Source organism: Porites lutea, chromosome 12, assembly GCF_958299795.1.
Source record: "Porites lutea chromosome 12, jaPorLute2.1, whole genome shotgun sequence".
Lineage (NCBI taxonomy): Eukaryota > Metazoa > Cnidaria > Anthozoa > Scleractinia > Poritidae > Porites > Porites lutea.
The window spans coordinates 23741914-23863432 of record NC_133212.1 but is presented as its reverse complement, the minus strand read 5'-3'; the positions used below and the strand labels follow the sequence as shown (position 1 = coordinate 23863432).

Genomic DNA, 121519 nt, shown 5'->3' with positions numbered 1-121519 from the left:
TACGCAATATTGCAAAGGTTAAACCGGGAGCAACTCTAACAAGCGTGGTTAAGCCATTCGAATCATTCAGTGCTTCGTACACATTGCTGTTGGTATTTTGAACATAGTGTGCCGAAGGAAAAATGTACACTGACTGATCTTTCATTAGTCTGGACCTCTTGCTTGTGATCACGATGAAACGAACCTTTGGTGAGTTACAGGTGAATGCATTATAACACAGTTGGAAACCCCGATATAACGAAGTGCCCGCGGGGCACTGAGAGAGAGTGTTTGTTATAACCTGACACGAGCACCCTTTATCTGGGTTTTATCCCATACGTATCACTGTGACTGGAACAATTAATATCTTTCAAGAAAGTCTTCTTTGTAAAGGTGTCTTCGTTATGTCCACCAGTTTCACTCTCATTTTTAATTTTACGTGTCCATTTTAAAAATGTATTTTCCATTGGGTCATAACTCGTACGTGCTTCCCACTTATCTTTTTCACTGTTAAGAAAAACATCAAGTTCAAAGAACAGAGGAAGAAAGAAAGAACTCAACACGAGGTAACAAACTTTATTGAAAAATTTACTTTTTAGTTAAGAAACATGAAATGAAACAGACTTCAGTTGTTGACAATGTGCATGTATAGTGCGGGCTCAGGATACTGAGATATCTATCCAATGGATAACCTGATTGTTGATTAGGGACGGGGGACTGGACCTAGCTATCGTCATTAACAATTCCCTCCTGGAGATACTTTTCTGTGATGACACTTATGACAAGTGTAGAATGTCCTTTTGCTTCACAGGGCTACTTATCTTTAAGTTAGTTTCCACATTCGGTAGTTGGAAATTTTTTATGTACTCCTTACATTCATGATGAGCGTTAGCATAAAATGGAGGTTTCATACACCGAACAATATGATGTAAGCCCGTTTCATTTCTTATGTAGTGGTGATCATCACCTACTGCGGCATTCATTATCATTACAGCGCGCAGCTATGAACGATCTTCAAGTGTTCATGCACCCAATAAATAGTATAAATCAAGGAAAATAATTAACATTGGAAACTGAACCAGTCAGCTTTACAATCTCAAAGCTATTGTGTAATATTTTATTGCTGAGACGTCATTGAGTTCCAATATATAGCTCATTCAGGCAATATTACTCAGTTCCTTTTTACGCTATATTGCTGTTTTAAGACGTTTTTTAGTTGTTCTAATTCATGATTTCATGTTGCTGAGATATTAAAATTTGTATTGTTGATTTCAACAAGTTTTCAAAAACCACAATTGCCATCTTTTTTAATCTTCTCCAAGTCTTTCAATCCGCGCCTCTTTTACACTCGCTTCTCATGTTCTAAGCGGTCTGTTATTTACATGTTTCACTCAGTTTGTGGCAGTTCCCAGCTCCTTTAACCCTTTAAGCCCCAATATCCACATACAAATTCTCCAAACTGATCTCCATACATTTCCTTCATGAATGAGTTGAGAGAATTTGATAAAAGATCAAGGAATTTTCCCTTAGCTGATCATTTTATTAATTCTCATAACCTAATCTCTTGACATTGTATGGATATCGTTAGGAGAAATTTGACTTTAGTCACTATTGGGACTTAAAGGGTTTAGAATAGGGTCACAAATTTCAGCTGGCTCAGTATGGTGAAGAATAACCGTTATGGGGCCCAATAACATTCCGTCAACTATACGAAGTACCTTCCCCTACGAATTCATTATTGTGGACATGAATATGATAGATACAATGAGCCGTACTTCCCAGTTCTGCTTAATAGTTTTCATAGTCGTACTTTGGCGTTCGTATGAGATGTGTGGTGTTGAAACTAAAAAAGCCCTAGAACTAGTGTGTACTTATCTGTGGTACTGTTTATTATGCTGTACAAGGTGGTTCTAACTTTTGAGTCTGTGGATGAAATTCTAAAATGTGATCATTCAAAAAAAAAAGCTACTGAGCAGAACTTTCCTGTGGTAATGTTTATAATGCTTTACAAGGTGGTTCGAATGTTTGAAGTCTGTGGATGAAATCCTAATTTGTGACCATATAATGAAAACTTCTCAACAGTACTTTCCTGAGTTCAGGAATTGTTATTATGCTTTACAAGGCCATTCGAATCTTTGGAATTTCTGAGAACATTCAACGTGATCATTCATTTGAAGTGCTCCTTAAGTTCTCTCATTTGATTCCGTTTCCCTCAGTCGATTGCAAAATATATTTTTTGACGCTGGATTTGATTGGTTCTAAAAGTGAAATAAATATCAATGCAAAAAACACAATCACGTGGACATCATGTGTTTCTCAATAATCAATGAAAGCATTAGAAACTTTGTTGTTGTTAGTAAGGGCTATCTTCAATTTTAGGCCTCGGGATTTTAGGGAGTCCCTCTCACCGCTTTTTAACCTTTTCAAAAAAGTCTCTATCCCAAACATAACAAGGAAAGCGTACAAAAAATGCCGGAAACTGAACCTAGCTTGAATTAGCTGTACTGACATGCACCTAAACTCTTATCTGTCCTTGACCTTACCTTTTTTTCATTTGTTCACTATGCGCTGATTCCTCCTTTTGAACAGTTCCAAGCCGAGGGTAAAGTACTGCTTCACAACTTGAATTTAAATAATAGCTAACTACGTCTTATTAAATACTACACTGGAATGAATTGCGGCATACAAGAAGGATATCACTTTTTTTTTCAAAGACTAAAACGTTTAAACCACCCTATACAGAGTAATAAACAGTACTGTTCAGTGGCTTTCATTGAAATGGTCACATTTTAGGGTTTCATCCAAACTCAAAAGTTAGAACCACTTAGAAACGGCATAGTAACAGTACCATTGGAAAGTTGCACAGTAGCTTTCATTTGAATAGTAACACTGCAGTATGTCATCCGCAAGCTCAAATGTTAGAACCACCTTGTACAGCATCATGAACAGTACCACAAGAAAATACTGCTCACTGAGAAGATAACACCTAAAAGCTTCATCTGCAGAAACAACTTGTACATCATAACAAACAGTACCACAGAAAAGTGCTGTCCAGTCGCTATTATTTGGTGCACCCGAGCATTTTGTCCGCTACCGCCGACCCAGTAGTTAGAACTACATTTTATGTCCCTACAGCCATCCCAGTATGAAATGCCATGAAATTGTTGCCTGATTCAGCGATAAGATAAAAAAGGCTTGTGACGTTATTTTGTAGTTAATGATATGGCTTCAAGTGTTCTATAAATATTGTATCGCAGATTTTACTGACAAAATACTGCTCTTATCGCTATTTTTACTCGAATATGGACTTTGAAACTTCTTTCATTGTTCTTACATTCTCACACTAATCCCGGCACCGATATTGCTAATTACAAACTCAATTTTGGGGTAAAAGACCAAAAGCATCAGTCTTAGTACAGGGCTTTTTTTCCTTTTTTTACCTTTTTAATACATCATAGTATACGAGTGGCTTAATATTGTAGAGAGAAACAACATTCCACTGACTACCGCAAAACTCGATGGGGAAATTTGAATTGCCAGACAGTCTAGTCTGTAAATATTAATTTTTCTTATTGTTTTTTTCGAGTACAACAGTTGGCAATATACACTTATGAGTATGTTGGTGGCTGAATGTTCCTCATTGCAGGAGGTATAACGAGACAGCGAAACAACAAAATGACGGACATCAGGATGACACTTCTTTATTCATGTGTTTTTCTAGTATTTTGTATGATTTTCAACATGGCAGTCGCCCGTGGTAAGCTAATACCTTAGAATTCACTTTTGGGGCTGTAATAGTGTGCATTTTTTATGTTTAAAGTTAACACTGTTTATTCTTCGTTATATTGAACAATTAAATCTAGCATATCAACTTTAACTTTGACAAAAATTGTACTTATAGGCTTGTTCATTCTTCATAAGGATGTAAAATTGTATTAAAGGGTAGCTTAAGGTTATGTTGTGTCCGCAAGGATAAGTTTCAGGTTGACATTCTGAAAATTGCCTCATGTTTCATGCATAGCAGCTTAGTCACGTGCTCGAAAACTCCATTTTAGACGAGAGGGTGTAATGAACTAATTAGTCAAATTTGTTGGAGGCAATCCCAAGTTTTTACCCATTTCATTCATGACAGTTGTAGAGATGATTTAGTTGAGCTTTTCAGCTAGTGAATCGACATATCTCCTACGTGACAACCCAAATATCAGATCAACGAGACAACCGCAGTGTATTTTAGCGCAGGAGACACGATCGGTGTGTATGAATTTCATTCAAACAATAGGTCAAGTTTTATTTCATTATAAGGGATTTTTTAATCTTCACATGATTTTCACAAAATCCGGACAATTATTTGGAATCCAGACCTTATGAAGCAATTACCAACACAAGGAGACAAGAGGAAATCTGGTTTCAGTCATTACGCAACGCTGTTCATCTGTTATCTTGATGAATATGTGAAACGACCTGAAACAGATGCCTTCATCTCAAATTAGTTTAAATATTGTGACTCTGCATTACGAAAGCTCACGTGCACAAAGTGTGTTGTCTTGCCAAGCTTTTTCTCGTTGATGAGAATACTTTGTTTATGGTTAAAGGTAGTATGAAGAATCAATTTTGAGCTTCAGTTAGTTTGCTATTACGACAAAGAAATCTTCCTGGAAATCGGAGGGACTTCGCAGGACCGTTAACAAAAATGGCAAACGACCACGCACGTGAGCGCTCCTTCAATACTAGACCTGTCAAAATTGGCTATTTCACATGAAGTTACAACCCTCATTTTATCTTCGCTAATGCCTTACCTCCACAACTAATGAACGTCATTCCTTCAGTTATACGTGCCGGAAAGTGCTTGCTGAGTAAAGGGGTTAAAGTTCTTGTTTGGTCCTAATGCTGGTTGCATTATTATCGACTATGGGTGTCATTTCTTTAATCACAAAAGATACAGTTTATAAAGTACTCTTTTTTAACCACGAGGCGTCCTCTGTTCGCAGGTGAACAGCTAAAACGAATAAAATGAAAAAACTCTTTCATTGTTTGATATATCTTGAATCGCGCGAACGTTTCAAGCTAAACTTTGGTTGAAGACGACCATTATAAAATATCATTTAATGAGTAGCTGTATTTGTGCAGATTATTTTCGTGCCCAAGTTGAAGGTCACTCTTAATTCTATTTGTCTAAAGCAGGCCGACAATTCTTTTTACACTATCATTTCTTTGACTGGTGCCAAACAAAACAAAGACTTCAATTCCCAAGAACTCCAAATTTTATTTTGTAAATTCCTAATGAAACAAATAGTATAACATGCCAAATATGTTCACATCACAGGAGTTCATATACCAGCTTAATCTTCATTACACTCTTTCAGAATTGATTCTTACAGCAGAAGACTTCCTTACCGTTATGAAAAACAAATTCTCCTATCCTAATGTACATGCATTTATTGTACTATAGAGAGGAGAATTTCTTTTTATGTCAAACCAATTACGATCTCGTTGATCGAAGTCTTGATTCCCTTGAATTTCCTACCTGATTGAGCTGTAAAATTAAGATGAGTCCTCGATGTTCATCATGCACAACTTTAGTTTCTTATTTTTTTGTTTGTTTTTCTTCGTTTTTTTCTAAAACTAAGGCAAACTGGAGACTAATAAGACTTTACAAGAATCTCTGTTTATGGTGCAGGTTTAAAATTCAAAGTGAGGCCAGTTTTCCTAAATTACAATAACTCTCAACTTTGGACAAATTGACCCTGCACGTCTTAGCGACAAGCTTCGCTGGTCAGACAGTTCCTATGTTTGTCTTTTCGTGATCAACGCTGCGCATTCTCTACAGTTATAAAGAGGTGCTTCAAGAAATCGTCTGCCATATTGTACTCATTTTTGCACTAGTCAGTCTTTAGTATCGTGTGAGATTTGGACATCACGGAAAGACTCTTCCTCGATAGAAAGATTTTCAGATTGCACGCTGGCGTTACAGAAAAACCCATACAAATCAACGTTTCAACTTAAAATATTATGGCCATTTGGAAAACCAAATCAGCTAGGTAAAGCTACATGTAGTCTATATATTATCATGAGCGAGGGTTGATTAATATTTTTGTATATTATAAGATTTATGAAAACGATATGTGGGCATATTATATATTTGAAGAGACTATTATTTGTGTTTATTTGCACTTGGCCATTTTTGATGTTCTAATGACAAGGTCGAATAAAATAAGAAACTTCTCGCAAAGGAATTTCAAATCTAAACTCCAGTGTCGAAACGCCGACTTAAATGAACATACCGTAAAATTCCGAAAATAAGCCCCGTGGCTTATATTTTTCAAAGGCCCTCTTTGAGGGGCTTATTTTTGGAGGGCTTACATTCGGAGGAGCTTATCTACGGAGGCAAATTTGCGTTTCAAAATCGATTGGGCTAGCCGCTTATAGTTGGAAGTAAATTTACCGTTTTTGCTTTGTTTTACTTTGTATTTGAGGGCAATTTTCCTAGTACAAACCCCCGGGGGGCTTATATTTGGAGGGGCGATTTTATAATAACGGAAGGTTTTTTGCGTTACCGGATTGGGGGCCTTATACATGGAGTGGCTTATTTTCGGAATTTTACGGTATCCCTTTATGACTGTGCTATCGTTATTACTGTGCTATTATCTTATACCATCTATGTTTCTGTCACTTGTATGGGATGAAGGTGTGCGAGAAATTCCCAATTTTTACTGATAAACTGGGTAATATGGTAATTTCGGTCAAAATTGTATCAAAGTCCCTACTTAAGTTTTTTTTTAGACTTATTAACCGCTTTATCAAAACATCTTTTACGAACGGTTTATGTCATTCGGTTAACTGAGGTTGCCAGATTGTTTGTAATATAGAGTTCCTGAACGTCCTTTTTTTTCTGTGGGATATTATTACTACATTTATTCGTGTATTATTATATTTTATCTGGTTATATTTCTTTACAACCAAAGTTTTTGAAGTGGACGTAAATTTTATTGGGATACCGTGTTTTGAAAAGTGCTTCAACAACACGAAATTGATGTAAGAATGCTGTCGTTAGACCCACTTTATATGGCTCAGATACAGGAACTGAGAGTTCTTTATTTGGATGAGCCGTCACACTCAGTAAAATGCATCTATGAAATCTTAACGTAGTAAAAATCGTTGAATATTGGCTTTTTGTAAATACTGTCAATTAGTGAATATTCTGGCAAAACTATATCTCAATTCTGTTTTTTTCTTTTTTGCAGAAAATCTTACAATCGACAAAGGTCTAACGCGAAGAGAAATTACTACATTTCTTAACCATGCTGTCAATCTGGGTTGCTATGTAACCAATCTAACTGAACCTACAAAGTCTGAACTGGAACTGGTTGTGTACACCTGGAAAAAGCCGAACAATGATACTGTCAGGCAGTCTTCACGTGCAAAAACTCGTGCGAACGTTCTGGTGGTGACACCAAAGTCTCCAAAGGACTTTGGAATGTACGAATGTAACGTCACGAAAGGAGTGTCAAGTACCCAGTGTAGAATCTTACTGATAAGAGGAATGAAGTATACTGGTGAGTATACAAAACAAGCGTCTGGGATACTGAATAAACACTGCCTGCTTGGACAACCCAATTCTCGGTGACATAAATCTCCTTTTTTTATTCACAATTTAGACTATTACGAATCCCAGGCTCTATTGTACCCTTTGAGAACTCCATCAACGGTATTTTCACGATACCATTTGCTTGTCAATATTTCAGTTTTAAATGAAATTTGGGATAAACTTTGGCTACTTCTGGATGTGAATGTTTAATTTCATACTGTTAATAACTTTTTGTTATGCATTTCAGGAGGAAAAGGGTGTGTCAATATTTCTGTTTTGATGCCTGTTTTGGCTGTAGCAGTGCTGTCTGCTCTGTTATTTGTCCATCTTATTATCAGACGAAAGGAGCCGAAAATACTCAGCCAAAAACGACGAAAATCTACCATAGGTCTGGACCATCCTCATGCTGAACAGCGCAGAAAGTCCAGGAATTTACTGTACAACACTTTTAATGATGAAACAGCAAACAATAATGAAAAGAAGCAAGACATTGTCTCCACGGAGATGCAGGTGACAAATGATTACACCAGCGCACCAAAACCGCAGGAGCCGGAGCCAGAGCCGAAACCTAGTGAAGAACGCAGGCGCGAACGAAGATCTGGTTTTTCCAATAAATCTTTTCGAGACCTCTCCATAGAACTCGATGACGCGGAAATTGGATCTCATGTATCAGACGAATCAAAAACTTCCAACGACAAAAGCGGTTTTTACAACAAGATCTTCAAAAATGATTCCATTGACGAGAGCGATGGCGAAGTCTTTTCGCAAACAACGGAGGAAGCAGTCGCAGTGGACCAACCTAACAAGGGTAAAGGCAAAGGTTTTGTCAATAAAGCCTATCATTCAGAATCTATGAATCTTAATGATGGTGACGCACAAGCTGCCACTGTTAGTTCTGTCATGGATGCATTTTCCAACCAAGGAATTAAAACGGAGTCTGTCGATGTTCACATTGCAAAAGATAAAGATAAAGTTCCAAGTGCAAAGGAGCCCGTTTATGATGATATACCTATTGCTGATACATACTTCTGATCAATCAGTCACTACAGGTATCAATTCAAGCTCTCAGTGTCAAGTCCTCCCTTGTGTTCGGTTTCTCGACAACCTCAAAAAAACTAGGGACATGGACAAATTTCATCCTTGATGCCTTCGTTACATTAAAAATAATGGCGGTATTTTATAATGTAGAATAACGAAATATTTAGTTCAGCGCAATTTTTGTGTACATTCATGGATAAAATATGTAACACTGATTTTTTAATTTAAGGTAAATCTATAATGAAATTGGGATCCTAAAAATTGACTAAATTCATGATAATTATATATGAATTTTATAGCTATAATAGTCTACTATTTACCAGTACGATAAACGTATTTGTCATTACCTTAACAAGTCTTAAGATTAAATGTTTGCTGGTATCTCATCTTTAATGGGTGAACCATTTCAAAGGGCCAATCGTTTTACATTTCCATTCTATAAACCTACGAAAAGGTGCTGGTTCCGCTACATGTAACGTGAAAGTTAGCATGCGAAAACAGACAGTTCTCCTCGTTCATCGCCGCTGGGGGACGTGAAACTTCTGTTTTCGCAGGCTACGTGAAAGTATATTTTTTTATTCTTAGAGTATTGCGTCAGCGTTTTTCTGCAGTCTCTCGTTTAGCGCCCTCATCTTGAAAGACAAGAAAGCCCTTGGGACGAGGATGGGCGGGACGGGATGGGACGAGGATGGGCGGCGTTGATCTCGTTTTCTTAGCCTGTCCTCGCTTCTTTCAGCTTTCAGGATAAACCATAGGAATTACTACTCTGCTCCTGTCAATCTTGAAAACTCAATATTTTATTTATTACTTTTTTGCTTCAAGTTTAATCCTCGTTCCTCTAGTATCAACGCGTTTCGGTTCTTTAGAGAATTGACACGTATGTAATTGGGCTAGCGCATTATTAAGTGCTCGCGTGAACACTTACTGTTTTTGTATTACGCCTATACTAGGGTTCTATCTAGGGTATTTGAGGGGTAGAAGCTTCTCCCCCAAAATGCCCAGCTTCCCCCCCAAAAAAATATTGTTATCATTACAGTATATAAGTAACTATATCGAAAGAATCATCAAGACGCGACGAGGTTAGTGCACACACTATAACATTTCCCAAAATTGTGTCTCAAAATGCACCAGATTTGATTCGGGTGAGGGGGGGGGGGGGGGGGGGGCGGCGGCGGACCCCTCTAAGAGGCTTGTCGCCTTCGGCCACTCAGGACTTCTCCCCCAAATGATAAATCCTAGATAGAACCCTGTATACTGATGAACTTTGCTGGTTCATCTTTTAAAACGAGATTCGCACTTTTCCACCATTCACACTAGACGTCACTTAAGGTCTTAAAGTCTGAATAAATCAGACTGATTGCAAAGCAAGCGTGACTAGTTTTAACGATATTTTCACCTGTTAAAATAAGACTTCCCGGACTCACAAAGCTCTCATAAGTTAGAATTAATCAAGTATTGTTCCTCAACAATAACCTCTTGTTTTTAAATCAAACAATGGTTAGAAAGGTGTCAAGTGACGTAAACAGGTTGACATGTGACGTCATCTTAACACTTCTGATATTTTAACAATCGTTCCGTAATTGACGAAACATTTATACACTGTTATTAGAACAGAGTTTAGTCACTGTTTAACAAAACCTTCGTTCTAAACTCTTTTTTAATTTGTCTAACCTACCCATCCAAACAATGTTTGCTCTTAAAGACGTCAAGAAGGTTTGCAAACAAGACTAGAACACCTTCCTTACCTACAGATCTTACTGCCTTCTGAGCCGAATTGCGGTCGTTTCGCCCGACGGCGTTCGCCAGGAGCGATTAGTCGATTCGCACAATGACATACAACTCTCTACAACATGGTGAACATACCTTCCGAGATATAGTTACCCTTGGATTTCACATGTGCAGTCACTGTCTTTCCATGCTCATTCCCTTTTTTCAGGCTTAAAGAATGACAAATACGCTTCGGACGATAAGAATTTGTCTGGGCGAACTGCTATCGGGCAAACCGACCTTCGGGCGAAACGATCTAATACCAGTGAGCCTCTTAAACCTACTTTTCTAAATTAGGCTTCGTTCAGAGTCTTTGAATAATCGACCCTTAGTGTCAGAACTGTGAAAGAGTGGAATCATGAGCTGCTAGAATTTTTAAAATTGTAAACAAAGCACCGGCAGTTTAGGAACAAAGTACATTGTCATTATAGATATAAGGTTTTCTAGTATAGACTAGTATAGACTGTCAGTAATATGTAGTAATTGAATGTTATCTATCTAATTATTTATTTTTACATGTTAGTCCAATTGTAAATAGCTGATTAACGCAAAGGTCACAAGTTTATCAGTAACACTGTGTCACCCTCCATAAAAAATTCGCTTTCCTACCCTATAAACATTGTAACTAAGTTACAAATTGGTTGTAACTTCTGAGTTTGTTGATTAAATCCTTAAGTGTATGATCATCTAACCATGTTGTTTATAATATTGTTTTAGGTTGTAAATTGGCCGGATTGTTTGAGTCTTTATGAGTTTCCATGAAATCCTTTTGTGTCACCATTCAAATAAAAGATACCGAGCACGAGTACTTTCCTGTGGTACTGGTTATCATGCCATACAAGGTGGTTTTAACCTTTGAGTCCGTGAATAAAATCCAAGGAGCCCGCTATTTAAGTAAAAGCTACTGAGCAGTAATTTTTTATGGTACTGTTTGTTATGCTATTCAGTGTGGGTCTAACTTTTGAGTTTGTTTTTGAAAACTAGTTGGTTAACCATTCAGGTTTAAGATAGGAACCGCGAGTTTGTCGCCTGTTAAACACAAATTGTCTGAATAATTCACCCTGTACCTTTTCTGATTTTCTCAATCAAAAGCTAAAAAGTGATAAATAATTACTTAGAAAAGTAAATAGCTTCAAATCACTTACCAGACATGACGGTCCTTTATCCAGCAGATAACCGTCATTTCATGCGATTTGGGAAACTAAGACTACTTTGCACCACATTTTGAAAACTCCATGTAACGAAATGAAATTTCGTCATATATATATTCTGTGAATTAGTTAAATAACAAAGTGATTAAAGTTGACACTCATCATTAATTAAGCGGTTTTCGGTCTTATACAACACATGTAGCCAATCATAACAGGAAAAGACTATTGCTTGAGCCAATCAGAATTCAGAGGAAATGCATATAGTCGGTCACCAAGCGCGGGAAATCCTGTGCACGAAAATCATGATGGATCTTGATTGGTTGAGACAGTGGCGCCAGAATTGTGGAGCTATGCGAGCTGAAGCGGCTGCGAAATCACTCTTGACAGTAAATTGAAAATCACTTTAGAACAGAAGGTAATCAAATACCCAAAATAAGAGGTAGTATTGAGCTAATGTTTTCTCTAATATTGGTGTACTTTACAACGAGTTTCACATGTACTATGATGCACGCTTTTCTTACGTGCCGTTTCTTGAGGGGATGAAACAATTTGTTTAAAAACTTAGTTTGCTCTAGTCTTACATTATAGCAATAGAAAATTGACATTTTTTGAAGCTTTGTTACCTCGGTTTTAAAGAGAAGGGTTTTTGTTGGCTTTAATACCAAGACCCCTAATTATTGTGAAAAAAACCTTCGTAAGGGACATAATTTGCGGCTGTCGAAAACTGATTTTAATTTTTTTTTTCTCACAGTTTGCAAAAAGTTCCAAAAAGCTAAAATATAACAGTGTTAGCATGCCTTTTTGAATTTTTTGTTCCCCAGTAGAATGAAATATTATTGAGTCATATGATGTAAAACTCTTGAGTCCGTGGAAGAAATATCAGAGTGTTTCCAATGAATGGAAGCCATCTACTGAGTAGTAATTCAAGGAACGGTTTTTTATCCCTACTTCTGAACCGTCAAATCCTTCAAAGAATAAATTTATATGAAAGTTAATGAGCAATCAATTTTCATAGATGTTGTTTATGCTGATCAGACTCGATAGCAAAGACTTTGGCAGCCTTAAGTTAATATATTTCTACAACTACGTCAAATATCAATCTACGTAAGTTGTATGTTATATATAACCATTAACTATTTGGAACCTCAGCTAAGAAGTAAGATTGTGCCTTGTGGCTGGCATTAAGAGCGGTGATTTAGCAAGCTGGCTGCGCAAGAAATATTGCCTGAATACTTGACCTGTCCTGAGTTTACAAATTGTTTTTCAGTATTTTCAAACATTTGGAAAGATAATCCGGCAAACTGGCATCATGGCGAAATGTTTTAGCTCTGTTCTTTGGCTGAAAGTTATTTTTCTTGTTGCAAACTTCGTCATGAGAAAAGGTAAGTGATTATATTATTCCTCTTAGACCCCTAACTATGTCTTAGTAGAACGTGAATGTAGGATTAAACTCGCTTGTGCTGCACGGCTCCCAGTTTAGATTAAGTTCCGAAATAAAACACTTTGTTTCTCCGGACCAAATAAACTTCATTTAACTGGTGGTAGTTTTAACTAGTTACCTCTTAACTATTGAAATAAGAAATTATTTCGAGTCTCAAAGACTAAGTTGATTTTGATTAGGTATACTTGCTGCCTTTGTGACGTGTCCTGCTAGCTAAGAATAAATTGCCCACACCATTGCGTCTGAATAATTCGAAGAGGCCGGTTATTCTCCAATCGGAAAAAAGGCTGTACTTAATTTTGTGTTATTATGTGAGAGAAAACCGTTGCATTCTAAGGAGCTATGTAATTCAAATTATGCAAAGTAGAGACTGTCCAGTATTAACAGTAGTGTTATGCGCGTTTAACAGAATAAAGTGAAATAAGCCAGTCGCTCCTACGATGAACCATTGCTGCCCTCACTTGTCCGTTTGTCTTTTTCATTCAATATTCAACGAGGTGACTTAGAATACATGTCATTTTTGAGAGTAATTTTATTGTTCACTAATTTGCAAAGTATAGTAACTAGTTTAAAAGTTTCGTCTCGCCAACACTTGACTCAGCAGTCGAGTCAGGGTCGCCTCGACCCTCATTAACTTTGCTGAAAAAAGCCGCAATATTCTTATGCTATCTGTCACTTCACGAAGCAGATTAAGAAAAACGTAAAAGGAGCGGCTTTTTGTACTAGTTTCCTCTTTTTTAATACTCTTTTTATTACACTTAATTTTTATAACTCACTTGCATTCTTGTGCTTCTACTGCATGGCTTATTTTATTGTTCAATATTAGGTAATCTTTGTTTCTCCATTCTCCAATTTAAAAAAACATTTGTCAGTTCAGTGCTGAACGAACTGGCGTGAGATTGTATATTGTGTTGATGCTGTATAGTCAAAAAAGACTTCATTGTCTACACGAACAAGGCTCTTTCAAATACATTACTCGGGACGATCTTTACTCAAGATTCTAAGACGTTTTGAATACGACGAAATTAGCCTTTTCCACGATCCAAATAGTCTACAGAAACAATATTGTTGTTGATTCAGTTTTCACACGTCTTAAATGCTTATAGTCAATATGCTCTATATAATCAGTATTGACAAGGCATTTACTGTTTGCGGAGTTTTTCGATATTCACTAACATTATAAATTCAGACTTAGGAAGAAATTTTACCTAAAAATGTATTTCATGTGAAACTGAGTTACTGAACAGTTTTCCTGCAGCAATGTTTATTACACTGTACAAGATGGTTTTATTTTTGAGTCTGCGGGTGAAATCCTATTGTGTGACCATTCATTATCAACAAAGCTTCCGAGCAGTGCTTTACCGTGGTGTAACAGTTTTTTCGAGCAAATGCCAAAGTTACTAAAAGGAGTTTTCTTTTAAACTAGCTTCAAAAATTTCATTCATTGGCATAGGACAAAACACAAGCAGGAGTCAGAACTTTCAATGAATTCTGAATATATCAAGCGCTTATTTTTCTTTTTTTAATTTAGCCTCATGCTACAAAAATCCATATCATTACTTTTCCAGCTCTGCTATTAAGGTTAATATATAAAAAAATTGGACCACTGCGTTTTAAATTCAATAAATTTAATTGCAATTGTACTTGCGTACTTTCGAGACTTTACTAGAAAGAAGGTCAAACGGTCTACAGTGTACCGTTAAATATATTACACACCCATGATGACTGCAGACTTTATTATAGCTTCTAGTTCCGTTTGTCTCATTTAGGGGTAAAAATAGCAGATTTTTGTCTCACTTAGGTTGTCAGGACGGAAAGCCAATATTTTCATCCAAAAGGCTGGCTTAGCGTTGTGCTGAAAGAAAACCTCAATAAAAAACTGTGTCGAAGTCCGAGCATCTTTTAAAGCGCAATTAAAATCACAATGGTACTTTTTCGCTTGTCTGTTCTACATGATCTCTTTTCGGGTTTCATGATTAAGTCTGAACCACGCCCAGATTGGCCTGGTTACTTTCCCACTAGCATCACAGTCCTTTTGAAATGGAAACCGGCTCCACCCACGCCCGCCGGGGGATGGGGTTTGGTGGGCTTTAATCCGAAGAAAGTCCTAGATGATCAGATGACAAGAAAAAAATAACAAACACATACCATGAAGCGCCATCGAAGTACGTTTGGTTTATTTATATCTAAAGGGTCACAAAGAACCATAGCAATCATGATTAGCAGTATTCGATGCCATATAATGAAACTGACCTGTAAAGATGCCAGTGTTTTCTCCACTCCACCTGTATATTAACACGTCATAAACAGCCGTGTATCTTGTTCTCATACTCTTATGACGAGCTTCTTTACAATTTTCCGTGGCTCTTTAAGACCCAGTGTTTACTCGGACTCGGGTGAGCTCGGGTGGACTCGGGTGTTTAACTGACAAAGTACGGTATGATTTTCGTTTAATCCCGGGACGGGAGATCACCAGGATGTACAGTAGTATGGCGAGTTTTACTGCTAACATGCTCTTTTAATACTGATTTGTTTCCATGGGTTTCAGAGGCACTAGAACTTGACCTGAATCTAACGCGGCAGGAAATCATCACTTTTCTTGATCAGCCGGCAAACCTCGGCTGCTACTCAACACAAACTGGTAATACGTCACCTCTATCCTTTACCTGGACAAAAGATAATCAAATCATCACGGAATCATCACGATTGAGAGCATTTGGTGAAGTCATTGTGGTAACGCCAAAAAGTGATTCGGACTTTGGTACGTACATATGCAATATCACAAATGGCATGTCAAGTATTCTTTGCAGAATCAAACTATCTAAAGGTCTCAATGAATCTGGTGAGTGTAGTTCCACTAGTTATTTTCTTTGTAGTAATGACAAATATGGAGTGCGTCCGACATGGAAGGCTGATAAGGCGAATTTGAAAGCGAGGCACCAAATGTAGGGTCCAGGTTTAGCTGAGTCGAAGACGCCCATGGAGTGAGTTGGGCATTTAAGTTGTATAAGGCTCCCAGTCATTCTAGTTTAAAATTTTCATCCCCCAGATCACTTTTATAGCAAATGATTTCTTAGTTGCTATACCAAATTCATTCTGATTTCTACATCGTATTCCAGACCACTCATCTATCTTGTCTTGCGTATATTTTAGAGCACTCTCCCACCCCCAACCCCCAATGCCAATATACTGTTTGCTTGACTCAACTTTCGTTCGGGTCAGTGAATTCAAAATATCGGTCCCAAGACTAACCACTGAGGTACAAGTTATTCATTTTCCTATCACACAACGTTTACTCTCTTCTTGAAGTTTCAGAGAAAGAGGATGGAGGTGCTTCGAGTGAATCTACGACAGGATGCGTGAACATTTCAGTTTTGATGCCTGTTCTTGCCGTAGCTGTCTTGGCGCTTCTCCTGTTCATTCACTTAGTTATTCAAGGCAAACGAAAGCGTGACAGGGAATTGAAAATGACGAAAAAAAAAAATGGAAATATCAGTCCACACAGCGATGGAAGCAATGTTGTGATTGGAGAAACTATCGAAATGCACGCTAATGGGCACGTGATCGGGTTATCTGGTGATGGCCTGCAGGCGCCAGGAACCCCTATCTCGAATCACGTGTCACGATCCAATACCTATGAGAGTATAACAGGATCACCTTCCATTGGGCGCGTATCACGTGGTCATGCACCAGGATCACCTGTTGGGCACGTGCCACGATCGCCTGCCTTAAGACATGCATCATGATTGCCAAAAACGCACTTCTATTAATTTTATTCCCTTGGAATGACAAGAGCAGTCAAATGAAATATGCATTGGGCAATTTTTAGTGCATTTTCTGTGACCATTATAAAATATGCTTCATAACATTGTTTGGGGAATTTTTTCAGACTGCTTGCGGAAAGATTTCAGTGATTTCTAGTTTACAAGTCTTATAAATTTTCATTATCCTCCCAGAGGCTGCGATCCTTTCGGTCAGCACCATAGATCCACTGGACAAGGGTAATGAAGGCATTGGGGACGAGATTGCACAAATTTGGGTAGGACCTGCGCACGCACCTCACATCATTGACCTCTGCGTACAGTCGAACCTCACGTAAGCGACCACTCAAAATGCAGAGACTAAGTGGTCGCTTACGGGAGATGGTCGCTTACAAGAATCGAACCACAGCCGGCCTCTTCCAAGAAGAGGTCCGGGAACATCTACTTTATGGAAGATAATTTATTGCATACAGTTTCTAAGTTACGCCATGTGTATTTCCATATTGTTACGAACATTCTTCGTATATTCTAAGTAGCACAGTGCACACAGCGAACATTGAGGAGAATGCATCTAGTGGTCGCTTACAAGAGGTTAAAAACAAGAGAAAATCATTCAACCTTCAAGGCCCAAAACACCGGAGTCTGCCCAGTTTTAGCCCCTGTAGAAGGCTTGTTTTCAAACCGAAATATTGGGCAAATTTGTTTCAATATATAGTTTTTGTTTATTCTTTCGATTACTTCTTCATCGCCTTGCCTTAAGGATCACTCTGCCGTTTTATATTTTCTGCAAGTTATTATTGTACAAATCCAGGTATACAACTGGGAGATCCGGCACAACTCTACGGTTTGTCGCTGTGGACTTGCTGATGTTTTATATTTCGACAGAAATCAACCCTAGAACACCCGGATGGTCTGAACGGCCAGGGCCTGAACACGAGCCATGGTGTTTCTGTCACACATGGGGAGAAATACACACAGCGTATAAATAAACCCTTTCAGCCCTACTGACAGACATACAATTTCTCCCTACATCAACATCAACAATGATTTGTCAAATATCAAGGCCTCAAAACCAAAACTGAAGAAAATAGTCGGGCACGAAGTGGTGAATATGCGTTTTGATTTTGAGAGGGTAAACAAGAGAATGAATGAGCCGCTGAAATAAAAACATGTTATTATATAAATTATCTTTATTGCAAAATGCCCTCAGCTCAGGGATAATTAAACGTATGCATTATGAATAATGGTAAGAAACTTCATAGCAGCTCTGTATCACCTGTATGTCAGTATATTTGTGTTCTATACTTTTAATAAAAATCTCTTTACATTGGAGACCTCAAGAAACACTGTTTTCGTGTACGGCTCAGGGAGGGGGGGGGGGGTACTCCTAGGAAAAATTCTTGGTGGGGCTGTGCCGCCCGGTTCTTCAAATTCTGACCCTATTTCAGACCAAAAAATGTGATTTTCCACTCCATTTTTCAGACCTAGCCTCTAAAATCCATGCCCGATTTCAGACCTGGTCTCTAAGAAATCGTGTTTTCATTACCTAGATTAGAACGCGAGCAAAAAGATTTCTTAATATTCATTTCGAATTTGCATATTACTCTTTCTTTCTTATTCATTTGGAATTGAAACGACAAAGACTACCTCCAGTAGCTCGCTCGAAATCTATACCCTATTCCAGACCAAAATAGGCAAAGTGTATACCCGTTTTCAGACGGAAATGGCGCAGAAACCCTACCCGATGGGTCGGCACATACATATATGGCTCATATGAGGGAGTACCCCCCCTCCGGATGTACGGCTACACGTTGTGTAATAAAGATTAAAATCTCTGCGCAGCGTAGTTACTTAATTTTAATCGGAAATTGTAAAATCGACGCTGTTGGTTAGGATTCTTGAACAGCGTCGATTTTACAATTTCCAATGACCATTCGGCTACACGTTGCCGTCAATACGGCTAGATTGCCCCTTACCCCAGAGAGATGGGTAGGACAGTGTAGGAAATCACGGCTGCCTTTTATAGAACTACATAGCAAGCATGTTCGTCTACCCGGCATAGCCGTAAGCAGAAACGGTGTTTCATAAGATCCCTAATGTTGGCATGAAATACACCTAGTACAAAAAATATCCTGGAAAAACTAGTGTGTTCTTTATAAACGATTAAAAAACTAATTTGAATCTAAGCTAAGTCTCTGGGTAATAAAGATAGCGAATTTTATAATATTATTAAACCAATGCTAAAGCAGCGCTTGAAGTTTTAACCAATAGGAGCTGTAATCTTTTCGGAAATCATAATTAATTCTTGCTTTCTATTAGAAAATTCATTAATACATCCTCTTCAGACATAAACGAAATGCACCAAAAGAACTTTTGAAAAAAATCTTTTCAACCTTTTTTTTTCGCATTATATAAGGGTTTTCCATATTCAGTCGACAAAGGATGCTCTCCATTTTACATTTGTCAATACATCCTACTGGTTTAACAGGAATGTTAGTAACAAGGCGACCGGCAGTCTCACAGGGAATATTCCTGTTTTGAAGCGTTTCTTTCACCAATTCACTACCATTTGAGTGACCTAGGCACACTTAAAAGAGCTGTGTCACGAATTTTATCAAAATTCTAACGATAGGAACTGCTACCAAATTGAGCGAAACAACAAATGAATCAAGTTAAAAGACGGTATAAATAAAGGAAGAAGTTGAAACGGATTGAAATTGTGAGTTTTATAAAACTTGTTAGCCTAACAGTTTATCAAAGTTTATTTTGGCCAGTTGTTTGTGACGTTTGATATAATGCTTTGGAAGTGTATTTGTAGGACAATAAGCTTTGATTTTCTGGTTTAAAAGTAAATTCTTCGTTGACTTTGAGGTCTATAGCGCACTGATAAGGAGGCGTAATTGTCAATATTAATAAAATGACTGACAAGAAAACCGTGACACAGCCCTTTCAAGAAAATACGCAGGACTGTTCAAGAACAGCGATTATTTGAAGAGTGCAAGGTTGAAAGACAAATGTAAAGCATGGTGAACACACGCATTCTCGAGTGAATACCGGGAGTAAAGCCGGCCAGACTTACAATTTCCACTTCATTTTAAGACCGGTTCCTCATCATTTTTCGATTCTTCAAAATCCATCTTCTCCTTATAATAACTCACAAGTGGTTCTTGGTCTTGAACATTATCCTCGTTTCCCTTTTCAAAATCCATTTTCTCCATGTAATGACTTACAAGAGGTTCTTCGCCATGTTCATCTTCATTTTCCTTCTCAAAATCCATTTTCTCCATATAATGACTCACCAAAGGCTCTTCTGACGTCACGCTTTGACGCTCCGCATCGCTTTCATCACTAGGTAAGAAGAATTCTGCTATTCTAGGAGCCTGCAAACTACCTGACCCGCGGTGTGCACCAGAGACATCGGGTCTTATTTCATCGTGTACATTTTCTTTAGCTTCCCCTTCTGATGCACTAAAAATTTCTTCCAAACGAGGAATTTCCTTTGTGCGTGGACTCTCTTGTGTGCGAGGGCTATCTAACTCGTGCGAGTGGTCTTGCGTCGGTAGGCTGCTGTCCTGCTCGCGAAGAATATCTTCCAAGCGTGGTATTCCTTTCGTGCCCGCACTGTCAATTGAGCGAGGGCTTTCCCATTCGTTCATACTGTCTTGCAAGGGAGTGCTTGTCTCTTGCACTCGTAAAATGTCGTCTAAGCGTAGAATCTCTTGATTGTCATCAGCGCGCGTGACATCATCATCATCATGCTCCCACGGCCTCTTCTTTTCCCACGAGCTGTCCTGTTCTCGTGGGATATCAAGACCGCGCGAGCCATCCTGCGCGTTCAAGAAATCCTTGCTTTCTTGCATTTCAATTGCTTCTCCATTTTCTTTATCCAGGTTACTGCTGTCCTGTATATTTTCATGATCCTTCCCGTTTTTGTCTCCTTCTTTCTTGCACTTTTTAAATCGTCCGCCGAAAAATTTCTTTTTCTTTACTTCAACATTTTCTTCCTCCAGGCCCTCGTGATTAACTGCAGTAGCTTCGCGCGCTAAATGTAGCTGATAGATCTCTTCTTCGGAGAGCAAAAATCGCTGTCTTCGTCTCCACTGGATTAAAAAATGAACGTTTAAAAGAAGTGAAACCATCATGACTACCAAAACGGGCATTAGAACGGCCAGATTCACACATCCAGTTACCACGTTTGTGTATCCTTCACTTTCTGCAATACCCAACAGACAGAGTTTTACATTTCCTAACAGTAGCTTGCGTGGCAAAGCGCAAGAAAGCAAAAAAGAAACGAGGAGTCGCGCATTGCTCGTACTCTGGGGCCCGTTTCTCGAAAGTCCCGATAATTAACGGGCCCGGTAAGCTGTCTCCGTTGACATTGAAGATCGAGGTTTCAATAGTTTTGCATCTAATATGATAAAACTGCCAGTTAAAGAAACACAATGGAGTTGTTTGCTAGCCAGGACCTGCGCTTCTATTCTTAACATTTCGATTTGAATATTTGATTTCGGGCCCGTAAAGTCACCGGGACTTTCGAGAAACGGGCCCCTGGCCCGCAAGATGTTTTTCCTTCTCTCTTCCTTTCGCGTATGCCTTGCAGGCTACATTTGTACTTAATACAGAAGCCCGTTTTTCAGGATCAAAACTCGAATTAAAAAAACCATCAGTTTTATAAGACAAAATTTGAATAAGCAGGCACCCAGGGGGACAAGGGATCAGGGAGGGACAAAGTTTAAAGTAGACATCTCATTCATAGCAAAAATGGTTTTACAGCGCAGCGAACTCTACAAGGGCCAAGCTATATTAATCAAAGGTCAAGCTAAAAAACAAAGGAATTAGCCTGTGTAGGTAGTGGTTTTGTTGGGGAGGGAAGAGAGAGTAGCCTGCGAATAAAGCCGTCTTTTCTCGCTCCTCGCCGCCAGGGACGACAAAAAGCAAGGAGAGACGGCTCGAGCGTTAGCGAGTAGCGAGGCTGCGAGGGGGCTGCTCCATTCCCCACGCGGCTTCGCCTCTTGTTTGCACTCCCCCCAAAACCTACCAGCTTCGCTGGCTACAAAGGAGTCTGCTATTGGTAGTGCGAAACAAAAGTTGAGGAAAGGACAAAATTAAGAGAAGAATGAGAAGAATTTATATTTCAAAGCGTCGGTGGCCCTGGTTGAGTTCGCTTTATTCTAATAATAAACATATTTAACTGCTGACTGGTTTTACCTTGTCGAGACCTCAGTGAAATACTGCAACTTGTATTGGATACTCCGTCGTGACACTCGTATGTTCCAAAGTCTGTGTCATTTTGAGGCGTTACAATCAACATGTTGGCATAAACCGTTATGTATGAAGATGGCGTGACAGTGACATTGTCCTTTTTCCATGAATATTTAGGCGATGTGGAATTTGCTTGGGTAGTGTAGCAACCAAGCGTTGCTTGCTGGCCAGTCGAAGTTGTGACCTGTTTTTGAGTGCACTGCAAATCACGGGTTGCTCTTTCTAAAACCAGGAAAGACAAAGAAAATTGTGTTAAGGGTTATAACGTCTTCCTTTTCTGAACTAGACTTGACTGGGACAGCACGAGAACAGCAACTTAAACGTGTGTTGAAAAAATTAGAAAAGCTCGCTACAATAGAATCTGAACTCAGCGAAATATCTGCCAAACATGTAGAAGAACGTTAGTCGCTTAGATCAGGAAGATGGACAAGACCTAAAACGGAAGACAAACAAAGTGGAAAAGAAAACTACCGCATTGGATGAAGAAAGCTTTTATTTCTCTCTCTTCTCAAAAAGTCAGGCATTTGCTTATAACACCCTTGTATTTCGTCGCAGTTGTAAACTAGGTTTTCATTTTCAGTCTTTGTTTCTTCGACTGTTTCTATAGCTTAGCTAGATTTGATGTCAAATGCAAATGATTAGAAAAACAAAAGTCTGAAAAAACTTCTGTAAAGAACAATATCTTAACTCTGAGGTAATTAAAAAGGGACAAGAAAAAAACTAGCAATACTATTTTCTTTTAAATGATAATTGGCTCTGTGCTCTTGACCACTGCACTTGATGATAGTAGTATTCCTAAGAGGGGAGGGGGAGGTGTTACTTAGCTATAGCATATACTTCTTATTATGCACCAATCACTTCAAAACTTCAACACACCCCTCTTCCCAGGCAAACCCTGGGCATCTGAACTTTTTTAAGACAGACCTGTTCAAATGCCCTACCACAATGCTGGATTTGAATTTCAAATGTCCTTTCTCACAGAAGAAATGTTTGGCAGATTGTGAATTTGAAAAATAAATTTTGCATTTATTATGGTGTATGGCTTAATTTATTGTGAACATTCCCGGGATGTCTGAAGTACATATAAGTCAGGTTTGCATTTCCTAGTAGAGTGGTTTTCACTTGACTGTCGTAAAACCAAAACCAAAGTAAATACACTAGCCAACCAAAGGGCGTAGTAAAACCAAACCCAAACCAATTCCTCAATTACTTTCGACAGTCAAGTGAAAACCGCTCTAATATTATACTTTGTCTTTAAAAAGGCAGTGAAATTAGGAGACGTGGTAATATGTTTCTTGAGCATCTATTTGATGTCACCCTTATTTCTTACTGTGAAAGGTAAACCTAAATGACATTATTGTTTTATAGAAGGTGTTTCTCTCTTTACATCTTATCTTTTTCTTTCTTTGTTCAATGAGGGCGACTACTTCAAAAAACCTGGTATTACGGACGATTACAGAAATTTGCCGACAATTAAATTCTGTGCTGATGTATCCCCTTTAATTTTTTTACAGATGTGAGATGCCCCTCTATAAAGATTTTTTAAAGCAAAGTATTGCCTTAAATGTTGTTTAGTTTAAAAAAAAAAATGACCAGAACACGAGTGCAGAATTAATCAAAGCTTAAAATCCTAAGGCTTGCTTTCAGGATCTTAAAATGAATTGTTTGTAAAGAAAAGCAAGAGAAATGGGGATAATTACCACATCTAATCAAGTCTTTTCTGGTAGTTAAAAAAATTCTTGAAACTGAGGGTGTTTTGATCAAAGCCTCCATGTAGTGGATGGACTCTTGCGTTTCTTGTTTTTATCTCACCTATTGTACAGAGTATGCGTGAAAATCTCCAATATGAAATTGGTATTTTTCAAAGAACTACACAAAGACCACGGATCCAATAGACCGACAACAAACTGAGTAGGCTCAGCTGTAGTGTCAATATCATTACTAGTGATATTGATACTGTACTGGCCCATTCATCCAGACATACTATCTACTCATTAGTACACTTATCCAGATATAGTCTAGACATACTAAGTTCACTGTTCGCTCATTTATAACAAGAAAAACTCACAATGGTTACCCAAGATCATCCCTGACAAATGAGTCTTAATAAATAATTAGTTTAATTACGCCAGTCACTCAATTGTTTTTGGTGCCGGAAATCGTAAAGGTATTTCTTTATTACTATTGCTGCCTGTGATTAATAAACATTTATTTTTCCTGTATTCGTCTTAAAGCATTTATATTTGAAATTAACGTAAATAAAGAAACATAAATTTAACGCCTAAGGCAAGTTTTAAAACTATTGTCCGTGTAATCGTTAACGGAGTAAGTCCATTGTTTGTTAATCAAACAATACAAGGCATCGACCTGTACATAGAGCTCACCACCAATCTCTGGTGATTTGAAACAGTGTAAATGCGTATAGATGAGAAAAATAGCTTCAGTTTATAGGAATTAAAAACTACATTAATCACTTACCATTCGCGAACGCAGAGCTATCAAAAAAGAGAGTCCCTTGCAAAATAAAAACACACCACAAACACGATTTCTTGGTCGCCATCTTGATAATGGTAGGTTCGACCATATTATGGAGGTTTTCTCCTCCCTGACTGCAAAGGACGAATGTTTTATCTTTAAGGAAGATTTAAACGTTAGGATAAACTAATAATGGACAATAATCTACCAAAAAGGTGGAGAAATTCACGATCGAGGTTTCAAACCATAACAATATAAATCTTGCGTGACATAGTGGCGCACATAGTGGCGCGTGATTAAGGCGCGTGACAGATTTCATCCGACCCAGATCCCAGTTCCTTTTTTCAATCACGCCTCGTCCCCAGGGTATCACGAGCATGTTAAATGTAAAAATTCTTCAACGATTTCAAAAACAAACGTTCCAGATTACAATTGACTATTAGATAAAACTGAAAAGACACTTATTACTAAAACAGTGTTTAAAACGTTCAGTCCTAATTTAAAAGGAAGTCGGATACCAATGGCCACGAGTTGGCAATCTTGTTATGCTGGGTGGGAGGAGATCTGCCAAAAAGGCCCTTAGTAGAATTTGTGATACTCTTCAGTCCACAACTTCTTGTCTGAGTCCTCTGGCTGTAGAAGGCTTAAAATGGGCTGGGCCCCCTTGATAAAGCCAAACCGAACTACTCTCCCCTGAAACTTACCAATTTTAGAAAGACACTTATCGTAACTTGCAACTCCCCATACTAAAATGCCATAGGTAAAAAGAGGTATAATCAGACTGTGGAAGAGATGGTGTAAAAGAGTCTAGACTATATCCATACTTCTTGCACAGTCGTAATATGTGTATACGCTTTCCCGCTTGGCTAAGAAGATCATCGATTTACTTGTCCCAATTTAAAAGATTACTATGGAAGTTGAGTGGGCTCAGGCGAAAAGCTGCAAAGTCGTTTCGCTGCGTAATGAAGTCGATTTGCTTCATGCAACGGAAAGTTGGAAAGTAGGTTCGCTGCATCATGAAGTTGATTGGCTACAAAACATTTGTCGTTTCGCTGTATGTACTTAAGTAAATTCCCTGGGGAAATTAGAATGTAAAAAAGTAAACTTTAAAAGATGAAAAAACTCTCGCTACATTTCCTCCTGATCAGATGGAGGTGTTTTACTTTGCATGCTTTGGACGATTTAATGAGGTAAAATAAAAGTAGAATTTAATATTGAGTAAGAGACATGAAATCGTCTCTCTCAAGGGTGAACTTCAAGTGAATAACATATCTTAAATATTTGGTCTTTTGCTTTTTTATAATAGAGAAGATGAATATTCTAATGATGTTGCTAGACTGGCCAGACTGGCTCAAGTTCGTGTTCTCGATCCCTCGAAGTGAGCCGATGACAACAACGGAGAAGTTTGTCCAGTGGTCATCGCTGTTTGCCTACTGCATAACTGGTTTCTCATTTCTTGCTGCCCCTCAGTTGTATAACATCATATTAGGGCTGGATTACCAAGGGCGCTATGAGGGATATATCCGATTATTTGGAATAAGTCTCGTGGATATCGGAGTTATATTTGCTATACTGGGTCGTTGTGAAGACAAAGTAAGCCGCTATGGCACTATATTGATTTCGATTTTCAGTCGTCTCCTTTGGGTACCAATCACCGGGGTGCTGCTAATCGTTCGAGAAATGGTCCCCTTGAGTTTTGCCCTTCTTTTCATGGTCCTCGACCCCTGTCTTGCTTTGGTGACCTTGTTGATTTGGCTCTCTGAGGAGAGAGGGCCATTGCTTCGCACCTTTTGCGAAGAATTACTCGCACCAATCCGAGCTTGTGGCCTACTTAAAACGGGGGCTCTATTCTGATTATTCTCTTCTGTTTCATAATTGGTTTAATTCAGTTAATTTCTGGTATATCTTCGTAGTAAGGCCAGATTTTGCTTAAACATTATTCAAGCTTGAGCAGTTTGAAGGGTTTGCCAGTGGTTATCTGTACGCATTCTTATATCTTATCTCAATACATGGTTTATATCATGTGCTCTGTGCTCTCAATCTAAACAGTTGTCTCCAACTTGGATCTGTTTTTTATCGTGTGTTACTCGATCAGCCAGTTTTTCTTATTTTGTTTTTCCTTGAACAAATTAAACGAAACCTCTTCCTCGTACTTCTATGCATTGATGTCCCTCCTGCCATTATTCTCCCATTGTCGCTGGTCAAAGAAGGATATCCAAAGGAAAACAACAAAGTCAACGCAGTGGAAACAACCAGTCTGAGTTATTAAGCTGTACGACAGTACTAGGCCACAGGAAGCCTATTTCAACGGTACACTGAGATGAGTGGGATCGTTTAGCGGAAGATTTTTTCATTATATGTAAAAGGGAAATAACAATGAATTCAATATATTAGACATCTAGGCTATTAGAATACAGGCTGTGTGCAATCTGGTTATCTAAATACACTTTCGTCCATAAAAGAAAGTTCTCCCAAAGGAATAATTAAAAATACAGGTCAACATAGCCAGGAGCAAATTCATTGACAACGATTATTTAATTTACTCAGTACAATCAATCAAATTTCCTGGAGAATACTGCATTTACAATGTTCCGAAACGTAGCTGATACTCAAGTTACTGAACAAAACACTATCAACTGCAGAATTACATTTAAAATTATACTACTTGAAAAATTGGTTCCCCTCACTCGTCTGAAGAAACCGGTACCTGTATAGGCAAAATGAAAATAAAAGCGTAGCTAAGTATAAACCAAATTAGTCCTTGGTCTAGAGTCGCTACAATTAAGTCGACCTCTCATATGTTCTTAAAAGTGAGCAAGAAAGAATAAAGCTCCCCTCTTCAAGTGAGCGGGGCGAGCTTCAACGCATGGGGTCGCGCAGCGACCGAGCGAGCATAATCGACGAGGAAAAAAAATTAAGGACTTTCAAAAAGTCTATCCTTGGTCATATATATAGTAAGCTGTTATTCTTGGGTGTGTTCTCCGAAATGGTAACAGAAATGGCGTGGTAATCGTCGTATCCCCTACAGGTGAAAAGTTGTAGATCGGCACTACTATGTTGTCTCGGGGGTAACACTAAATTCGCGCCAAAAACAAAAAAAACACTGATCATTGAAAACGCCGTGACACGAGTAGATGGAAGTTGCTGACACCGGATTTTGGGCTCCTCGTATCGAGCCAAAAAAATTGCGGGAACAAGTTGTACCAGTTAATCTATTTTGTTTTCTCTCGGGGGTGAGAAAAGACGAGTTCTTCTTTTGCGACTTGGTTAGACTCTCTGCTTTACCTGGCCGTTCCAAAATTTAAATTAACTGTCGCCGATGCCTTTTGACCTAAAGACGTTATCTAAGCCGGAAGGAAAGCATTAGGTTTACCATGTATTATGTTTAGGTTTCGAAGAACCTCCTTTTCACCACATTAACTTGTTTTTTTAAGTATCCATAAAGAATAAGAGATTTCAACCTTACCAGCTCGGAATTTCGTCTAAGACTTCGGCGTCGTTTTTCCATGGCTGCCTTTTTTATTTGACTAGCTGGTTCATCTGCCGCCTCGCTCAACACTGTAACATTCTTCTCCCAGCTGATTAACTCGCCAGTTGAATTTTCTTTTAGAAGCTTGTGTTGAGTTAGAGAACTAATTCTTCGTCCTCTTCTTTTTCCTGCTATAAACAGGCCATAAATTGAAAGTAGCCCCTTTTCATAAACATTTAACTGCGCCTCCTTATATCAGTTGTTTTTCTTAATCCTCAGCTTTTCTTTCTCATTTAATACTGCTAAGATAAATTCCTTGCGTTATAAACGCTCACTACCAAGAGATAATACTTATAACTTCTATTGCGCGCGCACGCAGGGACACAAAAGCTTTGGTGGTTAGGCAAAGCGATCTAGTAATTAAGAACGTCAGGTGGAAACGTTAAACAGGTTAAACGGTAAAAAGAACATGTTTTTAAAGCATTTTTTAGATGTCAGGCGCTTAGCAATCTGGGATGAGTGACTTATACAATACAATCCAGACCGGGTGGTTAGAAGTAAAGGATCCGTAAAACAATCTCGGAACCTACCCACCTACCACTCCCCAAATTAGTCGCTAACACGTAATTTTTACTTAGATCAATTCAAAATGTTGGATGAAGGAAAGGGTACTTGGGTAGTTCCCTAGATCAAGAAAAAGAGTAGCCTCAGATATTCTTTCCCCCGACTAAACACGGTGTTTGTAATTTTCTTGTTATTTGCGCTCGCTACAATAAAAAATGCATCATAAAGTAAACTTTCTCCCCATAAAAATCGATTCAATTGCTTAAAAGCTCTTTTAACTTTAAAAAGTTTAAAAGATGTGTATATTTGCCTACCTGTAATGATATCTTCATCGACAATTGAATCACGTTTGATTGTATCTAAAAACGAGCTGACGCTCCCGCCCCACACCCTGTTGGGCGTATATGAAATACGAGGCAAAGCGTTCCCTTTGTTACGAATCGGAGGTAACACCTTGATTTCCTTGACTTTCTGGATGACTGTTTCGTCTTTTTCGCATGGATCAATGTCAACGCTGTTTTTCACGGCCTCTTTAAAAGCGCCTGTCTTCGTTTCGGTAGACGTTTTAACGTCGTTTCGGTTTTCTATTTTCTCGGTCCCCCTTCCGTTTTCGTTTTCTTTAGACTTCAAACTACCAAAAAGCAAAGTTTTGCTACAAGAACATCCGTTTCCCATTTAGTGTGTACGGTTGTGGTAACGAATTTTATCCACACTGATCGAAAAATATTTTGGCGTTTCATCTCGCTCAACTGAAGCGCTATTATGACGCAATAAATATTAAACTTAAGATATTATTTTTTGCGCACGCACTTAACTGGACAAGAAACGCAAAAGAGACGCGCGCGCAAAGGCTTGGGGGATTATTTTTACCTGGTGAAAATTCACTAAGTTAATTTTTTTTTTCTAGGGATTCATATTTGTCTCAGTATCTGTCATTTTCACTACTGTGCTGAAGTGACATTTTATTATCATTACATCTCTCTGATTTACTTGGCATAATTTAATTCTTGCTACAATAGTGACGTGTCTTGTTTATATTTATTCTCGAACACCTGGTGTCCTTTGTGTTTTTAAGGATGTTTTTGTGCAAAAATTCCAGACAGTGCCTTTGTTCACGGTGTTGTACTAAAAACCGAAAGTCCCAAGACCAGAAAAAAAAAAGTCGACGAAAATCACAAAGCCGAAATAAAATGGATGATAACTGAAAAGAAGGGCAGATTCACGTCTCCCCGCTCTCAAGTTTCCCTGAAAATAACTCATAGAAGTCCGGCCCTGCAGCCGTAGAATGTACTGACCAACACAAGCAAAACCGGAAACAAATTCAACAAATATGAAAATGCGAAAAGACACTTTTTTTTACAAGAACCGAAAACCGAACATTCACAAAAGGAAAGATCGACAACCGCTTTTAAAGAACACACAATATAATCCTAGGAACTACAAATTTAAAGAGTAAAAACCCATCTCAAAAATTGTTTTAAAACTTGAAACTAAAAACCCCAAGGCCTTCGCTTAAACATGGAAACATGTTGTTATTTCTAAAACAAGTCGCAGAATGGGCTTTCAAGCGCGCAAATAAATTTGACGTTGTACAAATCTATCATTATATTTGGCAACAAAAAAAGATTATCCTCTCTTAATGTTAACTGACGAGAATTGCAGAAACCGCAGTCTTGCTTACAACAAGTGATCTGAGATTAGAAAAATGCGTTTAGTTGATTTCAACTTTATTTTAATAGTCATAATACTCTGGAATCTTCAGTCCGAGAATATCAGACATGAGACCCCAACGGTTAAATAATACATAAAGCTATTGAAATAACTTTATTTTGTTCTTTCATTAATTTCAGTAACAGCAATTCGCCGAAATAAAGCAATAAAGCTGTTATAGACATACACGAAAAAATTAACATTGTTTTAGCTGAATGATAATGTTGATGATAACTCAGTGCTACCCGTAACTGGTACAGAATGGATATAGTATACCAGTCGATTACGTCGCTTGTCAGTCTATATACTATGACGATGTAATGCACCTGGCAACCGTAAGAACTGTTTAGTGTCCATGGCATGGTTTTGCTGCTGTAATATCACATCGTTGTTAGGATTCGCGTTGTTCTGCACAACTTCAAGTTCCAAATTTTGTTGACCTTGTTCTCCTCGTTCTTGTCCAGCTTCAATTCTGACCCTTGCTCCAAAAAATCGCGACTCAATCTCTTCCGCTTCATTAATGTTCACAGTTTTATAAATTAATTCGATGAACGCTACGCGAAATTGTCTCATTCTAACTGAATAAATGATCGGATTGAATAGGGAATTCAGCAGAGTTATTGAAATTCCAAAACATACAAGGATATGCCTAGTTTCGACAGTTGCATCAAATCCATACCTCACTACAGCAGTTAACGCAAACGGAAAGATAAAACAAAAAAGTAAAGCTGCAAGGATCATAGAAGTTAGCTTTAGGGCTTTTTTATCTCTTAGTAATTGTTGACTTGCTTCTTGTGTAACTTGCTGAGCTGCAATTTGCTGTTCGCTTCGGCGGACTTCACGGTAAACTTTAACATGGCAAATGGCATTAAAGACAACAGATAAAACAAATAAAGAAAAGATCATGGCAAAAAATACATTCTTCTCAACGAGTATATATAGGATTAGAATAATTACAGAGAAGAGCCATGCCAAGATTGAAGCCGCTAGCAAACGAGGTACAGTGACATAGCTAATGTGTAGGAATGGATGCAAAATGGCTAGATAGCGCTCTCCTGCGATCAAAACGAGATGGGAATGCGTAGCAAGAAACAGTCCCGCGATGACAATTCTGAAAACTAGAAGCAAACAGTATACATCCGGCTTGCCGCGCAACAACATTATAGCTATCGCGATGAACGTTGGTTGAGCTAGGATACCAGCAATGAAATCCGTGGATGCCAGCATCGCCAGTAAAATGTTTGACTTGTGGACTCTTAGTCGGGATTTCGTTTTAACGGCGATCATCACAAGCGCGTTTAAGGCAGCAGTGAAAGGAAAGGTGATGATGTTGATGACAATGAGGAACATTAAACTCGCTTGAGCAAATGGCGAAGGATGTTCTAGTCTTTCGCCAACCATCGTATCCACCTCACAACCAGGCTGGCGCGTGTAGCTTAAATTCATCGCACCTCTTTTCAAAGACGGCAGTTTCTGTACTGAGAAAACGTTTTTTTTTTTATGGCAAAGGTTTGCTCGGTCAATAATTCTGGCGATAAAATCTCGCCCGCGATCCTAAAAAGGAAGGGTTGCCTTCAATACAACCGTTGCAAACTGTCTGGCTGTTTTAAATAACAGTTAGTTCTAAAGAGGATGTATGCATAAAAAACTACGTTTTCTTGAGAAGAGGCGAAAAAGAACTATAAACGGTAGATAATTAGCTGTGACTGTTATATGTTGACGGAAATTAGATAGCGACTGTCTATTCATAGCAATTGTGCAAAAGTGGCAACTTCTTTCAATCGAACGGAAAGAGCTTCCCCCAAAAGTCCTCAGTTGAACTTAAAGGATGAACCCGTTACAATTAACTTACGTATTTAGAACGAGCCTTGTAAGATTTGCCCTGAATTAATTAGAAGATCATCTAGTCTTGGAAAAAAGTATGAAAGTTTTGGACTCTCGAGAAAAGCTTTTTCCATAAATGTTCCTGTGGTGTATGTTTTTTCTGAAACTTGTTACATGAATTGTACCAAGGCGGTTTGAGAAAAAATACAAAACAAAACAAAAAAAACATCTGTCTATTATTTGGGTCGCAGAGTTTACACTTTTGTGCAATTGATCGGTAAACGCCTTTAAAGGGTTTAATTTCCGATGATTTCTTGATCACCAACTACATGAGCTTAACTTTAAGGCAGTCTCTTTCTTTCACTTTTCCGTCCCACGCACATGAGTCACACATTACGGAAGGAACATCTTCTTTAATGAGTAACCATTTTAAAATGGGAAACAGTATTGAGTAGACAAATCAGTGAAACATTCAGCGTTCGAACTAAACCAGTAGGCGTAAAGGGCTGAAGATTGTGTAACAAGACGTCACAATTGCTTTTTAAGCAGATTGGTTGAGATATTGTTATTTTTTTAAATGCATTGTCTTTTGAAAATGAAGAAATGATCGTCGCAGTGAACGCAATTTATGCAATTGCGCAAAGAAGCCTTAAAAAAGTTCAAGACTTCAACGGGGTTTGAACCCGTGACCTCGCGATACCGATGCGATGCTCTACAAACTGAGCTATGAAGCCACTGACGTTGGGAGCAGGTCAATTGTGGGTTCATATGTTCCCGTGAAAGAAATGAGTGTTACTTATTATCTTTTATTTGTTTCTTGTAAAGTAATACAGTTGTAATGCGCAGCTGATCATTCTCATGTTAAGCTGCGCACAATAAGTTCATAAATTATTATTATTATTATTATAGCGTGAGATTTTTTTAACCAATCGGACAGCTTAGTGATGCAAAACCAGCACTGTCGCACAGAAAAAACCAATCACAAAACGCCTGTTATGCAGTCTAAACTGTTTAGTGTCACCAACGAATCAAACATTGGGGAGCTTAGCAACAACGACTGCGACAGGTACGAAAACGTCACTTAAAAAATGAAATTGCGCTGCCTCAAACTTTATCTCGCTTAAAGGTTAAAAAAGGTTAAAGGTTAAAGGCTTGTTTATAGTGGAAAGAGCACTTAGCTTGTCCAGCTAATTTACAGGCACTCCACTCAAATATTAGAAACAAATAATTCAAATACAACATAATAGGATTAAAAAACTCCAACTGGCAGGAGACAACCAGTTAGCTATTTACAAGCGTGGCCGAGAATTTGAACTCGGGACGACCGAGCACAAATCCAGCAAGTGGCCAGAGCGGGACTCGAACCCGGGACCGCCGGATTGCGAGTCCGATGCGCTGACCACTCGGCCACGCTGTCTACCTCGTTTAATTTGTCAAATGTTGGCAAATTTGTTTGGAATTGAATTCTAAAGGACTGTATCAAAGTTCAGGAAAAGAGAAGGAAAATTATTGTCTTGTGTTCCCGTCCTCGACAAATGGTGAAATTAGGCATTTTCACGTCGTAGTCGTGCAGTAACTCAAAGAAATGTACAAAAAAGCGTGATGCACGTGCAAAGTTGTTGTTTTGCAAATCTAAATCAATTGCTTTTTTGCCGTTCTCGTTGACGTCGCCGTCGTCGTTGTTTAAGCTCCCTATTAGTGTCACGTGACAGTGTAACCACGGTGATATCTCAAACTGTCAGTATAACGGTACAGAAACTAGCTCGTGGCTTAGTATTAATTATAATAACCAAGTCTTTTAAGGCATTCTTCTTATTGACCTTTTAGACTTTCATTAACTGAAACATCACAAATCTGTAAAACTTTCGGTTTTAGAATTGAATCTCAGCCATGCTTCTCTCTTGGTGCCTTTCATAGTAATCCGCCCCTGTCATACACCTGACCTCGCCAAGTTTTTTCATTAACTCGTCCACGGCAAGGCTAAAAAATTTCAAGCTAGCTGTTTCATCGCTGGCTTGATCCTCTTTAAGAGCCCTTGAGATTACAAACAAGGCTCCTCAGGTACCATCTTTCTCTGTGACTTCATAGACCTCTTTCATCAACTCGTCCACGGCAAATCCGTAAAACTTTCGGTTTACTCGTTTGACACTTTCTAATTCCTCCTCCAGTTCCGTACGAGATAGCTTTCGCTTCTCTTCTAATCCAGCATCGCGTCCGTCAAACTTGGAGACCTAACATGAAAACCAATTCGGTAAGAAAATCATCTCATCAAGTGACCATCTCAAGTTTGTTAAAAACCTGGTGATTACTAGAGCTTGTCGCTTAGGAGAGTAAGTTTGAAGGCAGAGGTTTAATGATTCTTTCCTTAATTCTTACCCGAGCCTCTGTATGGGTACTTAAGGACGTCGATGTCGTCGCACGTTTTCCATCAAATAATCGACTCTTCAGTTAAAATCTCCGCATATCAAGAATTGTTTTGCGTGGTAACGCTAATAGCGAGCTCAGCGCAACCACAATCACGACCGAAACAAGAAAACAAAACTGCAGCGGGTTTAAAACTCTGAACGCGCAGCACAGTTTTAGGCAGATTTCTTGGTCGTCATTGCACGACTAACGTTGTTTAGCTTGATTGGAAAGACCATGCAATCGTCGCTTTAATCTTTAAGATTATCGCTTCATCAATAGCGATCATCGCCGCTTCGGTTTCGTCGGAAATAGCCATACAGAGGCTCTGTATTTAACTTACAGAGAAAATATAACGCGGCTTAAGATCAAAGGCACTTACGTCATTGAGAATTTGTCGCACCATCACTTCACGCTTGTCCTCTAAATTTTCTAGATTGTTTCCCTGACAAACAAAAAAACCCAACTGAATCGGTTATCTAACACACAGATTAAAGCTAATAATGCTCAGGATCAGAAAAAAATGACAAAAAAGCAAAGTTTGCTTGGTAAGTCATTCGAAAATTTTTAGCACGGTAAAAAAGATATCCGTACCGTGATCTTTCTTATGTTTTATGGTGGCAGCACGGTTATACGATAAGATTTCATCCACAGACTCAAAATTTAGAACCTTCTGCTCGAAAAAGCTTAAAATACTGTGCAGACCTCAGCAGCTTTCATGTGAATGGTCACAGGCTCGCTCATTGAAACCACCTTGTACCGAATGATAAAATTAAAAGCATCCCTTGTCTCACGCTGAGTCCAAATTGAGATTTTCTAGTTACCATTGTCATACCTCAGCGAACAATTTCCCCCTAAGGATCATGGGAATGCCATCTGAGTGAGATTCGCCGCCATCACTTGAACTTGAAAGACCCGTCAACTGACGATCACGTGACTGTACAGGTACATACATGTGTCTTTTAAAAGGCTGTATCGGAGAAAGGGAAGACTTTGTAGGGGCACTGTCAAGATAGAGGGGCCTGGGAATGATACAAGCGTTTGTCACCCCGCCTGCAAAGAAACATGGTAGGTTGGCTTCGTTGTTGAAGGCTGCCAAAGCTTATATATTTATAGAGAGGAGAAGTCAATACGTCACGTTGCCATGGCAGTAAAATTTCTGGGTGACAACAAACCGAAAACGTCACTTAAAAACTGAATTCGCACTGTTTTATCGATCTTATTCAATTTCATTTAATTTGTCAGATTTTGGCAAAATTTTCTGGGGTTGAGTCTCAAAGGACCGTCTCCAAGCTAACAAAAAGAAATAGAAATTTTTGTGTTGTATTCACCTACTCCATAAAGTGGGCGAGTGAAATTAGGAAGTTTTACGCGGGACAATTCGCAACGACAATTTTTAGCGCAAAACAGCGTTGAAACATTGTTGCAAATGATTGCAACACTGTCCCAACATTGCAAAACCGTGTTGCGCTAAAAATCGTCGTTGCGAATCGTTTCGTGTAACGTCACCTTAAGCTCAGAAATCCAGAAATTTTGCTACCATGGTAACGTGACGTCACACTTCTCCTTTCCATCACATGATAATGTTGCTGCTTGCTAAGTGTGTGAAAGGGTAGGGAAATCTGTCATTTTGGTGCGTTAAAAGGCCTAAAGGACTGACAGATGCATTTTATGGCCGTGAAAAAGTCGAGAAAACGTTCTTGTTTCAGGTTTATTCGTATCTTAAAGAGTGTGCATTTTCAACATTTAAAAGCGATGTGAAGTTCTAAACTAGGTATGTCCGAGGGATACCATTTGTCAATGAAAGGAGTACTTTTTCTGGCAAAAATGTGTATAAAAATATAAGAGGTTGGACCTCGGGGCGGGGCCTCGCGTAAAAAACTTTGTTGGATACCTCCCCTCCCCTGGGGAGTCAGTAACACTGAAAGATAAATTTAGTCAAACTAGTGTAATAACTTTTTTGCCTAGGGGTGTAGCTGCTATAGGTATTATTGATGTGTCTGTAATAGTGAGGTGTCCGCAAAGCAAGAACTGACTGGAGTTCAATCAAAAGGTCCATATTACCTCTGTGATTCAGCACCCTCAGACACTGTCTGCTGTAAATATGCCAAACACGAGCAGTTTGATCTTCAGAGCCTGACAAGAGAAGAGAGCCATCCATGCTGACGGCTACACTGTTTACTTGTTTACTAGCAGAGAGGAATAAAATCAGTCAATACTGATTTATGTAACAGTGAAACCTTGATCTACAAGGTAAGAGAATTTAAAATGTGTTGGTTATATCTGGGGCTTACCCCAAACATTTTACTTTAACAATTTGGTGAAAAAAGTCATTATATTGAAGTCTTTGTGATAAAAGGGTTGTGTGACTGAGTTAAAAGTATCACTGATGATGACATATTCTTTATAAAAAGTACCCTGGGAAAGAGAATGAGTTCCAAGCCGATGGTTACTAAAAATGGCAGAGGTGGCTATGTTTCTTTTGCACTGGAAAGTGGTTGATCCTTTTGATCACTATGTCAACCAACTGAAAAGTGTGAACATTTGGCAGAAGATAAGATCTAAATTAACCTGTCATTAAAGAAAAATTAAACACCTGTGACCAGTGAAGATTAGTGATTCTTCTTTTTCCATGTGAATATTATTCTTCATACCCTGAAAATCATGTCAAAGACGGAGCATTATAAATTATATTATAGTATTATTAAAATGTTTCTTCCACATAAGAATGATAGAGGTGATTGTTAGAAATTTTAAAAAAAACCTGAAAATTATCTGAATCTTATCATATTTTGCCAGAGTGTATAAGTCCTAAGTTACAATTAAGGCTTAATTTGCATCCTTTAATCAATGAAAAATGAAAAGGAAAAAAGAATAAGGGGTCACATTGTTGAATAAAATAACAGTTGCTATAATTATTTAATTTCCTTAATGATACTTCACTGAGCATCTGTAACTGGTAAAGGAAGTATAGATATGCAGCTTCTCTGTTCATACAGCTACAGAAAAACCAAAAACACTACAGCGCTTGGATGAATGGGAAACTGCCCACCTAGCCCACCCTAAGCCAACATTTTGCCCTAAGTGAGAAGTAAGTGATAATGTTGGCTTAGGGGAGGGGTAGGTGTGCAGTTTCGCAGAAACCTATATAATTTGATCCCAGCTTTAACGTAGGGTTCATACCCGTCTGGAAAGTTCTACTTGGTAAATGTGCCCATTGGTACATCCTGCAAACAAACTCTGTTCTGAAGTATCCATGGTTACAGCAGTGACTCCAACATTAAAAACGAATGAGCACAAGAGCTCCCCAGAACTCAGGTCATACAACTAGAAAGAAAACAATACATAAACTGAGGACTTAAAATGTTACAAGTATGCCACTCTCTTATACATAACTGTCTCAATCCAAACAGTTGCTGGATAAAGTGAACCTGGATAATATTTTTTTTGCCATTTATTCACACAAATCTCAGTTTTCCTGATTCATGCTACAGTGTCTACAATCACTCTTCCACAGACACCTCTCTCACCATTATGATCACGTAAGTCAGACTGAAACAAGAGATTACCATTATGAGTCATAATAAAAGTGTCCAAGAATTTCATCAGTCAGACTTTCAAAACTATTAGTGCTTTTTTGTGTGGTAGTTAATTTGAGGTGGGAGGTAGCTCTAATGTTTCATGGAATTATAAAGAGACACACAATGCACAAAATGGAGTGCCACAAGGCAAAAATGGAGTCTCCTGTGTTTCCTCTTCCCTAGTTCAAGCGCATTGCTATCATTTCCCACTGTATTTTTCTAGCAATATTGCTACGCATTTGCAATTAATAATATTTTAAGCTTTGATGTGGAACTTTACCTTACATGTTTGATCAAGAGAAGAGGTAATCACATGACCTCTCATACCACCACAGCCACAGTGAATATCGGTAACTGGAAGGGCGTGGTCAGACCAAGTATAATAAGGACTCAAGGCTGATTCAAATGCTCCTGTAGCACTTGATGCAAGTGACAAAATCCTAAAGAAACAAATACCAAAACCCACACCATCATTGGTGGGGATAAAACTGTGGCAAGTGGGAGATACAATAAGTATGAGATAAGTGGGAGATACAGTAAGTTTTCTTATACTAGCTGATGTAAGTTGGTGTCTGCAAAAAACTTCCATGCTTTTCATCTGATAGACATTCTTTAATATGGAGTGACCGCAACTGAGATTAAACTCAACATGTTGAAGTATACCTTGCCATTTTCCACACCAACACCAAGTTATCTTCCCCGGATGACAAGAAGTGAGAGCCATCATCGGTGAATTTCAGACACGAGATACACTGATAATGACGTGACAGAATTACTAACAAATTACCACTTGCTACCTTTAGGGAAAGAGAAAAACAACAGGAATTAACATTATTTTGATGGAGGAAGAATAGTTTATCATCAACACCGACACAAATATAATCCCTAGAAAAATGATAATTATCTTGGATGGTTATTGTACAAGAATACATAGAGCAGCCCTACGTAAATGCCTGATGAACGACAGCAAAACAAATAAGAAATGGGGATAATCCAATGATATCCTTGACCAGAAGAGACCTTAGAGTTCACTTCTGGTCTTGTTTTGGAACCCACATCATAGTAAAAAATCTAGGCTAAACCAGCAATTGCCTTAGTTTGTATTTCAAAGCAGGCTACTGGCCTGCAGAAAGAGGCCAGCTCTCTCCAATCATGGAGCAGCGTAAGGAAGGGGAAAGACTCAATAAAAACGCAGTAGTGGCAGTTTACATGTCAATACATATCTAGTCCTGCTACTGACACAATTCTCTCAATATGTACCATGTGGAATCTATAGCAATACCTAAGAGAAACTTATATTTTGGTGAGGGGTGACCATCAGAAGTACCTGCCAGACATAAATCTTTTCTCCACAAGCTGCCACACAGTAAGTGCCATCAGGGGAACAAGTCACAGATGTTACTTTTCTGGGACAAATAAGTCTGGTCTGAACTGACTCCTATGAACAAACAAACAGGAATGTGATTTCTGAAACTCTAGCCAATGTAGACACTTCTGACTTATGGGCGGTTTTGGAATTGACTGGTACATAAGTCACTTAATAGGGCCATTTATGCGAGGAAAAGACGTGTCTTACTTAAGACGCATGCGTACTATACGTTCGTGCCTTATGTAAGACGCGAAGGTCATTTATACGAAGTTTTTCTCAACTTTCCGTATAAACGGCACATTTGGTCTAAAATAAGACGCGTCTCATTTTAGAACAGCCTTTAATACCTGTTCTTAGATAAGACGGGTCTTAGCTAAGACGAGAAAAACTTCGTATAAATGACCTTCGCGTCTTACATAAGACGCGAACGTATAGTACGCATGCGTAAATTTTAGGCGCCCCACGTTGGATTGCCGTTGCTACAAGCAACATTCACATGAAAATGAGTCAAGAACAGAAATAAGACGCAAACCATTTAAACGAGCTGTTCTTGTCTTAGATAAGATATGCTCGTATAAATGGTACAGTTCGCATCTTATTTAAGACGCGTCTTCTTTAAGACGCGTCTTATGTAAGACGCCTCTTATGTAAGACGCGTCTTATTTTTCCTTGTGTAAATGGCCCTAATGACTTAAGGTTTTAAGGATAGAGTTACAGGGGTTGATATGATCCATGATCCAGGTTTCGTTGATGACTGCCAGTTAATAGTTTATTGAGTGACCATCCAAAAAACTGCTAAGATCATCGTCATTAGTTTATTATCATCATCAACATCATCATCATCATCATCATTAAATTTTATAGTACATATGTCAGAGCACCCCTAGTCTCACTTATGATATCAAGCACACAGAACAAGGACTACGCAGGACTGCTAAGATCATCTCTGCTAAGATCATCGTCATTAGTTTATTATCATCATCAACATCATCATCATCATCATCATTTATTTTATAGTACATATGTCAGAGCACCCCTAGCCTCACTTATGATATCAAGCACACAGAACAAGGACTACGCAGGACTGCTACAAACTGTCTTTTATAAATGATTGCATTTAAGAAGTTGAATATATATTTTCAGAATGGGCTTCCTTGGAAAAGTATAGACATGACTGAATTTTAATATTTGTTTACCTTCGCAGTATTCCACACGTGGATTATGGGTTTATTAACCTGTGAGGCCATGATATAATCTTTACCAAGCAGGCAGACGCACCGCGAAGGACAGCATCCTCCTTTGTAAACTTTCAGCTGCATGCCCGTGGCCAAATCCCATAGAGATATACAGAAAGTATCTCCAACAGCATCTGTAGTCAGTGCAACCTCGAAATCCGCCATTTTAAATACGAGCCGTCGGTACTTTCCTTCAATTTTTATCAGCGGTAAATTTCATCCCCAGATCCTCCACGGTGCGATAGCCGAACAGCTGAACGACAGCTGAAACAGGTCATGAGAAATGAGAACAACAGTTTAACAGGTGGTCCACGTCTTTTCTAAATCAAGAGAAGAGGTAGATCTAGTTAACTGTAACCAGATAGTTATAGATTTTGCAGGAATTAGAATCTTGGAAGTAACTCAAGAATAGACTGTATGACAAAAAAAAAACCCATTGACTGATATTTCCTGTCAATTTGGGTGCCCTGTGGCAGAAACTTATGAGAAACATGGCGTCTGTTGAACTCTCACAGTTGTACGTTCCCGCGGCGAATTATTGCCTGCAGATGATGAACTCACTTAACGAGTTCCGGAAACACAACATATTATGTGAAGTGGTAATTGTGGTGAATGGAAAACAGTTTTATGCTCATCGGAACGTTCTAGCCGCGAGCAGCCCTTATTTCCGTGCGATGTTTTCGAGTAACATGAAGGAACACTTGGAAAATAAACCTGTAATCCTGGAGAACATAACAGCGGAAATTATGGAAGAATTATTAAACTTTATTTATACAGGAAACATCAAGATTACTCCTTTCAACGTGAAGGACTTTGTTTCCGCTTCGAATTACCTCCTAATGACCAGTTTGAAAGAAACCTGTGTTTCATTTATGAAATCTATGCTAAACCCCTCTAATTGTCTTGGAATAGAAGCTGCTGCTTTTAAATTTGATTGTTCGGCTCTTAGAAACACGGCCAATCGATATGTCTACGATAATTTTGTCGCTGTGTCGCAAACAGATGAGTTTAAATTGTTGTCTGCCGAACGTTTGATGGAGTGTTTGGCTAGTGATGACATAAGGGTTGAACAAGAAGAGCAGGTATTTGAGGCCCTTATGGAGTGGATGAATTATGACGTGGAGGCACGGCGTGGCTATCTCAAACAGCTTGCACAACACATCCGCTTCCCTCTTATGTCGCCTTATTATCTTGCAGACCATGTTGAAACTGAAGACATTGTGCTTTCATCTCCTGAATGTACATCACTTTTACTGGAAGCAAAGAATTACCACATGTTGCCTGATCGAAGACACTTGATCAAAGGTTCTAGAACGAAGCCTAGGCGATCAATGGGTGTGATCTCAGTTATATTTGCTGCTGGAGGTATTCAGGGGTCCTCGGTCACCAGAGACGCTTCTGGATTCTTTCCCACTGTAAACAGGTGGAGCCCATTAGCAAGCATGTTGATAGCAAGGTGTCGTCATGGGTTAGCAGTTACCGGTGACATGGTGTATGCAGTTGGTGGGCAGTCAAGAGAGGGTAGGCATTAAAACCTTTTCCTTAAGTAGTCCAGGGGTTGGGAAAAAACTTGAATTTGAATTTGCTGCCCTGGGGCATTGCCTATTGATCTTTTGTTTGAGTGTCAGTGTGGCATGCAAGTACTACATTGACACTCAAACAAAAGATCAATGTCTCATGTCTTATGTCTCACACTTGGAGACAGGACCACTATTTCTATGTGGTCATTTGAGTCATGCCAAGGTCTAGTCTTTTGTAGGGCAAAGGCAGTACTTCTTCCTCTGTTATTGTTAGAGCCTCAGTATCACTCTGGTGCCAGGAGTCAAACCTGTGACCTCCTGGTCCACAGGCCAGTGCTCTAACATCTGAGATAGTCTTGCTCTTTAGTTAATGATTTACCTGCATGACTTGGCTGGACACCTTGCAAGTCAGCTTTAAAAGTTACTTGCCCAGCAAGAAAATCTACCAGTCCCTTTAAAGTGGTGCCTCAGAACCCATATTCATAGATTAGGTTAGGTACATGCTCTTTGATAAATGGCCCAAGTTTATTTTCTTCCAGGAGCAGCCCAGAGTTCGTTGGTTTCAGTGGAGAGGTATGACCCCAGAACTAACACATGGACAATGGTCGCACCAATGAATGTTAGACGCAGCTTGCTTAATGTTGCAGTTCTCGATGGTGAGAAAATTAATCATATGGACATTTATAATATAATGATTATTAGTATTTTCTAAGTACAGCCTATTGATTTTAGCCTAACATTAAGTTCGTTTTCATGCTGCTTTGCAGAAGTTGCTGCTTCAGCTTTTTTCATCCTATTTTCTTGTGATTAATAAAAAAATGTGAAGACTGGATGAAGTGCTTGGTCCCCACCTGCTTGTTTTAAGAGCCAAAATGGATTAACTGATGTAGTTGTATACTCTAAAACCCTTTGAGTCCCAATATTCACATACAAATTCTCCATACTGATCTCCATACATTTCTTTGAAAACTAGTTGAGAGAATTTCTTTAAAGACCAAATTCTGATTACCTTTTCTTTTGATTAAGCATTGAAGTTGTTAGGAGAAAATTGATATCAGCCACTTGTGGGACTTAAAGGGGTTAAAAGGGGTCCTCCCAGTTTACAGAGATGTTAAGATGTTTGTCATAGAGAAATGTCTTTCCAGCTGCAAGAGGTGTCTGCCTTTGGGTTCCAATTTACAGACATTTTAACAAGGTTGTCATAGAAAGAGGTGTTTCAAACTGTGGAGATGTCTGCCTTTAGGAGATAACTGTCTGTCAAGAAAGAACTGGCTTAATCTATCTTTATTATTTTTTATACAGGAAATATGTATGCAGTGGGAGGATGCGATGAAAATAACTTCCGTTTAAACAGTGTTGAACGTTACAATCCTGCTACAAACACATGGTCATTTACAGCACCCATGACCACTTGCCGCAGCAGCCCATGCGTGCTGACATGTCGTGCGCTGTATGTTATTGGTGGAGTTAGTTATGTTGGCATGTCACTCAATACTGGGGAATACCTTGACCTTGCGACAGGCACTTGGGTATCTATTGCACCAATGCATGACAAGCGAGCTAGTGCTTCAGGAGCAGCTACAAATGGAAAAATTTATGTAATTGGTAGGCTACCAATCCAAGTAAAATGCCTGAATTAATTGTTTCTAAAAATGGTACTGATAATCACAGAACTATTAATATTGGCCCCATTGTGGTGATGCTTGCTATCAACTGCTTAAATTAATGATTTTCCTGAAAGGAACAGCCTCCTCTCCCCCCAACCTCCCCCCCACCCCCATTTATAAATATCTGCATTCACAATTAAATGCGGTCATCCCATTATTTATATCCCTTAGAGAAACTGGCAGAGATCCTGATTTCTAATACTAAGTCAGAGGTGGCAATAAATTGTGCTTTGTTAATTTATTATTATTTACATTAATCTGTCTTAGACAAGCAATTAGGAACAAGCAATAGGTATATTTTAACAAAACAACAACTTCACATGTGCATCACGCTTTCTTGTATATTTCTTAGCCATGGTTGCACTACTGCGACATGAAACTTCTTAAGTTCATGCTTCCTCTTCATGGAGTATGTGAACACAAAAATGTTTTTTTTTTCTTTTTCTAAACTTAGATGATCCCTCTGGATTCAACCCCAGAAAATTTCGCCAACATTTGACAAATTAAATGAAATTAAATAAGATCGATGAAGTTTGAAACTGTGCAAATTCACCATTGAGTAACGTTTTCGGTTTGTTGTCATCCAGAAATTTTGCTACCATGGCAACATGACGTTATGGCTCTTCCTCTCTATTAGCAGTAGAAACAATTCTCTCACGAGTTCTTTTTTCATATATTTGCTTCCAAGGGGGCTGGGATGGCTCAGTTCATCTGAACAGCGGTGAAGTGTACGAACCAGAGATTGATCAGTGGTCCTTTATTGCACCTGCAAGTACAGCAAGATGGGATGCTGGGATATCTGTAGAGAGTGACAAAATCTACATCGTCGGGGGATGTGACAGGAATGCACTTTGCACCTTGGAAACAGAGTGTTATGACCCTGAGAAAAACAAGTGGAGCAAGGTTGCTTCATTGCCAGTAGCAACACATGGCCTCAAGTGTTGTACCATTCAGCTGCCGCATAAGTTTTCTAAGTAGTCTTTAATGAGGCTCCCCAATCAGGGTTTTCAGTCCTGTCATCCTGCTGAAATTTCCCCTCATTCTCATAATCTTGATGGGAGTAACTGGATAGTCCCAATCATGAATGTGTGATCTAAAAAGTGCCTTAAAGGGGTTCAGCATTTCCTTGCTTTATAGGGGTACCATTGGCAGATAGTGGGATAAAACACAATGGTACAGTCAAATAGGCATGTGACAACTTTGGAAAAATGTGGGCATTAAGTCAGAATATATCCAGTTTATAGATACAATCTGGACTCTCATTGGTCGTTTCCTCTAAAATCTTGAGTCCCAGCCTATGAAAAAGCCAAATCCTGGCTCCTGAAGAACTTATTGCAGGCCCTCTTTGTTGGCTTCTACCTTCTGTCTTACCTTAGGTTAACTTAAGTCTTCTAATGCTTATACCGGTAATATTAGGAACGTAATCAGCAGAAAATTCTTATCGAGGCAATATCACAAAAAAATATTAATATTTTTGTAGTGTTCCCCGTCCTAGGGTAAACTTTCAACAAGGCACTAAGAAACTTTAAATCTTTAGTGAGACAGCTTTTCGTACTGGCTATGAGCCAGAACATTCATCTCTGAAGGCACAAGATGTTTTTGAAAAAATTGCACGGCAATGAACAGCAAATTGACTGTCCTCATCTCAACTAGAGGACGACCATGGATTTACGAGAAAAAGAACAATATCTGCATTTCTGGCAACAGATAAAAGTCTTTTATTTTCTTTGCGTCAGCCAACACTTGGCTGTTTTAAAGCTTATTTTTACTTTGTTAGTGAGTAGTGGGGGATACTCCGCCCTTCTTGAAAACCAAACTCATACCTAAATATGTCCTATGTTAAGCTAACGTAGCTAACTTTAACGTGATTTTAGAATTTGGGGGAACAAGTAAGCATTGTGCCAAAGTTATTTGGCAGCACATACCACTACTCACACGTCAACAGTGCAGGAACATGTGATGTAAGTCCTGCCGGTTTTTGTTGCTGTTGTCGCTTGTCGAATTTTATCTTCTAACACAAGATTGATAGTTATTGGTTGGTAACTGGGCCTTGTGCTTTTCAACACTTTCTTTATTCAGAGGAGACAATGTAAACGAGACGTTGAGTTGTCGCCGTATTTAGGTTACTAGGGACTAATGTTGGAAACGCGACAGTCTTCAGTTTTAAAAAGTTATTGTGACTTAAATTGTAATAAGGTATATGCCTCTATTTTTTTTATATTGCACTGTAATTAGCGAGAGAAAGCAACTCGGTATTATTTATTTACTTTACTTATATAGGTCATATGTAAGACCTAAGTTATGACAGTGGTCTTTTTTGGAAATTAACATATAAAATAAACTTAAAATTTTTGGAAATTACAAATTTGGCAGGTGGACTTAAAGGAAACTTTAGAATCCTAAACTTCTATATAAATATCGCGTATTTTCCCTTTTCAAATGTTTTCAGGGAGCCATTTTACCTTGGGAACTTTGGGAAAGGAGTTACAGTTTACGTCATAAGATGTAAAATGTAAAATCGCAGCGCCATTAGAGATCCCATTCATGTACAATAACAGTATGACAGCATTAAATTTCTCCCCTTTCCTTTTTAAAGGAAAAACGGAAGAAATTCATTGTAGTCGGGATCTGAGAGATGGTGAAAAGAACGATCAGAAGAGATGTGCCTATGGCAAAAAACCGAAATGATTTCACAGCACCGAATATGTCAATTGAAAAACCACACAAAGCGGTCCCTATACCACACCCCACTCCAAGAAAAAGACTGTTCACTCCACCTAAGAAACAAAAAAAGTAAAAATGGCATGCTTAGTAAGATGGTCGGAAGATTTGGAGACTGGAAGGCTGGAAGAAGATGATCTCCTTAGCATCCCCACTCTGAGTCCGTCACTAGTCAGCCGCCCTCACCCCACCCCCATGGCTTGGAAAAATGTTCCGTCGTCCCTGTTAACCTGGATTTCCTAAAGGTAGACCGCTTAATACACGTTTAGTTAGGTTTGTTCTCTTTGGTTAATATCTGTTGAGACAGGATGAGACGTGTTTACACAGAGAGGTCTAAAATAGCCTCTTGCTTACCTTGCACCGTGTCCATCAGATTAGCTGGTGTGACCTCACCAAAGTAGCTGATGAGGCCTGTAAATCCTACCACATACGCTATGTAACCGATCGTCTCAAAGATAAGCATAAACCAAGGGTTCTTCATGAACGACATCCCTACAAACCAACTGACGAAAAGCAGCATGGAAAACAACACCACTCCAGCATAACCTGTCTTTTTTACGCACATTCCAATTGCGCCCAGGAATAGCACACTCACAGCAGAGCAAGTCATTCTGGAGAAACCGAACACCAAGGTTGCGACGCTGACATCGAGAGTTTTAGTGTACCAAAAGCCAAACGTTAACACCACTCCGTCGAAACACCCAATTAAAAAGGTCATAGTGATGAAGATAAAGTTTTGATATTGAGCAAAGAATTTTGTAAGAGTCATTGGGGTTTCGTCTTCTTTTTGATTCCTTTTACAGTCACGGGCTTGCACGGTTCCAAACTGCGTCACAGACACAAAAGCGCCAAAGGCCATTAATACTATTACAACAAATGCAATAGCAAAATTGTCTTGGTATTCTCCACAAAGCATGTAATGGAAATGAGTCACCAAGTAAGCAGTGATCGGCGCCGCAATTATGTGACCGATAGGACCCCAGAGACGAATCTTGCCAAATTCCCGGCTGTTTTCGCCTAAGAATTCAACAATCTCGGAATTTGCCAAGTTGAAGGCGGGAGACGATAGAAGTTCCCCTATAAACACGATGAAGATAAACATAATAAATATGTTTGTGATATCTTTAGGGCTTTTTTCAAGAACAGAGACTTCTTCTTGGTTTTCTTGTAACTGTCTTGGGATTTTCTTGAATGTTTGCTGCTGAAAGTCGATCCGTAACTGATGGTTTCCATGGGATATAAGTTGCCTTGAATTGTGACTCTCTTCCTCTAATAATTTTCTAAAATTGTTTAAATTTGTTTTTGTCTGTAGTTCACGGTGTCTTAGCACCTCTTTTTCCTTAAGTAGGTTCAAAGGTGAGAGGCCAATGATATCGTTTAGTTGCTGATAATTACTGGCCATGTCAGCTTCTAAAGCATTAACCTTGGTTTCCCGTCTATAACTTTTGTGTCGTTTGTAATCCGTGTGCCGGAAGAGGCTTACTTGACGTTCGAAGGCAGCGTTGGACACCTGCTCCCACTTCACGGTGCAGGTATCATGGGTTCTCCTCGGAAGCAAAGAAACTAAAGGCGTCACCATCGTCGATAAAATGCTCATCAAAAGTAATGCGCGTCGGATTCGAAATTTGTTGGCTAGTTTTCCAAAGAGAACAGCTCCTACGGAGTAAGCAACACCCCAAACAGCTCGTAAAATTCCGATCTGTGTCGGAGACAGGCCAAGCTGCTGCCAGTAGACGGGCATGAAGAACATTTTAAAACTGAAACACGTCTCAAAAAACAAGTAAAATAGGCTTAGAAAAATGCAGTTCTTGTACTGTAGGAAGGATTTGGAGACAGAGTTGGTTTTTCCGGCCATATCCTGTGAAGAACTGCCCGTCATATATTGATTCTATCGTTGTTTTTTATCTTGCCCAAATAGAACACAGTGAACTTTCCGGACACGGGAAATGTGCAACGGCAATGTAGAATATAAATATGAAGGAGGATTCCCCTTAGTGACTGACAATCCAGTGATAATGGTCTGATGTATTTATTCTCATCAGCTGCAGGAACTGCTATAATCAGTCCCGCCCAATTTTGTGATCTTCTGTTGGAGCAACTGATACATGTATGCGTCAGTCAGTTGGTGCTTTATCACAATGAAAGCGATCATCAGTCAGAGAATAAAAAGGCGATGACAGTTTGCAATCATTTTTAATTAAGATGATTGAAATAAGGTGTTACCCACATCTTAATTATTTTAAATTGCTGTTGATAGAGAAGTGTTGTTTAGTGTTAAGCTAGGGAGGTGGTCCACTAATCAGGTCCTGAAATACAACAACAATAACAGTATACTTATTTTTAACCCAAAACAATTTTAAGTCATTTTACAAAAGAATAAACTTAATTATTTAATCAAAGATTACCGCCAAACAATTAAGGCAACTCTTTTACTAGAATCGCACAATAGGACACCGATAAAAACAGGCTTTAAGACAGAATCCACCTGGAAATTTAGTAATTTTAATTTTCAGTGGACAAACACCTTGTACCAGAATAATTTAAACAATGTCACATTCTTTTTTACACTTTTCAAGGGCTATAGATGTAATTAGTTATTTGTAATAACACCAAAGATAATTTCATATAGGGAGCCCGAGAAAATAAATGTCAAAGTTCACAAGAATTGTTTAAACATAGTTAAAACTCTGAAAATTGCACGCGTAAGATGTCATTTTGCGGACATTGAAATTTAATTTTCTCGGCGTCCCCTTAGATATTTTCTTTGGTGTAATTACAGACAACTAATTACATCTATAGTTCTAGAAAAATGTTTAAAAAAATGGAATATGCTTTAAATTATTCTGGTACAAGGTTTTTGTCCACTGAAAATTAATGGATTTCATCTTAAAATCTGCCTAATTAAATGGGGGCCACCCATGTGGTGAATAGGGAAGTATTTTCTTACGAAAATAAAGAGCTTTACAGATAAAGCAAAAACAGTGCATTTAACTGCTTCAAATTAAGGGATCTTGATTATTCTTAAATGCTTTAAGGCACGAGCGTGTTAACTAATTACTCGATACTACTTACTTTTACTTGGCCTCTCTCAAAGTACTAAGAGTGCGTATTGACAGATTATCAAGCAGCAAAAATATTAGCCTCAAATTTGTGATCTTCTCCTTGACGTGAAATAAAATAGCGACGTTCGAATTGACCGACACCTGCTCTGATTTCTTGCAACTTAATTTTCAATATCTCGGGCGCTTATTGGTCGAGAGCTATCGTCTATGATTGAAAGTATAGAAGATAGACAATGGGATTCATTCGTTCATTTATTCATTCATTCATTCATTCATTCATTCATTCATTCATTCATTCATTCATTCATTCATTCATTCATTCATTCATTCATTCATTCATTCATTCATTCATTCATTCATTCATTCATTCATTCATTTATACACGGGAAATCATTGGTTTAAAAAGTACATACTTTAGCCTGTGTAGCTGGCGAGATTAGCGGGAGTGCTGTACATGTAGTTTTTAATTTGGCGGCGGAGCATTGTGAAGATTGGGAACTCGCTTTAATTGCGTAGCGGCTCCAAAAGAGTACCCCGAACCCCGGGCACAAGAATGTCTTAAATATCTTGGTGTGTAGGTTGATAAAAACCTTACTTAGAAATATCACATTGACGCCATTACAGCAAAAATCAGTAAAACTATTGGACTAATTTCAAAACTTTGGCACTCCATACCTCGTCATATACTATAAAAATTGATTATACAACGTCGTAAACGCTAGCAGAGTACTTGAAGTTGGTGGCCATATTCGAGTGATTGCTTGCACTGGCTGGCAGGGGGACGGGCAAAGTTGCTCAAAACACATTTTGACGTCGTTTTCTTGATATTTACGTGTACTCCTTCATTTCGTTCTGAGAAAGATATCGCTCTCAAACAACGTTGTCAGACAGCGGAACGAACCCAGAAGGTTAAACTTGACACTTCTAGTTCAAATTCCCCACCCCACCCTGGAAAAGGTCAAATTTCCTTCCCTCTGGAATGCCCTTCGCGTCAAATTCCCTACTCCCCGGGGCACAAGTGATCGTGTGTTTGCCCGGGGAGGGGGGATTATGAAGTTTTGAATCAAACGGCGCATAAAAGACAGGGTCAACAATATTGATAGGCTGTGAGTCAGCCTGTGATAATAACCGTGACAACTTTTTTAATGAGAGTAGAACCCAGTCCAAGGAACCCGGCTGCCATCATGCCTTTCTTCCCCCTTACTCAAAAAACGCCGTCGGGAAAGGAGGGCGTGATGGCAGGTTTCTTAAACTGGGTTCCTCTCTTAAATAAACTGACGGTTCATTATGGGCTTTCAAAATTGTAGACCCTGATTTATGTCCGATCTTTCTCGTAGTGAAATGGAGGAGTTCACGTAAATCAGTGTCACAGAAACGACGCGGTAGCCTGTGTACAGACTTCCCCTCCTCCCTCAGGAAAAAATCGGGAGAGGAGATTTTTTCCTGAGGGAGGAGTAGCCTGAGTATCAGGCGTTTCTGAGGGAAAAGGGGAAGGAGAGAAGCGAAAATTTCCTCTCCCCTAGCCCCTTAGGAAGGCCTGATACTCAGGCTAAGAGAGGAGGGGACGTCTGTACACAGGCTACGACGCGGGCACTGCCGTTATTTATATTTTTAAAGCCATTTTAAGGAGATTTTTAAAAATTTTACTGTTTAATCTTCCATCTCCATTTTAGCTTTATTTTCTTCGTGTTTTCACCAATTTTTGCTCGCCCACATGTACAACCGGGGTGTCCTGTGCACAACTAAATAATTTTTCGTTGTCACACATTGCGTAGCATACACGACGAAAGTAGTACCAGTCCCTTTGTAAGGTGAATTTCCCGGATGATGAGCGGCCGCGGTGGTTTGGCGCGCATTCGAATAACACGGAGTATTATTCCCGCCATTGTTGTTATATTGAAAATGGCCGCCGGTGAAAAATTTTACAACTTTATGATCACATCGCACTTATAATGGGCTGAAACTATTCAACAATTCTCCTAGATTGTTCTTCGTTGCTTTGTGTTAAGGTTTTGGCTGCTTTGTGGTGGTCTTTGTTTCGGGAAGATGAATACAAGCGTGCCCATTGCAACACTTGCAGGCATCACGAGTTTGACCGATCGTAAGTAAAAATTGTCCATTTACACGCCAGTGATGTACATTTAAAGAACTGCATTTAGTTTTTAAAATATCAAAGTGAAATTATGCAAAATTGACTAGTTAACCAGCATTTTAAACTAAGACATTGTGTAAACAACGACGAATTAAGGTGAAGAAAATTCGACTTCCGCCGATCGTTGACAACTTGTAGCTCCTTGCAGCAATACTGACTTGTTTTTCGTCTTGCTTTTTATTGTCTGACGAATTGTTTACTCGTTGCAGTACTCCCGGAATTGCCTTTTCCAGCACCTTCATCTTCCAGAAGAAAGGACACCTTGCTATGCAGCCCAAAAGTCGCTGCAGAGGCCGGAGAAGTTCTTAATCGACCTGACCGTGCACTTGTTCAACGGCTCTCACAAGCACTTTTCATTTCAAAGTCGACCACAGACCAGTTGTATGTATAAATCCCTTTTTCTCTCCATAGAATCTTACCTTTATAGGATGTGAATGAAAGTGTCATTCGGAGTGTAGTAATTGCAGTATATATATGTAGTTAAATGAAATAATATTACATGTAAGTACTTATTCAGCTGACTTATTAGATCGAACTTAAACGGTTGTCTCGCACTAAAAAAGAAAAAAAAAGATAAATTGTACATTAATGAGCCACTGTTATTATTAAAACGTACCAAAATTAAGCTAAATTTTGAATTCTTACTAAACTTGTAGGGATCCCTCTTTGCAAAATAATCACTCTTACATTTAGTTCTACTTACAGTTTTATTGTTTTGAAGGTCACAGATTTAAAACTCTTTGATTAACAAAGCAAGTTGGCCCGTATTCAAAGACTATACTTTAATAAGTTTACTTTTGCTGTAAAAAAGGAAGAGGTTTTTTGAAAATAAAAAAAATAGAGTTCTTGGAGTTAACACAAAACATGTGTACACTTGTATCTTAACCAATACGTGATGTGGCAAAAGAGGGTTGATGAGTTTTTGAAAGAGTCTACTGCAAAAGGTTTTTTGTTTACATTTTTTGGATATGAGATGATTATAGCCCCAGTTGGTTTCCTTGTCTGTTTTGCCATCAATCATCTCATATTCAGTGTAATCTTTGAAACTTGGTTTCACTTGAGTTTTGAAAATTTTCACACCATTTTTATGGTCCTTGAGAGTATACAAGGTGGAATATTGTTTTCTATTTGTTAAATATAGCATTGTGTATTAATTGATGTAACAGGATATGGAAGGATGGGGTCAGTCAGGATGACAGCACTTCTTGCCAAGGAGACCCACTTCTTCTGCAAGCTATCTTGGCCCATGCACCAAGTGTTTTTAGTCCACAGGCTGCAAGTACAAGTACCATGGTTGAAAACAGTCAAGATCCTCAGGGTAACTTTTACTTTGAAATATAGTGATTATTGAAGCTGAAAGATTTTAAATAATGATGCGGGTAAGGAGGGAAGCAACTTCTTTTGTTATGGCACAATATTTGCTTTCCTCACATAGGATTGTTTTCATTTTTACACATAGAATGCATTAACGTACAAAAAGGCAGTCTACAAAATAAAATATATTTTAACTCCATTTTCAAAGGGTGTTTTTTGTGTCAAAAGATTTTGACCAATCATGAGACTTGCAAACAACAGCCAAGAAAAGTTGACAATTTTAAATGTTCCTCACATAGGATCTCTGGTTTTCTTAGACTCAGACAAGATTTTTTTTATAAGGAACTTGGTAAGGAAACAAGGGATTAATATACATGCTGCTTTGCGGAGATTTCATAAAATTTGATGTTTTAACTAATCAGAAAAGTAGTAGAGACAATAGTAAAGTTATCACCTTTTCTGCATTTCAATGTGTTCATTACGTTTGGCTCTTTCCGTTTATCTGGACCATTACTTAAATAAAATTGGCAGTACAAAGTAGATTGTGTAAGAAATTCTTGCCATGAAAAAATTGATGGTAAATTACAGATACCGTATGTGTGTTGTTGTTTTAGTTATCCTTGGTTGTATTCTTGTCTTTGTTTTTTGTTTTTGTGTTTAATAGTAATAAATAATATTTTTGTGGTATCGTTAGTTGAAAAGAAATTATAGTTGCATGTAAAGTTGAACCTATTAAAAAATGTACTTTACCTATTGTATTTTGTTAACTTTACCAATGACACATGTAAAAGAGAAATTAATAGAAAGCAGTGGGTAGCCATATCCAAAAGTGACATAATGATAACCTTGTGTTTTTACAGCTTTCTCTCCTGTTGGATACAATCACTTATCACCCCATCAGAGAGTTAGTCCAACAAAAGTGAGGTCTCCAATGTGTGCAGGGTCACCAAGATCAATCCAACCACAGTCTCCTTACCGTCATGCTCTTCAGCACAGTCCACCAGACCATGTTGGAGTTATGCGACAGATGGCATCAAGCCCTCACCAAGTAGCTCTGCAAAATCAGTCATCAGGCTACCCATCTCAGTACAGTGGGATGGTGCCAGGTGTTCAAAGCGGTTCTGAACAGCCAGCAGGTGTGTATTCTGTGCAAACCACATTAATTTTGTAGCAGAAATCCTGAAACATTGGTGTATTCAATGAAGAAACTCATTGGTCATATTCTGAAAACATAAAATTGGGAGAGACTGTTCCAGAATAGTCTAAAATACTTACCAATTCCAGAATAATGCTAATGAGTATTGAAAGAGGAAATAGCTAAATTACTGACTAAAAACAGGGTTGCCATGGTCAGGGAAAAGTCAGCAAAAAACGAAAATTTTTCAAGGTCGGGGAAAAGTCAGTTAAAAATCTTTGATCTGCTGTGATTTTGTTACCTTGGTGTCTTGCATCCCTTACGCATAAAAATCCCCAAAGACGCAAAATAATTCATGGCATGCGTCCCGTAGGATGCAAAGACAATCAATCGATTTGAAGATTTTCTGGTTGTTGTCTAAAGATGCATATTTTTTTTAGTCTTTTTAATTTTTGTGCTTTAAATATATAGAGGGACTGTATTTTAATTTCACTAAATTCCAACAGAGAGTTTTGGAATCTGTCTCCAGATTAACTGTCTTGTTACATACACTATAAAGGGCCAAGTATTTTCAATTAAGGACTCCTCGTTGTTTTTTTAACTGGGACTCACTGGTCATGGACAGGGACTCATGACTTTTCACAAGATGAGTCCTAGGACTCACCATAACTATTCGTAACAAAATCACTGATCATACTCTGCCTCGTACAAAAATTGTTAAATACTTCAAATAGTTAAACTTAGTAAGTAAATTATTATCTGAAGGTTCATTGACATCGTATTTTCTATTTCATAGCAGAAAATACCTTACTTGTCAATGGAGGTTCACCAAACATGCACTTAGTCCCGCCTCACATTGCGTTAAGTCCAGTTCAGACTTTTTCTCCACTCAAAACAAGACGGATGAGACAAGGCCTCTCTAATAGTGAACCACAGCATAAAACAGCATCGGGAGTTCTCAACTTTTATCAAGGTTGTCTTTATTGAAGAATTTTTCGTTACACTATTCCTGTGTTATATATTTTGATTTGATAAATGTTTTGTAATATGACTAATAATCTGAGCTTTATTTTCTTTGTGTTATACTCTGGTAAAGGAATCACCAAATGAATTATTTTCAGGGGTGTTTTAATGTTTCAAAATCTTATAATGGATTTGCTGTCTCTCAACAATCTTCAATAACCTTCTCCATCATTTTGTTAGTCAAGGTAGTTTGCCTCTCATTGCCACTCTTCAGGTATATGAATGTATAGTTAAATAAGGTACTGGGGTTTTAGGTTACATAAGCTGGGAAAAACTCTAGTAATGTGGGCATCTTTGGACCAAAGTGCATCTTGACTAATCCTTTCTTTTTTATCAGAATAATAAATGATAAAAAAGAAAAAAATTGAGATAGTAAGGAGAAATTATTGTTGGTTTGCATGTGTCATTTTTGGTTTTTGTTTCTTTCAATCAGGTGCAGCAACAGCTCCCAATCAGAAAAAAGGACGAAGAAATATTGACTTGTCAACAACAGTGCGGAGGAATTTAAATGACAGTGAATTTTATTGCCATGTTGCCCAGGCACAATCACACGATGGAGCGACAGAAGTTTCTCACCAGAGTAGTTATAACAGCATAAGTGCTTTGGAGGCATTAACAGCACAAAATGGTTTCAATTTTGATCCATCTGTTCTGGGACAAGCGTCACAGCAGCTTGCAGCATTAAGCGAAAGGCGAAAAAATGCTAGTTTTAGAACCACAGAGCCACAGACTTTTGAGCAACAAGAAGTTGCCATCAATAGAACTCCAATCTCATCAGAGTCTAAACCAAAGAAGAGGCGAAGTTCTTCGAGGAGTAAATCTGATGTAGATGTGGAGAACTTGCCTATGCAGTCTGCCAACTGTGCATCGCAAGTTCAAAGCTCTGCAAATGAGACAAACAGTTTTCTGCATGTGCCAGTAAATGAAAAACTTACTCAGCACAGACCTTCACATTTAAGCACAAAATCAGTAGATGAACAACAGCTTGTACTTGAAGGAACAAATGATGCACAGCCATCAGCACCAATGTCAGCAAAGGACTTGAACTTAGAGCAGCATGTGCTGCCTAACAGAACAGAAGGACCAGTATCACCAAGTAGTATGACTAAAGACCATCCACCTTGTATATCACCAACTCTGAAGCTATCTCCTGCACTAAAAGGGATACAGTTGTATGTTCCAAAGTTAGTAATAACAAAGATAAAACAACGTAGGGGTTCAAGGGAGGTAGAAACACATCAAGTGAGGGAAGTCTTGCCAGGCAGTGAAAGTGATTTGCAGCGATCAAAAAAGCGTCGGAGGTCAAGTGAGGAAAAATCAAGATGCAATAGCAGCTACAATTTTGAGGAAGGTACAGGTCTGTTACTTGTGTCCTCTTTATTCATGTAAAATTAATAGTGGAGTTCGTCTCTGCTATTTATGCACTAAGTTTACCTACAAAAGAATTATTTCCAGGCAGTACGATGATAAAGATGAAGAAAACAGATAACTTTTTGCCAATGGTACTTACACCGGTATGACTAAACTTTGACAGCAAGTTAGCGTCAGTAAGAAAGGTTTGACGAGAACAAGTTGTAGTCTTGAAAACAAAGTACAGTCCCAAATTGTTAAGTGTAATTTTCTACTAAACATACAGTGTTTTTTAATTCCAGCTCCACCAAAGAAGAAAAGCAAAACCAAGAAGCAAAAGAAGCAAGACACTCCTCAATCTGAGGGTAAAACTTTCTAGTTTTTGTAAACAACCTCACTTGCATCTCATTAATTGACAATGATGCTACAGGGAAATAAGAGTCTAAACTCTTGACTCTTAAATTTTAGATATTATGGAATCACCAACCTTTAGGAAATTTGGAGAATTGCTTGAGAACCTGTTTGAGTTTGATGATGAGTGTAATGTACCAAGTTTCACTCATGATGTTGGTAAGTTACATTCTCTTTACATAAGGTAAGGTCATAATATAACCCACAGGTTAGGGTTAAAACCTCAGTTACATGTATATTTGTGTGTGTGGATTGCTTGTTTTATAAATATATAGCCATACTAGTGTTTTAAGTACTTTAGGTAGCAGCAGAGTAATATACAGCTGTACTGTAAATGAAATCCCTCGGATTATAAAAGATGAAATGATGGAGAAAGGTTAGAATTTCATAGTGTTCAAGTGCCTATAACCCATAGCCAATATCTTACTTTTTAAAAAGTAGAAACATACAACATGCAAAAACAAGCAATAGAATGGGATTTGAGTTCAATCTCGATTTTTAACAGGCCATCAAAATCCTGGTTCACAAAGTAAAAATTGCGCCTTATGGGGGACTGGGCCGAGTAGCCTGGGACGTCAACCCGGTATCTTGGCGATAACACGATTGGCTACAAGATACCGGGTTGACGTCACAAGTATTTAGTGTCACTTCTTTTTGAATAAATATGGCGGGAAATTAGCCTCAAATTGCTGATTTCGTCCTTCGATAAAAGTGTGTTGAAACACAAAATAACTTTTACTTCTTCGCAAAAATTCTTTAAACTACATGAATGTTCGAAATTTAATATAACTGAATACAGGTGATAGGCACTTTAATAAAGGGATTTTGTCAAAGACAGTACTGTACATGTAGTTTCATATAGATAATTCTGCAGACTGTCAAACTCTATCTATACAGACACTGAGAGGGCCATAGAAAGTGTCCATACTAATGGGGTGTCTGTATGAAGCAGGTTGAATTTAGAGAAAATGTGAGGGCTTACTTTTCCCAGAGACAAAGCAAACTGTCCATAATAATAAGATGTTTGTATTAAGTGGGTCTGTTTGACTGTACTTAGTTAGGAAGGGTGGCTGTGCTGGGGGAGAGATCTTCCTCTTGAGTTCGTCTGTTCTCCATGACTTGTTCAAGGCTGGGCTGCTAAACATAGTGTTTTAATGGTTATGTTAGCACTGGAAATTGTGTACAAGACACATAGTTTAATATACCTCATCTCACATAGATGACCAGGAACCAAATCCAGAAAGTCTGATTTCACGATCAGTAATTATGGAATTTTACTCAGAGACGGCAAAGTTGAAGTCCCTTGGAGTCTTACACAAGGTAGGAACACATCATTTATTTATTTGTCATTTTTTTCTAAAAAAAGCAAAGCCTGGTTGACTCAGTTTGTTGTGCCCAGGTTTGTTGAGCCTGAAGATATTGCCACCATTTTCTACTTCTCGTAATATTTTGCTTTTTGAATTAAAAGTTTTTAATTGCATCAGGTTCCCACCGAGGATTTGATGAGACTGTTGACAATAATGGAGCGCCATATACGAGATGGTTTACATTTACAGCTACAGTGCAGTGCAGATCAGGTTAGAAATATTTTTTGTGCCACTAATATTTATGGACCAATCTTGCTCTTGTGCCAGCCTTGTAACAAATCTTTGTTGCTTGTACCCACATGTACATGTATATGTTGCAGCTAATTTTTTGTCTCAGGTAAGTTTTGCTTTCCTTTTGTTTTTGGTTATGGTAATGTATGCGTATGAAGTTGAAACGAAGGAAAAATAGAAATTACCTGAGATAAAAATTTAACTACAACATACATCTTATATAACACTCACTCAGAAGCAAAAACAAATTTTATTATGATAGAGCGGTTTTCACTTGACTGTCGAAAGTAATTGAGGAATTGGTTTGGTTTTGGTTTTACTACGCCCTTTGGTTGGCTAGTGTATTTACTTTGGTTTTGGTTTTACGACAGTCAAGTGAAAACCGCTCTAATATTCACATTGTTATTTTCGGCAGTGTAAAATGCAAAGATACAAACCCTTAACCACTCGGGGCACACAGCATACAGTGTAGCTACATGTATGTTGCTTTAGAGAGACTTAAGAACAATTTATTACTTGTGCTTCAGGATGATGATGAGGAACAAAGACTGTGGCGTGGCTTATGTCTTGATAGAATGGTACGAGCAGTTGAATCTTCTCTGGTAGTGCTCTTCATCCTCACTTCTCCCTCCATGCCAAAACAGCTTTACCTTGAAGAGGTCATTGACAGGGTTATATCCCTCACCAAGTACCAACTAAAGAACAACATCTTTCCAGAGTATGATCCTCTTTACAAAGAATCTGATCCCAATGGTAAGATATTACTTTGACATACATTTGTTGACAGTCCGAGTGTTAATGATGCATTCATATATCTGTACATAAACATACAAATGTATATTGTACATACACGTACAGTATACATGCATTAATAGCATTTTAATGTACAAGAATGTATAATTTAAGATGAAGTCTATATTTTGCATTCACATTTGCTCTCTAAAAATTAAATGCAAACCCAAAGCAAGTACTTTCAATGTACATTTCAATCATTTGCTTACTGAATATTTTTCTCTTGTGTTGTAGAAAGTGTTGTTATTATGCCCAAAGCCAAAAGATCAAAGTCCTTACAGCCAAAACTCAAGTCTTTGTCACTGTTTTATAACAAAGTTTGCGAACTTGTCTCATTATTGGGTGACCTTGTGGATATTCAGTCCCTTACTGATACTGACATTTTGCAGGTTTGTGTTATTTCTCAATTTGCAGTTCAATTTGTCACATACATGTAATACATCCTTGCCTAACGAAATAAATAAATAATGAAGAGCTGTGTGGAATAAGGCCCTGAAGTGAGTTCCTGATCTCCCTTTGATTTTCAAGCATGTTCAAGAGAAATATTTCAAGATAACCTTGACTAGCCATTAATCATCAGTCATGTTGGTCTTTATTCCAGGCAACCCTGTATGGTCAAGTGTGTCACTTTTTGTAAACATTTTTGGATGTGTGCATATGTTTTGTACAAATCATCTAATTTAATGGTCTGCATATTTTGTCTTTAGGTATCTAATCTGGGAACTTCTCCATTCTTTGTGGAGAATGTTAGTGACCTCCAACATAGTGCTCTCAAGCTGGTCAGATCGGTATGTTGCATGCTTAGACTTTATTTAAATGGCTACCCAGGGTGCAAAGAAAGTCAGTTTTACAGCTTGCCATTCGGGCAAGCTGTACCTAGCATGTACAGTGCTGTACTAGCCTGAAAGTCATTTCAACTAGCCTGAAACAAAATTGATGAGCAGGATTGATCGCAGTTCTTCTGTAATTTGAATTCCCCCAAAAAATCACTTGCCAATCAGGCAAGTTAAGAACAGAACTCACTGGCCCGATAGCAAAATCCACTAGCCCCAGGCTATCGGACACCACTTTCTTTGCACCCCACTACCACTAATCAAGTGTGAAATTAAATGATACACTGCAACTATTAAAGTTTATTTATTTATTTTTACATTTTTTCGGTCAGTTTGTCTTACTTTCCCTTCTTTGAAGTATATGTACTCTCTGGGCTCACCACAGTAAACCAATCATATCTATCATTACTTTGGCTTTGTCACCATTTTATTAATTTTTCTTTTTCATTTGATGTGATAAAGGTTTTCAGAAAATACATCAAGCACAGGGACTTGATCCTGGAGGACATTTTTGCCTCATTAGCAAGGCTCCCTAGTAGCAAAAGGACACTCAGAGGTTACAGGTTTGTTAAGAAATTCAAATTAGTCAAAATAATTGTGAAGATAGCTTAGTTAAATCCTTTTTCAGTTCTTGTCTCTGTTTTTTAATATCCAGTAAGTTCTGTTTTGTTGTCTCTTTAATTACAAATTATTGTTTCACTATTTAACGACTAAACATATAATCTTAGGCTCAGTGGGGATGTCTCAATACAGATGGTCACAGCTCTGGTACTCCAGCTCATTCAGTGCTCGGTTAAAATTCCTGAAAAGGTAGATGAGGTGCAAGATGCAGCCAGTACTGAAGATGGTGAAGATGGGACTAAACCTCAAGTAAGTTTATAATTTGAGAACTTCTATGGTTTTGTTGTTGAGTCAAGTCCCCAGTTTTGGAATGGTTAATAATTAACAATTGCCTCAGCACAAACTTGTCTTTCATGGAGTTTTTGTAATGTTGGTTTTATAAAGAAACAAAAATGTTATGGAGTGCAGGATAAAGGAAAAAACACATTCGTATGTTTTTTTTGTGTGTGTTTATTTTACAGCTGTACATGTATTGTACTTTTTGTACCAAATGGAAAAGTGTGAAATTTATGTGGTTCTGACCTTAACAGATACAATGTAAATTTAAAGATCAAGGCAAGCCACACCCATGATTTTCCACCCAGAAATGAACCTAAACGGATGTACAATGGTATCTCTCCTTTCGTGGGTTTTGTGGTGTTAACTATTTTCCACATCCTTGTTTTAGGTGGACAGAAACCTCCTTGTTATTACCTCCTATGAAAATGCATTGAGAACAGCACAGAATTTCTTGTCTATGTTTTTGAACAAGTAAGTTGTTTAAAGTTGATGATTTGTTCCCTGTTCACTCCACTATACAAGAACAGCCACTGTTGTTGAAAATTTGTTGTTTTTAACATATCTAGTTTCTCTGATAAAAACTTAAATATCTAATTTATGGAATAAAAATTGAAAATTGCTGTGATGTGGCTAGTTAAACAGCTATGTTTTGATAATGCAGACGTGTTTAATTGTTGAGTTTTATTTTTGAGATACTGGTTTTTCAAAATGAACAATGGAAAAGCAGTGGCATTGAATAGCTCTCTATTATTTTGATTGCTGTCAGAAATATGTATGTATAAACTGTGTCACTTAAATGCAGATGTATCAGTGTTGGCAAAGACGAAGAAGATTATCGTCCATTGTTTGAGAACTTTCTTCAAGACCTGCTAGTTACCTTGAACAGACCTGATTGGCCTGCTGCTGAGGTCCTGTTGACCCTCCTTGGTAGATTGTTGGTAAGTAAGCTTCTATGGTGAATTTCCGTGAAGATGAAGTGGTGCAGGTGAATACTATTAGATAAGACTTTCAGTGATTTTTGCCATGAAAGTAGAATTCAGTGAAGTTTTACTGTTTTCGTTGGTTCACGTTTATCAGTTTTGGGTGGGGAGGGGGAGGGCACCCCATTTCTCTTGTTACTCTTCTACTTTTGACTATGAGATTGTTGTCAATCTACAGCCCCTCTCCTGAGTGTCTGCTCCCTATTCTCAAGGAATCCCAATCCCTTTTCCTCCTCCTAATGTAACTAAGATCCTGGATCTTGTACTATTCTCTCTTATGCAGATTGTGACCTTCAACAACAAGGCAAATGATGTTAGTCTGAGGGTCTCAGCTATTGACTATCTGGGTGTTGTTGCTGCTCATTTAAGGAAGGATGCTGTAAACAGTCAACAGGATACAGAAAGTATAACAGAGATTTTAATAGAGGTAACAGAAGGAGAAAAAATTTATAAGAAAATTATGTTTTTTGTGGCAGTTTACACTGTAAGTTGCAATTTAAGATGAATTTCAGGTCAAACTTATTTCAAACCAGTTTGTTAAGGATCACAGCTGAACTTTTTAAAATAATTTTGACCCATAATAATTCATTTGAAATGAATATTTATGTTCATAGTTCATTTGTTATAAATAAATATTGCAATAAATTAATTTTATTAACATAATTTTTACACCCATCTAGCAACTTGGTGAAATATCTGATGACTCAAGCGATGAAATTTCTCACCTGGTAGGTTTCTACATGTATGCTGTTACCTTCATTGTTTACATGTAAGAGCTAAGACATTGTTAATCAAGCTTATGTTGCAAAAATGATGTTTATTGTGACAGTAAAAAATACTTTTTTAGGATGAACGGTCTGACAAGAGAGGCCTGATTTTACAAAAGACTCTTGCAAACTGGTTGAGTTCAGAGGGTAACAATGATGCAGCTTTCATGGTGAGAACAACAAGTTATCATTGTTAGAGTCAAGTACAAAATATGATTATTTCCTTATTTCTCAAAAACTAAATTTTTAAAAATTCTCTGTCATAAGATTACGCTCCAGGCTGTTTATATTGTATAATGTGGAGCATTAAATTCATGTCAGGCAAACATTTAGTAGATTACAAAATTAAATGAATGTTATTATCATTATCATTTTCATTATCATTGTCATCATCGTTGATCTTGTTATTATTTAATTATTTGTTATTTTTTTAGTTTGCAAGGCAGTTTTTTCTGGCCCAGTGGATAAGAGACAACCATGTGGAAATGGAGCGGTTCCTTAGAGCTCCCACTGAAGATCCTCTTGATGGTGGAGATGGTTTGAACAACAGTGCCCTTTTAGGAGCTCAAAGTATAGCAAAGTTGGAGGAAAGAAAGGCTTCCTTGTTCTCTGTTTTAGATGGAGGACATTTGTCAAACATTAGGTAAATAACCTTTTCTGTCATAGATTCAACTAGAAAGTTGAGTTTAGGTTTATAATAAAGTTCATTGTTCCTCCATCATTGTCTCCCTACTGTAAGTCTTTTCTTTCTTCGTCTTCTCTACTATCAACAGTGTCTTTCTTCATTGCTTGTGTCCTCTCTCTTTGCTTCCCCTCAATATTTTCCATCACCTTTTACTCTTGATAAAACATGGTGCTCAACGTAATACATTGTTTTTACAGGTCATCTCACAATAAGCTGGACTATGAACATGCGACTCTGGTAACACGATACCTTGCCTCCTCAAGATCATTTTCGAAAAGCTTTGATGCTTACTTGAGTCAGGTACAAAATTTTGTTGCAACCATGCAATCTATTATTTGAACATCCTTCAAAATCAAACAGTCTTCTTTAAACTGAATACCTGCACCTCTCAGTAGATAGAGTTGTGTAATGGTGACAATTGTGTTAAACTTCTCCAACCATTTTTTTTGTCGTTATCCTTATAAATCTTGCAGATCCTTAGAGTGCTTAATGAAAGTGCTGTTGCAATCAGAACCAAGGCAATGAAGTCATTGTCAGCTGTTATTTCTGCTGATCCATCTATCCTTTCTAGGGTAAGTGTGGACTACAAAATGCTCAATTTTTTTCTCTTCATAAACATCAGACTTGCTGCTCATAAGGTGAAGAGCTAAAAGCTTGGATACTTTTCTGCATTTAGCACAAATGGCCTGCGTGCTTTAGTGAGCATCAATCTCTAGTTTCACCCTTGTCAGTCCTTTATTGAACGACCATTTCTGTCTTGTCCCCCAAAATTACCATTATCAGTTCAGTTTTTACTCAATGTCTGTTCATTTTTAGGATGATATGCAAAAAGGGGTCCACTCCAAATTTGTAGACATGTCAACCAGTGTAAGAGAAGCAGCAGTTGAACTCATTGGACGCTTTGTCCTTAATAAACCAGAGTTAATCCTTCAATACTACGACATGATTATTGAGCGGATACTAGTAAGTAAATTCTCTTGTTTCTAACTTGCAATAGGTACATGAAGTTGTAAATGTAACTTTTAAGACTGCAGATGTTGGCCATTAAGTTAAATCCACTACAAATTTGCTATCCTCAATATTGTGTATGGTAGTTCCTTCTCTTAATGGTCACATTCACTCTCCTTTCGTTTTCAGGATACCGGCATAAGTGTACGGAAGAGAGTGATCAAAATCCTCAGAGATATTTGTATCAACCAGCCAGATTTTCCAAAAACCACTGAAATATGTGTCAAGATGATTAGAAGAATATCAGATGAGGAGGGAATAAAGGTGACAACGTTAGTTAAGTTTAGGGCAATAAATGTTAAAATAACATGAAGGTACAATAACATTGGAAATTAATACTTTCTTCAAATCATTACTTGTCTGTTCAGACAATTTTTGACAAGGATACTTTAAATAGTTTCTTGTTTGGCTCCTTTGTGTGGTTTTTGTGTCCCCAATTATAGTGGTGCTAGGAGACCAGACATTTTAAAAAAATATTTTTTCTGCTCTGCTGCAAGTTACAGCCATACCAAGAGAAATTAAAAGAGATAATCAAATGTAACTGCCATACTCATGTTTTGATTCTTTCTGCGTCAATTTTTTCCAGGAACTGGTTACCAAAGTATTTCAACAAATGTGGTTTTCACCATTGAAGGGAGAGGAAAACTCAGATGTTTTTGTCAAACGTGTTGTTCATATGACGGATGTTGTAAGTGCACAAATTATTTCCTTGACCTTATTAAAATAAATCTACATTTAGCATTTTGTTAGTGCTGAAACATCTTGCACTTTTTCCTTGTAGGTTGCAGCATGTGGTGAAAGTGGGGACTGGTTTGAGCAGCTTCTTGAAAATGTAAGTGGCAAAATCAATTAGTATTTATCATTATGATCACTTTTTCAAAGTTTTGAGAGGATTGTAGAGCTGTCACTTAGGGCCATAGGGGCAGGGATCACACTCAACTTCTATGAGCGTCACCCCAGCTACTTTCGTAGGAAACAAAGGAAAGCAGACCAAAAAAGATCTTTGTAGCTGTTCAATTTCATGCCCACTAATTGCATTTACCCAGCAACTTGACATCTTAAGTGAATTGCCAGCTCCTAATTTAAAGTGTCAGTTGTAAAGAGTTGCAATCTTTTATGATTTTTCTTTAAATAGTTACTTCACAATGAAGAAGACTCTATTTCCAGGGCTTCAGAGGTGGCTTGTGGACAAATAGTCAATTGTCTTGTGGAGAATGTACTAAGTTTGGAGGAGAAAGCTGTTGGTAAGATTTCACATTCCCAGCTCTCAAGAACTACAAAATTGCAATGTGACCTAGTTCAAATTTACATTTTATCCTACTTTGAACTTGTTTTGAAACATTTTATGGTCAATTCCTGTTAAGCTTGTAGCAGTGGATATTGTAGGCAGTATTCCTTGTTATGTTGATGGATGAATGAATGAATTCACCAAATTTAACATGAAAATTCTTGATTAAACTAGGAACAGGCAAGTCACTTTACTATGTTCAATGATAATTTATTATCATCATTTTGTTTTGATCCTACCACAGCTCAATCTGAGGGTAAAGGCTCAAGTAGCCAGAGACTGGTGTCCAGCCTGTCAACATTGTATCTGATTAGTAAGATTAAGCCTCAGCATTTGGTAAAACATGCGATGACTTTACAGCCATATCTCAGCACTAAGTGCAGTGTAAGTACAAGGATTGTGATGGGATAGTTTCTTTTAAAAGGGAAAGTGATATTATTTTAAGTACAAAAATTTTATTTACATGTATCAATACTGAGAAAAGTTGATGTTCCCAGCTTTACCCTAAGATAACCCTGATTCTAAAGAGGCAATTCACTTTCAAATAAATGAAGGGTTTAAAATGCGGTGTTGCTTCTGGTGGGGGAGTGAATTACATGCCCCAACAAAGGACTAGCACTCAAAACATTAGTTTCTCAATCCCCTCTTTCCCCCTTTTTTGTAGTTCATTTACAACGATGACTACATGTAAATATTGCTGGAAAAAGCAGATGCCAAAAAATGAGACTGAGGCCAAACAACAACAACAACAGCAACAAATTAAGTAAAGGTGCTGCCCAACTATTTTTGAAAGGTCACATTTGAAAAATTCCATCCTCAGACTCAAACATTAGAACTACGTTGTAACGCAAACAGCTCTTTTTCAGAAAACTAATGCTCAGCAGAAAGAAAAGCCGTATTCCAGCACTTTAAGTTTGTGAACGCTTTTGGTCTTGTCTGATTTTTGTTTCCTTGTACTGCTGTAGACCCAAGGAGATTATTTAGTGATCCATAATGTTGCACGGATTTTGGAATTAGTGGTGCCTCTCATGGAGCATCCCAGTGAAACATTCTTGGCCAGCTTGGAGGAAGACTTAATGAGACTGACTGTGAAGCATGGACAGACAGTAAGAACCCATGATCATTTTTGCTTACTCTGTTGAATGTTTACCACAAACTTTGTCTTAGAAAAGTGATCGCAGTGATTAATTGGTCTGTGGGTTGATCTTACAAAAGAGCAATAATTTATTTTGATAAGATGCAACAGTTGTGAATTGAATCATATGAAATGAATCATATTTTGAACCGCAGATAAAGATGTGAAAGTGAAAATGATCTTTGCAGTAGAATGAACAACCTACGTGATTGAAAAGGAACCTGAAAAAAGTTTGAGCTTGACCAGAAATTGAACTCTGACCTTGGTGATGACCAGATGCAATGCTCTATCCATTGAGCTGATCAAGTTAACTGTTATAGTTGTCATATACAGCTATTTTGAGAAAGGTTGCTGGAAAAAGTTCACGTGACAATCCTGAAAGGCATTGTGGGTGGTTTTGAGTTCACTGTTCTTCAAAGAAATTTGAAAGAATGCCATGAGAGGCCATGGACGTATGTTTGCGAGCACTAAAGGAAGGCAACAAAACTAGAATTGAAAGCTAGTGTCATGAACAGTGTGTTGATCATATCCCATATAATTCATCTTTCAGGATTGTCATGTGCACATTTTTTCTGACAACCCTTCTCGAAATAGCTGTAACTTACAGTCTTTGATTGTCTTCGTTTTTAGGTTGTTCAAAGCTGCATAAGTTGTTTAGGTGCTGTGGTGAATAAAGTCACCCACAACATTAGGCTTGTGAAGGATTACTTCCAAAAGTATCATGGTAAGCTGAGACTGAGTTTTAATAAAACTTCTAGATATTTCAGAGAGGCAATACTTTCTTAAAAAACTACATACTGTTACAGTAAAGTGTTACCCTGAAACACGTACAGGAATTTAACAGATTACACAAGATGATACTTCCATGTATTGGTAGGTTATTACTCAGACTTGAACATGATGCAACTGCTTGGGTTATCCTTCAGTTGTTATGAACTGTAACTGTTGTTGGATGCTGAACACTAAAGTATCTGGTGACCCTTATTAATATGTAATGGCAGGGTTCATGAATTTGCAAGTTCTATCCTATTCAAAGAATGATTCAGGTGCTCTTTTAAAAGGGAGGAAAAGGAAGGAACAGGCAATCCTGATGCCTACAAATGTTGTCCTCTTTTTATTTCCAGGCTATCTGGCAAAAGCCAAAGCAGATCTCACTAAAAATCCTGGAAAGGCTCAGATCAATAGGCCAACTTTACTGCGATCATTGTTTACTCTTGGCCTGCTTTGTAAGCAGTTTGACTTTGACAGTGATGTCAAGCCAAAAAATGAGGTAAGTATTTCACAGTCAGATTGTATCTTTTTTTCCAAAAAGTGCTACTCTGCATGCTAACAGAAGTGACTACCTGATCTTGTCATTGAATATAGGGTTTTTACTGACATCACAATGTACATACATGTATGGCACTCATGCCTGCTAATGTTCAAAACAATATGCAGTCTCTTTTGGCACAATTATAGTAATGGATGAAAACAAAGCTGAGTTCCCATCGGGGACAAAGTTTTAGTATTGTTCTTACCCTCAAACATGGCCATCATATCTGAAAAGCCCTTCTATAGACATTTTCATGTTTTTTGCTGATATTATTTGTTCAATATAGTAATATCTATTCAAAATGTAACCAAAGCTACTGCTCTTGAAAAGAGTTCAAGGAAAGATTTCATTGTTTGACTGGTACTGTTCACCGATATGTTTGCTTCTCTCTTAAGCAGGGTACCACAAAGGACAGAGTATTTGCTGTTTATATCTACTTCACCAAACATCCTGATGAGGAAGTCTGTCAAAAAGCCATTACTGGACTCGGTAAGTGCATTCACACCAGTAAGGTTGGGTTTTTGGAGAGGCGACTTTTGCTTTTTCCTTAACTAAAACCCTCCTAAAACATGAAGTATGATGTAAAAGTCATCCATAAAGATACACAACCTCCACGCTCGAACAAGGATCAAATAGAACAGTCTACATCATGTTAAAAGTCAATTTGTTTGCAGGGTTTCTTTGCATGAGGTATGGAGACCTTCTTCTGAAAGGAGAAGCAAAGGACCTTTATCAAGGAATTTTATCACAACCTAACCAGCCCTTGAAACTCAAACTTCAGGTTGGTATATTTTGTTCCTGTTTCTTTTGTTCATACAGAGGTAAACTTTGAATGTAAAACATTGTAAAATACTTTTTGGTGGAGTAAATACTAACAAATAATTTTTCTGTTCTATAGATTAGTTTTTGGAAAACAGTGAATATCATTCATATCGAAGCCACAATTTTCTTCATAGAACTACTGCTGAAAGTGTTTTTTTTTTTTTCATTAAAATGATCACATGAGAGGATTTCACCCACAGCCTTCTTAAGTTTGAACTACATTACTGTATGTTTAGCTATGATTTTAATATATCATTGACTCTAAGCTCTTTTATTTGGCTGCTTTGTGGTTAAGATCAGTTAGGTATGTTTATGGAGACAGTCATCATTTATTATTCTGTTCACTGAAAATGTTGCAGGTGTTAAAGAACTTGCAGACCCATCTCTTAGAAGAGGAAAAAAGACTACATGTCCAAGATCATCACAGTAAGAAAGCCTAGTATTGTTAAACACCTGTGTTTCTGAAGACAAGCCCAGATTTTGTCACTTTATTCATTTTGATTTTCTCATCAACAAGCAACCTGTTGCAGTGTTGTCATAACTTCTAACAAAGTCATGTGTTGTTTACTACTTCAGGTCACAGGAAAACAGAGAAAGAAAAGGAAAATCAAAACCTCAAAGAACTAGGAGACACTCAGTCTGGGTATGTGTAGTATTTTATTTTGTCTTGCATTCCCTTTTCCCAGTCAATCACTTTTTTATATATTTTAGTGTGATAGAATGCTTTTTATGTAATTGTAGGCCTATAATGTGCTATCAAATTCTTACCTTCACGAAAGTGAATGTATGCTCATGGTAATGAAACTGTAACTGCTCTTTTGAAAGTGTTTCCTGGTATTGACCAGCGAAAGTTATATATTTTATAGTTTATGTTGCCATTGAAATGAAGTTGCACAGCTATTGTGGTATTGTGTTTGTGATATCTACCTTACTCATAGTCCTATCTTACTTGCTACTTACTTAACACACTTGCCTTACAGTACCACCAGTGCAGTGATGCAGGTGTATCTCAAGAGTGTGCTAGAAAGCTTCTTACACCCACAGCCTTCTGTACGCATGGCCTCACTTCATGTTGTCAATTTGATTTTGAGGCAAGGCCTTGTACATCCTGTTCAGGTTGGTAAAAACTCTTCATTCTGACAAAGTACCCTTCAGTGTTTTTTTTCGGCCAAAAAAGGTCTGAAACTGTATGGCCTTTATTGATTTATTAGATCTATCCAGAAGAAATTAGTGAATTTATCGTCACATATAGCCTCTATAATGTGTCCTTTTTTTTTTTCGGATAATGTGAATCTAAGACAGCTTTTTTGTTCAAAAAAGTTTTCCGTCGCATGCTCCTGTCAATTTAGTTATTTTGTGAGAAATAATTGGTTGAAAAGTTGACTTGAGACTTGAGAACAAGGAGATTTCGAGCTCCAGTGCCATCTGAATGTTCCACTGTAAAGCCTTTACTTAAATAGCTAACCTTTTCTATGGGGTGCAGCTTACTGTGCTAGAGAAGTGGTCAAAGCTCTGCTAGGGTGGTTGGGGGGTGGGTTAAAATTTAACCCACCCCCCAATGCCTTTAATGGCCTACAGTTCAACTGACACTTAAGTTAGGCTTAAAGCCCCAAGCAAACGCACGCAGCATTGTTGGCCAGCAACCCCCCACATTGTTGGATGTTACATGTTGTGTCCGTTTGCACACCGGGCCCTGTTGCATGTTGTTGGGAGTTGTTGTGCAAAGTTTGAAAGTGGTCAAACTTTTAGCTACATGCAAACGGACACAACAACTCCCAACATTGTTGGGCCAACAATCCTGGGAGTTGTTGCGTCTTTTTGCACATAGCTTAATAGACCAGTGGGTCTCAATATTCCTTCCCAGGGAAAAACAGCCACCCCAATCAGCCCCTTCTCCTCAGAATTAAGAGTGCATTTGCAAGTGAAGTTGATTCTTTTAGATTAGAACACTTTAACCACATTGGCATGTTTAAGGCCAACACAACAGAGCTGGGCACTTATTGAGGTGTTGCCTGGACTTACACTTATTTGCTATTCATCTTCCTTTTGTCAACAGTGTGTTCCTTATCTGATTGCCATTGGGACTGATGAAGAACAGCAAATGCGAGTTAAATCAGACCAACAGTTATCAGAAATTGATAGCAAATATTCCATGTTTGTCCAGGTGAGTAAAAGAAAGACTTTGTAAGATCCCTGCTATGATTACTTCCCTTGCCACGTCCAGCCATACAATGGTTTGTGGAGTGATTGTTAACAGATTACTCTTGTTTCAGATGAAAGCCCTGGCTGGCATAAAGATGTCGTTTGAACTTCAGCGCCTTGTTCAAAAGGTATATTTATGTTAAAAGATTGTGTAGTTTCCTTTGGAAGCAGTTTTTTTTGACTGAGTAACTACAAGAAACACACATGCATAGTAGCTGGTGATTTTATTGCCGTTAAAGAAACCTTGGCATTTTGAGTAGGCAGAATGGGTGTGTGTTCAAGTTACCTACTTTAAAACTTTTATAGATCATGTTTTGATCACTAGCTTGAGTTGTATCACAGTAGACCCTAAGTCTTAACTGTCAATGTGTATACCTCAATCCTACCAGGAGTAGTGTGCCTGTGATTTAAACAGATAACCAAATGTTCATCCTTAGTAACTAAGCATTCATCCTATGAAAACCACTTCCTTCAATGCAGGATAAGACAATACCCATACGTGGCTACAGGAAAGAGAGCAGTCAGTGTTTGTTAGGTCATTTGTACTCCATTATACGATCAGGCAGACAACCAAGACGATCACTGTTACAGTCCATGTTAAGAACATTTGATGACCACAAGGTGAGAGACTTCACGCAAATCTTCTATTTGAAAATCTCCACATAATAGCTGCCAGCTATAATTTCAGAGAAATTCTGGCAGTCTCTGGGACACGTGCTTATCTGTATTTTTGTTGAAGTATTTTAGTTACCTCACTCTCAGACGCATGCCTTTTATTCCAAATATTAAAGTTGATTTTTGTTTCTGAGTTTTGAAGTGAGTGGGGTCAATATACTGCAACAAACTGTGCAGGTCATCATCTGAAACTTTAAAGTGAGTTGTGCATCATTGATTGATGCTTTTAATCTCTAGTTATTTTCCTGATTAGTCTGGTAACTCGATATGGCTTGTAGTAATAATATTATCAGTAGTTACTAGAATTTGATACCATGAGCTGAATTTTCTCTTTGTTGATGACTTGCACAGGTAGTTAAAACGTCAGTGTCAACTATAGTACTATTGAGGAGGGAAGTTCCCTCATCCAGCGATAATAACATTTAATCTGCTCATGACATGTCTTTGGGTACAAGTCATTTACGGTTATTGTTACTGTGTTTTTGTCATGGTCCCAGTATGGTGCAATGAGAGCTGGATTTAACTCACCCCACATGCATTTTGTGAATTTAACTTTTCAGGGTACAAAGTTGGATTTGTTATTGTACATTGCTGATAATATGGCACATTTTCCCTACTCCATCCAAGAGGAGCCGTTATTTGTTATTCACCACATCGACACCATTCTGTCCGTAACAGGGACAAATTTACTTCATTCTTTCAAAGAGGTAGGTAGTCTGTAAGGGTGAAAAGAGATGGCTTTTGCACATTTTGTCCAACTAAGGCATTTGGAGGTGTGTTGTAACAGCAAAGTATCTTGTATATGTAACTGTAAAGGCAAGATTGTTTGTATCATGGGTACAGCACATTCTGCGCAGGGGATTGGTGAGGTTGTTGGTAGCAATACAAATGATCGTAATCATCCATGCCTTTACTTCAGTAGACTGCACAAGCATGGCTTGCATGCAATATCTTCTAATGTTGGCGGACTAATTTCATAATGTATCCATTTATATATTTTTTATTAAGGCCATGACTGCTCAGGCAAAACCAACAGTTGAAGGGGTAGACAACGTTCCTCTAGAAGAAAATCAATATGAAGAGGAGGAAACCACAGAGTCTGTTTTAGGTATTATGATGATAATAATGAACGTTATTAAAGTCTCACGTCTTATAGCTCAGGCACAGTGCCTTACTAATTGGGGGTGCCTTACTATTAAGTGATTGCTTATCATAATAAAGTCAATCTAAGACATTTGAAGATACAATAAATATTCATGATTCTTTTTCAAGTGTGTCATGCAAGATGTCATTTATTTTTATTTTATTTTCATAACCAAATGATCTGAATTGTGGGAACTTCCTTTCACAAGTGCCACTTTTTTTCAAACTTTAGCTGACAGTCCAGTAATCTTAAAAGAAAAGTGATCTCACTGTTTGTCTTGACTTTTGTAACTAGAATGGGAATCTGTTTGTTTTTGTTGTTATAGCTCGGCTTCCGCCAGATCCTACAAACTTTGAAAAATGCTGCATTGCAGCCCAAGGCTGCCTCCTTCTGCTGTATTTAAAACAACATCTTAAAGAACTGTATGGTTTCTCAGATAGGTAGGAATGTATATATCATATCTTCAACTGTACTACACTGTAGTAGTTCTAGAATTTTATGCCATTCAAGTTTTGCAAATGGGCATTAGTCAGGCAGCTATCATAATTTCAATGTTCAACCCTCCTCTGTGTAAGAAAATAGCAAGGAATACAGTACTGAAAGTACCAGTGACTGGTGAAGGGCTCCTTATTGAACATTTCATCTGAAACTTAAGCTGAGCCATTCTGTTTTACTGTGAAACCTCGGCTGTGATTTAAGAAATGTAATAATTTGTATCGGCAGGAGAGAGGAGAAATAAGTACCGCGCCTTGATTTATCCTTTTTTCTTTTTATGGATAACATTTTTTTCAAAATATCTTACCAACATAATTCCTTGTCCGTGTTTGTTTTTACAGTAAATGTCATAAATATTCCCCATCTGAACCAACAAAGGCCTATGACAAGACTGTGTCAAGAAAAACAGGAATTGTGTTTGAACCTGAGCAAGTTTTGCGGTACGTTGAAGAGCCAGACGCTGTGAGGAGCCATGAACAGCTAGTATGGGATTACCTAGAGGTGCGCATTAAAACTTTTCATTTATCAGTGTAACAAAATTCCATCTCCTTTTTAATTTTCATTTTGTAGGTGCTTTTGAAATTTAGCGACAGCTTCCATCCCATCGATTGCCTAATTATTTGTGTACCTTATTATATGTGAGGTTAAAACTTAAAAAATATTTACCCTTTATAGTCCATCAAGAGATCGATTTTTGTTTTTTAACAATTGTAAAAAATACCTTAATTAATTTAGTAATTTAGTTTGAGTTTCATGGATGCTTGGCAAAAAAGTAACAAGTTATCAGTATTTCGTAAAGATTTGTTTTGGATAAGACAGCCAAAGTCACTTGTCAAGTGTTTGTAATTGTCGCTATTTGTAATCTTATGCCTTCACTCCAATGCATCTTGTGTCTCAAATTAGAGGTTCTTCTTTTATTGTGACGCTTTTTATAATGCATTTTGAAAAACGTCTTTGGTATTAAGTTTAGCTTAAATATCAGCATTAGGTCTTTGCCAGCTTTGCATTCCCTGAAACAAACGCCTCTGCATCATCTAATAAAGCTCCTTGGATTGAAGGCTTAAGCTTGAAATGTCTCAGTAACTCAGTGTCATGTTCTGCAGTTTAAATGTCTTATGATGAGGCTGGATCCTTCTGAGGAAGACAGTGATGACTCAGGCAATGGTGGAAGAGATAGTCCTATGGCAGAAGGGCAGATGGTGGATCTTGAGGTAGTGACCCCCCCCCCCCCCCCCCCTTCAGCCTCCCTCATCACCCAAAGATAACAAGGGTGGTGCAGTGATGAGAAAATTCACTTTCCATTTTTTGGGCTGGGTTCTAAGCCCAGAGGCAACACCACTTGCAGGTTGGGGTTTTTCTCCAGGCACACTTAAAAAAAAGCACTTGCAAATTCTAATTTGATCTGGAATACACAAACCTAAATTGTTCAACTGGCTAGCTCTTAATAGCTCCTATGTGTCACAGACCATCATTTTGTAAACAAATAGTAGACCAAAGGAATACTCATGGCATGGGCACAGTCAATTGCTGTTTTGAAGAGAGGCAGAAGGTGATTTCACACATGCTCACGAAAAAAGAAACAGCTAAAGTTACTGTATCTGTGGCTGAACTTGGGCTCTTGGTGAAGTTGAATCATTTCCTTCCCACAGACTGGATTTTTTTTTTCTGCTTCAAGGGGTGCACAGTTTCATTGTTTTCTCTTTTCCATTTTAGGGGAATCTTAAAACTCCCTCTGCTAAGCCCAGGGAAAAACGTGCCCCTAAACCTAGAAAGGTTTTAAAAGGTCGCAAAACACCTCCTGCTGGACAAGGAAAGGCAAAGTCAAGACCAAAGGGAAAGCGAACCAAGAAGAAAATAATATCCTTTTTTCAAAGACATTTGGGGCCAGTTGATGGTTTAAAACAAGGCCCCACTTAGACTACCGTATAAGGCAATCAGTGGTTCTCCAGGTCTGTTAACTATGTAGAGTTAAGAAAGGCAAATGTTTTGCCAGTCTGGGATAAAAGCCTTGTTGAAACTGTTCGCAGTAAACAAAGTTTAGATATTCAAAATTTAAAATGTCTTAGATCATGGTTTCAAAACAGAGCAGAACTATAGGTGAAGTAGTCAAAAACTCCGGGATCTCACAAGTGAAGTGAATTAAAGTGAATCTCAAACATGAATGGCTAACTCAACTCACAATTTTGGAACAATAAATTGCTTATGATAATAAATTTACGAGGCCCTTGAATTCTTACTGTCAGTTGTGATCAAAATCACCTTTCTCCTTTCATGGCCCTGTTCTTTAATTATTCATTGTCTCAAAGTATATCCCAAGAGTTCTTCAGACTGCATTCAGTTACCCCCTCAGTCAGACAGTCTCTCTGAGGAAGAGATGGCTATCAAAACATCAACTCATTCGAATCTCTTTACAGTAGGCAACTTACACTATTAAATCAGTTAAGAAAACCTCTTTTTTCCATGTCAGTCAGTCCATTATTCAAGCTTATAGTAGTCCATTGGTAAATCCCCTAATTCAGTTATTAAATAAGATCTTTGTTGAGTGTTTGATTAGTTAATACTAAAATAGTTTTGAGTAATTGCTGTGTAATGACTTGTCTCTATTCCTTAACAATTGTAACGCATCCGTGGATTTGGATCAAAGTCTAATGGACGAGAGTGATGATGATGTGGACTTTCTCTGTCAGTAATCCACTGTACGCGACCTTGTGGTCTACAATCAATCGACACTTTTACTACAAAAATTGGTCAAACGTTTTATTCAGCCAAAATCTTTGAATTGGTGTCAAACAAACATCACAAGAACTTTTGAAACAAAATTAGTGACGTTCTTGCAAACAATCATGAGATACACTGTAATGTAATTGAGTAGCTTTCAGGCTCAACTCTTTCTCTTTTTGTGAACAGGGTTCATGCAAATACTTTGGTCACAAAATTTTGTTTCCATTGAACAGACGTCTTTGTGATAAGTGGGGTTCAAGTGTATCGGCAAGTGGAATAAGTGAATTAATGAATAAAAGGGGAAAGGAGGCTGAAAAAGAAGCAACACTGCATTGCCCTACTCCCCGTGTTATTCTGTGGACCGTTTCATCGGCTAAGAATTCCATATTACAGAACAAATTAACATTTTGGACCATTCAAAAAAGCTTTTGTGTTAACCCTGTGCAAATTAATAACAAACCTAATTATTATTTTAGTTCATTGCATAAAGTTCAAGTTTAAAGGGAAATTTTTATTGACAGAAAAGCAAGTGTTATTAGAATGCAGTGAATTGGACAAAATTCAACATTTTAAATTGTTTATATTTTATATCAGCCTTTGCTTTTCCTTGTACATAATTGTCTTTTCTTCGTACTTATGAATCAATTTATCATCAATGAATAATGGTTGGTGCTGCTCAAGTATTTGCATTCCAAAGTGAGATTGAATTTCTGTACACTGTCGTTTTTTGCTTAATCGAGGAGGCTTGCAGACTTAGTTTAGGTAAAGAAAACTAGAATTCTCCACTGTGAAAAATTGTTGTAGCTTGCAATATGTGTTATTTTAAAGTTTTTAAGTTCCTTTGCTTCACCATTAATATATATAATATTTACAAATGTAAGTAGAGAGTTATGCATGTTTTTCTTTTTAATATTGTATCATTAACACTGTTTTATTTAGCCTTGGTTAAAGTTATAGGATATATATATGAGTATTAGAGAAAATTGTTAACTTATTTCACTGTTATTTTTGCTTTTCCCTTCCCTCTGTCTCTTTTTGTTTTTGCAAGGTATAACAAATCACGTATTTTGATGTCTACCTTTGGTATTACATAAACTCTGGCCAATTCATACTCATCTAAAAAAAACTATGTTCTCATTCCGGAATAAGACTTAGTGTTACAGGTTCAGGTTCAGGTTGCATCTGAGGTCAGTGAAGCTAGGCCGTTTTTGTTAAACCAATCCACTCATCATAAATTAAAAACTATTTTCAAAAGTCATTCCATCCAAGTGGGAAGAGCTTTCCATCATACATATGCTTGTGTAAGTATTGGAAGAAACTACACATAAGAATTGTATCATTCATCATACAATAAAGCAGCATCTGTACTTGTTAAAGAATTTCCTTCATTATCTTGCAAGTTTTATCTTAAAGGGAGATAATGCAATCACAGAGGGTGAGAGTTATCAATCTTTGAATTGCTCTGTTGGGCTTTCCCTGCTGTTAATTCCAAGATCTAAAAAGGGCCTCGTGCAGCTCAGTCTTGCACACATGCTTGATGCAAAAATTATGGGACATTATTTAACATGAGAGATGGAAAGAGCAGGAGAAAAAAAACTTTGAAGACCCATTATTTGGTAGCATACCGTAATATTATTATGGCATGAGATAGGTCATGTGACCCCAACCTTTGAAGGGCCACTTTACACTTCTTGCCAGCAAGGTCTTGAGTTTTCAAGATCACACCCAGCAGGATCTTGAATGTTTGTTGAATTTGTTTTAATTTTTCAATCAGTAAGATCTCGAATTTTAACATCTTGCTACCATGATCTAAACTTATGACGGATAACCGACCTCACTGGTTTTTCCAAACTACTAATCATTTTGCAAATGACACAAAAGTGGTTTGATAACTAATATAATTATTACACAATAATACATAACTATATCACATAACTATTATATATAACCATTGTACATTTTACTTTATTATGAAACCATTTCCAAATTAATTGCCTGGATAGAACTGAGGTCTCTCTAATATAGGCTCATTTTCATTATATTCTGAATCTTTCAAATTGCCCCATAAAATTAAAACGATCCAGACAATTTTATGGAAACCAGGCTTCTGCTCACTGGAAGGAACAACACAAGTTTTGAATGAAAAATATAAACAGCTGAACAAAGGCTTCTTGTGTTGTTGTAGAATGAATTTACACAAAAATCCAACTGTACTATGTCAAACGTGAAGAATGCATGAATCTGCATATTGGGGACACTGGATAAGTAAACATGGCAGGTAGTATTGAAAGGAGGGAAAAATGAAGTTGCAACCCCTACTTCACCTTGACTCCCACTGGCGTTAATGACACATTTGGAACCAGAGTTGGTGCCAGAAGTTTAGGGAACCTCAACTCGTGTTGACAAAAGGATACTTAAGCTTTATAAAATCAAAAGAATAAGGTACCTCTTCTTGGGAATCTCATTCCAATTCTCATTTCTGATTTGCCTGAATTTGAAGCTAAAGAAAAACCTTATGGACTAATAAAGTAAAAGGAGACAGTGAGGTTCTCTATCTTGTTCTCCTTGAATCTGATTCAAGCTAATGGCAATCAGAATCTAAATCTAATAAAAATGTTATTTGGGGCGGCAAAATAATAGCCCACAAAAGGATGAACTGATGCCTAACTTAACGAACAATACACTCTTTTTCTGTTAAAACCGTTTATTTTTTGTTAACCCATTCGCTCCTGGAGATTTTGCCGAAAAACGCGTTTTGAAGCTAGTCGAGTGGTTTTCTGGTCACTGTCGTGCTATAAAGAGCTAAAACTTACCACAAACCGGTTTACAGGTCGTACACTTGGCAGCCTTCTGATCCAGATGCAAAATATGAGCTTGCGAAGTTCGGGCATGCGCAGAAAGCAAAATTTCGACAGTTTTTGGGTTTAAAAGTGACACAGCAGTCTTGACTTTTACTTTTCGCTTTCTCTCCTCCCTTCTTTTTTCGCTTTTCTTGCCTCATTTTTTTTTTCTCTTGCTGGGCATTTAGTAGGCTTCATTTTGGTGGGAAGAGTTTTTAGGAAAGCTTTTAGGATCTTAGGATTAGGTGAAAGGAAAGGTAGGTGGGTAATGGAACAAGATTTTCATGGAGATTTTCAGGTCCTTGTCACGTGGTTTTTTGCTTCTTTCCCCGGTGTCCTTGACTGAATTGTGCTCATTCTGGTATGGTTTGAAAGATCTCTTCACTCTGCACAAGTTAGCGAAGAAAGTTGTCCTTGACCGTTAAAACTGATGACGTCACAAAGGGTAGAAAGGACCTGGATCCGCACGGGCGGTTCAGGGGCGAATGGGTTAAATAGTGGTATGTACATTTACGTTTAATTTCTTAATGGACTAGCTTGGGATGAGTTTCACACTTCAGCAGTTACTAAAAGAAATGTACCTAATGTGGCTGAAAGTATCTGTTACATTTTAGCACTTAGAACTCCCTAATTAGTTCTCAAGATTAGAAACAGGAGCACAAGTGTTTAAAAACGGTTTGTCCCTCTTGTATTTTTTGCTGACATTCTTGATGAAGTCACATCCACCAAGTAAAATATTATAAAGACTTAAAGCAGCTTGGTATATAGTAATCCACTTTCCCATCACTGACAAGCATTTTTTTTTCTCTCAAAGTCTTCCACAACCCATTATTTGTGTGGTCAATGAAATTCAGCATTTTGGATAAAGTGTCACAAAACCAAATGGAAGTAATCGTAACAGCCAATCACACTGTATTAGAACAATCAAACAAACCGATCAACTTTAACCTCCAATATTTACATACAAATTAATTCTCCAGACTGATCACACTACATTTCATCAAAGAATAATAATTGGTTCGGAGAATTTTATGGAGATCAAAGCTTTCACATCTGGGGCCAGTCTCTCAAAAAAGTCCCAGCAATTTTTTTGGGCCGGAAGGCAAATTTTACAATCAAAACTGTTTGAATAGTAGAACAGTTCCTAGCTCTAAAACAGGTGGATTTTGCTTTGTTAACTGATAAACTTTGATCTTGACTGCAAATGCAGCAAACATAAAACAGCTTTCTGGTCCCCCAAAATTTTTCGGATCTTTCGAGAAACGGGCCCCAGGAGATCATTTTATTAATTCACACAATATTTTCTCTTGATTATAATTTATATTGATATTGTTTGGAGAAAATACGGTCTTGGGAGTTAAGCAAATAACTGGTGCCAGCACCATATCAATATATTTAACAACTACTCCTTGAGTCCAAATGGGCTCTGAGTTCAATAGCCCATGAAGCCAAAGGCCGAATGGGTTACTGACTCAGAGGCCATGAGGGCAAGAGGAATAAATCGTTTTAGTAAAATCCAACTAGTTGGTCAAAAATATCGAGAATAAAAAAATTTAAGCTAGTTAAAAGCTAGACTTTAAGCCTTTTTTGCTGCCAAAAAGCCCACGGTTTTCGCTACTAGGGGGCTATAACATATAGCCTAGCAGTAGCTCAACCAATCAGAACACAGCATTGATAATAGACCACTAGTTGGATTTTACTAAATATATGTTGTAGTTAACTTTTTATCTCAGGCAATTTTTATTTGGATCATTATACATTTCTGGGAAACTGCCCACCTACCCCTTCCTTAAGCCAACATTTTGCCCTAAAAGAGACGTAAGTGTTAATAATATAATGTTGGCTTAGTAGGAGAGGGGTATGGGGGCAGTTTCCAAGGAAAGTATAAATGATCCTTTCATTTTTCTTTTGCTTCGATGTCATCAGCATACATTACCATAACCAAATTACCTGAGATAAACAATTATCTACAACATATTTTAAGTAATTCTCAAATTTGATTAAAACAGCTCAACTTAAAAACCCAACTTTTTTGACACCTGCGAAGTAGGATGCCATGGCTGTTATAACAGTTGAGCCAACAGAAAATTGTTCTTTGGTCCAAAAAGGGCATGCAAACCTAGTAAAATGTTATCCTTAGTGTTATTTGGACCCACAGTAATAGGTCACAGCAGTGGTTTTCCCTTCCAATTATGACATGTCTTTTTTGTTTTTGTTTTTTTAAATTCTGTCCAAGTCAATCTTGGCAAATCTAATAATAACAATAATTATTATAAAAATATTTGCTGATAACTGCAATAACAGTTATTTTTAGGACTTCAAATTTCTTTGCCAACTATTATCAGCTTTGGGAAAACCTTGCTAGGTACCCATATTTTGTTAAAAAAAATTGTGCCATTTTCAACAGAGTAGAAGGCTGTTGATACAAAATTGATATGGTATGAGGGAAAACAAGTGGCTTGTTCTTAAAATCCCCAATCATCTTCTCCAGTGAAAATGAGAAAATAGGCCAGAATAGTTACAAAGATGAAGACATTTCCAGAAAGGACCAATGCTGTTGCTCCCCACTTTATCTGAAAAGGAGGACCAAGATGTTTGTTAGAAACCATCCATTCTTTAAGTTGATCCATGGCTGTAACATAACCATAATCAGTCAGAAAGACTGGGTAAATCCTTTACTTTTCTCAGAGATAAAAGAGCAAGCAAAAGAAGTGAGTGCAAGTAAGCATGAGGCAGAGACTTTGCTTGCACTCACATGCTCTGCTCACTGTACTAACTCTTAAAAAAAATAGAAATTTTTTGTTGTCTTGCTGGATATGATTATTGTGATAAGTTAAATAGGTGTTCAGTCAAACAGCGCCTTACAGACACCTGATTAATTAATACTGACACCTCATTTCTACAGACAGTTTGCTTGTCCGTGGAGAAAGAAAGCCCAAGTACATTTTCTCTAAATTAAACCCGCTTAATACGGACACTACATTAATATGGACACTTTCTACCCCCTCCCCTCCCCCCCTTGGTGTCTGCATTAATGGGGTTTAACTGTACTAAATTTTAAGCTGTTATCAATCCAAGAGGAAAACAATTTTGCAGCTAAACTACTGAAATAACAGTTATTATTCCAGAGGTGAATACACTGTAAATGCACTGTAAAAAATTTGTTTTAAACAAGTTTTTCAATAAGGTACTTACAATCTCACAGTGGGCAAGAACTATGGGTAGACCTAGAAGATTAAAGTGCACTTAGTTATTCACAGTTCTAATAATAATATTGATAATATATTACACTAGTTACCTATTTATTTGTAGCCTTTAACATAATCATGATCAAAGGGGCAAACCTACCCCATTTGCATTGAGTACTGTCACTGGTTTGATAAAACACCAGATCAAAGATTCACACAGAAGGCCCTGCCACGGTAAATTCTGACAAGCGACATGGCCCAAAAAGTAGCTACAGCACGTAAAATGAAATCGCGACAAGAGACAACCTCCCTTGGCCAAATTGCGACAGTGATGGCAAAGCTCACAATAAGTGACATAAACACCGACATGAGACGTTTTAAAATTCAGACGAGCGACATGGGACCCCCTCCTGGCAGGGCCTCACACAGTAAAACAATAAGGGCTTGCAGGCTTACTGTGAAACTTTCAAAACCTTGAACACCAGAAATATTTATGGAATACTGTTGTTACTGTCTAGTGAAAATAGTGGTTTAGAAGTATTGCAAGTCTCCTGGATCAAAGGGGCATTTTAACAAACTTCAACACATCAAATAAAGGTTGGTAATTAACAGAATCCTTAAATAATTTTTAAAGCCAACAAAGAATACTCACCAAATGCAGAGACCACGTTTCCTGCAGTAAAAAACATTGCTGTTTCCTTGATAACGCTAAGGATGATAATGCATACAAGCAAAATTATGAGTGACAAACGAATTTGCTTGAATTTTAATGAACTATTGTTCCTCCTGTTTACTTGTGAAGTGGGAGAAATTTATTTATTGTATAAGCAAACAGACTTAGTCAATGACTTAAAGTTTGACGTTTCTACAAACCAACTCTGGGACCTAATTAAACAAACTGTCCACAATGGAGATGTCAGTACTATAGAGGTAGAGATGGTAAGAAGTTTGGCAACTTTACGACCAAACGAAATGTCTGCAATAAAGTGTTTTCTTTTATGAAAAGTCCAAACTGTACTTACTTTGAAGCATTAGAAGAGAAGTCTTCACAGAACCGTTTGGCTATAACAGTGGGTACAGGAGCAAGTACATAAAAGAACACTGAAATAAAACAGTAACTCTCTTTAGGATACATTGTATTATTATTCAGTTGATGGCATACTATACTGGGGCTCAGCTAGCGTAAAATTCCGAAAAGCGACATGCCCCTGAAACAGCGACATAAGACCAGATAAAAATAATGGCAACAAACGAGGTAAAGATGGATTCAATACAAGATAGAGGGCATTGCCTACTCCTCAAAATGCGAAACGTCAGGCTAGGGACATACATACAACTTCCCCCCCCTCTACCCCCACCTATGAGGCCTCTATACTTTACAAAGATTCCTGACTTTAAAGCTTGTTTTCAACCAAACAGTGCCATCTACAGTATTTACTCTTTTGTGGAAAGTAACTTTTTTTCTTAAACATGTTTTAATCTGATATCAAAACCCTACTACAGCTTTGCCAAACATGTTCCTTCTAAACAGAAGATAACCATACAAGACCCACCTGGAAAATGTCTGACAAGTTCCCGGTCAGGGGGAGGGGTTTACCCTGTACCTTTTTGGTTGATGGTTTTCAAACCCTAGCTCACACTTGCTTAACACACCATGCCCAGCTGCAATTCTATGACCCTACTCTAGAATAAAAACTGGGTCTTTTTGCCGGTACCCTCATCACAAAAGAATCAAAGAAACCAAAAATAGAGTTCTCCTGGGGGCTTTATTGTTTGGTTGTATTGTTTCTTCTGTTGTACGTAATCTGTGCCTCGGTTCCTACAAAAAGAACCCCAAATCCAAAAATCCTTCTAAACTGTTGTTATTGATTATCATAGATGTCTGTGCTCTACACCATAGCCCATGCTAAGCTTCTTGACAACCGCAATCTTTGTCATCACATCGTCATCATACGCACAAATCTAAGGTCTCAACATAAGTAAGAAATTAACTTACATACAAACAATGGCCACCACACTCTGCAAAAAGAAAACAAGCAATAAACAGTTGGTACAAAAAGTTTAAAGCTTCAATGGTACGAAAGTTAAAGGTAAACCCCATATATTTAACATACAATAATCATTAATGGAAACGGATACACAGATTGTGGGGGCTGTTAAGAAATTATACACACCCATATTGCTCCAAAGCACAGCCAAGAATAACGAAAAGCACACCGATCGCTCCACTGAATGACAGAGCAATTATCCTATGAGAAAAAAAAATAGCGCTTTAAAGGCATCAAAACGACATGCACATTTCAAATGTAAGCATGCAATCATAAATATTTGACAAGATGACTTGAAAGGGTAAACTCTCCATTTCAGACGAAAATTTACACTTACGCTGGTAAGTCATCCATGAAAATTGACGAATATGAAAGGAAAGAAAACAACACAAAATTTGTTTAGAAATGAAGCAGGTACTTTTGACAACGCCTATATAAATCAATCATTAATAAAATTCTTCTCACTGCACCGTCTTACCCCATATGCCCGCCATCTTGTCTCTCGTTCCCAGCTCTTCACGTGATTACGTATTAGAGTTGCTTCTTTACGTAAGTTGCTACTTTTGGAAATTATTGGTATTCATTCCTCCCTTGGGTTTTTTCTTTCAAATTCTCATTTAAATGATTCTGATGTATACTCTGTAAGCATCTTAAAATTATTAGAAGGTCTTAGAAGAATTTCTCAAGTGCTCAAGTACCTATCAAAAAATCCGAGTGAGAGCTGGGGTCTAAGTTTGTCGGTTGCATAAAAAATGGCGGACAAACACGAATATTTGTGTACAAAATAATACGTAGCGGTATTAAGCTAAAAGAACCACCCGAGCAACTTTCAAGGCCAGCTCCGGTAGAACATACAATGTACAGAACGAACATATTATGTTACTAAAGCTTGACGTTCTAGCGTCAACTACAATCAAGAGGAAAAAACCATGGCCAAAGTTAGCATGGCTTGGCAAGGTGAGCATAAAACATACAGTACCACTAAGAGTGGTATTGTTTCCTTTTTTATATTGGTTGTTTGACTTTTCCTTGATGCCCAGCTCAGTATGCGATGTAATGTTACTTTAGTAAACTGCTTCATGCTGAAAACCTATACTAACCTTGTATGTTTCTATGTTTGCTAACGATGGTTAATTTTTGCAATTTAAAAAGCTTAACAGTTAGCCCTTTCTTCATTTCTTAGGATGTTGGTGACTTATTCCTGTTTGACTCTCATCGGATCAGCCAGTTGTATTTACCATCAGGAAAAACAAAGAAAAAAATTCCTCTACTCCAAAACTATCTTGAAGATGTGCAAGGGTTTGGCATTTCTCCAAATGGTAAGAAAGTGTATCTTCCCCTATCTCACATACATACCCTGCATGAGAGATTGATACAGTACTCAATTATTTCGATTTAGTTGTAGAAATCAGGATTAATCATAGAAGCATCTCTTGTACAAATATGAAACCTACCCTTAAAGGGGCACAAGCCTAAGTCATGAACCGTCAGTCCAATATTTTTCTGATAAATGGACTTGTACAGTAGAACCCCATTAATGCAACCACTGTCGGACTATAATACCCTGGTCCTAATAATGAGGTGATTGCATTAACGTGGTATTCAAAATAATAAAGTGACTCGGGGATTTTTGTGTTTGGGTCAAAAAAATGTATGGTCGCAATAACAAGGTGGTTGTATAAAAGAGGTGGTCATAAGACAGGGGTTCCACTGTACTAAACTTTTTGCTCTGAAAAATTCACAAGGTCAAAATTTGAAAATATTGCCAAAAAAGATTTCATTGATTTGAATGGTTGCACCTTAGGATATTGTCCACAGACTCTATAGTTAGATGCACTTTTCAAGATCCCACCAGTCATTCTGGAAATAAGGCTCAAGCACATTCCTCTTTTAAGTAGATACTGGAAAGTGTTCTCTGGGTGTCCACTTAATGCAAGTTTCACTGTCAGTAAAGTAATCTTGTTTGACAAAAATACAATAAATTCTTCCTAATACAGGCCTGTTTGTTGCTGGTGCATTGAACTCAGGAAGAATTTTTATCTGGAACAAAAGCTTTGGCACAGTACAGCTTACTTCTGTGTTGGACAAGATAAGAATTGTCCACCCTGGAACAAGTAAGTGGCCTTAAACAAACAATACCTCTTTCATGATTCTTTAGTCAGGGCAGAGACATACGTGCACTCCCACTTTATGAGAGAGGAATGGGTGTCAAAACAATTTGATAACAATAATAAATAAATAATGAAGAAATACAGACTCAGAGTAAAGAGTTTTGTAAAGCAAAGTATTTTGATCTATCTAAAAAATGTTTCCTCAGTCTTTTGATCTTTTCATTCACTATCAAATGTTTCAAAGTACTGCACATGGATACAAAATATTTATGTTAGATTCAGGCCTCTTTCCTTGTCCAATATTAGACCTAGTTTGCCAATGAGTGTTACCTCCTCAACCAGCTATTTGTTCTTTTGATCCTCTGCTCTAAGCACTTGGATATCTTCAAGCTTGTTGCCATGCCTAAAGGCATACGACACTTTGGAATTGTCAGGTGATGGGTAATCATTTAACTGATAAGATGAAATGATGCAGAAGTTTGATTTTCAAGAAAATGTCTACTGCTTTTTCCAGCTACAAATTAATCGGTGGGTTGCTTGCTCATTTCAGGACACACAGGTCTGTTTCAACTGTATATTTCAGACTGTGGAAGCAAGGTTTTAGTCCTGGTTGGATTACGTCAAGTTTTTCTTTGGGAAACACAAGAAAATAACGTAGCTGGGGATGCCGGTATGACCAACATAGTTCTAGTATCAAACAAATTCCATTTTCCAGTACAGTCTAAACTTCCTCATTCCTTCCACACTTACATGAAAAATGAAGTTTTTTGGATTGATTTTAATTTTTCCTTTGTACAATTTTTTTCTTTTTTTTGCTTTTCAACTTTTACCCTTTTATACTCAGAGTCAATTGAGTAGGGTACATGGAATGATCGTTAAGCATACAGTACAAAGACTTGAATGTGTGTTCAAGCCCAGCCACCTCTATAGGAGAGAAGGGGTTTAGTTTTGACTGAGCTGCAGCAATGAGCCATCTTCAGGAGTCTTCCCTGAGCATGATAGAGGGACACTGCAGTGTGTCATTCTAAACATTCTGTTTTGTTGTGTATCTGCAGTTGGTGATTCATTGAAAGGTATTTGGCTGCAGATTCAGTGTGGAACTTATCTTCTGCCAGATGAAAAAGACAAAGAGACTGCTATTGATGGCATATTCTTTACTGATCCAGTAAGTTAATGTTGATCTCTCTGAATTTCAAGCAGAAAATATGTTCTTTGTCTTCCATTTGCAATGCAAACCAACACTATCTTTGAATGCTGAACATGAGATTGCACTGATGACAGATGTCTGTTTTGTAGAGCTCTGATTCAAAGACAGGCTTCAACTTCATCATTAGCAGTTTCTAATGAGACCGTTTCACAATGTAGTCACTTGAGGATCGCAGTTTCAAATGTTTACCGCTAGTCTTCATCAGTAACGTGAGGTCAGCTGTTTACAAAAAAGCACATTGCTCTGCTGTGAATGGTTGGTTTTCCGCAGCTGTGATTCTCGCTGTTTCAGGGACTTGTTGCGTCCGTTGTTTCTTACAGGGCAAACTAGTGAACTCGGGTGAACTCGCTGCAGGGCGAAACCACTGGCTTCCGTAGTGACTACATCATAAAGCAAACAATAATACAGTTGGTGTTACTGTAATACACCACAATGAATAACTTTAACCTTAAAAGACTGTTTCTATTTTGTTTGTTTGTAATCCTAGCTGTGTGGTACTTCTTGCACTCTTTCCTGGGTCTTTAACAAAGGAGACAGGATTCATGTTACCACACTGCACTTGTTATGGCCAGAGAAAACCTACAATTTTCAAGTTGACACCTCTAACAACCAATTGGAGGAGGGTATGTTTTACATTAACAGGAAAAATTTTTACCTGAAATGAGAATTAGCCTGGAAGCATTGACACAAGGCTGTGCATGTTCTAAACAAAATAGTATTTGGATAGTGCAAACACTTTGACCCTAAAAGATCCTGTATACCCAGCATGTAAGTTTCATGCAAGTATTAAAACTAAGGGTTTTAAGGGGGCCACTGTGCACCACTGTAGTCTTGTGATTAATAGACATGTGCTGAACTTTAAAAGGGTTATCATGGAGAAATGATAGATTAAAGGAGCAATGCCACAAACTGCTTAAAACTTGTTTCCGTGGGCATAGAGAATTTTACAGTGATTGCTTATTCCATTGTCATATAAGAGGATGGCCAGCAGATAGTTTGTGCATATGTTGAGCTCAATTCTTCTTTTCCCCTGGACTTTCTTTTGCTAATCTCAATTTTTTTGCCCCTTCATGAAGCCCGGCTTTAAAGGTGAGCATTTGGCTAACATAGTAGGGGGGGGGGGGGGGGGGGGGGCAGAGGTGGAGTTTTCAACCGCATTTTTTCAAAAAAGTCAAATGCCTGGTCATGGGAATGAAAGAACTAATGACTGACTCCTTGTTTAGTGGTTTTACGCCTTTTTTTCATTTCCCCTAACCTATGTGAAACCTGTGTATATAGATTGCTTCCTTCTTGTGTTTAGGGCTTGAACCATCCTTCACCCCAGCATGGCGCACATTTAAGCTTTCTCTCTACAACCTGACCCCTGCTGAAAGGACCATCAAGAGCAGAAAGGCATACATTGCCCGGGTATCACCAGATGGACAAATTATGGTGATAGCAATGAACCAGAAGTTTGCAGCTCACAACAGAGTGATGTTTTATTCACTGTCTCAGTCAGCAGTGGCTGTGATTGCAGACTTGAAGGGCTGTGGAGCAAGGCTGAATACACACGGGGGTGTCCCTAGTGGAAGGTCAGATGTAATAATGATAATAGTAATAATAATAATAATAATAATAATAATAATAATAATAATAATAATAATAATAATAGTAATAATAATAACGGTGGCCCATATGGTGAGTGAGTGCGGTAAGCTGGCGCAGACAGAATATAAAGGATGGCATGATAACATGGCACAGTATATCCACTGGCAACTTTGTGGTAAATGTGGATTGGAAAGGGCTAATAGATGGTATGGACAGAAGCCGGAGGGAGTGGTGGAAAAAGAAAACTTCAAGATACTTTTGAATTTCACAGTCCAGTGTGATCGGAAAATTGAGGCAAGAAGACCAGACATTGTCTTTATTGATAAGAAGGAGAGAGAGGTTGTCATAAAATTATTGATGTTGCCATCCCAGCTATTGAAAGATGAAATTACAAAAGTCTGGCGCATGCGAAAAGTCATTGTAGTGCCTGTGTTATTGGGGCCCTTGGAGCAGTATCAGTCAACTTTAAGGAGTACATGAATCAAATCGGCGTGAACGTGAGGTTGGAAGTTATTCAGAAAACAGCATTGTTGGAGACAGCAAAGATACTAAGGAAAGTACTGTCCCTGTAAGAAGAAGGAAAAGAGAGACCTTGGACCCGTGGTGACTTGTTCTAACCCGCTCCCAAGGACTATAAACCAGGCCGAACATCCTGCCCGAGTCTACAAGGAATGGGCATAATAATGACAATGATTTATAATATTGATAATGATGGCGATAATGATTTAATGTCTGCTCATCAATGTGGCCATTCCTGCTGAAAAACAAACGCCTTAATAAGTTGTTGTATATAAATACAAAGTAAGATCTAGCCCGGTTTGCTGAGTTGTATAGGTAAGCCGCGGTGTACCGATCGGGAGGCAGGTCACGGGTCAGGGGCACCCAACGTCAATTTTCGAAAAATATCTGTTCTGAAGACGATTTAAGATCTAGAATTTTCGGAACATTTGTTGTAAAATTTCTTGCTTGCCTGCCTCTAAAAAATAGTATAATTGCCCATTTTTAACGGATTTTTACCCTAAGGTCACCTAGAATTTTCGGGAGCCTTTTTTCTGGCTGAAATTTTCGAAAACGTAAGTTTTGATCCCTATAATTTTCGTATCACTAGACTTTCAGCTAGGAAATCCGAACAGATGAAAAATTTTTAGGAGATGAAAATATACCCATATCTACCGTTTAAATGCTAAAATACGTTTAACAATGCTACGTTTAAGTGGTTTTGAACTATATTCTCGTTGGGTGTCCCTGACGGGTTGAAATCCCGGCCTGCCCTGAGAGGGTATGCGTGGAGCTGTTGCGGTGAACCTGCCGAGAAATTAATGACAAACGTAGTTAAAATCAAGAGCATTCAGTTTTATTTTGCAGCAATCCAGAAATAAAAATTACAAAATGGTCAAGCGAAAATATTAATTTTAGAAAAAGATTAGGGAGCTTGGTTTCTATGAATTATAGCTATAATTTACATGCTTGCTACTCGGTCTAATCCTTGTGCTATGGCTCTGTGGTTGTTGTTAGTATTTCCTTGTTCCATGTTTTGTTGAGATTTTTCTTTGGGTTCCTGTTCAGCTTTCATTTGGATCGTAGCGTTTGGCGCTCCAAATAATCGCATCTCAATCTCTTCAGCCTGGGCAATATTCATAGTTCTACAAATCAACTCGACGAACGATACACGAAACTCTCTTAATCTGACTGAGTAAATTATGGGATTGAAGAAAGAGTTTAACGAGGTCATCGACAGTGCTAAAAAGCTTAATATATATACGACGTCCAACGACACATCCCTTCGATATCGTAATAAAACAGTTCTTACAACAATTCCTGGCATATAACACAATATTAGCACAACTACGATAGTAAATGTGAGTTTAAAGGCCTTTTTATCTCTCTGAAATTGTTCCTTGGCCTCTAGTGTCACTTGCTGATCTGCAATTTGCTGTTCGATTCGGCGGATTTCTTGGTAAACTGTAACATGACAAAAGACGATGAAGGAAATGCAGATACCAGCAAAAACGCCCCACATGAGGAGAAATAAAGGTTTGTTAACAGCAAGTGGAACGTGCAAAATGATGGATAGGAGCCACGCCAAGATAGAAGCAACAAGGAAACGAGCATCGGTGACGAGGGTGGTGTACGCGAAAGGGTATGTCATGGCCAGGAACCGCTCCGCGCTTACCAAAGCCAAGTGAATTAACGAACCAGACACGAGGACGCTTGGCACGGCTGTTGCAAAAACTTGAAAGGAGCATGAGGCACTGGAGGTTGAATCAAGTAACACTGTTATTGTCAACGCGATGAGGGACGGTTGCATAAGGACCCCGACAACGAAGTCTGTGGAAGCTAGCAAGGCGAGCGCGATGTTGGACTTGTGCATTCTTAGCCGAGATTTCATTTTGACGGCGATCATCACAAGCGCATTCAAGACAACGGTAAAAGGAACTGTAATGATGTTGATGACCACGATGATGATCAGAAAAGTTTGAGTGCAAGTCGAAGTTTGATTAATTCTTCCTCCCAACGTTTCGTAAACCTCACATCCAGATGGGATGAACTTGTTGCTTGGTACACTCGAATTCATTTCTTTTCTTTTTTTCTTCCTGGTTCTCTGCGATTGTCTTACTTCCTGCCTCACCTCACTAAAAATGACTTGGCGGTTTGTGTTGGTCTTGTAAAAGTAGCCTTATCTTCTGTTGTTCAGTTAGTCCCGCTTGTTTTTCAGCTGGAAACAGTTATCGTTCTCTGCGGCGAAAGTAAAGCATTTCTTCACACACACACACACAAACGTTCTACGGCATCGCCCAGAATGACGCGGCAGACATCCGTTCCTTTTACGCATTGTCTTACAAAATACAAAGGTTTATTTTTAGGCAATAAAGAAAATGACTTAAAAGACTCAAGAGACCAGCAGTGCGTACTTCTGCGGACTTACGAGCTTATTTCTGAATTTTCACAACTGTTAGCATATGGCTTTTACAGAGGAGACCTTGTTAAAAAAGAAAGAAATATTTTTTGACATGTTTGAAATTGTACCAGAAGTGAAACCGGTCGCAAATTTTGCTTGAATCAGGCCTATTTTAGGAATATCTTTGAATGAGTTTGTTGTTGTGCTTGGATAATGCAATTAGATGTATTCAATGACGTACAAAGGATTGAAAAGCCGTCACTGAACAACACAATACCTAACCAACAATAGTCAGCTTACGGCTTTCAGTTGATTGCTTCCTGTTGAACCAGCTACGTGCCAATTTCAAATCAAGCTTACAGTCTAACCCCTATTAAGCGGAGTTACATCCATACAGCAGTTTCTGAACGTTTTCTTAATGATAACCATTCTGAAAACCATATGCTCTTGATGCCTATTGAAAAACTCAAAACTGGACGCGATTCTATAATTGAGCCTCCACTAAGCGGCCAGAAATCAAAGTCCCGAAATAAATGTAGAAAAGAATGGGGAATTCAGCCTCCATTAAGCGGCAACCCTCTATTAAGCGGCCAGCAATCAAAGTCCCGAAATAAATGTAGAAAAGAATGGGGAATTCAGCCTCTATTAAGCGGCCAGCAATCAAAGTCCCGGAATAAGGGTAGAAAAGAATGGGGAATTCAGCCTCTATTAAGCGGCCACCCTCTATTAAGCGGCCAGCAATCAAAGTCCCCAAATAAATGTAGAAAAGCAAGGGGAATTCAGCCTCTATTAAGCGGCCGCCTCTATTAAGCAAACGCGGCAACCTATTAGCTAGCCTGCGTAACAGGCGCTTGGAAGTATTTGGGCGCAAGAAAGAAATCTAAATTTCAATATTTAATTTAATGTAGAAGAGTTCTCCCTCAGGAGTTAATACTTGCCGCTTGCCTCAAAATCGGGGGCTGCAAGTAGCCCAACCCCTCCCCCTCCCCCTCCCCCTCCCCCTCCCCCTCCCCCCCACGGGTTGCTTCGAGGTGAATTACTCATATCGGCAAGAAAATTACAGAAAGGAAAAAGGTGAAAAAGAGAGAGACCTAAAAGGTCTTAACCAATTTATATTCACACAAGCAACGTTACGCCTTAAAATAAACTTGCACTGAAACCGTGAATCATACCGTTTGAGGTCTTAATGCGCAAACCAGTCGTTTCGATACGAACGCGAGCAGTAGAACTGCACAAAAAATTTACTTCAACTTCAAGTATAGTTTGCTCGTTAGCAGGAAAAAACACGTTGAGTGAACATTCTTCGTTCTGTAAACCAAGCCCGTGGAACTATTTACTCCTCGACTGAATAAACTTGTATCGAAACGACCGGCAACCTCTTGATGCTGTATCTCACTGAATTATTTTCTGTTTCTCACTTTTGTCTTTACTTTCAGGTCTTGGTGGATAACAGACATGGCTTGGACCAGAGACAGTCTTTTGGTTGTGTGCATTACTCGCCGTGGTTCAGTTTGTATTCTAACAAAGCTTGGAGAACCCATGGAGATCTCTACAGAGGGCTGTTCTCTCCACACCGGCCCCGCTTTTTTCCTACCACTCCATCCAAAAATAACTTTTCAGTGAGTACATCGAAATCCATTTTAACTACTCTTTAAGGCTGGAAAAATGCTGCTTTCTCTTAGAGTAACGAATTCCATCAAATCGCGGTCTCACGTACATTTTTCCCAAGGGCAACGGTTTTCGTACTCTATACAAGCATCTGTAAGAATCTGCGATAGAAACTTGACGTTTTCTTGCAATTTGCGCTAGCCAATAAACCATTGAATTTCTACTTGTGTATTCTTTTCTTGCATCGTTGAGTATTGTCCCATCGACCGTTTGTTTTAGAGTGGGGTGTGGGGGGGGGGGGGTGGGCGTGGAGGGGTGGTGTGAAAGAGAGGAATTGGAGAAGAGACACAGCTTTTCTTGTCTCCTGGCACTATTCCTCGCCCCATTCTCCTTTCACGCCACAAGGGAAAATGGTAACTGCAAGCGCTGGACAATTTTTTGTCGTCAACCTTGAAATATTGTATGGCGTTTGGTACTTTGAGGGTCAAAATATGTTGTAGACAGACTGCAAAACAGCCCATATTCTTGCGTAGTTCAAGAACGCGCGAGCAGTCAAACGAAAGGTCTGGAGCGAGGCTGAAAGTAAAGTGTAAGGGGGGGGGGGTGCTTGCGCATTAAAAAACCTGTTTTTAATACAAAACCTTAGTCAGAATTTCAGCCGCCTCCTCCCCTCGCTAAGCGAAATTCAGACTTAAAAAACTGACTGTTTTGCTGTTTACTATCTATTGTTTCTTCGCAGACGGTCACGTGATGTTACCTCGGACTCCACGGAATCGTATGCGTCAGAAAAGGACCCCCTCTCCCAGAGATTCTCTGTGTCAGTACATCCCCTTCTGCCGGTCATTTTGAGCTCCGATGGTTACCTAGTGACGGTGATGCAGCTTCCGCCTGTTGCCAGTTACCATGGAGTCATGACTGGACTCATGAGAGATGTCACAGGGTGTGCCAACTAAAATCAATAACCTCTGAAATGAACTTGGGTATTCATCACTGAAATTGCATGGAATAATTTTTTCCCCGTTTTCAGAATGAATGGGGGAATTAACCTAAAATATAACGAGAAAACTTGGTCATTAGGCACAAACTGACGTTCGCCGTTTACGGTGAATGTTATTCTAGCATTCAAAAACTTATCGATATTTCCTAAAGCTGTCCCCAACTTAAAAGTAAATCCTACTTTTGGCGGCAAAAACGCGAAACCATCTGTCTTGCGTAGAGATAAGCATCCGAAAATTTCTTGCCGTTGAAGTCGATAGCCTACTTTTACTTAGACATCATTTGAGTGAACATGTATCTACGAGAGCTCATTTGGTTTTGCTTCATACTGTTTTTAAAACAGTAGCTGAGATTTTCACTAGAAAACAACACACTGAAGGATTCTGGTAATTGTTAAAAATAATGACGTCATCATACAGTATTACCTTTTAAAAAGTATTCGTTGTGTTTATTGCAGACTTGTCCCGGATGTAGATGTAGAGATTCAAGCCGGATCACTGTCGCGAGCTTCTTCTATGGGCAGAATCAACATATTGCAGTCAGAAGTAAACATTTCCCGTGGGATCACTTCCACAGAATTTCTGTCTGATGCTCCAAGCGAGAATAATTCAACCGGGTCTTCAACGATTGTTCCAGGTTAGTGAATGTTCGTGGCTCCTAGCCTGCGAGCAGCTCCCCTATTTGGGCTAGTGAAGCGAGTCTCGCGAGAACGCGCGAACGAACCTCGCGCGCTCTCGCGAGGCTCACTTGGCTTGCCCAAATAGGAGAGCTTGCTCGCAGGCTACGTCGCTCCTAAACATCTCCTCAACACGATCTTATTTCCTTCATTTTCAGCAACATTAGTAACTTTGTAAATACTAATACAACATAACTGAGGAATTTAGAGATAAGAGAGAAGCTTTAACGTTTCTTTTAGAGAAACGTAGTGTATTCTACTTTGCAAAAATAGGCTTAATAAAATCATGAAAATGGTTAGTAAACAAATTGTATGTGTCTAAATTTATTATAGGCAAAGTTAAGCCAGAGCTAATGCCACTGGGGGCTTTACTCTCTCAAGCACGTCGTCTGTAGGGGCGTCCGCTTTAAATTACAGGGCTTCTTACATATGCGCCACTTGCACATCTCCCATAATGTACCCTATTTCCCCCCCAAAATTTTGCATTACCTTTGTTTTTCACTTTCCTCGGTATTACAGCCACCCCAAGAGAAATTGAAAACAATGCTTTTGCAATTTTTTTTTTTTTTTTTTGGGGGGGGGGGGACAAAGAAGGTGCATTATGGGAGATGTGCAAGTGGCGTATTGCTTTAGTTTTGCTTTCGCTGCGGATAATTGCGGATCCATTCAACGTCATTTGTAGCGAAATGTTGCGGATTCCTTTTGCCCCCACCCTCCCGTTCCCCAAGGGTGGCCTATCCATGTAGGTATCGAGTCAGATAAGTCTTCTCCACTGGATCAGGTTCCAGTGTGACGGTACCTGTTAGTGGCCGCTGCAGGGGTGGTTCCGCTGGCGGGGTTGACATGGATACCTCCCTGCTATGCCTGGGGTATTTTAGACCCCACCCCACCCCACTAACCTTTAAGGCACCAGTTCCCAAGCTCATCTATCAGCGATGAGTTAAATTGTTGGTATGTTTATTTGTTAATCTGTTTGTTTAGGGTACGGTCTCGCAAGTGGAGATCAAGGGAAAGGTTTCTTTGGACTCAATGACCCTGAACTTGAAAGCTCTTTGCCTGAGTACATACCTGGCCATCCAGATGCTATTTCTCATGCCCAGGGCCTCTCTATCATGGCTCTTGCGCTGGGGACCGCGTGTGGCGTGAACTGGAAACGAGAAGTTGGTTCGGCGTTGGACCTAACGGTAAAAGTTATGTTGAAAGTGTTCCAAGTTCTTCTTCGCAGCACTGAGAATGTTGCTAAGCTACGCAGCTTTTCTGAGCCTTTTTCTTCGCCAGGTGATTTAGTAAAACGTCGTACCCCCAGCCCAGTGGGAGACAGAAACCTGTCCCGGGCTCTGGTTTATTTCCGGTTGTCGCTGGAAGTGTTTAAGTGGGATTCAGGTCACAGAAACGTGTTTGCCTGGGCTTTTCATTTCACACACGGTATTATAAAGGAGATACTGCTTCTGAGAGATGCGAGTGTTGTTTACCGCATTACTTGTTGTCTTCGAGTGTTGAAGATAGCAGAACGTGTTCTTAATCTTGTCTATACATCAAAGAGTGAAGGTACACCTGATCTACAAGGCAGTGAACCACCTTCGCAAAACCTGCTTCAACAAGAATCTGAAAAGGTTGGACTGGAAAAGCAGGAACCTAGAGAGGACACACCGGGGTCGAAAACGGATAAACAGGAATCTGATCTGGTTAAACCAGGATCGGAACTTGTCAAACAAGATGCTGAAGCTCAACAGGCGATAGAGAGGAAAGGGAAAGATTCAGAAAATGAAGTTTCTGAGAGTTCGCAGACCCAGCAACAAACCATCGCTCAAACACATCTCAGTGGATCGTGGCTTCTGCTGTATAACTTCACCTCAGAAAGTTACAAGAGAATCCAGAAACGACGAACTTCTTTGTTTTCTGCTGAGGAAAGCGAAAGCAGAGGAAGCGTTGAGCAGAAAATGGTTGAATTACTTTGTGAAATTCAAGAAAAACTGCAGATGCTTGGTGTAAGGATTCCAATGAATCCTGGCGCGACAAAGGAGACTATTGTGGGTAAGTTTCTTGGTAATGTGTGTATCACCAAATGAGATACAAAAATATGTTCAAAGGGTTAATATGCCCAAACCATAAAGTAGGTAATGACAGTGCGATTAGCGCTGGGTTTATACTTTTAGATGGTTCTCGCAAACAGTGGAGCCTGAGCCTTACGAGCGCTTATAACCCAGTGAAAAGAAAAACGTCAGAATGTCTCCATATTCTTACCATTCTGCATATAACTCTGTGGCTTATGTTCTAGTCTACGTTGCAGACACGCTGAACCTTCCGTTTATAGCCAAGGTTTACGCGATACTTGGACCGGCTGCAACCCAGGCTGTTATGTTCCAGTGAAAGCAGATTGCCAAGTCGCACGTAGAAGGAGAAGAATTAACCAGTCACAATGCATGGGATCTAGCACTGCAATTGGTTTATAATTCTCCTTCTGCTTACGGCTCTGACGATTTCGTTTTTACTAAATTGTACTAGTGGGAGGAATGAAGTCATAAGCAGAATAGGAAATTACGTATGCCAGTTACGCGACTTCGTGGGATACCGGGATATTAGGCAGATTTATCAAAGACAACCTGGTAAGAGAGAAAATCGTCAGCCTTAGGTTTGTGTGTCAGAAGACTATTTCGAGCTACCGACGTAACATAAAGGCCTCTTTACCTTTTTCACTCGATACTGGTGCAAAGAGTTTACCACTGTTTGTTATTGCTGTCTTTCAGATGTCAGCGCCTATTTGGACGGCACCTACCACAATTTGCCATCCGATAAACCGCAGGACTCTTTGTTCTCAAGAAGACGATCCAGCCTGCAAGAAATTGCGGGAAACGAGCAAAGTTTGGACATGTCGAGGAGATATGGGTCACCTTTCAGGGAAATACCGGACCTCCAGCAATCACGTGATACACCTTTAAGACTTTCACCCATGGGAATTTCTCGTGGAAGTGTGAATGAAGAGGATTCGAAAACGCTGTTGTCTATTCTTTATTTACAATTACAGCAGTACGATCTACGAGCAGCCCTTGACCTTGTGTATTCATTACTTGAGCCGCAATATTCGTGTGACCAATTGGAAAGCTATGGTAGTTATTCTTTTTTATTTAGTACCGAGGGTGCTTTACAAATCGGCAGTCAAGCGCCCTCTACAAATCACCGAATGGAAGCCTTGCTTCATAATTACCCAATCGCTAGAGTTGGAGATAATCGAGGCCTAAAAGTGGTGCATACACTTGCTAGGTTCATGTCAGCCTACTTTTCAAACTTTTCACTCTTTGTTTTTCCACCATATCACCCTATTCCACTTCCACCGTTCCAGGACCATGAACAACGCAGTGACACGCTTGTTGACGCGAAACGGCAGGGACCTTCTCAAGCTGCAGAACATGTTCCACTTGAAAGGGCCAAAGTAGCTCAAGCAGTACGAGACCAGGGTCTTTATGAGCTATGGAGTGCCAATACTACTGTGGAGCTATTGCTTGTGTCTGGGTTGATCCCGGAAGGGGCGTGGCTGGCCATGAATCTTGGTGACTGGAAAAACGCATTGCTGCTTTCATTTGCCAACGATTTGCTTATGTCTAGTGTATCGCAAACTACTGCTGATCCAAAGTCCAAGTCCTTGATCCAAGTCGTTTTCCCACTATCTCCACTTGACATCGAGACTAACGCCATTGCCATGTCAAGGCTTAATCCTGCCTTCAAGCCGGTCCCTCATGAGGGAAAAGAGGAAACTACAAGTTCTGTAGACAACAATTTAACTCACTCAGCCACAAAAAAGAAAAGCCAAAGGTATTTCAATATTTATCATAATTATCCATTTTGTAATTACTGGTGATCCCTGCAATCTGATTGGCTCTCAGCAGTGTGATTTATTCACGAATCATATAATTTTTTGCTCTAAATCACACCTGTTCCAAATCGTGTCATTCATGTTCTAAATCGCATCATTTCTGTTGTAAATCGCACCATTTTTGCTCTAAATCGCATCATTTCTGTTTCGAATGCAATATGAGATGTAAAAGCCTTTTTGTTTCCGCTTTTCAACAAACCGGCTACTTGATCAATAAAATGTAAGTACTGACTGAATTCTGCGATTTCAAAATGGCTGTAATAGAGTGGTAGTTGAACTTAGTGTCGTGCAATTCAGTTTGGTCTGAAATCATACCGAACTCGTGCTGCGCGGGTTGTGCTGTAGACTGGGTCGGTGTTGCTTCGAATTGCACCATGGGACTGTTTTCTAAGGAACATTGTATTAGCCAATGAAAAGAGTTTTTGCTTGTCCAAAACAATCCCATATTGCAATTCGACACAAAACCGACCCTGTCCCTGCGCAACTTAAAAATGATCAATTATAATGGTGTTCCAGAGGCATTTTGAACACGTGATTAACGTGTCGGATTTTTAGATCAGGCTCCAGTTGTTCAAAAGGTGGATAGCGTTATCCACTGGATAAATCACTATCCAGTAACTAACGCAATTGGTTTACATACTACTTATGCGCTGGATAGCAATTTATGTAGTGGATAGCGCTATCCAACTTCTGAACAACCGCGGCCTGGAGGTCGGGGTCCCAACCAGGACCGTGCCATCGAGTTTTTTCTCATACGAAAAGATCCACGATGTCCTTCTCCTTTCAGGCCCCAGTTGTTCAGAAGTTAGATCAGCTATCCAGTGAAAAAAAATCGCTATCCAGTGGATCAGTGTTGGGGAAACCAATTGCTTTATCTGGCTCATTTGTTCGAAGGGTGAATAGCACTATTCACTGGGTAAATTACTATCCAAAGGATAGCGCAATTGGTCTTCTTACTACTTTTCCTCTGGATAGCGATTTATCCGGTGGATAGCGCTATCCAACTCTTGAACAACCGGGGCCTGGTGTATAGTGACAGGTATCTGCCCGGTGGGTAGCGTTATCCACTTTTCGATCAACTGGGGCCAGGTTTATAAATGGGTACCGGACTGCTTGGGGTAAGCCTTAATTCATTCAGGGTTGTTGTAACGCTCAGACATGTTCTTCGCCGGCTATAGTAACTGGGATAACCTCCGACCATGTGGCCCTTCTTGGTTGGACTTGCCGGCGCGTGTAACTTTGCCTTATTGTTTTAGATCCCAGCAGACTCCACTGGAAATAGGAACCGAGCTTGATGATGATAAAGTCATAAAAGAGATGTCTGGTATCCTGGAGGCTGGAGTAGTGGCAAGACTTGACTTGGTACCTTTGATCTTAACAAGTTTGCTCAGCCAGTTAAAGGAGGTGGTAACCGCTTTTGTGTGGTTAGTTCCCGAGGAGTTTTACTTGCCATATCCGCCGTCTTACTGCCCACAACCGACTAATACAAAAAAGGTAAGAATTAGCCATAACTATATAACACACTTCTTCTTGCTTCACGTAATTCAAGATTTCGTTCCTCAATTTGCCAGGTTTGAACTGCGTTTTTTAAGTGCATGCGATTGATCGATCAATTATCCTTTCGATAGAGAAATTGGTTGTTTCGTTGTCCCATTTGTGTTGATAAATTACGTCACTGCTTGGTGTCAAAACGGTAAGATCCAACGGATGGTTCATATGGACCAAATCAACCAATCAATCTTGGACCAGGGACGACATTAGTCTAAAATATCATCCGTCTCTTCGCCCCACCCCCCTCCCCCCGAGAGTCACTCTCGCCTGGCCTCTCGTTGGGTGACTAAGTCGAAGAGACGGATGACAATTCAGACTAGGGACGACACCCGTCGCGCGATCTACTTTTTTCTTTCCAGGGCATGATGCCACCAGCTGCCGAAAAAGAAGAGCAACTCCGCGTCAATGTCGCGAGGATTGTTCAGAAGATCCTCCTGTTGCTAAATGCTTCTAACTGCTTGGGGCCGTGTGTAAGATGGTATACGGAACAGCTTGTTCAGGCCACAGAGACCTTTCATAGTGTGGACAGAAGTTCCTCTGAGTTTCCCATGCCTTCCTCATTGGTGGGGTATGCTGACCGAGGATTTAGTTTTCACGAGAAACGTGGTCATGTATCACCTCAGAAGAAAGGTAATATCCTTTACTTAGCTGAGTTGCATTTCTCCTTCCATTAAGAGTCGATTTGGCCGATACCTTCCCACGCAGACGTTCTTGGGGCTTCGTCACGCTTTCCGGTCCGTGGGGCAGGAATGCGTAAACTTTAAGAACGTCTGCGTTGAGGAGGAGCGTTGCGTGACGACCCTTAAAACGGCTGCAAAGGAGACTACGTCTGCGTAGGAGGCTATTTAGCTGATTGTTAGTCAAAACTCTGCTAAAATCATCGAACAGTCATTTAAAGGCAAACAAAGGCAGATAGTGAATTCGTTGAGGAAGAGCTAAATCTACTGCTGGATTGTAGTGTGAAATGAAGACACGAACCTTGTTGTTTCCAGGGAAAAAAACCGCGGCAGCTCCTTCAAGCGGTGATAAGGATACGACCACTGAAAAGCAACCATCCTCCGTTAGAAGTGTCCTAAGGTGTTTTCGTGATTTCTGTGCAATTATGTGGTTATTGCATGCGCGTGATAAGATGAGCAAGTCATCCAGGAAGTACAGAGAGCTTAGAAGCCAATCAACAGGAAACGAAGAGGTAAGAGGTATATCAAACGCGTAGAGAATATACAGACGCGGAAACATGGGCTGGAGAAACGAGGTCCTGTCGAGTATTTTAGCCTGTCTTGTTAGAGATATCTGCTGTCTTTGATCTATTTCAAGTTCATTTTTGCACGTTGATTTAAATAACTTCTTCTTGGTAATTGACACCAATTTTTGATCCTTTCCATCGTTTTTTTTTTTTCTTATCATAAGAGAAATTGAAAACTTGTTTTGTCGCACTGATTTGCCATGGATTCTTCTAGGAGACCACGACCATCCAGTCCATCTGTTGGGAGACCCTTCATTGGACTACTAGACTCGTTCCATTCAGCTTGTTACTGAATGCTTCAGACAAAATCAACGACACTTTACTCACCCTTCTATCTGAGTTACCACCCACTATTGCCACGGCAGAATTGACAGCTCAATTCTTTGACGACCCGGAGGTGGTTCAAACAGCGACTGGGACGGCGAAATTTAAGCGCCTCATGGCGCAGTTTCGAGGTGTCAGTGTACAAGATGGTGATGGCGAACATGAGCCGCTGTCTGTGTTCTATCGTCGGATATCCTGGGAGTGGAAACGAAAACACGAAGAAGATGAAAAGCTGTTTGGCAAAGATTGTGATCAGTTTTTTGCAGTTCCTGATGCAAGCGAGAGTTCTACCTCGAGGCATGACGATCGTGATCGAGCCGTGGGAACGGTATCCTTCGAGGCGCAGCCATCTTACTTCCAGTTCTTGGACACATTTTTTATGATCACTGTCTCCAAGACTGTCCTGTCACATCACAGCAAAGCACCATACCCGGTTCCTCTTCTTTCCTCCTACAGCAAACGTCTTTTAGCAGCAGACACAAACGCGTTGATTGCTTTACAAAAGAAGTTTCATAGTGATCCTCCTCACAAATCCGTCAAGGATGGGTCGGGTCTTTCAAGAAGCCACAGCTTCACAGATGTTCGTTCTTCTAGGTTGGGATCAGGTGTTTCTGTTGAACGCTCTGAAACTGGTGCAGACATTAAGCGCAGTAACAGCATGAACGATATAGCCAAGCTGGGTTCTCTACCTGACTTAAAAACCTTGGGAAGCCAGATACTTGATTTCTTGCCAAGTTTAACTTATCTTAGTAGATGGACCTTGGAAGGTTCGTCTTTTCCTTTAGGTTCTTATGATTCTGGTGCTCGCGCCACTCGGGAATCTCTTCCAGTGATGCGGGTGCACGTTCCTTTGCCTCTTCTTGTTAACGGTTTGTGGTTGCTTCAGAATGTTTACTGGCTTTGGGTCTCTAATCGTGAGGTTTTAAAAGACATTCCAGTCATTCGGCAGACGCCTCCTCTAAGACGTTTACCCAAGAGCGCAAAAGACCGTTACGCCCGCGTGATAGATACTTCAACGCCACCAAAAGGTTTGCGTAAAGTCCTGAGCGATTCCAACATCCAAGGGTCGGTAAAAAAGTCTCCCAAGCGTCACAGTTTTTTCAGTGGAAGGCTAAGACATCGTTTAGAGGCTGATTATCACCAATCGACCCCAGATATGTTGAAAGAACCTCAAAGTGAAGCAGTTCGTTTAACCAGTGGTTTAACAGAGTCCACCAACGACATCCCAACAAAACCCAGGAAAGAATCGACCCATGTCACCAAACCACTACACAAAGTACTTGGGTCAGCTCAACAATTTCATCGTATTCCAAAGTCAAATAGTGATCCGAACATTCCGAACATTGTGGTGCATAGTCCTACAACAGATGAAGAGAAGACAGATTTTAGTTTTGCACTGAAGAAAAGGAAGACAGTTAGAGGGACGGAGAGAAGTCCAACCACTTACCACTCCGATACAGGTACAGAAACAACACCAAATACTTTTTCATGCACGTGTATATATCTTTATCTTTCGCACGCTCCAGACGAATATTGCAAAAATGGCTGAAATCTTTCATTGTAGTGGCTTGGGCGTCCATAAAATCTTTTCCATTGGTCTTACTTACCATTTTTGCATTTGCTTTATTTCATTTGAATGTTTAGAGTATCAAATGAAAGCCACAGAGCACTCGTTTCTGCTGTGCTATTGTCATTGTACAAGGGTGTTCTAACGTTTGAGTCTTAAAATAAAATATTTCAATGTGACCATTCAGATGAAAGCCATTGAACAGTTTCGTGTGTTGCTGTTAATTACGCTGTACAAGGTGCCTGAAGTGCGACTACTGAGCAATATTTTTCTAGAGTTCTGTTTCCTGATTTGCTGAAAAATGTAGCTGATTTCGTTTCGTTAGTTCTGTCTTGAGTGCTTTTAAAACTGTTAAAAACCTTGGTGTTGTTGTCCTACTAGTGCTGTGTGCGTTTGTGATTTTAATAGTTTCCTGTCATTTTTACAATTTAACTTATTCTTCTCTGCAGATTTGCCGTCTCCTGGCAAGCCAATCGTGACCTCCACTCCTGCAAAAGCCAAGCGCTCAAAGAAAACGAGACGAAGAGAACACCTGGCGAAAAATATGTCCGATGAACACACAACAAAATCAGCCATCGTCCCAGACATTGACGGACCTGACTTAGGAAAACAAGAAAGCGACGGTAAGAAGAATAATGTCCTACGCTGCCGTTTTAACCCCTTAAACCCTTATATCAAAAGTCACATTCTCATTTGTTGTCCTTATACGTTTCCTATGGTACTAGTGGGAAGAAGTTGTTGAAGAATCTGTTAGATTCATCTTGTGTGATCATGTCCTTAATTCTTGTCATCACCGATTCTATAAAGCATTGATATTTCAAGGAGAAATTTGATGCTGATCGTTCTTAGGGCTCTAAGGGTTAAGTGCCGTCGCGCAAACCCTCCTTCATATTTTTTTTAATTGTTCATTTGTAACCGCGAGGCTCTTTTTGGAAGCGTTTTGAAGGTTCTCTGCGAGCTCTCCAGTCATGTAGCAGCTCTCTCGACCCTAAAAGCCAATTGGTTCGATACCCTAACCGTGAAAAAATGCGAAATAATGATAAACAATGATGTGTTATTGTTTTCTGCTCATTGACACTCAAATGAAGTGTTTTTTTTTTCGCAAAATCGGTCAGAAAACGTTCTGTTTGCCCTATAACTTTATTAACTTACAAAGTGCCCTTTTGTCAATAGTTAGGACAATAGAAGATACAACGTCCTTGACACAGAAGACAAAGGAACGGAGTACAGATTCTAGGCCGATCATTAGGACAGCTACATCGCGTCAAGGGAGAAGGAGAAAGAAGTCCCCGGATGAGAATAAGGTTACTGATGTCGTGCATGATAATCAAAAAGCTGTTGGTGCTTTGGTTGCCAAGGATTCCAAGCAGGCAAAAGAGGCGACGGCAAGTGATTGGAGCCAGCATTCTTCAGCTTCTGAGGCAGCGGTATCACAAGGGAAAATGGAGTTACTTCTTGTCGTTAGGTAAGATTTAGCTTTGGTGAATTTTCAACGTCTCGTTTGTTTGTTGTGCGAGTTAAAGTAATTCTTCAAAACACTGCTTTTGCAATCCTTCCAGGAAAAAAAAAACAAAGCTAAACAACATGGTTGTAATCGTGGAAGCTTTTAACCAGCGGCAGACTCTTAAAATCTAGAGCTCACCACTCAAACGTAGGATGGTTATCCTGTGTTGGATGTGACCATCTGTATATTCACACTGGTAGTTTTTTTAGACTTAAGTTGTACATGCTGCTGTTGCTTATGTTGTTTTTGTATTTTTTTTTTTACCTTTGTACCAAGAAGAGAAGGGATAAGTAGCATGGAGCTTGCACCTACTATAACTCTTTTAATATTGTAATTCTAAGCTATGCAATCTTTCTACATTTTTTTTTCCAGGCCAGGCGATGATGGCGACCAAACTATTTTGCAATCCGGTATTCCTCTTCTCCGGATACCAACAGTTCTGGATAGCAGTAAGAGCTCGGAATTAACTCCTCAAAGCCACAGCAGGAGGCAAACAAACAATACAAAAACTGAGACTGGGTCACAAACTGAACAGCAGATAATGACGTCATCATTTTCACAGACGCGTCAGTTCTCTGGCCCTCCAGATCACGTGACTAATCCGCCTGGTAATCAGATACTAACAACGACTGTCTCGCAAACACAACAACATTTTGGGAGTCACCCGATTCGTCATCATGATCCGCAGAGTTTGTTTTCAACAGCTTCTCAAACACAGGTGCACTCTGGTATTCTTAATCGTGATGACCACTTGACTCGTCCTTCAGGTCCACAGAGTTTGACGTCATCAGCTACTCAAACACAGGTGCATTCTGGGCTTCTAACAGGTGAAGAGCACTTCACTCGTCCTTCAGGTCCGCAGAGCATGACGTCATCAGCTTCACAGACACAAGTGTATTCCGGGATTTCACCTGACCAAGGTCGGGTGGTCAGTCAGTCGGTGCAAGGTACTCACGCGATGTACACTCAAACAGATGTCAACACCGAGCCCAAACCAGCTTGGCCAGTTTTTCCTTTGTTCTTATCACAGCAGCCACCACAAACCTCACAGCAAAATCAACCACCTTCAAGTACACAGCGAAATTTACCGTTACTTCATCTTCCATTCACTGACCCAGCTTCAAAACTGGATTTAAGCAAAATGAGGCTTCTTGAAATCCCGAAACGAAGCAGTGAAACGTCGCTGTTACATCTCCCAGAAACAAAACCCACAGCATCGCAAAGTGTGGTACCTGATCTAAGCAAAATAAAGTTCTTAGAAATTCAACCCAAAAGAGAACTATTGGAAAACAACACTGAAAAAAAAGGACTCGGTACCACGGGCGCGCCCTCTAAGAAGTGGCCTTTGCTGCGCATGACCGAAAGGCAATCGCATCCGACTGCTATTGACTTGAATAAAATGAGGCTTTATGAAAATCCACCATCTGTTCGCGAAGCCTGGCCGCTCTTGGAAACTCCCAGGCAGGCAGAAACTCCGCAGCTAATCCCATTGGAGAAAATACTGGCGTTTGAAAAGAGAATGAGAGATAAGCTCAAACCTCTTACTGAGCCGCCCACGCACCCACTCTACCCTCACGAAAAAGAGAACATCCAACCCCTAATGGGAGATATACCAGCAATGGTGCAGTCTACTGCTTCAGTAACTGAACAACCTGTGGCACAAAACAAGAGAAACGCGCCTTCAAGGTAAGATAACTTTGAGTACTACAGTCATTAGTTTTTGTTTCGTCACGCAACGCCCCTCCTCAAGCTGCGTGAGAGACTATTCAGTCATTACTCTCCCAGGCAGCCGTTTTTGTTTCGTCACGCAACGCCCTTCCTCAAGCTGCGTGGGAGACTATTCAGTTAGTTGTCTCCCACGCAGCTGTTTTTGTCTCATCACGCAACGCCCCTCCTCGAACTTTCCCCAATAGGACGGAGGGTATTTGTATTTATTTATGGAGGGGTCCTTAAGCGGACGTTTAACAGTGCTCGTCTCACGGCTTTTTGTCGTTTTTATGGTCGTTTAGCCTTTGAAGTCAGCAGCTAAATTCTCCTCACGATAACAATGCTTAATTTACCATAATAGTAATGAGGTTAAAAGAAATTATGTAGGTTAAATGTTGCCAACCAAAGAAAATGACATCAAGACTGTAGCGTGTTGGTAAATTTTGTGGATTCGCTTACTTTTGGGATTCGCCCTCATCGTTCTTCCATGTTTTGTGTTTGCTTTTAGACAAAGACGAAGGCAGGCTTTGGAAAAAGAAACCCGACCTCGGTCAACGTCGCCATTGTACAAGAGCAGACGAGGAAGAGGAACTGGTCGCAAATTCGCACAGAGAGAAGTAATTACAGTTCAACCAGCGAAAAAAGCGAGGAGAGCTGAAAGGGGAGTTTCTGATCAAGCTCGACCTGCAAAAGGGCATCAAAGTACGAAGCCACGACAAAACAAGCCGCAAATAGTACAGGAAGTCGTTTCTACGAAGGAGAAGGAAAAGAGTGTTAGCTTGAGCGAAAGTGAGTTGGAATTATCAGAGATTTTTGATCATGTGGTAGATATTTCCGAGGAAGAAGAGGAGTATTTTCGCGTTGAACGAAGTCCAGACTCGAATGCTTTTATCGGCGACGACCGTAAGTATCTAAGTAAAGGAGATGTGCACAGGCCAGCCAGTAAGAAAGGTCACAGTGCCGAACCCGTCAAAAACGGAAACTACAAGGAAACTATTAGAGAAAGAGTTCACAGGGAACCCATGCTCGAAGATGTACTACCTGCTCCACCCTCCATGCGGCGTATAAAGGAGAGAATAGGACGAAAGCTACAGGAAGTCGACCAGCAGATGGCTGAGTATCGGAGTGGGAGCAGCAGCTTTGGTAACAAATGGCGTGATGATTCTGATAGGCAGTCGAGACACGAAGGTGCTCTAAAACAGAATATTGGTATTCAAGTGGGTGAGGAAAAGAAGCCATCGCCAGTCAGTCCTGTCTATTCCTCAAATATCTCTGGCGTTATCGGACTGGGAAGTACTTATAAAGTAAGTTCCAGCTCTCAGACTGATCAACCTCCAGCCCGGTCACCTCCAGAGAGAAGAGACCGGGAACTAGTAACATTTGGTGTTCAAACGGAAAAACAATCTGATGATGTTGATCACGTGACATCCCACGCGCCAGTATTACCACCGGATATCATTTTAAAACTGCAAATGCCCAAGCCTGATCAGGACCGCATCCTCCCCACTGGTTCGCTTATAGATTATGACCAATCTGTTACTGACCCTCCAACCTCTGTACGGGGGAGGCTGATTGGAGTAGATATGAGTGACATGACTGGTGGTGGCCCCCCTGTTAGTTCCACAGATGTTGACCAGGTGACCAATAGTGTTCCAATAGATGTCAGGGGGAGGCAGTTCCTAAGTGTGGCTGATATCGACCATAATCAGTGGTTCGAGGTTCGAAGTGCGCCATTAACGACTGCAGATGAAGTAAGTACAGCTCTTCCTAAAGAAAAGGACACAAAGGAGGAGGAACTGAACAGGAGTGCTGGTGAAAAAACAGAGTTGTTTTCTAAACAAGGTAAATGTGCAAATTACGATATGACATCTCAATTCATACAGTCAAACCTGTATTAAGCGGTCATCCTTGGGTAATGGCTTACTGACCGCTAATATGGGTTGAACGTTTAATACAGGTTTGATTAACCGAAGGGTTATTCAAGAAAATGAAGCTGGTGACATAGCGAAATATCTATCCCATGCCTTTTTGGCCTCAAACTGTTTCTACCTCCACTTGTACCTAAAGAAAAATAGTAAAAGACCACTAAACGCCTTGCATAGTGTATCTGTTGCACTAGTATGGTAGATTTGTGAAGGTGACCTTTTAACAGAGATGAAGACAATAAAGGTCAGTTTTACAGTTATTAAGTGAAACTATTTCAGGGACTTTGGTAAGTGACTGCTTAGTAGAGGTCCGCTTAATACAAGTTTGACTGTATGCTGAAGTGTAGGTACAGCGGAGTAACCGTTATGCTAGTGATTGGTTAAGACACTTTCTTGTAACGCCGGTTCGTATCAATAGCTGCACAACAAGTTTTATTTGTCGAACAGTCAGAGAAGCAGCTGTGTCTCACAAGAAAAGACATGTGTACCGTCCTTTTCAGACCTTTTCAGTAAAAAGTGCATAATGTCTCCACGTACACAGAAGGGACTATTTCTGAAAAGAAGTCGTCTCGGGAAGAAACTGTGCTCTTACGGAAAAGAAAACGTTTCTTAACAATAATATTGCCTCGAGTTAGAACTATCGGTGAAAGAATGTCTATGATATCCATATGATGCTATTGACTGGGAAGAGTTTTCCTTCTGTTTAGCTTCTTCAGAAATTTCAAGACATGAGTCTGTTGAAGAAAAGGAAGATACAGAACACAAACAAGAAAGCAAGAAGCAGTCCTTTGACGGTGCTGACCGAGTAACAGTAGACATGATGGACTCCATAGACAGCTCTTTTCAGAGGTAAGTGGTCACCAAGTTTGCTCACAAAGAAACCAAAAATTTCAAATGCAGATTTTATAAAATGCATAAATCCAACAGTATCACGTGAAAGTACTGACAAAGAGATTTCATTTTAATGGTCACAACACAGGGTTTCATCCTTTAATTAGACTCAAAACTTAGAACTACATACTTAATAAATAGTTCCACTTGAAAGCACTAGTGAAAAGGTTTCACCATGAGATCCCATCCGCAGACTAAAAACTTAGGACCATGTAAAAGTACTGCTGAAGTCGTTCCATTTGAATGGTCACACCACTGCAGTATTTCAACCGAAGACTCAAAAGTTAGATATGCGTCACAATTGACTCTCGGCGTCCCGCTCTTGTAGGCATATATATATATTTTTTTGTTACCGCGTGGTAAATGTTATGTCACTCTATATTGTTGAGATGTGTTTCCCCATAAACCAAACGTTCTTTTCCTTGCACCATGGAGCTGATTTGGTGACGCTATCGCTTCTTATATTGGCCGTTACAAAGTGGTTAGATATTCGTCCCCCAAAACCGTCCCATAATACATTCAACACACTCCACTACCTCAAAAAAGCCAATAGAAAGAATGTTGCTGTTACAATTAAAAAATTGTCACTTGATTTTCAGGTTTTACCCACTTCCTTTCCCAGTTGCTTCCCAGTCCAGTGCGCGCACTGTTTCGACGCATGCACTGAATGAAAGAATGCAAGAAATGAGCGAAAGGATAGAAGCAATGGATCAAATCACGCAGAACATGGACAGAGAATTTAAGAGTTCGCGCGTGGTAAGTACTAGGCTGATTTAGCAACAGAACGGGAACGTCAGTTGACGACGGCGCGCGCAAATCAAACAACTGGCTTGACCAATGGCAGAGTGGCAAATTGGGCACCGGAAGTCGAGTTTGGTCCTTTCCGCGCGCTTTCCCGTCGTCAAATGACGTTCCCGTTCTGTTGCTAAATCAGCCTACTATCGGTACTACGCCCCCTTTGGTTTCTGGGATCGTTACTAGAGACTTTCCGGTCAGTGAGTCTGCGTAGTAAGCGGCTCTCGTTCCATTTTTCGCGCGGCCAAAACCGAAAATCCCGTTCCTCGCCGTTCCCCGGTCTTTCTTTGCTCCGAAACCACACGGAAACGCTTGCTGTGCAGGTTAGCTGGTCAGCAGCCGGTCAGCTATTAACCATTTTCTTACTGACCTTAGTAATAGTCCCAAAACTCTTTGCAAAAGTTAACTTAGCCCAGTCTCCTTTCCCTTTCCAAAGTGGTGAATCTGTTTGCAACTTTACGTGCCATAAACATTCTTTGTCGTTCTATAACCGCCGGGAGTTTTACAAGGAAGACATCCCCTGTGATTTATATTTTGATAACTGGTCTCGCTAAAGTTTCCTCTGCGGACAGAACAATAGATGGTAGCGAAGAACTCCTTAAGAGTTTACATTTGATTGATCACACTTAAAACTCAGACTCGCTATATCTATGAATAACAAGTCACGAAAAAAATTATTCATTCGCTTTCATTTTAATGACAACAAGGATCATTTCAACAGAATAAGAAATTGTACACTAAATGACTCATTATATGGGGAGAATATTTGTGCATAATTAGCTCTGCTTCTTTTTTCCAGCTTCTTTCAGCTATTCAAAGCATCGATGAAGTGCTAAACCCATCTCCAACGGAGGATGAATCCTTCCCGAGGTCCCGTCGAGGAAAGCCCCGGAGATGGGGAGATACCGCACCTTGGAGAAGAGCCTCCAAAAGAATGCCTCAAAAACTACAAAAATCTGAAGGTTGGTTATTTTACCATTGGTTACTCATATTATTGCTAATTCAGGAGTGCAGTTAGCAACAGTCGGCGACAAAATGAGTTGAGACACTTCGCCCAAAACTGGGCTTTTTTACGTTTTATTAACTTCAAAAGGAGGAAATATTGCTTTCCTCCCCCATCCCCTCCGTGCAATGTTGTGCCCTTGTTCTAGCTACCTATAGAAAACAACAAACACCCCAACTTTGAATGGAGGGGACAGGGGAGGGGTTCAATTTTGTCGCCGATTGAAGGATTCGGAGAGTGCAGCGTTACAAACTGTTGGCTTAATTCTTTTCCTCGGTAACACTTTAAGCCCTAATATCTATACATAAATTCTCCACACTGATCTCCATACATTTCCTTAAAGAATTATCTGAGAGAATTTGATAAAAGATCAAAGCATTTTCCCTTAGATGATCATTTTATTTAATCTCATAACCTTTTCTCTTGATTTTGTACTGACATTGTTAGGAGAGAATTGGCGTTGGTCGCTCTACTTAATGGAGGTAGTTTCTAAGGAAACTGTGGCGTTGCCCGCGTGGTTGAGGAGTGAAACATCAAAATTTAGTTTCGTCAAATCAATGGACCAAGTAAATCCACCTCGGTCCCAGGATCCTACTCGTCCCCTGGAGTGAGAGAGAATCGAGTAGGAAAGGACCCTGGGAACGAGGTTGCATGTGAATTTGCCATCGCAATCAATTTCCAAAGCTGGTATCTCGAGCACTAGCTATCCCTTCCATATTCAAATCTGTTGATAAAACGTAATTTTTCCTTTCCTATTTAGATACGGAAGATAGCATTGATGTTGATGTAGAAAAAGAAGCAAGAGTTGACGTGGATAATGTAAGAGATGTTAAGTCTGAAGAGGAAGAGAGGGCCAGCGAAGGTGCTGAAGAACAGATAGTCTCTGAGGTAGAACAAGATGATGACAGACGCTCCGATGAACAACGAGAAGAAGAGGTCGGAGACAGCGTTGAAATGCGGAGTGATGGTGCCATAGAAGAAGGCGAAACAGCGTTTGACGGAGAAGAGACAGCTGATGACAAGCATGAAGATTATAACATGGACATCAAAGCCGATGCTGAATGGGATCGCCAGAAAGACGAACCTGCAGCCCCTTCACAGCATCATGAAAGGTAACATACTTTCTAACAGTTTTTAGTCATTCATGTGTTTCGTCAAGCCATTCATCTAAACGACGTCGTTTCTCAAGTGTCCCAAGCCTGCTTGATTTATCGTTGTTTAACTACAAAAGCTCCTTTTTAGTTAACTTTCTTTCAACTTGTTAGTACGGTAAGTGTGATAAAGGTCTGCCTCACGGAAATTCCTAATATTTTAGTGATCTAGAACTAATTTTTTTCTTTTAAGACGTGTTTCCACCGTTTTCACTGATGTCAGCATTTTAGAAATAAGCGAGATTTTTAAACAAATAGAACTAAGTAGATTACTTACGATAACATGCCGTCAATACACCTATGCACACCTAGAAAATATTCTAATTTTGAAGTGGCATATTCTATTCCCTTGCAATGTTTTATTTATTTTTTTAATTCACTTATTTACTTTTTGTTTCCTTTCAGAGATGCAAAACCTCAGGTTTATGATCATTTAGATTCTCTTTCATTAACACCGGATAAGCTGAAGGACATACTCCGCGACAAAGACATAAAAAGAACTCGGTAGGTTAAATTTGTGACTTCTACACTGTAGATTTTAACAAGCGAACTCTCTTTACAGATGTTGAATACCTGCTTAGCAAAAGGATAAGAAATATGGGAGATACGAAGCAATGCGCGCCAGACAGGAAGAGGACTTCTGGGATTGTTTGGGTGGACAACCATTAGTTTTGATTGGTCAATGGTATCCAAAGACAACCATTGACCAATCACAATTAACGCTTGTCTACCCAAACAATCCTAGAAATCGTTGTCCCGAAGGCTTGTACCCATTCTCCCTCTGGTGTATGGAGTGGAGAATTGCCTCCTATTGTTTGGCAGGCGAGGCGTTTGTTAAAATTATCTAGGAACGTTTTATGATGCTTTAATTTTCTTCCCTCAGTAGGGACCCCAGCCCAGATGCTAGAAAATATCTTAAGGAATGGATGAACAAAAAACGTTCAGAAAAGCAAGCTGAATGGCGGAACCAGCAGGAAGAGCTTCGTGCACAGGAACATCAACCTTTCATGTCTCCCACACAGGTAAGAAAGGATCGAAAAAAAGACAGAATTAGCTAGGATTGTTAAATCGATGTTAAGGCGCGGACACGCCATGCAGTATCACACGGCACCGTTTGTCCCGCCGCGTAATAGCTTGTGCAGGGACTCTGATTAAATTGGTGCCGCAGTCCCTTAAATTGCTTGCAAGAAGTTGCACATGATATCATATCGCGTGGCCACCGGGATTTCAAAAGTTTTAAGCGAATATGCATAGTGTGACTTCGCCTTTACGTAGTTATAAATTTAAAAACGATCATGGAGTTTTGGTTAATGCGAAGTTATCATGAGGTGGAAATATTATTTCTCAGTCTACGGCTACAGTTGCCTCTCGCGTGCGTTCTTGCGTGACAACGCGTGGCTATCTTCCTTGTGATAGCCAGACCTTCGTATTTATGTTATCTTGTTATTTTAAGGGCACTGTTACTTATCAAAAGATGAAGTCCATGGAAAAGGAAAGAGATGTGAAACGCAGGTAAGATTCAACATTTTTCCTAATCATACCAAGTGAATGAATGATGTGTTGTTAGTTACCTTACAAACGCCAATAAAGGCGCAAGTCTGCCCTGCCAAATAAGGCAGTTATACAGTTCTGGGTTTAGAAACTAAAAAAGGTTTCGTCTAACGTTAACTTAAACAGGAAAACGGAAGATCAACACAAACAGAAGAGAATAGAATCAGCGTCCAATCTTCTCTCGGAGATGCTGGCCGAGCCCGTTCCCAAGGCCAATGTTCGTAAGCCTAATCTCCGCTATGGGGGAAACGTAACCTCGCTTTCTACAAAACCTCTCCCAGGGAAAAAGAAAAGAGCTGGCGAAGGACACAAAACGTTACCTAAAAGTTCGCGTAAAGGTAAAGAGAAAATTGACCAACGAAGCGTTACAAATGAAACAGCTCTTCAACAGTCTCGTTTTCCAGCGAAAGGTAACCATTCCGTTTACGATGGAACTTATCGTCCAGACTCGTTATTTTCCGAGGATTTTCCGGATCGCGGTGCCGCAGAAATTACAAACATCAGATCGCAAAGAACCCCTCGATACGACTTAATACGAACTAGCAGCCCGGTCGTTTCAGACGAACAAGATCTTGCCAGTTTAGTACAAGATAAAACTGACCGAAACGATAGGTTATATGCGAAGAAGACTGCTCCGGACGACGACTATTGGCGTTCGAAATCTCCTACTGGCGCCGAGTTTGTTACGAAGCAAACATATCGGGACTTTGCTAAGAACCAGCCGAAACGATTGAAAGCGCGCGAAACTGCCTTGCGCAGGACTCCCCATGGGGGTATCAGTGCGCAAAGATTTTCATCGCAGCCGAAGGGCGTTACAACTATGGGACGAACGTTTGCGAGGACACAACCAACTTACCCTCTCCTCCCTGGTAGTGAGACGTTAGCGGAAGTAGATCGGTTGTTAGAGGAGGATGTCGATGGTTTAGATGTAGAGAATCTCGAAGGAATAGAAAGCCTGTTGGAAGGAGATGAGGAATTGAAGGACTTGTTATCTGATGTTGACTGGCGAGGTATTAATAAGGTCAGTGTGTTAGTTGAATTTCCTATTCAGTTAACCTATAGTCGTGACGCCATACAACACTTTACTCTGTAATTTTACAGAAAATTCTGCGTAAGGGTAGTTTATTTCCAGTACTAACTTTTGGTCGAATAAAACACCCAAGCGCGCGGAAAATCGCATCCAGCGAGGAATCGCGACGCGCGCAAGGCGATTTTGTGTTCCCTCGCGTGCCTCGAAAGCACTTCTCTCTAAGACGGTAACAAACTACTCGCAGGCACTAGCGCGTGAGCATAAGCATAAAAACATACACACACGCAGAATGGCTCATTTGACTTAATTCATGATACCAGCTCTCCTCAACCCGATGATAAACAAGATGGCGGACGAAGCGTCCGCCATATTGCTTTTGATATGTTTGCATGAGGTCTGGGTCAAAGTGATCTATGATTGGTCCAAGGCCTTGTGCTTATGCTTATGCTTATGTCGACTCCCTTTTCACCAGTCAAAGCTACGACGTAAGCACGAGCACAAGAAGAACGAACTTGTCCGTTTTTCTTGTGCTTGTGCTTATCCTTATGCTTATCCGCTAGTGAAAACCAGGCTTGAAGCACCAACAAAAGTCTAAACCTTGAGTGATCGTGGTCGTCAGTACTTCCGAGTCAACTGGAAATGGTTGGCAATGATAGTTTAAATTTAGAAACGACTGAATATTTCGGGGCAAAAGGGCGGCACCAGACACAAATTACACCCTCTTATCTATCAAAGCATTTGCATTAAATAGAAATCTTCTTTTCAATTAAAAAGCTCGTTTTTTCACTTTTAGCCTAGAAGAGTTGATTCCTCCGGGCTAACTGGTCAACGCTCTAAGCTGATTAATGGAAGAATTAAAGAAACGGAGAGAGAAGAAAGTAAGTTTTATTGTCCGATCACGCAGAAGAATACCTAACATTTCCTTCGTCTTACATCCTTATATAACTTTATTTCACGTTAACTATTGCCTGAAAATATAATAAAGAATACAATTACGCCTTGGTAAACTGTCATGTTTTGGTGCTTGCAGTTGATTGGCCATCAAACTCGAACAGAGATTATAGACAACCTAAAGCTGAGCCAGGAGTACCTTCAACCAGCGTTCTGTTGCGGGAGTTTGATATTGACGTCAGTCCGTGGAGTACTGGACAGAGTTTGCGCGCGTCTGATGATGTTGCTCAGCTTCTGGTGAGTTATGGGATAGTAATTTTAGATGAAAGCTGTTGTGCTCTACCAGTATTCCTCTGTTTGGTCGTCAATTTTTTTTTCTCTTCGACAAAAACTCTTGAATGGTAACACTTTAGAATTTCTTCTACACGGTTAAAAATTATGATCACCTTCAGTGTATATGCATAATCAACAGCATAACAAGAAACTAATGCTCAATATATAGCTTTCATTTGAATAAGCACATTTTAAGAATTCTTAAACTAATACAAAAGTTACGACCACCCTGTAAAGGCTAATAAGCAGCACTTCGACGCTACATTCAATAGTTTTCACAACAAATCTAGCCAAGTTCCTAAACATTCAATAGACTTTTATAGTCGTGTGGAATAAGTGGTCCGAAATTCCCCCGCGGTTTTTACTTCCATACGCGCGCTCGACGATCTCTAAAGAGAAAATAGACGGATTGTGAACAGGCTAGAATAATGAACTCAGAAGTTTGATGTAGCACCCAATCATTTTCTTAGATTCTTTGTTGTTGTGTTTTATTTGAGGCTGATGTTGATGAGGCTGTAGGAAATATGTCTGAGAGCACAGGAAGTACCCGAAGTCAAATAGACTGGGAAGAAGTTAACAAAATCATGGGAGAAGCATAGTTATAGACAGAGCAAACAGCGAAAACAACGTTTAAATCAGCTAAGTCTTGATCCATCTGTGTGTTCCTTTGCCCGTGGAAGTTTGCTAGTTTCTCAGTAATGCCATGGTTCTTGTATTATCCAGTGTGGGATGTACATTGGTATATACCGAAATTTAGCAAGCATCATGATTTGGATGGCATTTTCCCTTTGCTTGGTTTCTGTTGATATTTCACATACTTAATATTCAGCATATCGACAAAAACCTGAGGATCTCAAAATTGTAAAAAAAGTAATATATCACGCAAATCTATAATGATCAGAAGCTTTTCAAGTTACCGGACATCAATCGTATTTATTGATAAATAATTGATTGATTTATGTGTTTGTCTGAAGTGGTCTGCGAATTTCCAAGACATGCATTACCGTACGTGGCTTCTCTTGGTCAAGGGAGAACATTATTTATGTTGTTGTGTCTGTAAATAGGTTAAATTTCACTCATCCGGAAACAAATATTTTCAAAATAAATGAATATAAATAAATTTACCATTTGTTTCTCTCTCTCTATAAAATAAATTTCGTCTCCTGGGGAAAAAAACTACTCTATTTTTATTCACCAGGCCATTTCCGAGTTCTAAAAAACCCTCACTTTCAGTACGAGGCTAAATGCCAAACCTTTCTTGTGTAAATGAGTTGTATTTGCATGAGAATCAAAAATCTTTTTCATGTCAACAACTTCGCACTTCGCACCTCGCTTTGAAACAGAGGCTTGGGGGAACTCGGGAATGGCCTAATATTTTCTTTTCTCTTGATGTATTTATTTCAAGAATTTTTTTAATACCACTGTAGATTATTTAGTAACACCGCTTTTTCTAGAGACGCACCCCATTCAATGGTTACCTCATCTTTTACACTTTTTCTTGTTTCCTTGTTAATGGCTCTGTCATGTTCATTATGCTTTGCTCGAAAGATTAGCTACATTATCATTTTAAAAATAATCATTAGCAAGAAAGTTTCTCAGGTCAGTATTGAAGTAATTGACTAATTTATATATTTTTAAAGCATACATTTATTTCTTATTTTCAAGATTTGATGTTTTTGTAGTTTACGGAGATCGCGTACAAGCACAACCGACATCGACCTCAATCGTTTTGCTCTTCCAGTCGCCTTGAACCTTGCCGAACAATTTGTAATGGCGTTTTATCTTCTGACATTCTCCTTGACCGTTAAAACAGATGGCAACATTGCATTTGACTGGCCAAACCTTTAATCCTGCAACCCCATGTAGGTTATACCTTTCCGCTGTTGTTTCTGTAGAGCATCCCCCGCATGGGTTACTGCAATGTCTCTTCTCTAATCGTACAGTCGCTGGTGAGGCGTGATCCTGTGGCTGGGTCGCATTTGACATACCAATCACGCTAAAAAGAAGGACAAAAAAATTTGATTTGTATATCTTTAACTGAAGAAATTCGCTCTCGCTCATTGGTCGAAAGCTATTTTTCTTGTAAACTGCAAGGAATCCGAGGTTTCTCTGATGTTGAAGGAAATTTCGGTTGATGATCGTTAAGCTTACCTTACATTGGGAAGGTCCAAAATACCAATATCTCGTAGCTCTTTAACAACGTCTTCAAACGAAAGTGATTTGCTGTGATTAAACGCTTCCTCGTCCTTGTAAGTTTTCGTGAGGTAATATATGTTATCTGTCAGGTCGAGATTTCTTGCATGCTGCCGACGATTGCCGAACTTCCAAATCTTGTGTGGCCGAAATAAGTTGGTCTTAGCAGTTATAGGCCATAACATCACGAGAAAGAATATAGCATTTGTAGGCATGATGAACACACTGAAATTAAGTCAAAATTTTCAGTTAAAACAGTAGTGTAGTTTTGACGTTATTTTTTTGAGATAAGAATCGACGTCGTGTTCAGTGGTGCGGGATTGTTCTGGACTGACCCGAAACTGAGTTTTCAATCATTTAGGGCCTGTTCATTAGGAGAGAGGGTTACCCTAGCAAGCGGGTTAAAGTTAGCTCTGGTTTACAAGCAAATTTCACAGGTAGGGGGTTACCCTATCACCTGGGTCAACTTTGCCAGCTTTACTGACCTGTTTCGTCATGCGTAACATTATTTGTAACGGTCCAAAATTTGAAATAATCTTGAAGTTCTCTATGGAAAACACGTTAAATTCAAGAGAAACGGGAAAATGTTATCATCGTAGACAGAAAACGACTTTTTATTTATCACTAGCTGAGCCTTTCCAAGGCAGGTAGGGTAACCCTCTTGCTAAGGTAACCCTAGTACTCAGGTAGGGTAACCCTAGTGCGAGGGTAACCCTACCTGCTTTGTAAACACGTGGTGTGAAAAAGAAGAAATATGCGAGTGTTAGGGTAACCCTCTTGCTAGGGAAACTCTAGCACCACGATTACCCTCCCTCCTTGTAAACACCTTCCTATAAGTTGTGCCAACATGTCGACACCCTTGTGTCGGGGACTATGAAATTGTTTATCATAACCTCAGAAATTGTTTTACTTCGTCGTTTTGTTTGTCCTGTTTACGTGTTTGTTGTTGCTATTAAAAGATATTATTTATCTAATAAATTGAGAGTTTAGTGAAATTGCGGTGGTGCGTCGGTAGGGGAACGAAGAAAAAGAAAAATATTTGATGAGCTTAGTTGCTAACATTTCAACCAAGTCCCTGTCCGCGCTGTAGCTCAAGGTTTTAAAAGCAACTGTTCGTTGAACATCATTCACTGAAAACCAAACCCATTCAAAAGTTAGATCCCCCAGGGTAGCCTGACAAAAAGCACCACTTTTATTCAATTAAATGATCAAGTTAATTAAAACTTTAATTTGAATGATCAATACAACCCCAGTCGCAATCTGAGGGTCAATATCAATCAGTCTGACAAACGCACCACATGAACTGATGCCGCAAATTCCTCGATCCAGTTGCTGTTGTGGCGGCTTTGGAGTCCAACGTATGGGTATACGTCTTGGAGCTACAACAACTAGAAAATGAGGATCACTATCGAATTTTTCGCTTCTCTGCCCTCTGTCTTCAAAGCCCAGCATGTGGCTTAAGGAATACTGTTTCTTTACCTTCTATGAATTAAACTATAAACCATAAAAAGGTCAAAGGAAAAACCTCACCTTTTACCTGAATGAAAGGTTTAAAGGCCTCTTGATAGCGCATGAAGCCGTTTCATTTTGTTGAGCATTTTTCGCTCATTCGTACTTTGTAAACCTCTTGACACTTAATGATAAGTTAATAGGTAACGAGGCTCTCAGTGCCACCTGTATCGACTTGCCGGTGTTTTGCGAGTGAAAAATAAAACAAGGTATCTTTTAATTTCACGGTTGTCACTTAAGACAAATTTGCAACACGTTTTATCCATAACATAATTTCAAAAAGTTTAAAGCTACGTTTTCTATCATTGTAAATAAGGGCACCAAATTAGGGCGTATTTTTTGCAGGTTTTACTCCAATGAAGCTGCCTCAGAAAGTCTCTCAACGAATATTTTCCTCAAACCCACGAGATTGGCGGGGTACTAAGAAGCCGGTTAAAAAAGATTAATGACAATCGACAAATGAGTCAGACGAAGTAGTAATTCGCTGAATTAGTCCAAATGTTTCACAAACAAACATTGTCTGTAGGCAGGATGAGCCAATTTCGAGCTTCTGATCTCCAAATTAAATAACCAAACACCACAAAACTTCCCCGTAATTGGATAAAAGGTGTTTCAAAGCAATACAAATATTAAAGCGACAGCGGACTATGGGAATAAAGGACCGGATTGCAAATGATTGGAAGTGTTTATTTAGTTTGCGACAAGCAGATTCGAGAAAAATATATTACCTATTACCGTGCTATGAAATTTTGGGTTGACGAGAGGATACAGAGGTATGGCTTTGCCGAGGGGCACTAGGGACGAGATTAGAAAGCACCTTCGTCGATTCAATGCTACCAGTAAAGTGAACCTACTTTGAAGAGATTACGTTGGATGAAGCAGACATGGATTAGAACAAATAAATATATATATTTTTTAAGAAGCAGACAACTTGTTGTATCAGCTTATCAGTGTCCTCCTACGAGTTTCCTAGGTCGTCATCACGTGTTCATTC

General features: G+C 39.1%; 9 protein-coding genes and 1 pseudogene across 9 annotated transcripts; 6 read left to right on the top strand and 4 right to left on the bottom strand.

Moving 5' to 3' along the window:
• Positions 1 to 3554: 3554 nt before the first annotated feature.
• On the top strand, positions 3555 to 8995 carry LOC140921373 (uncharacterized). Its single transcript, XM_073371374.1, has 3 exons — positions 3555 to 3736; positions 7221 to 7532; positions 7812 to 8995. The coding sequence occupies exons 1-3, from the start codon at positions 3610 to 3612 to the stop codon at positions 8594 to 8596; spliced, it is 1224 nt and encodes a 407-aa protein (XP_073227475.1). The 5' UTR covers positions 3555 to 3609; the 3' UTR covers positions 8597 to 8995.
• Positions 8996 to 12829: 3834 nt separating this feature from the next.
• Positions 12830 to 17273, top strand: LOC140953913 (uncharacterized). Its single transcript, XM_073403289.1, has 3 exons — positions 12830 to 12902; positions 15438 to 15803; positions 16271 to 17273. Exons 1-3 carry the CDS (start codon positions 12830 to 12832, stop codon positions 16705 to 16707), a joined length of 876 nt encoding a protein of 291 aa, XP_073259390.1. The 3' UTR covers positions 16708 to 17273.
• A 637-nt stretch (positions 17274 to 17910) lies between these two features.
• LOC140953912 (uncharacterized) lies at positions 17911 to 24729 on the bottom strand. The gene is made up of 3 exons (XM_073403288.1): positions 24463 to 24729; positions 21931 to 22206; positions 17911 to 20935 (listed from the first exon to the last, which is right to left on the bottom strand). Exons 1-3 carry the CDS (start codon positions 24566 to 24568, stop codon positions 19812 to 19814), a joined length of 1506 nt encoding a protein of 501 aa, XP_073259389.1. The 5' UTR covers positions 24569 to 24729; the 3' UTR covers positions 17911 to 19811.
• Positions 24730 to 25770: 1041 nt separating this feature from the next.
• LOC140953911 (uncharacterized) lies at positions 25771 to 26728 on the top strand (annotated as a pseudogene).
• A 6191-nt stretch (positions 26729 to 32919) lies between these two features.
• LOC140921261 (WD repeat-containing protein 18-like) lies at positions 32920 to 40800 on the bottom strand. Its single transcript, XM_073371247.1, has 10 exons — positions 40576 to 40800; positions 39338 to 39448; positions 38674 to 38807; positions 38291 to 38450; positions 37613 to 37756; positions 37026 to 37084; positions 36494 to 36618; positions 35265 to 35482; positions 34812 to 34874; positions 32920 to 34257 (listed from the first exon to the last, which is right to left on the bottom strand). The coding sequence occupies exons 1-10, from the start codon at positions 40777 to 40779 to the stop codon at positions 34084 to 34086; spliced, it is 1392 nt and encodes a 463-aa protein (XP_073227348.1). The 5' UTR covers positions 40780 to 40800; the 3' UTR covers positions 32920 to 34083.
• Positions 40801 to 40887: 87 nt separating this feature from the next.
• LOC140921260 (kelch-like protein 20) lies at positions 40888 to 45288 on the top strand. Its single transcript, XM_073371246.1, has 4 exons — positions 40888 to 42135; positions 42674 to 42790; positions 43437 to 43739; positions 44490 to 45288. Exons 1-4 carry the CDS (start codon positions 41097 to 41099, stop codon positions 44777 to 44779), a joined length of 1749 nt encoding a protein of 582 aa, XP_073227347.1. The 5' UTR covers positions 40888 to 41096; the 3' UTR covers positions 44780 to 45288.
• Positions 45289 to 46330: 1042 nt separating this feature from the next.
• Positions 46331 to 48401, bottom strand: LOC140953987 (major facilitator superfamily domain-containing protein 6-like). Its single transcript, XM_073403373.1, has 3 exons — positions 48006 to 48401; positions 46877 to 47861; positions 46331 to 46578 (listed from the first exon to the last, which is right to left on the bottom strand). Exons 1-3 carry the CDS (start codon positions 48399 to 48401, stop codon positions 46370 to 46372), a joined length of 1590 nt encoding a protein of 529 aa, XP_073259474.1. The 3' UTR covers positions 46331 to 46369.
• Positions 48402 to 51473: 3072 nt separating this feature from the next.
• Positions 51474 to 76534, top strand: LOC140953990 (nipped-B-like protein). The gene is made up of 47 exons (XM_073403376.1): positions 51474 to 51685; positions 51946 to 52117; positions 52903 to 53054; positions 53911 to 54186; positions 54982 to 55158; positions 55642 to 56559; positions 56861 to 56923; positions 57027 to 57128; positions 58189 to 58289; positions 58454 to 58546; positions 59095 to 59320; positions 59594 to 59748; positions 60067 to 60147; positions 60655 to 60755; positions 60921 to 61062; positions 61481 to 61563; positions 61895 to 62030; positions 62356 to 62499; positions 62753 to 62800; positions 62920 to 63009; positions 63274 to 63482; positions 63722 to 63824; positions 63998 to 64096; positions 64341 to 64487; positions 64662 to 64796; positions 65119 to 65220; positions 65314 to 65364; positions 65668 to 65776; positions 66065 to 66204; positions 66786 to 66926; positions 67586 to 67679; positions 68080 to 68225; positions 68666 to 68756; positions 68942 to 69048; positions 69449 to 69515; positions 69666 to 69732; positions 70070 to 70205; positions 71146 to 71253; positions 71363 to 71419; positions 71772 to 71912; positions 72527 to 72673; positions 72975 to 73074; positions 73436 to 73550; positions 73947 to 74106; positions 74709 to 74816; positions 75319 to 75462; positions 76227 to 76534. Exons 1-47 carry the CDS (start codon positions 51631 to 51633, stop codon positions 76293 to 76295), a joined length of 6408 nt encoding a protein of 2135 aa, XP_073259477.1. The 5' UTR covers positions 51474 to 51630; the 3' UTR covers positions 76296 to 76534.
• A 3121-nt stretch (positions 76535 to 79655) lies between these two features.
• LOC140953910 (leptin receptor gene-related protein-like) lies at positions 79656 to 84885 on the bottom strand. The gene is made up of 7 exons (XM_073403286.1): positions 84881 to 84885; positions 84529 to 84603; positions 84351 to 84373; positions 83377 to 83455; positions 83007 to 83062; positions 82362 to 82393; positions 79656 to 81739 (listed from the first exon to the last, which is right to left on the bottom strand). Exons 1-7 carry the CDS (start codon positions 84883 to 84885, stop codon positions 81632 to 81634), a joined length of 378 nt encoding a protein of 125 aa, XP_073259387.1. The 3' UTR covers positions 79656 to 81631.
• Positions 84886 to 84980: 95 nt separating this feature from the next.
• Positions 84981 to 117461, top strand: LOC140922080 (uncharacterized). Its single transcript, XM_073372101.1, has 31 exons — positions 84981 to 85359; positions 85586 to 85721; positions 86400 to 86516; positions 87064 to 87183; positions 87569 to 87678; positions 88208 to 88343; positions 89021 to 89291; positions 93643 to 93825; positions 94554 to 94754; positions 95268 to 95446; positions 96468 to 97520; positions 98234 to 99296; positions 100614 to 100851; positions 101268 to 101538; positions 101901 to 102097; positions 102366 to 103935; positions 104492 to 104665; positions 105216 to 105507; positions 105919 to 107232; positions 107762 to 109095; positions 109895 to 110027; positions 110669 to 110825; positions 111664 to 111826; positions 112628 to 112979; positions 113424 to 113522; positions 113902 to 114040; positions 114472 to 114530; positions 114696 to 115590; positions 116393 to 116477; positions 116630 to 116787; positions 117321 to 117461. The coding sequence occupies exons 1-31, from the start codon at positions 85279 to 85281 to the stop codon at positions 117420 to 117422; spliced, it is 11382 nt and encodes a 3793-aa protein (XP_073228202.1). The 5' UTR covers positions 84981 to 85278; the 3' UTR covers positions 117423 to 117461.
• Positions 117462 to 121519: the final 4058 nt, after the last annotated feature.

Coding starts and splice junctions, on each gene's coding strand:
- LOC140921373 (XM_073371374.1), top strand. CDS start 3,610: ATGTTCCTCATTGCAGGAGGTATAACGAGACAGCGAAACAACAAAATG. Junction 3,737..7,220: donor CAACATGGCAGTCGCCCGTG/GTAAGCTAATAC, acceptor TCTTTTTTGCAG/AAAATCTTACAATCGACAAA. Junction 7,533..7,811: donor AAGAGGAATGAAGTATACTG/GTGAGTATACAA, acceptor TATGCATTTCAG/GAGGAAAAGGGTGTGTCAAT.
- LOC140953913 (XM_073403289.1), top strand. CDS start 12,830: ATGGCGAAATGTTTTAGCTCTGTTCTTTGGCTGAAAGTTATTTTTCTT. Junction 12,903..15,437: donor AAACTTCGTCATGAGAAAAG/GTAAGTGATTAT, acceptor GGAGATCACCAG/GATGTACAGTAGTATGGCGA. Junction 15,804..16,270: donor TAAAGGTCTCAATGAATCTG/GTGAGTGTAGTT, acceptor CTCTTCTTGAAG/TTTCAGAGAAAGAGGATGGA.
- LOC140953912 (XM_073403288.1), bottom strand. CDS start 24,568: ATGGTCGAACCTACCATTATCAAGATGGCGACCAAGAAATCGTGTTTG. Junction 22,207..24,462: donor TAGCTCTGCGTTCGCGAATG/GTAAGTGATTAA, acceptor TCCTGGTTTTAG/AAAGAGCAACCCGTGATTTG. Junction 20,936..21,930: donor TTCACTGAGGTCTCGACAAG/GTAAAACCAGTC, acceptor TGGGTATTGCAG/AAAGTGAAGGATACACAAAC.
- LOC140921261 (XM_073371247.1), bottom strand. CDS start 40,779: ATGGCGGATTTCGAGGTTGCACTGACTACAGATGCTGTTGGAGATACT. Junction 34,875..35,264: donor GGGGGAAATTGTTCGCTGAG/GTATGACAATGG, acceptor TTTGTTTGTCAG/GGAAACAATCTAGAAAATTT. Junction 34,258..34,811: donor TGCGACAAATTCTCAATGAC/GTAAGTGCCTTT, acceptor TTTTCATGTTAG/GTCTCCAAGTTTGACGGACG.
- LOC140921260 (XM_073371246.1), top strand. CDS start 41,097: ATGAGAAACATGGCGTCTGTTGAACTCTCACAGTTGTACGTTCCCGCG. Junction 42,136..42,673: donor TGGTGGGCAGTCAAGAGAGG/GTAGGCATTAAA, acceptor ATTTTCTTCCAG/GAGCAGCCCAGAGTTCGTTG. Junction 42,791..43,436: donor TAATGTTGCAGTTCTCGATG/GTGAGAAAATTA, acceptor TTTTTTATACAG/GAAATATGTATGCAGTGGGA.
- LOC140953987 (XM_073403373.1), bottom strand. CDS start 48,401: ATGACGGGCAGTTCTTCACAGGATATGGCCGGAAAAACCAACTCTGTC. Junction 47,862..48,005: donor ACGCTGCCTTCGAACGTCAA/GTAAGCCTCTTC, acceptor AACCTACTTAAG/GAAAAAGAGGTGCTAAGACA. Junction 46,579..46,876: donor TCTGATGGACACGGTGCAAG/GTAAGCAAGAGG, acceptor TTTGTTTCTTAG/GTGGAGTGAACAGTCTTTTT.
- LOC140953990 (XM_073403376.1), top strand. CDS start 51,631: ATGAATACAAGCGTGCCCATTGCAACACTTGCAGGCATCACGAGTTTG. Junction 51,686..51,945: donor CATCACGAGTTTGACCGATC/GTAAGTAAAAAT, acceptor TACTCGTTGCAG/TACTCCCGGAATTGCCTTTT. Junction 52,118..52,902: donor AAGTCGACCACAGACCAGTT/GTATGTATAAAT, acceptor TTGATGTAACAG/GATATGGAAGGATGGGGTCA.
- LOC140953910 (XM_073403286.1), bottom strand. Junction 83,063..83,376: donor TTCTCTTCTAATGCTTCAAA/GTAAGTACAGTT, acceptor TATCATCCTTAG/CGTTATCAAGGAAACAGCAA. Junction 81,740..82,361: donor TTCTTGCCCACTGTGAGATT/GTAAGTACCTTA, acceptor CCTCCTTTTCAG/ATAAAGTGGGGAGCAACAGC.
- LOC140922080 (XM_073372101.1), top strand. CDS start 85,279: ATGTTACTAAAGCTTGACGTTCTAGCGTCAACTACAATCAAGAGGAAA. Junction 94,755..95,267: donor CTCATGAGAGATGTCACAGG/GTGTGCCAACTA, acceptor TGTTTATTGCAG/ACTTGTCCCGGATGTAGATG. Junction 95,447..96,467: donor GTCTTCAACGATTGTTCCAG/GTTAGTGAATGT, acceptor CTGTTTGTTTAG/GGTACGGTCTCGCAAGTGGA.